The sequence below is a fragment of the Silene latifolia genome, chromosome 4, assembly GCF_048544455.1.
Source record: "Silene latifolia isolate original U9 population chromosome 4, ASM4854445v1, whole genome shotgun sequence".
Taxonomy (NCBI): domain Eukaryota; kingdom Viridiplantae; phylum Streptophyta; class Magnoliopsida; order Caryophyllales; family Caryophyllaceae; genus Silene; species Silene latifolia.
In genome coordinates this window covers 13,640,900-13,785,078 of record NC_133529.1, presented here as the reverse complement: position 1 = coordinate 13,785,078, position 144,179 = coordinate 13,640,900, and the positions used below count along the sequence as shown (strand labels likewise).

At 39.5% G+C, this 144,179-nt stretch overlaps 6 protein-coding genes, 4 long non-coding RNA genes and 1 pseudogene across 11 annotated transcripts; 5 read left to right on the top strand and 6 right to left on the bottom strand.

The window, feature by feature from the left end:
- Positions 1-13,748: 13,748 nt before the first annotated feature.
- Positions 13,749-17,390, bottom strand: LOC141651101 (receptor-like protein 6). The gene has a single exon (XM_074458826.1). The coding sequence runs from the start codon at positions 17,388-17,390 to the stop codon at positions 14,439-14,441; it is 2,952 nt and encodes a 983-aa protein (XP_074314927.1). The 3' UTR covers positions 13,749-14,438.
- A 5,790-nt stretch (positions 17,391-23,180) lies between these two features.
- Positions 23,181-29,407, top strand: LOC141653032 (uncharacterized). Of its 2 annotated transcripts, XR_012547321.1 has the most exons (3): positions 23,203-23,394; positions 27,604-27,916; positions 28,844-29,407. It is a non-coding gene; the product is annotated as an uncharacterized LOC141653032 (long non-coding RNA). The 2 variants fall into 2 exon arrangements; XR_012547320.1 differs by lacking the exon at positions 28,844-29,407 and having other exon boundaries at positions 23,181-23,394; positions 27,604-28,047.
- On the bottom strand, positions 23,866-27,364 carry LOC141653031 (receptor-like protein 6). Its single transcript, XM_074460667.1, has one exon. It carries the CDS (start codon positions 27,309-27,311, stop codon positions 24,288-24,290), a length of 3,024 nt encoding a protein of 1,007 aa, XP_074316768.1. The 5' UTR covers positions 27,312-27,364; the 3' UTR covers positions 23,866-24,287.
- An 8,770-nt stretch (positions 29,408-38,177) lies between the features above and the next one.
- LOC141653033 (uncharacterized) lies at positions 38,178-101,219 on the top strand. The gene is made up of 5 exons (XR_012547322.1): positions 38,178-38,432; positions 42,862-43,056; positions 43,181-43,491; positions 43,702-44,046; positions 101,087-101,219. It is a non-coding gene; the product is annotated as an uncharacterized LOC141653033 (long non-coding RNA).
- Positions 57,898-59,789, top strand: LOC141652096 (uncharacterized). The gene is made up of 3 exons (XR_012546968.1): positions 57,898-58,062; positions 58,756-58,817; positions 59,499-59,789. It is a non-coding gene; the product is annotated as an uncharacterized LOC141652096 (long non-coding RNA).
- Positions 63,376-67,610, top strand: LOC141653861 (uncharacterized). The gene is made up of 5 exons (XM_074461730.1): positions 63,376-63,628; positions 65,117-65,216; positions 65,371-65,526; positions 65,574-66,417; positions 67,158-67,610. Exons 1-5 carry the CDS (start codon positions 63,376-63,378, stop codon positions 67,608-67,610), a joined length of 1,806 nt encoding a protein of 601 aa, XP_074317831.1.
- On the bottom strand, positions 68,665-70,684 carry LOC141653860 (protein FAR1-RELATED SEQUENCE 5-like). The gene is made up of 2 exons (XM_074461729.1): positions 70,396-70,684; positions 68,665-69,828 (listed from the first exon to the last, which is right to left on the bottom strand). The coding sequence occupies exons 1-2, from the start codon at positions 70,663-70,665 to the stop codon at positions 68,665-68,667; spliced, it is 1,434 nt and encodes a 477-aa protein (XP_074317830.1). The 5' UTR covers positions 70,666-70,684.
- LOC141652095 (uncharacterized) lies at positions 84,712-86,604 on the top strand. The gene is made up of 3 exons (XR_012546967.1): positions 84,712-84,876; positions 85,573-85,634; positions 86,314-86,604. It is a non-coding gene; the product is annotated as an uncharacterized LOC141652095 (long non-coding RNA).
- Positions 101,220-104,263: 3,044 nt separating the features above from the next.
- On the bottom strand, positions 104,264-116,755 carry LOC141652094 (uncharacterized). The gene is made up of 2 exons (XM_074459736.1): positions 116,498-116,755; positions 104,264-104,855 (listed from the first exon to the last, which is right to left on the bottom strand). Exons 1-2 carry the CDS (start codon positions 116,594-116,596, stop codon positions 104,385-104,387), a joined length of 570 nt encoding a protein of 189 aa, XP_074315837.1. The 5' UTR covers positions 116,597-116,755; the 3' UTR covers positions 104,264-104,384.
- Positions 116,756-126,445: 9,690 nt separating this feature from the next.
- LOC141651100 (putative methyltransferase At1g29790) lies at positions 126,446-129,591 on the bottom strand (annotated as a pseudogene).
- Positions 129,592-135,071: 5,480 nt separating this feature from the next.
- Positions 135,072-140,171, bottom strand: LOC141651099 (receptor-like protein 7). Its single transcript, XM_074458825.1, has 3 exons — positions 137,018-140,171; positions 135,731-135,959; positions 135,072-135,322 (listed from the first exon to the last, which is right to left on the bottom strand). Exons 1-3 carry the CDS (start codon positions 140,003-140,005, stop codon positions 135,072-135,074), a joined length of 3,468 nt encoding a protein of 1,155 aa, XP_074314926.1. The 5' UTR covers positions 140,006-140,171.
- Positions 140,172-144,179: the final 4,008 nt, after the last annotated feature.

Sequence of the window (144,179 nt, the reverse complement as noted above, 5' to 3'; positions counted from 1 at the left end):
GATTGGCATCAATTCCCCAGCGCCGACAAGCACGCCCAGGAACTTACCCGACCGGACACCGAAGTTGCATTTCATTGGGTTAAGTTTCATCTTGTATTTCCTTAGTGAACAAAATGTCTCGTGTAAATCCGCTAAGTGCTCATTTGTCGGACTTGCTTTTTACAATAGCATCGTCGACGTAAGCCTCAATGTTTCGCCCTTTTTGATTTTGGAACACTTTGTCCACCAGTCTTATGTAAGTTGCGCCGGCGTTCTTCAAACCGAACGGCATCATTTTATACATGTATGTGCCGTTACCGGTGATGAATGCGCATTTAGGCATGTCTTCTTCGGCCATGAATACCTGATGATACCCCGAGAAGGCGTCCAGCAGCTCGGATAGTGTAGCCTGCCGTGGCGTCGATTAAACTATCTATTCGAGGCAAGGGATAGCAATCTTTGGGGCACGCTTTATTAAGATTGGTAAAATCTACACACATCCTCCACGCCCCCGATGATTTCTTCACCATTACAACATTATCTAACCACTCAGGATAAGTACAAGGCATGATAAAGCCCGCCGCAAGTAATTTATCTACCTCGGCCTTGATGGCCTCATCCTTCTCGGCTGAGGAGTTCCTCATCTTCTGCTTGACAGGGCGAGCGGTGGAGTGTACGTTCAGCCTGTGAACGATTACCTCCCGGCTCACGCCTGGCATCTCGGCTGCTGAGTAAGCGAAGACGTCTTTGTTCTTCCTCGCAGTCTAGGAGAGCGGCCCTGAATTTTGGCTCCAGGTTGACACCGACGGTTACGGTGCGCCCTGGGTCAATTTCCACCTCTTCGGTCTCCGCTCCTTCGACCATGCCGACAAAGGGTATCCATGAGGTCGCCCTCCCGTTGTAAGGATGGGTTTTTCCCCTTCTCGACTTCTTCGCCACTTTGAGGGATTGCATGTTGCACCCTCGCGCGATATCCGGACGTTGACTACTTCGTCTTTTTCGTCCTTGGAGATGAGCTTATGCGCTTCCCCCCGGTCCGAGACATACATCAGTGTCAGGGCCCGGATAGACATTACTGCATCGGCCTCGCTCAGAGTTACTCGGCCTATGAGGACGTTGTAGGCGGACGAGCCGTCAATGACCACGAACTCCGATAGGACGTTCTTAGCCGCATTCCCCTCGCCGAACATCACCGGCATCCCGATTGACCCCGGGGGTACCAGGCCGGCCGAAAAACCGTGACAATGGATTGGTGCGGGGGCTCAAGTCCTCAATCTTCGACCGAGATTGAGAAAGCACTCCCGAACATAATGTTCGTGTAGGCGCTGTGTCAATCGGCACCTCTTGACCAGTGGTTGGCTATGTCCAAGTGGACTACAAGTGGTCGTGCGGCGGCGATGACTCCTCGTAGTCCTTCTTCCCAATAGTCATATCGGGGATGTTGGAAGCGGGGATCGCTGTTTTGGGCACAAAGTTGATGGCCTGATATAGCTCGTTCAGGTGCCGTTTGTGCTAGGGGTGAGCAAAAATTTCCGAAACGGTTTTTTAATACGGATACGATACGGTATACGGTTTTGATTATACGGTTTTCCGTATATACGGTTTTTATTTCCGTATACCCGAAACGGTTTTTTAAAAACCGTTTCGTATCCGGGTCACTAATATTGGGAAACCGTATACCCGGTTTGACCCGGTTTTAAGTTTTATTAAAAAAAAAAAAAAAGAAAAAAAGAAAAAAAGAAAAAAAAAGGACGAATAACCCTAAAGTCCTAAACACCTAAACTCAGTCAGCAGCCGTCTCATAACTCATTCACTCACCAAACGTCCCATTTCTTCACTCTTTTTTCAGATCCCCAATTTCCCATTTCTCCCAATTTAAACCCTAATTAAAATTCATGTCCCCAATTCAAATCTGCGTCAGAAATCAATAAATCATCTCTTTAACAAGGTTAGTTTTCTAATTTAATTTAATTTTTTGTTGTACTTCGATTTCTGTATGCTTTTTGTGTATTTTTTCAATTCGATTTCCTTGTTTTCTTGTCAATTCGATTTCTGCATGCTTTTTATGTATTTTTTGTTCAGATTTATATGTTTAATGATGTTTAATCGTTTTGTTTATATGCTGAATTGTTGTTTAATGATGTTTAATCGTTTTTGTATGTTGATTTTGTATGTTTCGATGCTGATTTTGTATGTTCAATTCGATTTCCTAATAGTTTCGATGCTGATTTTGTATGTTTAATCGTTTTGTATGTTGATTTTGTATGTTTCGATGCTGATTTTGTATGTTCAATTCGATTTCCTAATAGTTTCGATGCTGATTTTGTATGTTTAAATGTTTAATCGTTTTGTATATCACTTCCTCATGAAATCTAAGAATAGCAACTACTATATTCTAATGCTAAAGAATAGCTAACTACTATATACTAACAACGTACAACAAGTTGACTAAGTATAAACAGAATATAGAGATATTCTAATAATTATGTATGAGCGTAATGTAGGAAACGTCGAGGGTTTCAAATGGAGACCATGACATCAATTATAAATGATTTCTGATGTATGCACTATGTAGCATTTCTGGTCTTTATTTTGACGTTCTGGTATTTTGAATTTCTGGTCTTTAATATGTTTCTTATTTCATAGGAATGGAATCAAGTCATGACGATAATGACACCTTCAATCACATTGATGAAAGAGTCATTGATGTTGAGGAGTTTGGGGACCATGATGAGGAGGACCTTGAAGAAGAAGTTTCAAATAAACGATCAAAGGTAAATCCTCATAAGTCCACCATGCAAAAGAGGGCGAGACCACCAAAAGGTGCAAAACTCACTTCTAGCTCTAGCAATGTAAGTGGAACTCCACTTATTTGATGTTGAGACTGCCATGAAATTTAAAAAAGCATTTGGTTTATTGATGAATAAAGACACTCAAGTTCAAAAAGAAATGAGAAAGCTTAAGGAACCCCTTCTAGCTGATGACTGGAAACAAGTGTCTTACTTTCTACCTTTCTTGAAAATTTTTTATGATGCCACTGTTAAAATGTCGGGATCCCGTTATGTCACTAGTAATAGCTATGTAGATGTGATATTTGGTGTTGGTGAGGTGATATCCGAACATCTTCTCCATGAAAATGAAGGCATTAAGAAAATGGCAGCAAAAATGAAGGAGAAATATGACAAATATTGGGGTAAAATTGAGAATCTCAATTTGCTTTTGTTTGTGTCTCTTATCCTTGACCCAAGATGGAAGTTTGGGTATGTTGATTGGATGGTGAAAAAATCATATGGGCAGGAAAATGGTAAAATGTTGTCCTTGAATATTAGATACTTTTTCCAATCTCTTTTCGACTTCTATGCTACTCCTATGGCTAATAACAAAGAAGCTTCATGTTCTACAAGTTCTACTTCTACCACTTCTATGGGTGTTAAGTCAAAAGAGGGTGAGACTAATGATATGTTTAACTTTGGTTCCCTTTTGGCTGATAAATTTGAAATGGAAATGGGTGGTGAAGTTGTGAAAAAAACGGAGTTGGAGAAGTATTTAGAAGATGACCGGGAAAGTAGGGATCCAACTTTTAATATATTACAATGGTGGAAAGATAATCAAAAAAGATATCCCATACTTTCTAAGATGGCTAGAGATGTGCTTGCCATCCCGGTTTCTACCGTAGCTTCCGAGTCAGCTTTTAGCACGGGGGGTCGAATATTAGATTCATTTCGTACTTCCTTAGCTCCATCAATGGTGGAGGCCCTTATATGTGCACAAGATTGGATCCGGACTACTAATTCTCCTCTTGTCATAGAAGATGCCTTGAATGAATTCGAAAAAATACAACAAGGTTTTATTTTATTCCTAACTTTGTTTTTATATTTGAAGTTTTACTTCTTCTTTTTTTATCTCACCTTAAATTTCAATATATGATTTCAATATATGATGTTTGTCAGATATGCAAGACTTGATCTTGGAGCATCATGTCATCATGATCGATGAGGAAACGGAGTCTTGAAGAATTGAAGTCTTACTACTTGGCCAAACCATTGCTTCGTTTTGTTTCGTGTATTAGACATTTGGATAATTGTATTGAATATTTCGTAGACGATGTTTTGTAAGACTTGTAATATTTGAACTTTGAACTTTTAATTTGGGTGGATTTTGTGAAGTTTGAACTTCTAATTTAGAACTTGGCACTTTGGCAGGTCTTTGTTTGGCCTTGAAGGCTTGAAGCAGAATATTTGCATTTTGCACTTTGCAAGTTTACAGTAGTGTACCTCAGTTTGTGTTCCTTTTTTTTTTTTTGGAATTCAGAAAACCGTATTCGGGTACCCGGATTTTGTACACGGTTTAATCGGGTACCCGAAAACCGTATACACGGTAAAAACCGTTTCGTATCCGGAAGCAAAAAATTGGTGTTCAAAAAACCGGGTACCCGAAAACCGTATCGAAACCGTATCGGGTACCCATGAGCGGACCCACCGTTCTCGTTGCCCCCGATGACAACATGGATTACTCCTATCCGTTCAAAGACGGATTTTTTATTTGAGCCGCCGGTATTAGTCTTTTGGCCTCCGCAACATATTTGCTTGAGGCTCCCCTTCCGGATCGGCTCTTCAATGGCATTCTTCGATGCCTAGCTTGTCGATTAAGTGACCGGTGTGGCCGTGGTACTCACGATCGCTCGTGTCACCGTCCCCCTCGCCTTGGGAGGCCTTTCCCACTTCGACCCTCGTTCTTGCTCGGGAGAAGACCTCGGCGCAGATACGACCGGGGGTGTGACCATTGTACCGTTTTGGTAGTACGGTCCCGAACTTCCCCGGCGCCCGCCGAGTTCATTTCTGGCGGACTTGTCCGACCGTGACCTATTATTGTCACGGCGTCCTTCATCCGGGTTGTCCTCCCGGCGGCTCTTACTCTCTGAGTGCCCGGCCTCGCTGGGCCTACCCGTGTTTTGTGATAGTCCTCCACCTTTATGGCTTGGTCGGCCATCTTCCCGGCGGAGTCTAGGTTCAGGCCTCCGCACTTGATGAGCTCGTTTTTTAAGTCTCCTCTCGGGAGGCCTTTCATCGATGCGAAGGCCGCCCGTTCATTGCTCACTCACGAGTCTGCTGAACCTTGGCGTCGAACCTCTTCACATAACTTCGGAGAGACTCGCCTCCCTCCCGTTTGATAGTCGGGAGATCCGATGTCTCGACGGCCCTTCTCTTATTGCAAGAATATCCGGGCCAAAAATATGTCCCTTAGGTCGCCATAACAAGATATCGACCCATTGGGTAGCCCCTTGTACCAACTTTGTGCCATCCCATGCAGGTCGTTGGGAAGACTCGGCACCAAACCTCATCAGCCGCTCCCATACCGACATGTAAGACTCGAAAGCCTCGGCATGGTCGGTTGGGTCGCTTTCTCCTTTGTATGATATGGGCGGCAACTTTAGCTTAGTCGGCAGACCGGACCTCTAGGACATAGGGGTTGAGGGGTCATCGACCACGTGTCGAATGACACGCGGCGATCGGCTCCTCGCATCCTTAGTCCGGCTCCTCTCCCGTGGTGGGAAGGGCTTCTTCTCCGACTCGGTGAGTCGGGCTTCTTCTCCGACTCGGTGAGTCGGACTTCTTCTCCGACTCGGTGAGTCGGACTTCTTTCACTCCTCCGGGGCGGGCCTCGTCGGTCTTTGCGGCGACACCGTCCTCCCGCGAGTGCGGGAAGGACTCGAGTCTACCACCGCACTCTGGCTCCCCCGACGTCTTGACATGGTCAGCTTCCTCCAATGCTCCGTTCAAGTTTCTCGAAGTCACTTTTGGACCCTGGTCTCCTCAGGGGGTGCCGCCGCTCTTGTCGTTGTGACAAAGGTGAGTCGGCGTGCTACCCATTAGGTCCAGGAGTAGCTTTAGTTTAGCCGCATCAACCACATGTCCCATGATAGTGACTTGGTCGGTGGGCGGCGGTGTTTAGCTGTATTATTGGCATCCCGAACGCCGGTGAATTACTCGGCCGGTGGGGGACCGCCCAATCCCGACTGTGGACCGTATCATCCTGGCAGAATCGGTTTCGTCACCACAACTATTTCTTGTTGCTTTGACATTTTCTTAGCTTGTTGGGTGGGTTTTGTTTTTTTTTGTAAGGGATTTGACTAGCTTCTAGTATCTATCCCCACGATTTGCGCCAATTGTTCCGGGTGTAATTCCGCAGCAAAGTGTTGTTTACCACGCAAGCTTGGTGAATGGATGTCCTTCCTTGCCTTGACTCTTCCTCTCGGTCTCTCCTGAAACGATGAACAAACTGAGGGCTCGGCTTTGCACCGAGCGTACTCACTCCGACGCTCAAGTCAGTGAACTTAAAGGGATTAAGTTGTATGTTACTTGACAAAGTATATTGTAGAGAGATAAGGGAGTTTATACCAGATGAATAGTAAGTTTTAGGTTAGATTGTGGATCATTTCCTCAATGAGGGTTGAGGAGTATTTATAGACTTTCACCTTTTGTCACGTAGTGGCCAAGTGGGTCAAGTGGCGTAGCAGGTGGAAAGTCTGTTCTACCCTTGGCCGAGGGACCCATGGCAGGCCGGCGGGCCCTGTTGACTCCATGCCGAGGGGTCTTGGATATGAGTACGCGGATATGTCTCCCGGCTGGCGGTTGCCCAGCCGAGACCCAAAGTGACCGACCGACAGGCTGCGTCGGTTAGGCGGTCTAACATGTTGACTTGCTGTCTCTTGATCTTTGACCTTGCTCAATATGTTGACTCGGTCAGCGGGTGCAGAATATGCCCCATCACCACTCATTTGGCTTCTTTATCATGCTTACAGTTGATTGTTTTGGCTTACTAGTTTTGACATGTTTACCATATTAGATTGCGGGCACATTATTATATGTCGAGGATAGTTGAGTGTTCATTCACAAAAATTGTCCTATCACATATAAAAGAGTTTGAGTGCATCGTGAGAGTCCATTAGTCAAAAGATCATGCAAGAGCTTAAAGGTTCATTCAAAGTCTTTCGTGCTACGCCGTCATGTAAATCTCATCCATGTTTTTGCATTATTTCTTATACCCATGTTGTCTCGGGTTTTGAATCATTATGCTTATCTTGTTTTAGGATATTGCAATTGATGGGGCATGATTTCTTACTTGGGGACAAGCAAGAGTTTAGCTTGGGGGAGTTGGTTGCCGGGGATGATCAGCGATGATCAGCGAACCACAATCATACACATTACAACAAAGCATCTCAAATCAATTAAGCACAACTGAGTAGGGAAACCCTACCTTTTCGCAACCCGTTATGCTGCAATCAATCATACAATATGCATAACAAATACAACATCGTCACCTACAACAATGATAATCAACAATCAACACACATATGATGACCAAACCCTAAACCCCCAAATTAACCCAAACTAGGGTTTGTTAACTTATAAGAACGACAATAGATCAATAAGGATAAGACACTTACTGCGACGATTGACACGGAATAAGATGCTAGAACCCGCAATCGACGACCTTTGCCTTGGAATTGATGAAGATGATTAAAGGAGAATGAAACGTAGTTTATGTTTTGGAAGAAAATTAAATGGCTTTAGAAACTGACGAACGATTATATATAATCTCTAATCATTTTAATCAAAACCGCGGAAATAACACCCGTCAGACCGGATACTCGGTCGAGTATAGACTATACTCGGCCGAGTCCCTCCACTCGGTCGAGTATTCTACATACTCGGTCGAGTGTTCATGGGCAGTAGCCAAACACGGATACACGACACACTTTACTCGACCGAGTAGGCCATACTCGGTCGAGTAACAACTTAGGAAAACCGTAGTATTACATACTTGACCTATCACAAGTAAGACCCATTATTGCAAGTGTAGCACTTATATGTGACATGACTAACATCATTGATCTATGTGACTAATGTATAGGGTATTAGGGTGGCTGCCCGGAGGAAGAAAAGCATGGATTTTACTTGAGGGAGGGCACTAGAATTTTGTTTACTAAAACAATATTTGGTTTTGCATTTTTTTTTTTCCAACAAGTACATTAAATGTATGTATATTATGGTCAGTATCTATTTGAATTTTGATATTATAATGCATTTCACTACAATAATAAGCGCTAAATATTATGTAGCTCAATGGTTTGCATATTTACATATCAATTTTAAGGTCTTGAGTTCAAGACATGGTAGAAACATATTTTTAACTCATATACCTAAGAAAATTATAGCCATAACACATAGGCCCAAAACCAAATTAATGAATTACCCACCCACGTTCTTCAACACAATTAATTATACTTTTTCTTACTTTTTAATATACTCAATACTTTTAATTGAAAGTTATATTATATGGTGTATTATATTGTATGATATATTATTATAATATATGATATTTAACATCTCAATTCTTGCTCTTATTTAATTAGCGATTTTACATAAAACCATACATTATAATACAATATCAACATCCAAAAATTACAAATTCCTAATACATTATGCACATCTAAAAATTACAAAATGTTACAAATAATTATTTCAAAACATCAAATTACAAATTCCTCATCAAATTCATGTGTATTCCAGAATTTAACTTCAAGCTTCTTCCTCACCTTCTCCCTATAAGGTATCCATTCCAAAATGGAGAACACAAAAATACATATCTTAATAACAAATATTTAGTTTTATACATATATTTATAATAAAATTTGTACATTTACAACATTTTAATAAAAAAACAAAAAAACTCATCAGATTTATGAATATTCTTATTCATAGTTTATAAAAATAAGAAACAATTTTCACAATATCTACGATACATATATATAAAAAAATCACCAAATTTTAAATTAGGAAATAATTTTACAGAAATTAAAAAAAATCATCAGATATGTGAAATTACTATTATAAACATAATAAAAAAAATGTAAAATTTAAAATTAAAAGATCTATGATATTAACTAATAATTCACTAATAATTTTATAAAAAATCAACTTTTAAAAAATAAATAATAATCAGGTAAATGATATTTACTTAAAATATATAGAGAATTAAAAATAATCGAACTAAACGAATAAAAACGAGAAAAGTAATTTAAGAAGTGTAAAAATAATCTTATGATTTTTTGTGAAACTCATCCAAATATGATGAGACTCACAATGAGAATAGTTACTTTTTATTGGTTATAGTATTATTTTTATTGATTATTTTTATTGTGTTTTTTATGTGATTGGTGAGATTATGAGAAGGAAGGTTGAAATAGAGGGTTAAAATTTATTACGTAATTTATTTTCGCAGTACGTATTTTACTCATCTTAGTACATTTTTCACAATTGTTTCCATTAGCATACCCTTGTACTACGAACCCAAATTCTCTCAAATCCTCCCAATTCTAACCATACACCCTCATAAATCAATTGTATATCTTCAATTATGAGTTATAATTACAATCTAAAACACGCTTTTGATTCGTTAAAGAAATTGTACATGAAACTAGTGTTTGTGATCCAATTTTTTAGTATTATAATTATGTTTTTAGGGTTTTGGTTTTAACAAGGTTTGGCTTGGTGGTTTATGGTGATCAGGGGCCTGGACAGAGGGCAGATGGATGGAAGGACGACGGCTGGCGGTTGGAATCAAGGCCAAGAGTGCGGTGCATGGTGAAAGGGGACGTGGGGTCGCCGAAATCTGGTGTTAAAATCAGAGAGTGGATGGGGTGGTGTTGATCGGCGGTTGGGGTGGTGATGGTTGTGATGGAAGGAGGTGTGTATAGGTAGGTGGTGGGAGATGCGGGGTTCAGTTTGGAGATAATTAATAGGGTTTCCGGTGGGTGGAGTAGATGATCATCGGTTGGAGGTGGTCGGTGGGGTGCAAGTGGGTGGTTGTATGTGTTGTTTTAGGGGAAGGGAATGTTAAAGTTTCACTGTATTTTTTTTTTTTTAATTATGCATGGTACATAGTGAAAACGCAGTACATGAAAAGAGAGAAAAAGAGAGGGGGAAATAAGAGGGGCAATAATGGAAAAAGTGTACTGTGATGAGTAAAAGGTGTACTGCGAAAATCAGCACCCAATTTATTATTGTTGTGTGAAGTTTTTGGCAAAATTATTATCTTATGATAAAAAGAGGTTTACGCCGTGTGTATTCGACCCCTGCATTTTTTTGTTGCACAGGTTTAAGCCGTTCGTTTTCAACCCGTGCATTTTTTTGCACGGGTTTAAGTAAGAACTTATTTTTAAATTTCAGGGCTGACACTTGCCCTCCCAATACATCCCCAAATGCGCCTCTGAAAATAAGGCGCTATCCCCTTTATTATCACACTTGATTTTAAAGTGGAAGTCATTGACCTTATAAGGTGGACTATCCTTTATTGAGTTTATTCTTTGAGGGTACGATTTAGATTCATTATTCATTACATAACATAACAAAGTGTATTGATAGCACGAACATTCGCCCTAACTTGTCGTCCCGTGTTTGACACCGTGTCAGGTACCGACACTCGTCGAACCCACGCAGACACGTCTAAATGTGTCGGATACCTATAAACGAGGAATGAGATGTCGAAAGACTGAAAGAGATTGATTAGAAAACAAGTTTAAGTAAGAAATGAGAATATCTAAATTTAATATCAAATATATACACAAAAATAAAATGTATAGTTTATTAAATTTAAATAACGTCTACCGTGTCCTAAATTTCATGACACCAAATCAATTCGATTGAAAAATAAAACCCTCTACAACTAGTTGTATATTAGCATTGTACAACCGCCTCAAAGTTGTTGAGCTCTTACACAAAGTTGTTGAGCTATTTTACAAGTTATTGAGCTATGTTGCGAAATTATTGAGCTTAATAATTATTCTAGTAAACACATTAACTTTGTACCATAGCTCAATAATTTTGTTAATAGAGCTCGGCAACTTTGTAACAACGCTCAGTTACATTGATTATGTTGTATATACAACCAGTTGTATAATACATTAACTGATGAGTGCAACAATATCCTGTAGTACATTTTTATTATATAGCTCGGGTTTTATAGCATACAACTTGTTGTAGTATCTAAGTTGTAGTATCTATTAACTGAAAATCAATGGGACCAGGGGCGGATCCAGCCCAAAGGCTAGTTGGGCTGGAGCCCAGCCTATTCTTGAGGAAAAAAGTTAATATATATTAACATGTAAACATAAAGCATGAATCTAGAATTGACATAGTGGTAAAATACTGATTTTTTTTCCAATTGACGCAAGTTCGAACCCCCAACAAAGTATATTTTAAATTTTTAATATTTTTACCTATAAGATCACTCATGAGTTATGATATGTTGTCTTTGAATTTATACGGGGTATATCATTTTATGGGTATATGCTCTTTCACATACGCATTTTACTCTTTTAATACGCAAATTACTTTTTTTACCCCTTTCATTTTTTTTCTATCTCTCTCATCCCCCGTCTCTCATGCTACATTTATACCCTAGTAATTAAAGAAACCAATCAACCCTTCCCCACATGCCACCACCACGGCACCACCATTCCCGACTAACCACCTCTATCACCAGCGACTCGCCGACCTGACACCAGCCTCTTCCCCAACCGACCACCACAGCACAAATATTACTATACAACCAGTTGTATAATAAGCATTGTACAACCCTATACATTAATCCGAGCTTATGTGCAATTTTATTGAGTTTTGTAAGAGTTTATTTTTTTTATGTTTAAGTGTGTGAGTTCAAAAAGTTAAAACATAGCTGAGATTCTTTTTAACAAAACTCAAAAAGTTTAATATATAGCTCCGATTCTACACCATACAACCGTATACAACTGGTTGTATAATCTACTAATTGCACAGGTGACAGGACCATGCCATAACTTCATCAATGAACTACCCTTCACGTGGTCCGCACAGGTGACAGGACCATGTCCTCATCCACTACAATCGCACATCGTACATCTTCCCAGCTCACTCATGTATGTTTGAGTTCATTAATTGAAAAATAAAATAAAAAATTGACAAGACAATTAAGTTTGATTGACAATTTGATTGAAATCTTAAATTGACAGGCAATGGACGTTGCATTGGTCTTTCTGACGAAAGAAATTCATCGTAAGAAATTTGTCCTAAATCAATTTGACAAACAATTAAATCTTGAATGACAATTTGATTTAAATTGCAGTTGTGCACGGCCGATTATGTACTGCTTTATGCAACACTAAATAATCTAACACAAATTACACAATACAATTTTGTGAAATACAAAGCAAATTAATTTAGATTATTTATAAATTGAGTAATTATTAATTTGATATGAGAATTAAGAAAACTTGAACGAAATTGAATTAGGTTTTAGGAGAAAGAGAAAAGTTAACATTAAGGTTCTCATTGAGGAGAGGTTAGTGGTCGGAAACAATGTGAAAAAAATGTATGTGAAGAGTAAAAGTCGTATGTGAAAGAGTAACACCGAATTTTATACTTACCACTCTTTGATTTATGTGGTTTCAAGTATAGTAGTCTTGTTTACTAATGCAAGACTTTGACAACATAAAAACAATAGTTTGTTCAATTCTTCTATCCAAGTAATCAATTATTGTAAGAGTAGGAAGTTTACTTATGGATTTTTTTTTATTGTTGTTTGCTACATATTTTAGTTGCCGGAAAAGAACCATCGGAGAAAAAAGGTAAGAAATGGAGGAAGGAAAATGAAACTAGGGGAAGAGAGCACGTGACAATTCCGAGGATAAAATGAGAATATGTCATTTACCTCGTCTTTGTATATAAAATAAATGTGAATAATTACCAGGATGGACGGAGTAATATAATATCGATAAAATTTCAAATTTTAAAATTTTTGACTCGAATATCTTAAAAGTGGCACGTAAAAAACAATGTTTAAAGCACTTATAAGTTATAATCATCAATTTCAAGGCTCCTATTACGTTTTCGGGAAAAAAAAAAAAAAATTATAGCCCACCGTATATCTGATTCCTGGATCCGTCCCGGAATGGGACTGAACCTGAGGAATTAAAAATTTCTATTTTCCCGCTGAGGTCTACGATTATTTTTTACCCGCCGATATAATCGGAATTTTCGCCCAAATCAATCTCTCCACGCAACTTCTTCATGATTAATTAGGGTTCTAAAATCCGATTGATGTGCATTCTCTGGGCAATGATTTCCATCATATTCGAAGAAATCAAAGACGAGTCAATTTCCCAGGTACTTCCGATTTTCCCCTCATTTATCGTTTTAGCGAGGCAATGTTTCCGTCAAATTAATTATGATTTTGCATTTTTTTTTACTATGATTAGTATTTATTTGCTCAATGATTTTAACTCCTGTCTGATTACTGGAGGCAATTTCTGATTTTTCTTTAATTTTTTCGATTATAATGATATACTCCGTAGTTGATAACTGTTATGTTCTTTTAGACTTAAAGGTAAATTTGATCATGGCCGGGCCTTGTTCCAGTTCGGTTCGGTTCAAATGATTTCAGTCGCAAAGCAGTCCGGGAGAACATAACACTAAGAATTATGGTAATATGCTTATATTATGGATTAATTGTAGAGCTGATCAAATGGCCCAAGCCCATTGGCCCTACCCGGCCCGGCCCGGTTTTTTAAAGGGCTTGGGCCTTTAGTTTTGGCCCAAAAAAGCCCATGGCAGCCTAAAAGGCCCAAAATATTTTAAAGGCGGGTTTGCCAAATGAAGATTTACCAAATTTTGCCCCCGCCTTACCCATATTTATTAATAATGAATATTTTTCTAATAAAACCTATTAAAGTAGCGTTAAAGTTATACTCAACTCTTTACAAACTCAAGTATATTTTTTTAGATTTATAAAACAAAGTATACATAACATAAATCATATCTAAGAATGCATGATTAAGCATTCTAAAGTGGCGATTTTTGTCATTATTTTATTTTAGAGAGCAATTATTATGCATTTCATCATATTTTGTGCAATTTTATACACTATGTATGTTTTAAAAGTTGTAACTGAAGGTATTACGCTAATTATTCCCTAGGGTAAGTCGTAAATTTTAGGGCCCGAAAAAGCCCATTTAGGCCCAATAGCCCGCATTAGCCCATAAGGGCCGGGTTTGGGCTTGCTAAATAAGCCCACACAACTGGGCCGACCCGGCCCGGCCCACACAAATGGGCCGCTTTTATTAGAAGGGCCCGGCCCAAGCCCGCATTGGCCCGGCCCATGATCACCTCTAATTAATTGTGAGGAGTAACTGTACCCAGTTTTTATATGAGACGATTTCACGGTAAACTTAGCATGAGAGCTCTAACATTCTTTCATATTTTTATTTATTTCTTTTTGTTTGTTTCGAGTGTGTAATGTGAGACGGTCTTACGAGACTTCCTCGAAATTATATTTGCTAGGATGGTAACATGATGAATAAAAGGTAAATAATGAGAGGCTACTAACTTTAACACATAACAAAAGGCATTAAACAAGCAGATTCAACGGCGACGTTGGTGTCTTATTGCTTTCTTCACTTTCCTCCTTGGCCTCCGTTGAAATGTCTCCATAAACCATCCGTGGTACTTGTCAGTAATGTAGAGCTTCCCAATGACCATACCAATTATAAATCCGCTCACACACCCGCATGATCTAACTACCCAGTCAACTAATCTGGAGTGTTCATTGCTCTCGTCCGTTGTCATTGGTTTGGATTCGGGAACTTCTGCATTGTTACATTTTTTAGATATAAGGTTTCCACAGAGTCTTGGGTTTCCCACATAAGAGCCACTTAGGAAGGTGTCAAACTGGTTTCCTTGTGGTATGGGGCCTTCTAAGTCATTGTAGGAAACATCAAAGACCTCAAGAGATGTTAATTGAGCCAACTCTGGGGGAATTACTCCGTACAGAATGTTCCGAGAAAGGTCCAAGGACTCGAGATCTATCATGTTAGCCACTGAAACTGGGATCCTGCCATCTAAATTGTTGTTTGATAAGTTGAGTGCTTGAAGCCCTTTTAGTTCGCCAATGACATCTGGAATCTGGCCTGTGAAGTTATTGCTGGAGAAATCGATAACTCTAAACACTTCAAGTATCTTGGAGTAAAGTCGCTCGCTTCCTTTGCTTGTTATAGTCATAGGGTATGGGAATTTCTCGATGAATACAGACCCCTCTTCATTTTTACCCAACTCCGATACAAAAGTAATCCTTGTATTATATGAATCAGATTGTCCTTCCATCACTGGCTTCATGTTGCTCCAATTTCGAAGATATCTCGATGGTAATTCCCCAGTGTAAAAGTTGTGTGATAGATCAATGATGCGCAGACTACAAAATGGACAACCAAAATCTTGATCAGATATGCTTCCATGAAAGTTGTTATGGTTCAGAACCAAAACTTGTAAGCTGGGGAGACTTGCTAACCATGATGGGAAAGTATCATTTATACGATTCTTTCCTATATCGAGAACCTCAAGCCTCGTACAGTTCTCCAATGACCTTGGCAGGTCACCTTCCAATTCATTTTCACTCGGGTTTATCATCTTTATATTGCAGTTCGATGTGAAGGATAGTGGGATACTGCCATGGAATTTATTCTCTCTCAAGTTCAAAACTTGTAATGAATTGCCAAGCTGATCTCCTATGCAATGAGGGATTGGCTGGCTGCTCAAGTTGTTGCTGGACAAATCCAGCACGATTAGAGATCTAGCCATGCATATTTGTTTCGGTATTACTCCTGAAAACAAATTGCTTGAGACATGGTAACTCTTTATAGACACCGGCGGGATAAGAAGTTCTCCTTGGAAGTTATTACCCTCAATGTCAAATACTTCCAAGCGAGTCCATGGGAGGATTGTCACTGGTTGTTCAAAACCTGTCAAATTATTATTAGCAAGCTCAAAACTCAGGAGACTTTCTTTACTTGTATTCACAAACCATTGTGGAATTTTACCCTTGATAAGGTTATTTTCAAGCCGCAAATACTCTATATTTTGCTGATCTCGCAAGAATACTGGAAAATCAGTTAAGTTACAAGATACTAGCCATAGGAGTTGTAGCTTGGAAAGAGATGAATTGGTCTGTGGAGTGGGGGGAAATGTCAGGCTGGTGCCTGATAAATCAAGATAACGAAGGTTTTCTAAACCCAAAAGTTTCTCAAAATTGCCTGACAAATTATTGTCAGACAGTATCAAACCTTGTAGATTTGTTAGTCGAGTAAACCAATGCGGTATTGGACCCAGCAACTGATTTGCTAACCACTGTGGAAGTTGACCCATTACTTGAGTATTGCTGAGATCTAATTCACGAAGCTCAGTAAGGTTGGCGAAAGAAGGTGGAATCTTAGCTCTTAGTGTCATTCCGCTGAGGCCAACAGCAGTCAATGTATTTAGCTTAGCTAAGTTTGAGATCAGTTGTCCAGGCTTAACATTGAGGTTCATGAGAAATAGAGCTTCAAGATTTGTTAGATTGGATATTGAGGGTGGGACGACACCGCTAATATCATTGTTATCAAGGTGCAATTGTGAGAGTTTTGTCAGGTTACCTAGAGAGGATGGGATAGATCCTGATATTTGACAAAGGGATAATTCAAGATTTTTCAATTGAGCAAGTCTTCCAATTGAAGGAGGCAATTCTCCGGACAAAGATGTGCCAGATAGAATTATCCTTTTGAGAGGACTATGCCACTGAAACTCAGGAAGAGACCCACCAATATCGCCATTTAAATTCAATCTGAGGGTTTCAAGATGTGGCAAGTGAAAAAGATTTGGTGGAAGGTTACCGTACAAATTACAGTTATCAATGCTAATCTGTTTTAAAGTGGTCATGTTTTGGAGGTTAACTGGCACAGTTGAGGAAACATCAACATTTTTTAAATCGAGCTCTTGTAGATGAGTGAGATTTTGAATTAGGTTGTCAAGGGAAGGATTTTGAAGTTTTAGCAATTTAGTTTCCGTCGAGTCCTCTCCAAGTTCTAAGACAGTAAGATCGGATAATTTTGAAATTTCTGGTGGTACCTGGCCACTAAATTTTGAGTTAAAGAGCCTGAGGACTTGCAACTTAGAAAGTTGGTCTAGCTCAGAAGGGATTCGAGAATGGTTGAAGAAATTGTAACTAAGGATGAGCTTTCTTAGATAGACCAGGTTAAAGATAGTGCTGTTTGGTGGAAAAGTACCGGAAAGACAACTGGCTGTGAGGTCAAGGCCGATCACGTGGCCCGATTTCCTGTCGCACTGCACCCCGTCCCATGAACAGCAATCTGCACCTTGCCGTCCTACCCATGATTTCGTCTTTTCATGAGGTATGATATTTGGATAGCTATAAGGAGAGTCACGTGAACAGTCTATCTGGAAACTATTCTTGAACTGCAACAAGGCTAGTCGCTCCTGATCTGGACACGTTGGCTGAAATGAAGACAGAGAATTAGAATGTATAATTCTGACATTGAATGACATTACAAAGAGGCTAAACAAGTACAACAAAAGATGCATTCTTGAGTTCTTGGTGTTTATTATATGCGAGTATTCTGATTTTTAATACTTCGATGGATATAGAAAGCTGAAAAATCTGCTTCTTTAATAGGTTGGGAAGGATTTGAAAGTGTCAAACTTCCGTTTTGAATTTTCAAACTTTGTATATAACATTTAGGAAGTTGAATGACACTGTGGAATGCAGGAAGTGAACGTTTTTACTTTTTTTTTTTTTTTTTCCGGTCATCCCTGGTTCGTGTGTATGACAGATGTGTGCGTCTTCTCTCCTTTGGCCACTGGTTCGTGTGTATAATAGAATTGGTGCGTGCGAGTAGTTGTGTGTGGCAGCAGTGATTAGTAATGTGTTATTGAGGGCTAGAAAAATTGCAGAGAATTTGTGAATCACCACTCAGCTACTAGCTACATCATCAATGCTACTCATTCGCGTTTGGTTGAGTTGATATTCGCGTTTGGTTGAGTTGATATAAGACCTGCAATATAGACTTGTTAAACGGGACGAGTGGGTCACGGGTTCTGGTAAAATACGGGCCGAGTTGAGTTCGGGTCAGAAACTGAAATGATTAATGTCTTTTAACAAATACTCCCTCCGTCCCAGTCATTTGTTATCCTTTTCCATTTTTGGGTGTCTCAGTCATTTGTTGTACTTTCTATTTTAAGAATGAACTTGATGAGTAATTTGATAATTCTCATTCAATTTGTTCCACTTGTCATTTAGTTATTGGTCTTTTCTTCTTTCCTTGGTCTTTGTGCCAAAACCAAAGGACAACAATTCACCGGGACGGATGGAGTATATTTTTTAAAAAAAAATTAATTATAAACAAGTGGAAAATAGCATTTTTTTCTTATATATACAATATCACAACATAGAAACTCCGCTTGTGGAAGCTGTTGAGGCACGTTGTTGTTGTTGTTGTTGACTCGTGTTCGTTTGATTTATTGTAGGAATTTGCAATACCTAGAAAGCACGTTTTGCCACAAATATATACTCCCTCCGTTTACCCCAACTCCATACAGTTGGGTAATATATGTAAAGAGTATTTTAATCAAATGTATGAAATCGGAGTGAACAGAGGAAGTATTTCACAAAAATTAGCTTAAAGTATCGTCCACTTAATTTAAATGTGTAATGTAAATGCCATTTAATTTAGTTAGGGTTGTAACCAGTTTATGTTCTACTAGTCGTACTTCTTTTTTCTGCATGTTAGTCAATAAGTCATATCTAATTTTCCCAAGTAACATCACGAGAAACCTAATTCTTTCTTAAGGGTTTCTTTTTCTTCCATGATGTAAACTGTCAAGAGAAGACGTTTTTTTGGACTACGAAAATTAAATATGACTTATTGACTAACGTGCAGAAAAAAGTACGACTAGTAAGATCAGGCCTGCTTGGGTCATTGAACACCGAAAATTTTCTTTCTTTTTTCTCATTTTGGTCGTCATCTACAAAATTAAGATTTTTGTTTTTACCTATCTTAAGATGCCACTGAAATTATGCAATTTACGTTTGAATATTATTGAACTTTTATCCTAAACCGTCCTGTTAGTCTGTTACGGTCTACGGACCTTACGGTACATCTCAATTTTGATAGAAGACGTAATTTTGAAACCACCCTTGGGCCTCATTAGGGGTGTTAATGAGTCGAGTTGAGCCCAAGCTTGGCCTTGCTCGACTTGTGCTCATAAGTAAAACTCGAATTTGAGCTTACCCGAGCTTGAAAAAATTGTGCTCGTTATGAAGTTTGCGAGCGTTAACGCGAGCTCGAGCTCAACTCGAGCCCAATTGTTGAATTTTCGTTTTCTTCTCTCGAAATTTTCAATAGCAAGGCTCGAAAGTTTTATTTACAAATATTGAAAAATCAATGAGACATTTTTGATATGTGATACAAATATATAATCATGACAAAACATTTTTATAAAATATGAGTAATATCTTATCTAATTACACAAATTCGAGGCGCTCACGAATTTTTTGAGCCGAGTCAATGTTAACTCGGCTTGACTCGTTAAGTTCTTGAGCTCGAGCCCGAACCGAGCTCACACGAGCCGAGCTTTAACCGAACCGAATTTAAATTGCTCGCGAAATGTCTCATCTCATTAATAGCCCTAGCCCCTAGGCCTCATCAACATTTAGAGGGGAATCCTTTTAGTCAAGAAAATTATCAAAGGTATCTCCAATATTCACGGGAATAGGTGTACAATTGTACAAATAATATTGGTTCTGTATTAGGAAACTTGTCACACCATATTATATGTTTTGGGGTATGAAATGAGTATAACAGACTATAACTAACATATTACTTCAAAGAAATACATTTTAGCAAGTAAATCTCGACGAGCAAGAAGTAGAACTAAAGAACTTCTTGATCCTTCTTCATATAGCCTGGTCCCTTGGAGAATCCCTAGTGACTGGTTACAAGTGAGGTACAAGACTGGGGATGATAATGGATCAGGTTGAATCGGATTTTGCTAGATAAGTAGGCTAAACAAGTACAAGAAATGATATTCAACTCAGCCCGAATGTTTAACCAACCCTATACGACATCATGCAAATCAACCATATTCAACTACACAAATGACAAACCCTTACAAATTTTTGTATAAGAGTAAGTTCAATGGTAAATTAATAATGTATTTCATTGGTTTAGTTAAATATTTCACTAGCTTGATTGGACCACATTTACTATTGATTGTTTTTACGTGGTAGGCCCATTTAAACTATTAGTTTAATGAAATAGTGGTTTAAACCAAGCTATCTAAATGGACAACTCCAATAATTTAGCAACAACTTGAATTTTAAAAAAGGCCAAACTCCCAAATTGGTAAAAAAAGTAGAGGGTCTTGGACAAATTGGTAAAAAAATTAGCATGTTGGACAAATTGGTAAAAAAATAACATATTGGACAAATTGGTAAAAAAATAACATATTGGATAAATTGGTAAAAAAATGTTGCTTAAGTATTATGTTGAAAAATCACGGGTTTATTAAAAAATTAAATTTTAAAAGTCTTACGACACAAGAGCGGGATCCTCTAAAAAGCCAAGGCCTGTAGGTCCTGACACAAGGTTACTAACCCAACCACATAAGTCTTTTCCCAACCGAGCTCATCTCTAAATTATAATCGTGGTTCGTCAAAATAATATAGCTGAGTACATACTTTGACTCAAGTAAGATCGCCATCTCTTTATAAAGGGAATCTCCTCGCATTGGTTGGTTTCTTGTCCTTTGTTTAATTAAGGGGGTGTTTGGTTGGGTATATTGGAATGGAATGGAATGGAATGGATTAGATCCATTCCATTGTTTGGTTGGGGTGATTTGGAATGGAGTTAGATACCCAATGGATTCTAACTCCACCACAACCCCTTGGAATCCCATACCCACCCTTCCCCCTTGGATTCAAACTCCATTCCTCCTCTTTATAATTTGTGGTGAACCAAACAACATTAGACAAGTATGGATTTAGAACCCCATACCACCCTACTATCAAACTCCATTCCATTCCATTCCGACTTGTTGAACCAAACGACCCCTAAGTGATATTTAGGCCAAAATCTGTAAATAATATTCTAAAAAAACTCTTATAAATGAACATACTAAGTAATATACACAGACAATATTTTAACCCTTAATATATTCTCTACTTAAATTTATTTTCACTTGAAATTACATTTACGATTCATTTGGGTTAATTAGGCCGAGTTCGGGTTGGGTCATTTTTGGGTTTACTAGAACACGAATAAGTTCGAGTCGTATCAGATAATTTCTAACTTTATTCATTTTCGGGTCTAGTATTATAAAGTTTATTAGGGCAATGCGGGTTAGTGTACAACAATAAATATTCGTGTTGAGTCATATTAGTTAATATCAATTCAATTACGGGTTATTTTTCGCTCCTCAGTTCAGATGTCGTATCAACTCGGGTCTTGTCTTTCGAGTCGGGCCAATTATTTTGATATTAACTAAAGATTATAAAAAGTAGTATAAAAAATCATTAGTTATTTTCTCTACCCAAAATTTATATTAACCATATACTATAATAAAAAAACTGAGCCGAACTGACTTGACCGAAGGATTTAACAAAACTGACGCGACACCTGAACTGAGGATCCTATCATGACCCGTTATCCGAATTGATGCAAACCAATATGACCCGACACGAATGTTTATTATTGTAAACTAACAATTACCCTAATAAACTTGATAATAATAGACCCAAAAATTACCCAAATCCGAAATGGTTCTACCCGTCCTGACTCGATATATATTATTTACCATTAAAACATTAAAATAAGATATTTGATATTATATTTTGGCCTAAATATCACTTAATCAATTTTTTTTTACCAATTTGTCCAATATGCTATTTTTTTTTTTTTACCAATTTGTCCAATGTGTTATTTTTTTTTTTTCCAATTTATCTAACATGCTAGTTTTTTTTACCAATTTATCTAACATGCTAGTTTTTTTTTACCAACTAGTTTTAACCCATGCAAAATTGCACGAGTATGTTTTTAGGAACACCGATATAATGTTAATATGAAAAGAAATATTGATAATACACATGAATACTTTATACGCTATTTATTTTATAATATAATGATAGTAGTTTTAAACCCGTGCAAAAATTGCTTGCCCCTATTTTTGGAATTAAATAATTACTGATACGTCCAATTTTGATATATTTTTGTTGAACTGAATTGTTTATCTTTAATACTTTTATTTATTAGTAAATTGATAGTTATATTTGTATTTCATATTTAATAATGTTTATTAAAAAAATGTGATTTTCATCAATTGTTGTAATATTATTTACTAATTTGTTGTAATTATATTTACTTTTGTCAATTATTGTAATTAAACTTCTTAGTATATATTATTTTGTATTGCATAATTTCATAATCATACTCCCTCCAATTCGTTATAATGTTCCCCTTTGTCTTTGGCACGATACTTAAGGAATACTATTAAAACTGAATAAAGGACATTGGTGGGGTTGGTGTTATGAGAGAGAAATGAATTATTAGAAGTTAAATAAGGAGTTGTGGTGCCAAAACATTAAAAAAAGTAATAAAATAAGAGTAAAAGTGTTGTGTGGGTTTGATGATAAGAGGGAGTGATGAATAAAATAAGAGTAAAAGTTACCAAAAAAGGAAAAGGGAACATTACTTGAATAATCCGTTTCGGGAAAGAGGGAACATTATAGCGAATAAGAAGGAGTATTATTTACGTACAATATTTTGTTTATAAAAGTTGAGGTAAGCAAAAAAATAAACAAAATAAACCACAAAAAAAATTAATTCAGATGTAAAGTAATGGATGGGGCCCACGATTGTTAATTGGAAAAGAAAAATAAAAATTGGATTTGATGAGATGGCTTAGAGGAAATGTTTTTGTATTTATATAGATAAGATTTATCTAACATGCTAGTTTTTTTACAGTAAGTGGATTATACATCTGATGTACTACCTCCAATTCTATAGTTTTTGAGTATTATAATAAAGTTTTTGAGTTTTGTTTTAAAGTTTCTGAGTTTCACTATAAAGTTTTTGATTTTATTCACTTCAACATTAAACTCTAGAAAATTACAATAAAACTCAAAAACATTACATATAAGTTTACTTAAATTTGAGTTTTGACGGGAAAAATATTAAAATCTAACTTAAAAACTTTAATATGCTAAAAAAATACACATATGCTCAAAAACAAATAAAGTTTGAGGTAATAAACTCAACAAAAATACATATATGCTCAAAAAACAAAAAAGTTGGAGGTATTACATCCGATATATGTTTCTTTTTCTCGTTTTTTTACCAATTTGTCCAAGATTGGTAAAAATATATTTTTCCCGCCGAATAGTCGGAATTTTCGCCCAAATCAATTTTTCCAACTGATGTGCATTATCTGGGCAATGGTTCTATCAAATTCCCGAAGAAATCAAAGATGAGTAATCACCGACGAGTCAATTTCTCAGGTACTCCCGATTTTCCCCCATTTCTTGTTTTAACTTAAAATCACCATATATTCAGCTTTTAATTGGTTATGATTTTTCATTTATTACTGTCTGAAATGTCTGATTAGTATTTGTTTGATCGATGATTTGAATTCTGTCCGATTAGGGCAGGACATTCTGATTTTATTTGCTTTTTTAGATTATCAATGATATAATTGATTTTACATGAAATTTTAACAATTAAATTCAGTTGATGGAATTGTTTACTGAGAATTATGGTAACACGCTTAATTATGGATTGATTTTTAGGGTAATGATTCCAAGTTGGGTGAGAAATTTCTCGTTTATTATAGAATAACGGAAAATGGTTCACTAAACTGGTTGCGCATCTTTTTATTATGGAGTAGCAGTCATTTTGACGCAGCTCTTAATTTTTTTTTTTTAGGGTTAGAATTTTTGAAATTGAGAGATTACTTTGTTGCTTGACAGAAATTTCATCTTTGGGTAATCGGAAACAACCTCTTTGTGCAAAGGGAAGGTTGCATACATCTCACAGACCGACTTAGCATGACTCCATGTCTGCATGAAAGCTCTAACACTAGTTCTTATATGAGACGGTTTCACGATAAACTTAGCGTGATTTCATGTCTCCATGAGAGCTCTAACTTTATTTCATGTTTTTTTTGTTTTCTTTTTATTTGTTTCGAGTATGTAATGTGAGACGGTCTTAGGAGACTTCCTTAGAATTGTTTTTCTTAGAATGGTATTTATGACACTAATTTGACCGGAAAATATGTTACTTGGAGAAACGTTGGGGTTTGTACTACAGAGGAATGAATAAGGGAAATAATACATTAGAAGTATAGTTTTTATGATAATTGATAACATGATGAATAAAAGGTAAACAAGCAGATTCAACGGTGACGTTGGTGTCTTATTGCTCTCTTCACTTTCCTCCTTGGCCTCCGTTGAAACGTCTCCATAAACCATCCATGGTACTTGTCAGTAATGTAGAGCTTCCCAATGACTATACCAATTATAAATCCACTCACACACCCGCATGATCTAACTACCCAGTCAACTAATATGGAGTGTTCATTGCTCTCGTCCTTTGTCATTGGCTTGGATTCGGGAACTTCTGCATTGTTACATTTTTTAGATATTAGGTTTCCACAGAGTCTCGAGTTTCCCACATAAGAGCCACTTAGGAAGGTGTCAAACTGGTTTCCTTGTGGTATCGAGCCTTCTAAGTCATTGTAGGAAACAACAAAGACCTCAAGAGATGTTAATTGAGCCAACTCTGGGGGAATTACTCCGTAGAGAATGTTCCGAGAAAGGTCCAAGGACTCGAGATCTATCATGTTAGCCAATGAGGCCGGGATCCTGCCATCTAAATTGTTGTTCGATAAGTTGAGTGCTTGAAGCCCTTTGAGTTCACCAATGACATCCGGAATCTTGCCTGTGAAGTTATTGCTGGAGAAATCAATAACTCTAAAGACTTCAAGTATCTCCGAGTAAAATCTCTCACTGCCTTTGCTTGTTATAGTCATCGAGTATTTAAGTGTCTCAAAAAATACAGCTCCCTCTTCATCTTCACCCGCCCCCACTACAAAAGTAATCCTTGTGCTATATGAATCAGATTGTCCTTCCTTCACAGCCATCATGTTGCTCCAATTTCTAAGATATCTTGATGGTAGGTCACCAGTGTAGAAGTTGTGTGATAGATCAATGATGCGCAGACTACAAAACTGACAACCTATATCTTGATCAGATATGCTTCCATGAAAGTTGTTATGGCTCAGAACCAAAACCTGTAAGTTGGGGAGACTTCCTAACCATGATGGGAAAGTATCATTTATACGATTTTTTCCTATATCAAGAACCTCAAGCCTTGAACAATTCTCCAATGACCTTGGCACGTCACCTTCCAATTGATTTTCACTCAGGTTTATCATCTTTACATTGCAGTGCGATGTGAAAGATGTGGGCATACTGCCATGGAAGTTATTTCCTCTCAAGTTCAAAACTTGTAATGAATTGCCAAGCTGATATCCTATGCAATGAGGGATCAGCTGGCTACTCAAGTTGTTGCGGGACAAATCCAGCATGATTAGTGATGTAGCCATGCATATTTGTTTCGGTATTACTCCTGAAAACAGATTGTTTGAGACATCGTAGCTCTTTATAGACGACGGGGGGATAGGAAGTTCTCCTTGGAAATTATTACCCTCAATGTCAAATACTTCCAAGCGAGTCCATGGGAGGGTTGTCACTGGTTGTTCAAAACCAGTTAAGTTATTATGAGCAAGCTCAAAACTGAGGAGACTATCTTTACTTGTGTTCACAAACCATTGTGGAATGCTACCCTTGATAAGGTTTTTTTCAATACGCAAATGCTCTAGTTTCTGCTGATCTCGCAAGAATTCTGGGAATTGTGTTAAGTTGCAAGATTCTAGAAATAGGAGTTGTAGGTTGAGAAGAGATGAATTGGTCTGTAAAGTGGGGGGAAACGTTAGGTTAGTACCTGATAAAGCTAGAAAGCGGAGGTTTTCTAAACCATAAAATGTCTCAAAATTGCCAAACAGGTTATTGTTAAGCAGTGCCAGACCTTGTAGATTTTTTAGTTGAGTAAACCAATGTGGGATCTGACCCTCCAACTGATTTCCTCCTAGTTCTAGAATCTCTAACTGGGTTAGATTCGCTATCCAGTGTGGAAGTAGACCCATTACTTGAGTGTTGGAGAGAAATAATACACGAAGTGCTGTGAGGTTGGCGAAAGAAGGTGGGATCTTAGCTCCTAGTGTCATTCCGCTGAGGCCAACAGAGGTTAATGTATGTAGCTTAGCTAAGTTTGAAACCAGTTGTCCAGGCTTAACATTGAGGTTCATGAGAAACAGAGATTGAAGATTTGTTAGATTTGATATAGAGGGTGGGACAACACCACTAATATCATTGTCATCAAGGTACAAATGAGAGAGCTTTGTCAGGTTACCTAGAGAAGATGGGATATATCCTGATATTTGACAAAGGGATAATTCTAGTGTTTCCAGTTGTGCAAGTCTTCCAATTGAAGGAGGCAAATCTCCGGATAACGACGTGCCAGATAAAAAAATCCTTTCTAGAGGACTATGCCAGTGAAACTCAGGAAGAGACCCACCAATATCGCCATTGAAACTCAATCTGAGGGTCTCAAGATGTGGCAAGTGAAAAAGATTTGATGGAAGTTTACCATGCAAATTACAGTTATCAATGCTAATTTGTTTTAAAGTCGTCAAGTTTTGTAGGCTAACTGGCACAGGGGAGGAAGCATCAATATTTTTTAAATTGAGCTCTTGTAGATGAGTGAGATTTTGAATTAATTTTTCAAGAGAAGGATTTTGAAGTTTTAGCAGTTGAGTCTCCGTCGAGTCCTCTCCAAGTTCTAGGACAGCGAGATGGGACAATTTTGAAATTTCTGCTGGTATCTGGCCACTAAATTTTGACTTAAAGAGCCTGAGGACTTGCAACTTAGAAAGTCGGTCTACCTCAAAAGGTATTCGAGAATAGTTGAAGAAATTATAACTAAGGATGAGTTTTCTTAGATAGACCAGGTTAAAGATGGTGCTGTTTGGTGGAAAAGTACCGGAAAGACAACTGGCTGTGAGGTTAAGGCCGATCACGTGGCCCGATTTCCTGTCGCACTGCACCCCATCCCATGAACAGCAATCTGCACCTTGCTGTCCTATCCATGATTTCGTCTTTTCATGAGGTATGATATTTGGATGGCTATATGGAGAGCCACTTGAACAGTCTATCTGGAAACTATTCTTGAACTGCAACAAGGCTAGCTGCTCTTGATCAGGGCACTGTGGCTGAAAAGAAGACACAGAGTTAGAATGTATAATTACGACATTAAAAGACACTACAAAGAGGCTAAACAGGTAAAATAAGAGATGCATTCTTGAGTTCTTGGTTTTTATTATGTGCGAGTTTTTTGATTTATTCAATGGAATGTGCTTCTTTAATAGGTGCTGGAGGATCTGAAAATGTATGCTATCACCTTTGTTGTAAGGACAATAGGTGGGACTGTTTCGTCAAGCTATCAACCAAATGAATGTCGCTATATCAGTTTGGTTTTTTCATTTACTAACACAATTTGATGATGTCTTTGCTGAATGTTAATGTGTTTTAGTGGTTAGAAATTTTGCGGATCTTTGACTGTAGATTCATCTTTGTCTTTTAATGGTGCAGCTTCATTGACGTCAGTCTGATATCAAGTAAGACATGGGGAAGAAAACTTGATAAAACAACAAAGACTTGACTCAGCTACTTCACAGAGTTGATTCCCTTATTTCTTTCATACATTCAATTAATGAAAATGCTTATATGTGATCTACATTACTCCAACTATCACAAAAGTTCACATGCCGGTCTTCGAAACTTGAGTACTTGACACTGTAGCGGAGTATGACACTTGGGTACATACTCATGTCCCATACTTACTAATGTCTACTCAGAGCACGAATACTTGAATAACAGAGGATTCAGTTCAGTCATTAACATGGTATGATTCCCCAACTTCCCTTTTGAATTGTCAAACTTTGTACATAACATTTAGGAAATAGAATGACACTGTATATAATTCTCGGACAGGTTCTAGCAGCGCTGCCAAACACACCACGTATTATGTTTCACTCCCCTTTTGTTTTTCGTTTTTCCTTGGGAAAATGCATGCGGTGCCCTTGAACTTTGATGTTTTGCCCGAAATACCCAATTTTTTTATCCGGAAAACTTTAAGAGACTATAACTCGTTTTTACGAGCTCAAAAAGTGACGATTTTTTTTTTTCAAATTGATTATCTTTTCGAGAACTACGACTTGAAAAAAAAATTGTCGAGTTTGGAATTCGTGTCGAAGAGATATGGTCACTCAAAGTTTGTTCGGTAAAAAAAAACTTTGACGTACAAAATCTCCTAGCCACGTGATCCAAATATGACAATTTTTTTTTTTTGAATCGTAGCTCTCGGAAAGATAACCAATTTGCAAAGAAAATTATCACTTTCTGAACTCGTAGATACGAGTTATAGACTCTTAAAATTTTCCGGAACAAAAAATTGGGTATTTCGGGCAAAAATCAAAACTTCAAGGGCACCGCGTGCATTTTCCCTTTTTCCTTTTCTATTTTTTCGCATTTTGAGGTGTGCATTCACCCATGAACGGTTCTAAAGCATGATTCATATCAGCCGACCCCAAATCATTTTGAGATTAAGGCTCTGTTGTTGTTGTTGTTGTTGTTGTTGTTGTTGTTGTTGTTGTTGTATTTCCTTGCCAGTCATGACTCACGATCCCTAGCCTTCTCTCCTTCCGCTGCTGGTTCATGTGTATGATAGATGTGTGCATTTTCTCTTTCTGCCACTGGTTCGTGTGTATGATAGACGTGGTGTGTTTGGCAACGCTGGTTAGTAATATGTCATGGGCTGGAAAAATTGCAGAAGTTTGTGAATGACACTCTGAATGGAGTGAGAGACAGGGTAGAACGACAGGCACCCGCACCACTGAGGCAGCTACTTGTCAAAGGTTGACGGATTCAACATCATCTATGCTACCCATTGACATTTCACCAATTCTCATTTGTGACGGGTACTATTCCGTCACAAACACTATTCACATTTGCGACGGGCCAAATGTCACCATTTTATGAGAAAATGTGACCATTTTTTTATATGTGACATTTTATGAACAGTACTTGAGTGGTTACATTTTATCAAAAAGTGGTCACATTTGCCCGTCGCAAATTGTGACCGTCACAAGGGAGAATTGCTGCATTTCTCTGAATTGGCTTTTAGTTGAGTTGAATAGTTGATATGAGACCTACAAGTTTGAGCTGAAGGATGTGGCAGTATTAAAATTAGTAAAATATTCTGCTGATATTTCTATGTATTTTAATTTTTTAAGTGTACCCTTCTTTTTGAGCCAAAAAGTGTTGATTCGGCATATATTACACCGTAGGACAACTTTGTAGAAGACGTTGCTCAATCACAAGTTTCACAACTAATCAAATAAACTATCACACATTCTTACCGAATATTTAACATGGATATATATCAGCATTAAATTTATATAGTTACTCTTTCATGGACGGGTTTTATTCAGTCACGAACTTTTTTCCATGTTTTTTCCATTCATTATCCTTTTCGTAAAAAAAAAAAGAAAACTAAAAATCTCTCTTTTTTCTTTTCTCCTTTCATACTTAATAATCAAATTGATTTCAAATTCTCCATTGAAAAATCTTAATCTCCTCGTCAAATAAGTCAATATTCGATTTTGTTGAATAAATTACATGAATTATTGTTTCTATAGACTCTACAAGTTTGAGCTGAAAGATGTGGCAGTATTAAAATTATTAAGATATTCTGCTGATATTTCTATGTATTTTAAGTTTTTAAGTGTACCCTTCTTTTTGAGCCAAAAAGTGTTGATTCGGCATATATTACACTGTAGGACAACTTTGTAGAAGACGTTGCTCAATCACAAGTTTCACAACTAATCAAATAAACTATCACACATTCTTACCGAATATTTAACATGGATATATATCAGCATTAAATTTATATAGTTACTCTTTCATGGACGGGTTTTATTCAGTCACGAACTTTTTTCCATGTTTTTTCCATTTATTATCCTTTTTGTAAAAAAAAAAAGAAAACTAAAAATCTCTCTTTTATATTTCTCCTTTCATACTTAATAATCAAATTGATTTCAAATTCTCCATTGAAAAATCTTAATCTCCTCGTCAAATAAGTCAATATTCGATTTTGTTGAATAAATTACATGAATTATTGTTTCTATAGACTCTACAAGTTTGAGCTGAAGGATATGGCAGTATTAAAATTATTAAGATATTCTGCTGATATTTCTATGTATTTTAATTTTTTAAGTGTACCCTTCTTTTTGAGCCAAAAAGTGTTGATTCGGCCATATATTACACCGTAGGACAACTTTGTAGAAGACGTTGCTCAATCACAAGTTTCACAACTAATCAAATAAACCTATCACACATTCTTACTGAATATTTAACATGGATATATATCAGCATTAAATTTATATAGTTACTCTTTCATGGACGGGTTTTATTCAGTCACGAACTTTTTTCCATGTTTTTTCCATTCATTATCCTTTTCGTAAAAAAAAAAAAAAACTAAAAATCTCTCTTTTTTCTTTTCTCCTTTCATACTTAATAATCAAATTGATTTCAAATTCTCCATTGAAAAATCTTAATCTCCTCGTCAAATAAGTCAATATTCGATTTTGTTGAATAAATTACATGAATTATTGTTTCTATAGACTCAATTAAGCTTTTTTTCAATTAGGGTTTTCCCCCATTTCTGGATTTTTTTCAATATGGTTAGTTGAGGGATAGGTGGTAGCGGGGGAATGATAGTTGCAGAGGACATACGCGGTCGTGCAGTGACGGTTGACGGTGGTGGGGTGTGGGCTGGTGGTGGCGGGGCGGTTAGGGATTTAGGGATGGTGGGAGTAAGTTGAAATTGGAATGTATGTGTGTTGCAGTGAGAAGGGTAAATTGGTCATTTACGTCCATAAAAGAGTAAAATCCGTACATAAATGAGCAACACTCATATTACAAATAATAGATAAGTACAAAAGCAAAATGGCTAGAGACTAAAAAAAAGGTTGTCCATCTATCTAAATGAAATACTATCTTGCCCATTTTAATCTTAAAATTTATATCCATCGTTATAGAAACTAAACGCTATTCTTTTGCATTCAACATGCGACGACGCACATGATCCATGCCCATTTTCCTATGTCTCATATGACATGACATTAAGGATGGTCACGAGGCACGAGCTGGCCCAACCCACCCACCAGATCAACTAGTACCCGGGCCACCTCACCTTGTACTGCCCTGACCCTGCCCGCCAAAAACTAGTCCTACGTTGAGCATATCTTATCTGTCCCGCCACTGGCTGCCCTAACCCAGACCCGCCCTTGTACCGCCCCGGCCCCACCCCTTGACCCTGTCCCAGTCGGTTCCGACTCCACCTCTACCAGGCTCGACTGACCTGTCCCCTAGCTCGGGGCGTGTCCGGGTTCGACAAGTCAAGCACCGCCGTGGCGCCGTCTAAGGTCAGCTCGGCCCGAATGTTTAACCAGCTCTATACGACATCATGCAAATCAACCATATTCAATTACACATACTCTTACAAACTTTTGTATAAGAGGAGGTCCAATGTTAAGCTAGTAATGTTTAGCTAAATATTTCACTAGCTTGATTGGACCACATTTACTATTGGTTGTTTTCACGTGGTAGTCCATTTAAGCCACAACCACGAAAAAGATTATAATACATTTAGTTGTACCATAAATATTGTACAACAAAGGTATAAGAATCCGAACTTATATTTATTCATTGTTAGCTAATTCAAAGTTCATGTTTTTAATGTGTAAATGGATGAGCTCAATATTTTCTAATAAAGCTCATACTCCCTCCTATTCATTATATTCTTCCCTATTTCCTTATTCGGATTATTCGGGTTTTCTTCCCTATTTCCTTTTTTGGGTTGATTTGTGTGGTCCAAATTAAATTGCATGTGGGTGTTAAGGATATTCATCAAATCTCTCCAACTAAGGAAGATATTATTTAGTTACTAATTTTAGTCCTAGTCAATATGCTAATTATCTTGTGTATATTATTAGATCTTATTCTTTCCTATAGTCTTGTATATTTGTTATTATTGCTAACTTGTTCCTTAGGCTAGGTTTAGTATATAAGCAATGTAATCTCTGTATTCTTTCAACACATTAATATACAATTTACATTCATCTTACGCCTTACTCTTATATGGTATCAATCGCCTTCGATCCTTCGACTTTGTAATCCTCGCTCATGGCACACAACGCCCTCGTCGTCCCAAACGCCGCTGAAAACGCCACCCCCATCATCTTCGTCAACCTCTCCCAATGCAAAACCCTAACCACCACCAACTACACTCAATGGTCCTTCCAAATCCAGTCCTTCCTTGAAGGGCTCGACCTATTTACCTACCTTGATGGCACCCTAGCCTGCCCTCCCAAAACCGTTGTCGTAGACAACAAGCCTGCTGCCAATCCCGCCTATTCCACATGGGCTAGACAAGACCGTCTTCTCCTCGCCTCTCTTGTTGGAACTCTCGATGCCAACATAGCTCCCCTAGTCACCCGTTCCCAGTCCTCCCACGAGGCTTGGACCACTCTTGCCTCTACCTTTGCCAACCCCTCACGGGGTCACATCCTCCAAATCAAAAATCGACTCGAAACCATCACAAAGAAACCCGACCAAACTGTCACTGACTATATGCATTAAATCAAAACATGTACCCTCGAACTCGCCCAACTCGGTAAACCCATGGACCCCGAGGACATCATCTCGAAGGTGCTCCGTGGACTTGACTCGACGCACTATCGAGCTATCAAAGAAACGGTTGAAGCCCGAGATACCCCAATCACCTTCGATGCCCTTCACGAGAAGCTTATAAACCATGACTTACAACACCCTCACACCACCTCTGCCTCCCCTCTTCCCACCTCCGCCTTTGCAGCTCAATACCGCTCTAACAATCCACCACGCTACCCTCCACGTGCCCCTTCCCAATCCCCTCCTCTGCTTCCTACCCCGTCCCCTGACGCCTTGGTTTGCCAGTATTGTGGCTACAAGTGTAACATCCCCATATTCAAAGGAGCCTTAACTAGGCCTTCCTTAGCATATAAGGGCGTTACCATCTCGGTTACCCGAGGAAAGTAATAATCAAACGTCAATAAAAGAACTATAATATTGTATTACATGTGATTTAAACCAACAAGCTATATAAAAGATACAACTCTGAGACTACTTGCTACGACTATCGAATCTCGTGAAGACTCATTCCCGCCCGGACTTCAGCTATCACCAACATCAACACCTGCTAAGACCGACTGCTCACCATAAGGGATCACGGCAGACACATAACAAACAAACAACCAAACAAGGTCGATCGAGATATGACGCAACAAAGGCGACTACCACTATCAACACAATATGATGCTAGCGGACGTATACACACAAACACAATAGTCCGGCCATTCTCATCCATCGATCGTCCCACGGACCGACCCCGCCAGTGGGGGACCGCAGCCGTACCCACCAAATCCCCGCTCATCAACTCAAGCGACAACCCTGTCCATTAATGTGCACATCCCCTTCCGTGGCGGGTTCCACGAAGGGCGAAACTAGGGCGTGAAGTCACTCCCGCAAGTGACCCCACTCAGCCGAGGCCACGCCTCGCGAACCATCAACAACGATCACAACCACACATACAATACAATCGTCACGATGCAATTACTATATCAAACAACCACAATGCTATCAGCACAACCGACACACTAGACCATCTACAGAAACTGAGTAGGCGAACCTACCTTTAAGCCATCGCAACCAATCCATGCCGACAGATAACATATCCAGCGATCAAGCAACGCCTATAGTCAGAATACAATTCTAGATTACTAACAAGCAAACCCTAACTATGAAGAACAAGAACACGGATGATGATAATGACATACCTATAGGGAGAAATTCAGCAAAAGACCGCTACCCGACTCAAGAGACGCTTTCCTAAGGCACAAGGATCTTCACAAAGGTTTCCATGGAGGTTTTGAGGTGAAGGGAAGGGAAAGAGGCGACTGAAAGATAGGAGGAAAGTGGTGGAAGTGATATGCGGATTTAACAAAACGCGATATAAAACCCTCGCTGAAAACTGGGTACTCGATCGAGTACCTAATATACTCGATCGAGTAGCCCCCTACTCGATCGAGTAACCTAGCTACTCGATCGAGTAGCCTCTACTCTATCGAGTACCACTCCTATCACGCAACCCAAGATGACTTCAGCACTTACTTCTAAGACTATTCCCGCTCCCAAGGTCAGTCAACGCTGGTCAAAGGGTCCCTAAAAGGACGGGTATTACAACAAGGGTCATGCGTTCCTCAACTGTAGGAACTTTAGGAAAAACCATCCCACTGTCACAATCACTTCCTATGTCCGTCCTAATCGAACCAACATCCCACGTCCCCAAGCCCACACAGCCACGGCCACACCTTCCTCTCCCGAGTCTTGGCTTGTCGACAGTGGTGCTACACACCATCTCACTAATGATCTCTCGAATCTCGCTCTTCATGCCCCATACACAGGACCCGATGATGTTGTCATTGGAGATGGGACATCCTTACCCATCTCTAACATAGGTTCTTTCACTCTTCCTTCTTCCTCCTCCTCTCTTTATTTTCGCAATGTTTTACATGTTCCTTTAATTTCCCGCAATATTCTCTCCGTCTCACAATTTTGTCTAGACAACAATGCCACAATTGAGTTCTCATCCTCTTCGTTTTCTTTTAAGGATATCAAGACGGGCCGGATTCTTCTTCAAGGGCCACTTGACCGTGGCATCTACTCCTGGCACCCGTCCAAGCCGTCTGTCTTCACTGCTTCCTCAACTGAGTCTACTCTCCTGTGGCACCATAGATTAGAACATTCATCCAATAATGTTTTTTCTTTACTTAAGCAACAGTTTCATTTGCCTTATTCAATTTCTAGTTTCAACTTTTGTAATTCCTGCAAGATTAATAAGTGCCACAAATTGCCCTTTGCTTCCTCATCGCTTATGTCCAATGCTCCTCTCGAACTTGTTTTTTCTGATGTATGGTCGTCTCCAGTTCACTCCCATGATAACTTTAAGTACTACGTAATTTTCGTTGACCACTTCACGAAATATATTTGGCTATATCCACTTCGCAAAAAGTCTGACACTTTCAATGTATTTCAACAGTTTCGTCTCCTTGTCGAAAAATACTTCAATAGACCTCTCCTCCAACTCTTCTCTGACAATGGTGGAGAGTACATTAAAATAACTCCCTCACTCTTACAAAACGGCATCTCACACCTCCCCTCCCCTCCGCACACTCCCGAGCACAATGGTTATGCGGAACGTCGTCATCGCCATATTGTTGAAACGGGACTCTCTTTACTCACACATGCTCACCTTCCTACCGTTTTTTGGCCGCAAGCCTTTGCTACAGCTGTGTACCTCATTAATCGCTTACCTACACCCACTCTCCAAAACGACTCACCCTACTCTCGTCTCCTTCAAACATCGCCTAACTACAATAAACTACGCACATTTGGTTGCTTGTGTTATCCCTGGCTCAAGCCCTACACTTCCCATAAACTTGAACCTAAGTCACTCCCATGTGTATTCCTTGGTTATTCCACTACACAAAGTGCCTACCTCTGCCTTGATCCCACTACTAATCGCATCTATACATCCCGTCATGTCACCTTCGTTGAAACCGAATTCCCCTATCCTCGCCTCACCTCCACGTCCTCCCATGACCCGCCTCCCTCCAATGCTGCTTGGTTCGAACCCCCAATAACCATACTCCCCACCTCAACCACTCCTCCTAACCCTCCTACCACACCCACATCGAACCCTCCTGCCTCGCCATCCCCTACCCCTCCTGCCACACCTACTCCTCCCACCTCTCCTCCCAGCACGCATGACCCACCCCCTTCTTCCTCTGCCCCCTCCACTGACCCTGAACCCACTGCCAATCAGCCACCCCAAAACCCCATCCCTCCTCCTGCCCGCGCTATTACACGTCTATGCAACAACATTCGCAAACCCAATCCCAAGTATGCTAAGCTTGCAATAACCACCAGCCCTCACTCCCTACCCACCACGGCCAAACAAGCCCTATTGTCCCCACATTGGCGTACTGCCATGCTCGAGGAATACAACGCGCTACTCCGTAATAACACTTGGTCTCTTGTTCCCTCTCAAGAAGCTCATAATATTGTAGGTTGCAAATGGGTTTTTCGGGTTAAGTACAATCCGGATAACACCATTCAAAAGTACAAGGCTCGACTCGTCGCTAAAGGTTTCCACCAACAACACGGTATTGACTACTCGGACACCTTCAGTCCAGTTGTCAAACCCGTCACCATTCGTCTCATTCTTTCTCTTGCTCTCGCTCACAATTGGTCTCTTCGTCAGTTAGACATCAACAATGCCTTCTTGCAAGGCAAGCTCCATGAAACGGTATATATGGCTCAACCACCCGGTTTTATCGATGACAATAATCCCACTCATGTCTGCCGTCTCCAAAAAGCAATCTATGGTCTCAAACAGGCTCCCCGTGCGTGGTACATTGAACTGAAGAACTACCTCATTGGCTTCGGTTTTTGTGCCTCTCTTGCTGACCCTTCACTCTTCATTTACAAACAACGGTCTCAACTCCTTTATGCCCTAGTCTATGTTGATGACATTCTCATCACAGGTCCGTCTAGCTCGCTCCTTTCGTCTTTTGTCACTCAATTTGCTACTCGTTTTTCTCTTAAAGACCTTGGCTCTCTTTCCTATTTTCTTGGGGTTGAAGTCACTCCCAACTCTGCTGGTCTACATCTCTCCCAAACCAAATACATACATGATCTTCTTCAGCGTCACAACATGCTCGATTGCAAACCGTCAAACACTCCCATGTTCTCACATCCTCCCTTAACGGCTACTGATACAAACCAACCGTGTGACACTAAACTCTATCGCTCGGTTGTTGGCAGTCTCCAATATCTCTCTCTCACTCGCCCTGACGTCTCTTACTCCGTCAACAAACTTGCTCAATTCATGCAACATCCTCAACTAGCTCATTGGTCCGCTCTCAAAAGGCTGCTTCGTTATTTACATGGCACGATGCACCTCGGTCTCCTCATTGCATCGACACACTCCTCTCCAACTTCATGCCTTCGATGATCTTTGACCGGGTGGTGACAAGGATCGTTTTGTCTCCACCACTGGTTATATTGTCTACCTGGGTCGCAACCCCATCGCTTGGGCCTCAAAGAAACAAAAGTCCCTTGCACTTTCTTCGACCGAGGCCGAGTTAAATGCGGGGCAAGTGCTACCTCTGAGATTTTATGGATTCGGTCACTCCTTACTGAACTCGAGTTCACGTTTACCACTCCACCTGCAGTGTATTGTGATAATCTAAGTGCTACTCATTACGCCGCAAATCCCGTGTTTCATTCCCGAATGAAGCATGTGGCTCTTGCTTTCCATTTTGTGCGAGAACAGGTCCAGGCTGGTACTCTACGCGTTGCTCACATTAGTGGTAATGATCAGTTAGCCGATGCTCTCACTAAGCCGCTGCCTCGTCCCCGGTTCGAATTTCTAATATCCAAGATCGGCCTATCCGATGGACAGTCCGTCTTGCGGGGGAATGTTAAGGATCTTCATCAAATCTCTCCAACTAAGGAAGATATTATTTAGTTACTAATTTTAGTCCTAGTCAATATGCTAATTATCTTGTGTATATTATTAGATCTTATTCTTTCCTATATTCTTGTATATTTGTTATTATTGCTAACTTGTTCCTTAGGCTAGGTTTAGTATATAAGCAATGTAATCTCTGTATTCTTTCAACACATTAATATACAATTTACATTCATCTTACGCCTTACTCTTATAGTGGGGTAGTGTGTTTTGTGTGCTCCAAATTCACTTTCTTATTTCTTGTGTAAAAAGGAAAGAGGAAGAATATAGTGAATAGGAGGGAGTATTCTTTAACATTAAAATAGATAGTTATAACAAACCTTAGATTTTACACCGTACAACATACTCCCTCCTATTCACAATAAACCTCCCATTTCATTTTGGCACAAATATTAAGGAAACACACTACCCCACCATATAAATAAATTTGGACCACACAAATACACTACCCCACCATACAATAGACGGAAAAGAAAATAGGGAAGTTTATAATTACTATTGATAGTCCATGAATTGCTTGAATTTTAAAAAACTGTAAACAAGTAACTACTGGTAAGTTAAAAAATTGGACTGTAGTTGCGTGCGTATTAATAATTTTTCCCGCCGAATAGTCGGAATTTTCGCCCAAATCAATTTCTCCAACTGATGTGCATTATCTGGGCAATGGTTCTATCAAATTCGAAGAAATCAAAGATGAGTAATCACCGACGAGTCAATTTCTCAGGTACTCCTGATTTTCCCCCATTTCTCGTTTTAACTTAAAATCACCATATATTCAGCTGTTAATTGGTTATGATTTTTCATTTATTACTGTCTGATTAGTATTTGTTTGATCGATGATTTGAATTCTGTCCGATTAGGGCAGGAGATTCTGATTTTATTTGCTTTTTTAGATTATCAATGATATAATTGATTTTACATGAAATTTTAACAATTAAATTCAGTTGATGGATTTGTTTACTGAGAATTATGGTAACACGCTTAATTATGGATTAATTTTTAGGGTAATGATTCCAAGTTGGGTGAGAAATTTCTCGTTTATTATAGAATAACGGAAAATGGTTCACTAAATTGGTTGCGCATCTTTTTATTATGGAGCAGCAGTCATTTTGATGCAGCTCTTAATTTTTTTTTTAGGGTTAGAATTTTTGAAAGTGAGAGATTACTTTGATGCTTGACAGAAATTTCATCTTCGGGTGATCGGAAATAACCTCTTTGTGCAAAGGGAAGGTTGCATACATCTGACAGACCAACTTAGCATGACTGCATGTCTGCATGAGAGCTCTAACACTAGTTCTTATATGAGACGGTTTCACGATAAACTTAGCGTGATTGCATGTCTCCATGAGAGCTCTAACTTTATTTCATGTTTTTTTCTTTTTATTTGTTTCAAGTATGTAATGTGAGACGGTCTTAGGAGACTTCCTTAGAATTGTTTTTCTTAGAATGGTATTTATGACACTAATTTGACCGAAAAATTTGTTACTTGGAGAAACGTTGGGGTTTGTACTACAGAGGAACGAATAAGGGAAATAATACATTAGAACTTAGAAGTATTGTTTTTATGACAACTGATAACATGATGAATAAAAGGTAAACAAGCAGATTTCAACGTCGACGTTGGTGTCTTATTGCTCTCTTCACTTTCCTCCTTGGCCTCCGTTGAAACGTCTCCATAAACCATCCATGGTACTTGTCAGTAATGTAGAGCTTCCCAATGACTATACCAATTATAAATCCACTCACACACCCGCATGATCTAACTACCCAGTCAACTAATCTGGAGTGTTCATTGCTCTCGTCCGTTGTTATTGGCTTGGATTCGGGAACTTCTGCATTGTTACATTTTTTAGATATTAGGCTTCCACACAGTCTTGAGTTTCCCACATAAGAGCCACTTAGGAAGGTGTCAAACTGGTTTCCTTGTGGTATGGGACCTTCTAAGTCATTGTAGGAAACATCAAAGACCTCAAGAGATGTTATTTGAGCCAACTCTGGGGGAATTACTCCGTAGATAATGTTCCGAGAAAGGTCCAAGGACTCGAGATCTATCATGTTAGCCACTGAGGCCGGGATCCTGCCATCTAAATTGTTGTTCGATAAGTTGAGTGCTTGAAGCCCTTTGAGTTCGCCAATGACATCTGGAATCTGGCCTGTGAAGTTATTGCTGGAGAAATCGATAACTCTAAAGACTTCAAGTATCTCCGTGTAAAGTCTCTCACTGCCTTTGCTTGTTATGGTCATCGAGTATTTAAGTGTCTCAGAAAATACAGCTCCCTCTTCATCTTCACCAGCCCCCACTACAAATATAATCCTTGTGCTATATGAATCAGATTGTCCTTCCTTCACAGCCATCATGTTGCTCCAATTTCGAAGATATCTCGATGGTAGGTCACCAGTGTAGAAATTGTGTGATAGATCAATGATGCGCAGACTACAAAACTGACAACCTAAATCTTGATCAGATATTCTTCCATGAAAATTGTTATGGCTCAGAACCAAAACTTGTAAGTTGGGGAAACTTCCTAACCATGATGGGAAAGTATCATTTATACGATTATTTCCTATATCGAGAACCTCAAGCCTCGTACAGTTCTCCAATGACCTTGGCAGGTCACCTTCCAATTGATTTTCACTCAGGTTTATCATCTTTATATTGCAGTTCGATGTGAAGGATAGTGGGATACTGCCATGGAATTTGTTCTGTCTCAAGTTCAAAACTTGTAATGAATTGCCAAGCTGATCTCCTATGCAATGAGGGATCGGCTGGCTACTCAAGTGGTTGCTGGACAAATCGAGCATGGTTAGAGATGTAGCCATGCATATTTGTTTCGGTATTACACCTGAAAACGAATTGCTTGAGACATCGTAACTCTTTATAGACACCGGTGGGATAAGAAGTTCTCCTTGGAAGTTATTACCCTCGATGTCAAATACTTCCAAGCGAGTCCATGGGAGGGTTGTCACTGGTTGTTCAAAACCAGTCAAATTATTTTGAGAAAGGTCAAAACTCAGGAGACTCTCTTTACTTATGTTTACAAACCATTGTGGAATATTACCCTTGATAAGGTTTTTTGCAAGCCGCAAATGCGCTAGACTTTGCTGATCTCGCAAGAATTCTGGAAATTCAGTTAAGCTACAAGATGCTAGCCATAGGAGTTGTAGGTTGGAAAGAGATGAATTGGTCTGTGAAGTAGCGGGTAATGTCAGGCTGGTACCTGATAAATCTAGATAACGGAGGTTTTCTAAACCAGAAAATGTCTCAAAATTGCCTGACAAATTATTGTAAGACAGTATCAAACCTTCTAGATTTGTTAGTTGAGTAAACCAATGCGGTATTGGACCCACCAACTGATTTCCTCCGAGTGCTAGAATCTCTAGTTGGGTTAGATTTGCTAACCACTGTGGAAGTAGACCCATTACTTGAGTATTGGTGAGATATAATTCACGAAGCTCAGTAAGGTTGGCGAAAGAAGGTGGAATCGTAGCTGTTAATGTCATTCCACTGAGGCCAACAGCGGTCAATGTATGTAGCTTAGCTAAGTTTGAGATCAGTTGTCCAGGCATAACATTGAGGTTCATGAGAAATAGAGACTGAAGATTTGTTAGATTTGATATAGAGGATGGGACGACACCGCTAATATCATTGTCATCAAGGTACAAATGTGAGAGCTTTGTCAGGTTACCTAGAGAAGATGGGATAGATCCTGATATTTGACAAAGGGATAATTCAAGATTTTCCAATTGAGCAAGTCTTCCTATTGAAGGAGGCAATTCTCCGGACAGAGATGTGCCAGATAGAATAATACTTTTTAGAGGACTATGCGCCTGATACTCAGGAAGAGACCCGCCAATATCGCCATTGAAACTCAATTTGAGGGTTTCAAGACGTGGCAAGTGAAAAAGATTTGGTGGAAGCTTACCATACATATTACACTTGTCAATGCTAATCTGTTTTAAAGTGGTCAAGTTTTGGAGATTAACTGGCACAGTGGAGGACACATCAACATTTTTTAAATCGAGCTCTTGTAGATGAGTGAGATTTTGAATTAGCTTGCCAAGGGAAGGATTTTGAAGTTTTAGCAATCTAGTTTCCATTGAGTCGTCTCCAAGTTCTAGGACAGTGAGATCGGACAATTTTGAAATTTCTGGTGGTATCTGGCCACTAAATTTTGACTTAAAGAGCCTGAGGACTTGCAACTTAGAAAGTTGGTCTAGCTCAGAAGGGATTCGAGAATAGTTGAAGAAATTATAACTAAGGATGAGTTTTCTTAGATAGACCAGGTTAAAGATGGTGCTGTTTGGTGGAAAAGTACCAGAAAGACAACTGGCTGTGAGGTCAAGGCCGATCACGTGGCCCGATTTCCTGTCGCACTGCACCCCGTCCCATGAACAGCAATCTGCACCTTGCCGTCCTACCCATGATTTCGTCTTTTCATGAGGTATGATATTTGGATAGCTATAAGGAGAGTCTCTTGAACAGTCTATTTGGAAACTATTCTTGAACTGCAACAAGGCTAGCTGCTCTTGATCAGGGCACTGTGGCTGAAAAGAAGACACAGAGTTAGAATGTATAATTACAACATTAAAAGACACTACAAAGAGGCTAAACAAGTACAACAAGAGATACATTCTTGAGTTCTTGGTTTTTGTTATGTGCGAGTTTTTTTTATTTATTCGATGGAATGTGCTTCTTTAATAGGCGCTGGAGGCTCTGAAAAATGTATGCTATCACCTTTGTTGTAAGGACAATAGGTGGGACTGTTTCGTCAAGCAATCAACCAAATGAATGTCGCTATATTCATAAAATTTCATTTACTACACAATTTGACAACTTGATAAAACAACAAAGACTTGTTTTGAGAATGATAGGAGTGTTTTGGGAATCTCTGAGAGTATGGTGCTGGAGTGGGTATTGTGTAGAGAGAATCCTTATTGAAGATTATTTTGGATTTTAGATATTTCCTTATCTTTTATCATTTTTTACTTGACTATTTATTTACCGATTTGTTTTGCCACTTTAATCTTGGTTTTCACGCTTTTCTTTTTTATTTTAGTTTTTACAAACACGCTTGTTTTGTGAACCATTTATCTATTTTCTTTTCCTTTGCTAATTTACCTTTTACCGTTTTGGCTGATTCAACCCTATACAGATTGAGATGATGATTCATGTTAGCCGACCCCGACCTATGTTGGGACTAAGGCTTTGTTGTGTTGGTAGGTGGTGGTGGTTGTTGATAAAATAACAAAGACTTGACTCAGCTACTTGACAGAGTTGACACAGGTTGATTCACTTGATTGGTTTCATACATTCAATTAATGAAAATGCATAGATGTGATGTAACATGGTAAGAATGTTCAACTTCCGTTTTGAATAATTGACACCAACGGAGTATGACACTTGTGTTTTAGTGGTTAGAAATTTTGTGGATCGTTCACTATGTAGATTACGTCTGTTTTTTAATGGTGCAGGTTTATTGATGTCGGTCTGTTATGAAGTAAGAGATGGGGAAGAAAATTTGATACAACAACAAAGACTTGACTCAACTTCTTGACAGAGGTTGATTCACTCGATTGGTTTCATACATTCAATCAATGAAAATGCTTAGATTAAACATTAAACATGCCGGTCTTCGACATTTGAGTACTTGACACTCTAGCGGAGTATGACCCTTGGGTACATACTCATGTCCCATACTTCTAATGTCAACCTGAGCACGAATTCTTGAATAACAGAGGATTCAGTTCAGTCATGAAATCACTCTCTTGTATCATGTAACATGGTAAGATTTTCCAACTTCCGTTTTGAACTGTCAAACTTTGTACATAACATTTAGGAAGTAGAATGACACTATATAATTCTCAGATGCGTGCGTTTTCTCTTTCTGCCACTGGTTTTATGCTGGAAGCCAACTTCCGTCTTGTGAATGTTCTTCTATGACTGGTTTTATGCTGGAAGCTAACTTTGTTGTTTGTCTTTATTTCCTTTCCAGTCACGACTCACGATCCCTAGTCTTCTCTCCGTCCGCTAGTGGTTCGTGTGTATGATAGATGTGTGCGTTTTCTCTTTCTGCCACTGGTTCGTGTGTATGATAGACGTGGCGTGTTTGGCTGTGCTGGTTAGTAATATGTCAAGGCCTGGAAAAATTGCAGAGAATTTGTGAATGATAGTATCTGAATGGAGTGAGAGACAAGGTAGAATGACAGGCACCGCTCAGGCAGCTACTTGTCAAAGGTTGACGGATTCAACCTCATCAATGCTACCCATTGACGTTTAACTGAATTGATACTCGATTTAAGACCTACAAGTTTTAGTGTCCCAGGATGTTATATACGAAGTACATGTTACTAGTATTGGTGCCCGGCTTCGCCCGGGCTACCTATACTTACAATTATTTATTTTTCATTAAATAAAATTACTTAAAGTTGCATAATCCATAAATTTATCATTAATATATTTTTTTTATGACATATCCTAAAATTACGATGAAATAAGTTTTGAGACAAATTCACTACTTCCGCTATTAATATTTTACTCTTATTAATGAAATAATAGTAATAACATTTCCTTACTTGTTCGTAATCATTGTTACTTTCACTACTCCCGCTATAATTATTGTTACTGTCACTACTACCGCATTAATATTGGTAATTTCACTACTCCCGCCGTAATTATTGTTACTTTCACTATTGCCGCATTAATATTGATTATTTCACTACTCCCGTTGTTATTTCTAGCACTTTCGATAATCTCGCTGATAATATTGTTACTTTTACTATTCAAATGAGTGATTATTATCATATAACTATATTCAATGTTACTACAATTCTTTTCTTTACTGACGAAATTATTTTTACTACTTAAGCATGCAATTTTAAGAGGATTCTATATTATATAAATATATTACATATATGCATTTAATCAAATCGAAACAATTATGCAATATTATATATTATGGAATCTAACTTAAATTATTTATAACCTACTTATATTATATTTTTGTATGTTAAATAATTAACATCTCTATACATCTAATAAACTATAAAGTTTAATAAATTTACATTGTATATTAGCGTTTTCTTTTTCACAAAAATAAAAATAGAAAAGATGCAAAACAAAATGATAGTCTAGATCTTCTCTAATTCATATTCGGATCCGCTAAGTTTTAGCTGCATCGCTACTACGGAATCATATTTCATAATAATGTTACGTCATCCATTTCAATCGTTTCTATACACTTGTTATAAATTTGTTGAATATAGGTGAGTTATATTTTAATCAAATGTATAGAATTGATGGGAATAGAGGGAGTATATAGGAAGGCAGAGGAGGATCGTTGTTCGCTGATTTGAGACCTCGAAGCCCAGGCCAAATAATCCATATAGATAGAGTTATATACGTAAAATTCTATGCCTGGCCAAATTCATCCCACCAAGATTTGCATTATCTTAAACAAAATTTTATCTTGAGGTAATTAACACCTATTTTTTTTTTTCTTAATTATTTTATTATACGGAGTAACATATTCATATCTTAACAGTAGTCTCAAAGTAATAACAGGAGATTAACATACTAACCTAATCTTGGTTGAGGTATAAATTGACCCCTCACGAAACATGTTTCTAAGGTAATCTGATTTTAAAATGATCCGTAACAGCCTATAACAATGATTTAATACATTATTAAGAGTAGAATATTGATTATTTTGTAGACAGGTACGGAGTAACTTATTAATAACTAATGTACAAAGGTGACCTACTCATCTAGGAAGCATATAGAGCAATAAAGAAGAGATCAATTAAAATCATCCAAGTAGAAGCTCACGAATTCTCAATATCTACAAAAACATAAACCATAAATAATAATCTTTAGTCTTCATCAATATCAATTTAAAGAACCATCCTTCATAAGCTTTAAACTGAGGTTATTAAATCTGCCTCTTGAATAATGTCGAGATGCTTTTCTCCAATCAGTTCCAGTTTTCATCATTGCCACAAACTCATCGTAGCTTATCTTCCCATCCTAAACCGTATAAATTTTGTTTAGGCACGCATTTTGATTTGTAGTACGATAACTCTCATGCATGGTTTATATATATATACCTACTTTGTAATTAGTGTTTTTGTTCTTAACAAATTCAAATGGAAAATAAATCTTTTGTAGTTGTGATTAATTATAATATGATTATTATATCTTCTGCATTATCTGTGTGGCCAAATTTATATTTTTCGTAGATATTAATATTTAAACTATATAGGTGTTTTATAAAAATTGGAGACTCTAAAATTGCCTGAAAAAAGCCTCTTTTATATATATCCTCTAGATTTAATGCCCGTGCGATGCACGGGCCACGTGTAATATTCTGTCTTATAAATCACCAATAACTATTACAAATTTCAAGTCATGCCAATAAAGAGGCTCGAACTCCATCACCAAATTAATTAAATACTCACCTTAATACTCGTACATTATTTCTAATTCGCCAACGAAATTAATACGTAGTTATTATGAGGTAATAGTACACATAATTTTTCATTCAATCATAGCTCATACCCAATTTACTCTTCCTTTATTGGACCTAATAGGCTAACATGAGTGAGTAGTATGTTCAATAGAATTCCATTGTAAATAAAATTCTAGAGGTGGTAGGCAATAGGCATGAAGTGGATGTGGTAACCCAACTTATAAATATTGTTTACTCCGTAGTTTATAAATCGCATACATTTCTATTCAACAACACCATATCTCCAACCATGAATATTCTCTAGCGTTGACGTACAAATATTTGTTTTGATAGTCATTAGTCATTAGAACCACCATAACCACGAATTCCTTCGATTAGTAATTAGCACCAATATTACAACAAAATTCAACAACCTATATATCATAGTTTTGATATATTTTATCGGAGTATATTTCAAGGCTTATACTTTTTGGTGTCTACACAGCAAAACCGACAAATTCGACAACGGAAGCGAAATGATATTTTGAAACTTAAAGAACCCGATTTTGATCATCTTGAATTGGCAGGCTGTCGAAGCTAAGCTCCATATATTCGTGGAATAACGATGAAGATAATTTAGTGGTGAACATACATCTAATAAACAAAACAAAATAAAATCAATAAATGTGAGACTAATTTTTTTGAGGTAAGAAGTAGTATGTTAATCTCTATATATGAGTATAGAATTTGATCTTGAATAAATCACCCCACAAAAACTAAAAGTCAATAAGCTGACTCTACCATCCTGCAATGTAAGCATACGCGATAAATCAATCTAAACACACGATTCAAAGTTATTAACGTTAACGCACTTCGTCGAAGATTAATATTAGTTCAAAGAAATAACGCTAGGTGACAAATCAATCAAACAAATAGATATTGGCAAAATAAAACATGCAAGTATATAGTCATTTAAAGTAATGGGCAATGATATGATAATATAATCTGTAAAAAAAGAGGTGAAAGACCGCTTGTGACTTGCGATCCTACGATCCTACGATGACATTGTCGCGGTTTCATCCTAGTCAAACTCTAATATCAATACAATATTCTTGTATTTGTTTACTTCTTCTGGTTATGTCCTTGTTTATGTACCAAATATTGTTACGGATTCATAGTCAAAATATATGCAACCATAGTATAACACAACAAATTTTTAAGAGACGGTCTCTCATTAATATTAGTGAGAGTATAATCTATTTTTAGATAAGAACAAAGTATATAATTTTTGTTGATTTGAATGTCTTGAATTCTGTCAACAATAAAATTTATCTTTATTTCTTTTAAAAAAACAATACACTCCAATATAAAATCAAAACTTTATTTGTTTTTAATAGTTATGAAGAGTATTTTAATCAAAGTTAAACAAAGTACATGAACATTTCCGTTTATAAGAATTAGAATTAGATGCGCTTAGTAGCGGAGTTGGAATTTATGCTTACGATTAATGGAATAAGGTAAATCGATAAAAAGGTTCAAAACTTCAACTTAAAATCTCGAAATACATGAACAGTTCCGTTTATAAGAATTAGAATTAGATGCGCTTAGTAGCGGAGTTGGAATTTATGCTTACGATTAATGGAATAAGGTAAATCGATAAAAAGGTTCAAAACTTCAACTTAAAATCTCGAAATTTTCTCACTCTAATGGGAGTAAGTTCCCTTGTTAGGGCTTCTTTCTCCACCTCTTCATGCTCTAAAAATCAGAAATAATTGCATCAAAAATCGATAGACAAAGCACTATTTTTTTTTCAAAAGTAAAATATATTCATTAATATAAGAGTTATACAACATGACTAAGAATCAAAATCTAACAAATACAAACCAAATCAAAATCTGAGATAATAATAGAAAATCCAACCTTAATGACGACGTAACTTTCTTTTAGCATCATCAATTTATTGTAGACCATAAAAACCTGTAATTAAACAACAAATTATGAGAATACTCATAAAATATAATATAACATGCAGTGTACATTAATACAATAGCTGTGAATAAAACTATAATGAACATATAATACTGCGTAACTAACTAAATAAGGAGTAAGAAGTAACGATATGCCATAATGTAAGGTATATATAATGAGATGATTATAATAGAATTGGAATAGAAGTTGGAGTTTGAGTTCAATTGTACGTCTAACATACTAATAAAACTATTTGAAACTATATCTTTTGTTAAATTTTATATTTATTTTAAATTTAAGAAGTTCAAAAAAGTTGGAGACTCTGTAATCACTCGAAAAAAGCTTCCTTTATTAATATAGATAGATAGATACTAGATTTAATGCCCGTGCGATGCACGGGCCACTTGTAATATTCTTTCTCTTAAAAGATTGTTGAATGCGAAGTTATAAAATAACCCCTACAATTGTCAACTTACTTCCAACTACAAAGAGACTCAGCTCGATACAAACTTCAACTTCAAACTAACTAAGTTACTCATCCTAATACACATTCGCAATAACTTGATAGTACAGATAAAACTTCGTACTACACTTTCATTTGAAATTAATAGTACATGCAGATTGCACATAGGCATGTTCTATTATCAAAAATAAAATATTGTATTGCTCTCATATGATATATGATATGGTTTATCCTCCGACAAACCTGTTTAAGATAAATATATTTTATCCGTCTTAAGTTTAAGACGGGTCAAATAGTGTGAATAAGACAAGCGCATAATGTATAGGGAAATGCAAAAAAATTATCTTAAATGCTCAAATGAGATGATATTTCACCCGTTTAATGTTAAGAGACTTAAGACGGATATATACTTTCGTCTTAAGGAAGACTAATTGTATGTCTCTGTATCCCTCCTTATAAGCATCGTCTTGGTCCATGAGCATTATGTAGGTTTGTTACATAATTAGAGAACAAAAAATAAGAATAAGAAGAACAACAAATATGGAGACTAATCATGTTCTGGTAAATAATAAGACAATAAAGAATTATATATGCATATTTAGGTAATTGGGTTTGCTTAGTGGCGTTTTCTCATAAAATTATAGTTTGTGCACAATCCAACAACTTCATGCCATAACGTGAAACATAAGAATGAATTTTTTAAACAATTTTTATTAATTTTAGATAATCCATAAAATTGGAGTCTCTAATATTATATTGTTCGAATTCGCAAAAATTCAACTCTTTATAATCATCACCCAAGTAAAAGGTTCCTTTAATAGTTGGACTGTAACCTATGCGATGCACACATGTCCAATTCGTTTACCAATTCTCAAATTTTCATCATGTAAAACTATTTATGTATTTTGGGAAGTGTCAATAGATAGATCTATTTAAGTTGTATTTGTAATAAAGAAGCAGGAAGCATGCATTACAAATCCTATTAGTTTTATCAGCATGCATTACAAATCCTATGAGAATTTGTGTAGTTTCATATCCTATCAGACCTTCACTTGCCCTATTAGTCACTTAATAATAGTATTAGGATACATTGTCCGTTTGTCCCAACTCCAAAAACAAAGAACAATAGTTTATTAACATGTGTCCTAGGGCACATGTTAGAAAATCCGTTATAATAATTATGAAATAAATATGAAAAAAAGAAAACCAAAACCTGCCGTATTCCTCATTTAAAACGCCATTAAACAAAAATATTACCTATATATAATACCATTAAAACAATACTCGTATAATAAAGCTCTAATATGATTAAATGGACATAAATTTATGTATATATTGGTTCCTTGATGGTAGCCAAAAGCGTTTGTGTGTTGTTTCATCGCGATCAATCTTCATGCCGATCAACAGTTATAATATCTGTAAGCAAATAATAAAGAGTAGATCTCTTAATAAATTTTTGAGAGACCGTAGTATTTTTTTGTATATAAGCATAGATGGTGGGAACATGAGACTTGCAAACATCGTCAATAAAAATGCCATATTGAAAGAGGAAAAAGTATGAGTACCAAATTTTACGCTATCCAACTACTGAGTATATTGTACTGCACAAAAGGGGGGAAAAGCATAAGTTAGCAAGTAAAAATCACAAAAAATGAAAGGGATACATTTAAAACCTTAAATCTACTCCATATAGAGTTGCGTTCACAACATAAAAAAAAATTGTAAAGGGAAGGGATAACCATGGCAATCTCATGTTTGAAAATTTGGTATTTTGAGTTTTGGCAAATGAAAATCAATATATATATATATATATATATATATATATATATATATATATATATATATATATATATATATATATATATATATATATACATATGGTATGAATATGAATTCTAGTATAGTTAAAATTGATAATTGATACCAAAGTTGGCTGGTGTGAGTGGTAAGGGCTCTCATCTCTTAAACAAGTGGTCAGGAGTTCGATTCATGACTCTTGCGAATGAAAAAGCCAAACTTGGGAGGGGTCAACCCATTAAATTGCCTTCAGTACCTCGAAGGAGATTGCCCCATAATTGATAATTGAGGAGTAATTGTTTGACTTGCAGTTTGAGATTGCGTCAAAGTATAACACTTGAGTATGTGGAATACGCAAGCTTAGATCTCATGTTCATAATATAAATTAAAGATTAAGATTCTTTTAGATTAATTTCTATCTTTTATAGAATTTTATCTCGAAAGTGATTTGCAAAAATCGGACTCTCTGTAATCGCTCGAAAAAAGCTTCATTTATTAATATAGATAGATATATTGATTATCAAGCATCTTTTGTATAACCTACTAATCTCGCTGATAACATGTTTATACTAATTAATTATTTTATTTTAAGGAAATTGACAATCTCCTAGTCTTCAATACTATATATTAAATCCAGAAACCAAGGGACTTTAATTTAATTAAAGAAAGTTATACAAATTAATTATACTATATAGTTTTAAATCACTAGCACCGTGTGATGGACCGATTAAGGGATCTCATTGCAAATATTATATAGTTTGGGTTAAAATTAAATTATATAGAAGCTTAGTAATTTTCCTAAACATTTGTAAGAGACTAAAACATGGTTAATTTCCTTAAAATAAAATAATTGATTAACATGGTCAATTTCTTTAAAATAAAATAATTAATTAAGATAGTCAATTTCAAATAGACTACAAGAAAGAAGATGCTCACTTATTGTAATACTACGGATTTTATTAGGTTGTATACTCGACCGAGTAGAGCCTACTCGGCCGAGTAGTGTTAATTGTGGAGTCTGTTTCGGTTCTGCCGAGGAATACTCGGCCGAGTATGGTTAATACTTGACCGAGTAGAAAATACTCGGCCGAGTATACACTTTACTCGACCGAGTATCCGGTCTGGCGAGTGTTGTTTTAGCGGTTTGATGCGGGAGTGTTTAGGATTATTTTTATATTCACCGTCAGTTTCTAAAACATCATTTCAACCCTAATCATTTTACGATTACTTTAATCACTCTCTAATCACTCCCTAATCATTCCCTAATCTCATTGTGTGTGCAATCGTTGTGATCCTTGCGTGTAATCTCGCATCCTACTGTTGGTAAGTTCATTCCCCATATCATTTATGTTTTGTTGGGACTACTGTATGTTTGGAATTTGGGAATAAAGGGGGGATTGTTCAATATGTAATCGTGCTATGTGTGGTTATTGTATAGGAGAAGACTTCGTAGAGGAGCCTTTCTGATTGTCTGATCTCTATTCTACTGTTGATTGCTAAGGTAGGGTTTTCCTACTCAGTTTACTGTTAATTATTATGGCATGATTGTTTTGTGATTATTGTTAACTGCTGATCATCGGAGTATGGGCGTTGTTGTGACGGTGTTGGTGTGGAGAGGTTGTGACAGCTGTGATGCTGTGTGTTTGTGATTGTGGTGGAGTCACTTGCGGGAGTGGCTTCACATCCTAGTTCGCCCTCCGTGGAACCCGCCACGGGAGGGGATGTGCACATTAAGGAACAGGGATTTTTAGTCGCTCGTTGATGAGCTGGACTTGGTGGGATCGGCTGCGGTCACCCACTGGCGGCGTGAATTACCTGTTGCGATGGGTAATCTGGCAGGGCTACACACTTCGGTGTGTAGTCGGTTACTATGTGATATCGGGAGATCGGGGAGTGTGGATGATCAGCTGGTTACCGTGTTGTCTGCCTTACATTGATTGAGTAATACTGACCCCGTGTTGTTGTTTGTAAAACCTGCGGTGATCCATTCGGGGATGGTGAGCAGACTTGACAGGTATTGCTATTGGTGAGCTTGGGACAGTCATGGGGGAATTGTCATCATCAGTCGTAGCACCGCTGTTCGAGTCGTAGTTATGATTTTCAGTTGTTAGACATTTATTTATATTTCATTGGATCAGTTTGGGATTTGGTTTTGATGTAAACATTATCTTATTGGTAGTTTAATAAATGTGCTTAGTTCAGACGCTTTTGATATTTACTAACCTCGGGTAACCGAGATGGTAACACACTTTCATGGTAGGGTGGTCCTGGTAAGGCACCTTGGTATGAGGGGGTGTTACAAAGTGGTATCAGAGCCGAAGATTCCGGCACCTAAACAAATGAATCTAATGAACTTAGGGAGTGTAAATAAAATGAACCCGGGGAGAGTTGTTTGGAGCTACCGCAAAGACTCGGGAGACGTCCCGGAGTCGCAAATTGGCCCTTATTAACTCGAGCCGGTCACATGGGGAAGTGTGTTGAGTGTTGTGTCTTGTATGTGCATGTATATGACGATTCATGTTGATAATAAGTGATGGTTGGAAGTTTATATGTGGAATTCGTAAGTTTGGTGATTTGGAAAAGTAGTAGAAAGAACGGGTATGTGAATTTTGGTGTATTGGATTCACCTGTGAATGAATGGTATGGCTGTGTGTTTATAACGTGGCATTTTAGTTCCTGTTGTTATGTGTTTGAAGAGGGAATAGAAAGCATGATATGGGACTTTATACTGTTTTAACCCGTCTTTGGTATGGCTCGGCCGAGCAGGGCAGGTACTCGACCGAGTAGGGAGTACTCGACCGAGTAACCAAGCACTCGGCCGAGTGTAGTTTTACAGTGAGTAGCAGTGGCTACTGTTTGTGTTTACTCGACCGAGTAAAGAGGTGTACTCGACCGAGTAGTGTCTACTCGGCCGAGTGTCGTTTATACTCGATCGAGTATGAATTCTGGGTAATTTAGATTGGCTATTGGAGTCGACGACTCGACCGAGTATCTGGGGTACTCGATCGAGTAGTCGTTACTCGACCGAGTATTGTTTAATACTCGGCCGAGTGTTCTTTTGGCGGAAGATTGTTACATTTTGAGTCGTAGGCTTTTGTGCTTACGTTTCCTTGTTTCTTATCAGCTCAAAATGCCGCCCAAAAGAACCCCTGCACAGATCCAAGCTTCCGAGATGACTCTTGATGAGGTTGCTCGCATGATTGAGCAACAAGAGGCCCTCATTGAAGCTCTCAGAAATGTGGGAAAGGGAAATGAGAAGCCGATGGATGCTACTCAGCGCAGCATCAACATTGCTAGCTTCAACCTTTCCACATATGAAGGGGTAGGGGAACCAAAGCTGCTTGAGAAGTGGCACTGTGAGATTGAAGCTCTCATGGAAATGGTTAAGTGCCCCGAAGACATGATCATTGAGCAGGTAGTATACTACCTGAGAGGTGAAGCTGCTGTTTGGTGGCAAAACGTCAAGGATGATGCTAGAGCTTATTACCAGGCCGAAGGTCTTGGAGCTATTCTGTGGTCTGGGTTGAAGAGCGCTATGAGAGAGCAGTTTGTGCCAGAGCATATTCGACACAAGATGAGATCTGAGTTTGATTCCTTCACCATGTCTGAGGAGATGTCAGTTACTGATTACTATCACCGGTTCCTAGAGCTATCTCGTTATGTGGAGGACATGCAGCTGGGACATAGGGGTTTGATTCTCCGCTTTGAGAGGGGTTTATCTGCCAAGATCATGAATCGTATGGCAGCTGGGGTTGCTACTGACCTTAAGGAAGTGTATCTAAGAGCGGGCCAAGCTGAGAGGATGGTAGATTTCTCAAAGGAGATCAACGAGAGGACTGCTGCTGAAAAGAGGAAGGCTGACAGTGGAAGCAACAGTCAGTCAGGCAACAAGAAGGGCAACTTCAACCACACCAAAGCTTTTCTGATGGGGGTAATGGCTCTGGGGGTTTTCGAGGCTGGGGCAAGAATGGAGGTCAGAGTGTGAGTGACAACTCCAACATAACATGTTACGGTTGTGGTGGTGTCGGCCACAGAAGACGGGAATGCACCAGTTTCAGGCCTGACACTGGATCAGGAAATCAGCACGGGAATTTCTCCCAGGGGCCAACTCAGAGTTTTGCTAGTAACCGACCGGGAGGTTCATGAGGCAACAGAGGTGGACAGGGCAGCTACAACGGCAGTGGTGGTGGACCATATCAGCGGCAGAACAACACCACCACCCAAGATTCAGCAGCCAAGCCAAGTACCTCCAATGCTTCGGTTCAGGGTGGAGGACAGAAAAACAGTGGAAAGCTTTTCATGATGGAGAAACAGGAAGCGCAGGATGATGCTTATGTAGTTACCGGTACCTTTCTTGTTCACAATGTACCATCTTTTGTTTTGTTTGATTCGGGGGCTACACATTCTTTTGTGTCTAAGAGTCATGCCTTGTCTGTGGGTTTGGGAAAGTTTGAGGTTGTAAAAGATGATGTGTTCATACCTTCTGGGGAGTCTGTGTCGTGTCTCAAGTTGTATAAGGGAGTGTCTATGGTGGTTGGAGGGGTAGACTTACCGGTGGACCTGTTAGAATTTCTTATGGATGGGTTTGAGGTGATTGTCGGGATGGATTGGCTGGGTAAGTATGATGTCAAGATAGATTGTCGGCAAAAGAGAGTGTCCTTAAGGGGTCCTAAGGGTGTTAGGGTGTCCTATAGAGGGTTTGTAATAAAACCTAAGTGCAAGTTCATAGCTGTGATGACTCTAAAGTCATGTATGAGGAAGAAGTACCCCTTGATTCTTTGCCATGTGAGAGATCGTCGAGTAGAGCCGCAGACAGCTGCTGAGATACCTGTAGTGGGGGAGTTTGATGATGTCTTTTGTAATACCCGTCCTTTTAGGGACCCTTTGACCAGCGTTGACTGACCTTGGGAGCGGGAATAGTCTTAGAAGTAAGTGCCGAAGTCATCTTGGGTTGCGTGTTAAGAGTGGTACTCGATAGAGTAGAGGCTACTCGATCGAGTAGCTAGGTTACTCGATCGAGTAGGGGGCCACTCGATCGAGTGTGTTGGGTACTCGATCGAGTACCCAGTTTTCAGCGAGGGTTTTATATCGCGTTTTGTTAAATCCGCAAATCACTTCCGCCACTTTCCTTCTATCATTCAGTCGCCTCTTTCCCTCCTCTTCACCTCAAAACCTCCATGAAAGCCTTTTTGAAGATCCTTGGACCTTAGGAGGGTGTCACTGGTGTCGGGTAGCGGTCTCTTGCTGAGTTTTCTCCCTAACAGGTATGTCATAAACATCATCCGTGTCCTTGTTCTTTAGTTGGGGTTTGCTTGTTATTAATCTAGAATTGTATTCTGGTTATAGGCGTTGCTTGATCACGGACATGTTATCTGTCGGCATGGATTGGGTGCGATGGCTTAAAGGTAGGTTCGCCTACTCAGTTTCTGTAGATGGTCTAGCGTGTCAGTTGGTTGTTGTGTTGTGTTGGTTTGTTTGATATAGTCACTGTATTGTCATTGTGGTTGTGGTCGTTGTTGATGGTTCGCGAGGCGTGGCCTCGGCTGAGTGGGGTCACTTGCGAGAGTGACTTCACGCCCTAGTTTCGCCTTCTGTGGAACCCGCCACAGAAGGGATGTGCACATTAATGGACAGGGTTATCGCTCAGTAGAATGAGCGGGGATTTGGTGGGTACGGCCGCGGTCCCCATCGGCGGATCGGGTCCAGTGGATGATCGATGTGAGAGATTGGTTGGACTGTTGTGATTGTGTGTGTAAGACTGCTAGCATCATATTGTGTTGATAGTTATAGTCGTCATTGTTGTGTCGTATCTCAGTACTGACCTTGTATGGTTGTTTGTTTATTATGTGTCTGCCGTGATCCCTTATGGTGAGCAGTCGGTCTTAGCAGGTGTTGATGTTGTTGATAGCTGGAGTCCAGGCGGGGATGGGTCTTCACGAGATTCGATAGTCATAGCCAGTAGTCTCTGAGTTGTATCTTTTATATAGCTTGTTGGTTTAAATCACTTGTAATACAATATTATAGTTCTTTTATTGACGTTCGATTATTACTGTCCTCGGGCAACCGAGATGGTAGCGCCCTTATATCCTAAGGAAGGCCTAGTTAAGGCTCCTCTGAATATGGGGATGTTACATCTTTCCTGAGAAGATACCGAGTTTACCTCCCAAGAGGGATGTTGATTTCAGTGTGGAGCTTAAGCCGGGGATAGGTCCGATATCTAAAGCACCTTACCGTATGGCACCTGAAGAGTTAGCAGAGTTGAAAAAGCAGATACATGAGTTGCTAAGCAAGGGTTATATCAGGCCTAGTGTGTCACCGTGGGGAGCCCCAGTTCTTTTTGTGAAAAAGAAAGATGGGAGTATGAGACTGTGCATCGACTACAGAGAGCTCAACCGTGTCACGGTGAAGAATAAGTACCCTTTGCCCAGGATCGATGACTTGTTTGATCAGTTAAGTGGAGCAGGTGTATTCTCTAAGATTGACCTGAGGTCAGGTTATCACCAGCTGATGATAGCAGATGAGGATATTCCTAAGACAGCGTTCCGATCTCGATATGGTCATTATGAGTACGTGGTGATGCCTTTTGGGTTGACCAATGCACCAACAACTTTCATGGACTTGATGAATTGGATCTTTACACCGTTCTTAGACAGGTTCGTAGTTGTGTTCATCGATGACATCTTAGTCTATTCTAAGACTAAGGAAGAACATGAGGAGCACTTGAGGATAGTCTTGCAGACTTTAAGGGAGAATCAACTTTACGCCAAGCTATCTAAGTGCGAGTTCTGGTTAGAGGAGGTGGCTTTTATGGGGCATGTGATATCTAAGAAGGGGGTATCTGTGGATCCTAGTAAGATTGAGGCCGTAACCAAGTGGGAATCACCGAAGAATGTTGCCGAGATTCGGAGTTTCTTAGGCCTTGCTGGCTACTACAGGAGATTTGTGAAAGATTTCTCTACCATAGCACGACCTATGACATCTCTGATGAGGAAAGAGACCAGATTTGTTTGGGATGAGAGTTGTGAGACGGCGTTTCAGACCTTAAAGGAACGTTTGACCACAACTCCTATCCTAGCTTTGCCAGAGGGATGTGAGAACTTTGAGGTATATACCGATGCTTCAAAGAATGGTCTTGGTTGTGTTTTGATGCAGGCAGGGAAAGTCATAACTTATGCTTCGAGACAGCTGAAACCATATGAGGAGAACTACCCTACTCATGATCTGGAGTTGGGTGCAGTTGTTTTCTGTAACACCCCATTATTTTTCGAGTTATTTATAAAGTATCACTTTTCATACCTTCCTCATTTTTGGACTCGGAGTCGGACATCTTAACATAAGAGAGATTTACGGTTATTATTATTATTTGAATTGGAAAACAAAAATATTTCGGGATTTTATTAAAATGAATCAGTTTAAATTATTTGGAAAGTAAGATATTTATAAAAAAAAAAAAAAAACATAAAAAGGTTTTATACCAAAACCTCTTTACACGTTTCCATACCTCCTTATACCACAACTTTTCTTATTCTGACATCCTTTTAAACATAAGCACTAAACCCTATTTTCTACCCATCTTTTCCGTTCTCTCTTTCTCTTTTATGGTGTCGTTCGCCAGCAAGTTTCGGAGTTTCGACAACTACTTTTGATCATCTTTCTTTCCCCTCTTTCGTGATACATGAATTGTAAGTTTTCTCCAAATTTCGCTTTGTTTACAAGTTAAATCCTTTTTATTATAATTTACAAATCTGAGGTGATATTGTGAGTAATAAAGTTGATTAATTATGAGAAGTGCTTGAAGTTTTATGGCTATTTGTATTGGTATATGTCCATATTGATAGGTATTGTATCTCTGTTGTGGGTATATGTTTAAACTGCTATTACAATGATCAATTATTAATTGGTTCACACACACTACCCTCTGTGTAGTGTCGTCTTATAGGGAGATTGATTGTGGTGAGGTTGTCAATTTGGAAAATTAGAAGTTAAGCATGAAGTTTTGGCCCCTTTACAGGCATGAATAAGAGCAAGGACTTGAAGGTTGACTTTTGGTTGTTGGTTACACAGATTGTTAATTGGAATGGACTAGAATAATGATATACTGACCTCACTATGCTACGACTTTAGATTTTGAATCAACAATACTGACTTATTGGGAGTTCGGGTGTGGCTTCGTCTAATTTAGTTGCCTGAGTTCATGGACTTGGATAATGAGAGGTAGTGTATTTGTGTGTTGAGTATTTCTGTAAGAGGCCATTTAAATTATGAGCACCTGATGAGATGGGGATAGCGAGCTTACTTACTCTGCGACTATATAGTAAGTTTGGTTTATTTTCATAGTGAATGGAGTAGTAATCGGATGAATTTTATACTTGTAGTTTGTGGTGTCGAAGTAAAGGAATAGTTGGATTAAACTAGCTTGGATTGATCGTCTCGAGAGGTAAGGACTTTTACCCTTTTTAAAATTAAGAGCATGTTCGGTTTAACATTTAAAGAGTTTTTATATACTTTTGGCAACGATGAATTTATATTAGCTTTTCTGAATTTTGAAACATTGTTCTATGTGACCATGGGTCACCAGTTGGAATTTATTTGGCGCAAGCCGTCTTGGTGATTATGTAGCAGACTCTGGGAGTTCTGTTGGTCTAGCAGGTTTTAAGGTGCGTCTGAGACGTCCCTGGGATTACGTCCCGAAAACTGAACTCTTGGCCCGAGTTCCATTTGGGTGGGGTTTGACCGGCCCCCACTCGCTAGGGGGTTAGACTTTCTCCTTTGGCAGCCTCATCCTACTGACTGCCCAAATGTGAGAGATGCGCATTCTTATAAGTCTGACCAAGCACAGGTGATACCTCTAGACCGTGTCAAGGGTAGGACCTTGGCACACAGGTGGTGAAAGTTATGGACTTTTAACGATTTAATAATTGGTATTGGATTTACAATAATGTTGGTTTTGGAATATAATTCTTTCTAATTGTTTTTGGAGCTTGTAAAGTTTATAATATTGTTCTATTGTGAATTTATCATTTCTTCTTATTTTCTCAAAACTCAGCTTTTGCTGACGTCCTTATGTTTTGGGTTGTTCCCCCACTGGAACCTGTACCTATTTATGTTTTGGGTACAGTTGATAGGTACAATTGAGATGCTGCATGGGTGCATACTGGATCCGGGGATTAGTACGAGCGTGGAAGGATTTGAATAAAGACTCCGTTTTAATCTATTTATAATTTTATAATATTGTTGGATTTGAATTTTATTTATTGTTTTAGATTTTGTAAGACTTAAGTCTTCCGCTGCAACGTTTTGATTATTTGATAAAGTTTTGAGATATGTATTTTGTTTTTAAAGATTGACTCTGTATTTACCTTGCACTTGGCATTTTAAGCTAAGTGTGGAGTGACAGCCGTGAATTTTCCATCTCTAGTTTATCGTTTTGGTCGGTAGAATTTGGGGCTGTTACAGTTGGTATCAGAGCCTAAGGTTTTCCAAAAATAAGTTTTACAAAATTTAAAACGATTTTAAAAAAAAGGGGGTTTACGAATTTTCTGGATTTTTTTTTTTTTTTTTTTTTTTTAAAAAAAAAAGTGTGGGGTAGGATGGGTCATTGCATATGCATGTTTGATTGCTACAATGCTACCTCTGTACTTAGAGTTATTTTGATGCTCTTACTCTTAGTAAGTTGAATATATATTTATGCTAGCGGTGATAGAACTTGATTGAAGTCTTACTGCATTTTACATTGTTGCCATTATCTTGGGAGCTTTTACAAAAAAAAAGAGGCAAGTTATGAGAACATACTTTTATATATACTCGTCGTATGAAGTATTGACTCCAGGCAAGGGTTTGATTCATTTGATTAATTATCAAGAGTATATTTTAGCTAGAAACTCTTGTACGTATATATATGGTAAAACTTGAGTCCCAAAGAGACTAATTAAGAAATTAGTTGAATAAAAAAAAAGGGTATAAATGAAATTACTTTGAGGTGGATGGAACCTTTGTTACTACTACTTAGATGATCGTCTGTAACATATGACAACAATAACGCAAAATATGAGTGAAATTATTGAGAATGAAAAGTTTGTTGCACCTGTTAATGTTGATAGGTTTGAAGTGGTATAGAATAAAGGACCCTAATATTTGAGGATAGAAAACAAGTTATGGAGAGACCTACTAGGTCGGAAAATATTAATTTTTTTTTATTTGTCCCCGTAACACGTTGTTTATAGAATAGGAGTTTCTATTTATGAAAAGACTGATATTGGTGGGATCAACCAATCATGGAAACAATAACTTGGGAATCTCGTGTCTTGTATTTTATCAGTAATGGAACTTGAAGATATGTTATCATGAGTATATACAAGGACAATAAAGTACTCAATTGAGGAAATACGATGATTATTTGAGGATTTTAGGTGGGCTTAGTCGTAGCCTGGTATTAGTGTATTAAGGTGAAGTACTTGTTAAGAACTTATAAATCTTTTATTTAGTGGGAGAAAGTCTTTAGAGTTGATATTTTATGACGCAATGATGACCGAATATTATTAAAGCATTAGAGATAAATGTTTGATGTAAATTAGAGACTGGTTTAAATAATGTTCTATGGTTTGTCGAAGAACCGAGGAAGCATGGAAGTTATCGAATTTTAAGGGGTATATAATTTAAACTCATCACGTCCGAGATTAAAAACATTTTGGGGAAATAAAATGACAAGGTGAACCAAAGGAAACATTTTTTTAACTCAATGGAATTTGCTTAATGGAGGGGTGAAAATTTTATAGTATGATTGGACAACATTGAATAGAGGCTATACACGAAACAATGTTAAAGGAAATAGGTTAATGAGGTACATGTATTATTTTGTGATCATATTGAATTGTTGAGATTAGGTAAAGATAATTATCTGGGTGATATAAATTTCGAGTTCATATGATATTGGTACGTAATGCTTATGGAAGCTCTTTATTTGAGGTATATGATTATGAAAATGTTTGTTGACGAAAGCGTTTAAGGTGAGTTATGTGGGGGACTTTGTTCGATGTGAGTGATATTGAAACATGCTACCTTTATTGATTTGAGATTTCGATGAGTATAACCGGTGGTCGATGATATGTGGTATTAGTTCTCTATGTTTGGTACCTTGAACCCTTGTGCGGTCTTGGGTGTAGTACGTTATGAGAAGTTCGAGTTTAAACTTATTTTAATAAGAGTTAGAAAACATTGCACTTTGGAAATTCCTGGACCCTTACTCATATGACACGCTTGAGAAAAGGGACCTAGTTAGTATGCTTATAGTTGGTAAACAATTTTCGCGGGGTTTGCAGCATACCCCATTGTTAGACGATTGTTTTAGTACAGATTTGTAAATATTCCCTACATGTTAGTTAGTCTAGAATTTTTGCCTTGTTTGGTGCGTAGTACACATTAGAGAATCATCTTGTGGTTTGGCGTGCATGATGCGCATTGTTGGGCGTTATGCTAAGTAATTGGAAGTTCGTAAAAAAAAAAAATGGTACCAGGAGTGGTGTAAAATGAGAACGAGGAAGTAATATGTTACCGTATATGAATCAGTACATGGGTGTTAGTGAAGTTGTAATGTATGGTTGATGTTGTCACAAATGTATGTATTGACAATAAAGTTTGGAATTAAGAATACGGGACTTGAGACTATGGATTAGGATTAGCATAAGATGATTAAACTTATGCAGTGCTTCAATTTAGCCAGTTTTGGGAATTTTAAGCTCGTAACATTATAAGACTCAGACTCAGCTCGTGAAAAAGTTTGACTTGATAAAAGATGGAATTACGCTTCAAATTTTGATCGGGGCTAGAGTAATTGTGTTTTTGTTACCAAGTCATAAAATGAAAACACTATGGTAGAAAGCATGTTAAACATTGGAATATGAGGTTGTCATTTGAAAATATGTGTGAATATGAAAGCCTAAGTTGGATATAGAAAAAAAAATTGTGATAAATGGTTTGGCTATTACTAACATTAATGGAATTTGGTATATTGTTGTGTAGTAATGTGCATTTTGATAAGATGGACTCGTGTATGTATACAGGTCAAAGTGCGTAGGTGAAATCAACTTTGCTACTAGAAATTTATAGAAAGGAAGGCTGGTTATATAATTTGAAGGTGTGAGTATTTTATGGTTATTTGAGATCAATTAGTCTCCCTTGTGACGGCACCTATCCGTCACAAGGGAGAGACGGGTATATTTGATACCATATTGTTGTAAATGGAGCAGCTTGACCCGTGACACATAAAAAAAGAAAGAAATTTGAGTGGGACATGGATTTGACATTTTGGAATAAAAAAATAATTGTTTCTTCTTTCCCTTCCCAATGCACACGGTTAACCACAATTACTTTCTTCTCTCATCAACAGTTTTCAAATCCCTGCCCTCTCTCATCTTCATCTCTCATCAGAAACTCCTCATATTCATCTTCATCTCCGCAACTTTTCTCCCTTTAATCCTCTGTTTAAGCAATAAAAAATCACAACAACTTGTTTTCTTCATCTTGATCGACTATTACAGTGGTAACATTTGACAAGGAGGATGGGGAAAAAGCAAATGGCGAGGAGGACAACACCGAAGAAACAAATGGAAGGTATTTCTTCAACTTGAATCGCCATTTTTTGGTAACTGTTTTGTTCAGTAATCACATTTGGTTTTAGGGTTTTTTTGGTAACATTTTGGTAACAAAGTAATGATGACATTGGCATAAAAATCTTCAAATGAGGGCGTAAATATGAGACAATAATCAGATTAGGTTTTATGTTTTTTACAAGAGAAATATGCATTTTATTTGAAGTCAGATTACGTTTTGAGGGTTTTTTCCAGAAAAAAATGCTTATTTGTCGGGTTTTTTCCAGAAAAATTGTTTTGCATGTTGACTAAAATGGCTTCGCATGTTGATCAGTTTATGTTTTAAGGTTTTTAGGCTTTAGGTTTTTAGGCTTTAGGGTAGTTTATGATAATGTTTTGGTATTCAAAATGTCACCAGGTGAGAAGAAAGGAAAAGGAAAGGTTGGCATGCAGAAGGGTAAAGAGAAGGTCCGATCTGGGGTTTCCTTCAGAGAACCGGTGGAGACGGATAAAAGGGAAGACAGTGATGCGTCAGAAGAGATTTCTGAGGAGACAGAAGCAAGTAGTCAGGGGGACGGAGAAGGCAGTGGTGATGAGGAAGGCAGTGTTGAGGAGGGTGGCAGTGCTGAGAGCGAGGAGCAGGGGTCGGAATCAGACGATGGTCGTTTGGCAGAGGTGCTTAATCAAGTGGTGAAAATGGCGGTGCTCTTGGGGGCAAGAAGAAGAGGAAGGAAGATAAGACGCTGAAGACGGTAAGCCTAACATCTTACCATTTTATTTTAGAAATGTTATTCTGATTGTGAAGTATGTTTGTGGCATGAATTTGTGTTGATATGTCACCACATTATGTAGACCAAAAATTATCAAGAAAATGAACTTTTCTCTGTTATTTATAGGTTTGAGCACCATATGACAGGGTAACAGATATGCTAAACACATGGTCACATAATTCTGATCATTAAAATGTGACCATATGTGGTGAAATATGACCACTTTACAAATACCAAAATACTTAATGTGGTATCAGATTTAGTAATCACATGGTCACATATTTCTGATCATTAAAATGTGACCGTATGTGGTGAAATGTAACCACCTTACTGGAGAGCAATTATCAAAATATGGTAACAGATTGACAATGAAATGGTGACATATATCTATTCTTTAAAGTGTGACCATATGTGCTGAAATATGTGCTGAAATTTCACCACCTTACCGGATACCACCAAACTTAATATGGTATCAGATTTACTAATCACATAGTGACATATTGTTGATGATTAAAATGTGACTATATGTGATGAAATGTGACCACATTACTGTAGACCTAAAAACTTAAAATGGTAACATAAAAGACAAAAGATGGGGAAACATGAATTAACATGGTGACATATTTAGATATTTGTAGTATGTGACCATTTTTGTTAAACAATGAACTTTCGACATATAGTTCCATATATGTTAACATAGTGACATATATATGATTAAACAGTGACCAATGTGTGGTTGTTTTAGTTGTGACCACAATAGTTTAGAAATGTACATATATTTGATTCATATGTGAGGGCATCTAATAAATGTAAAAATGGTGACATGTACTTTAGTGTTCAAATGTCACCATATTTCAGTAATTTAGCTAATCTAAAATGGTTACATTGTTTTCTTAAGATGGTCACATAGTATTATGTTGACAGGTAAGACAGTATTTTAAAATGGTATCATAAAAGACAAAAGATGGAGACACATGAATTAAGATGGTGACATATTTTGATATTTGTCATATGTTACCACTTTTGTTAAAAAATTAACTTTCGACATATAGTTCCATATTTGTTAACATAGTGACATATATATGATAAAACAGTGACCAATGTGTGGTTGTCTTAGTAGTGACGACAATAGTTTAGAAATGTACTTAAGTGTTCAAATGTGACCATATGTGAGGGCATCTAATAAATCAACAAAATGGTGACATGTACTTTAGTGTTCAAATGTGACCATATTTCAGAAATTTAGCTAATCTAAAATGATTACATTGTTAACCAAAGATGGTCACATATTAATTATGTTGACATGAATGACAGTATTTTAAGATGGTCACAATAATGACAATATTATGTAATGTGACCATTTTGTGTGTTACATGTAGAGCCATCTGTGAAACCTGTGCAAGAAGAGCAATCTGTGAAAGCTGCGAATGTTGTGGAAAGGTCGAAGGAGCTTGAGGTTGGGCAAGGGTCGAAGAGAAAGTTACCTGAAGGGGCAGTGGTCCCAAAAAAGAAATGAATGAGAAAGGAAGGAACGTATGTTTACCATTTTATTGTATCTGATGAATTGTTCGACATCATGTTATCATGTTAAGCTTTTTTTTTTTAAATATTAATACATTGTCTCCGAATATAGGAAGATGAAGGAGGTCGAGGGACATGGATCACCAGCTTCCCTACACTACGTCATAGAGCATTTATCGTCAGCTCAGAGGAAGGATGTTGAGGATATAGGGTTTGGAGGTCTTCTCGAGCTGAAGGCATCTAAGTTTATTCATACCATGGTTGATTGGTCATTGAACGATATGATACGCACACTAGGCTGCTTTTGTTTAATAGGTTTGTTCATTTCTCAATCAGTAAGCATGATGTTTACGATGTCTTCATGTTACCGTGTGAAGGGGAGGATGTGCCAACTGTCACAGATGATAAAGACCTAGTACAGTGTTGGAGAAAGAGATTTGGTGCTTTACCAAATAAGGATATAAAGCTGGACCAAGTTGTTAGAGTTGAGATGCTGAAATTGGTGGACGGTGGACCAGATTTTAAGAGGCTGTTTGTGTTATTTGCAATGGGATCGTTTTTGGCCCCGACCGTGCACAATCGAATTGACACTAGGTTGATTGGGGCAGTGGAGGATGTTGATGCCATACCAAAGATGGATTGGTGTTCATACATTATGGATCGTTTTGACAATTCCGTTGACTCATGGAAAGAAAACGAGGGCAAAAGCATGGGGGGGTGCCTAATGTTGTTCCAGATAGTGTACTTTCACCGCCTGATTTGGAGGGGTTTGCCTGAGAAGAGGACACTACCCCTGATACGTCATTGGACCTATGACGCAATGAAGAAGCGAGTTAAGGAGGAGTGCAAAGCTTACACCGTGCATAGGGGCTTTGGTATAGGGGTGTGGGATCTGACCACGTATCCGATATCACTTTTTCTGGAAAAGACATTCTACAAGGTTGCGGTTGACAGGGTTGAAGCTGAAGTGACCGCTATCCGGCAGGAGGCAGCTCGACAGGCCGAGAAGGACGATGCTGGGGTGGAGGCTATCAGGAAGGAGGCGGGTCGTGCAGCCGAGAAGGATACAATTGCACAGGATACTGGAAGTAGGACTGTGACTTTCACACTTCCAGACGACCTCCCTTCTGATGAGGATCTTCGCTTTCTGTACAACGACGTAAGTACTAGCACTTTAATAAATTCAAAAACGATTTCTACTGAATGATATGTACAAACAAAACTTACACTGCTGCTGTCTGAATTGTGACAGAATGTAATGTATTGAAATGTTTAAAATGGTCACATTTTAGGACTAAGGTGGCTACATTCTGATTCAGTCCTGAAATGTGACCGTTATAGTCGAAATATGCTGCTTTGTAGTAGAGATAAAATCTTGACATTCTGATTATATATGGTAACATTATCCTTTAGTGTGAAATGTTGGTATTGTATGGCCAAATGTTACCATGGTAGTTGTACATTTTTTAATCTAAAATGGTGACATTCTTGCTTAAGATGATAACATTCCGAATAATAAACTAAAAATATGACTGATAGTTCTGATATCTTCTTTTTTATTAATAGAGTAAAGGGTGACATTTTGATAAAGAATGGTTACATTCATATGGAATGTGAACTTGGGACCACTATATATTAGATATGTAAGGTGTTTTATTATGAAATAGGACAGAATGTTGTCTGTGTGTAATATTTAAAATGGTGCCACTGTATCTGATAATGGTTACATTTTTTCAACCATTTCTTACATTCATATAGAGTATTGACATGTGACCATCATAGCTGTTATATGTTGGTGTTTGTAGCAAATTTTAAATGATGACATTCTGACTGCAGGTGGTTACATTATGATTCATTGTTAAAATGTGAGTCATCTAAGTGTGATTTTTTGCTGTGCAGCCACGTGTACTTAAATGGTACCAGACAAAGAGGAATCAGAAGTTGATTTCACGCTTACATCGTGACATGGCAGCAGAAATGATGTCGGATCCTCCCCTATCTCAGCAGGTGCAGCAACAGCATGAAGGAATTGGTGATGCGGCGGGTGAAGCGGAGCAGACCTTCTCGCAGAGATTGGATAGCGACCCTGCATTCTATGATGAGTTCATAGCAATGCTTGATCAGGTGGACGCAGCTATGGAGAACGTGGTCCTCCCGCCATCCTTTGATCTGGGGTTAGATGACATTGGAGAAAAAACACCCGCCAGGTCGTACGCGCTAAGGTACACTCGTGCTCGAGACCGCGCACCAGGAGGACCCGTTAACAATGCCGCTCCGGAAGTAAGCCGTGCACCAACCGTCCGATCCCAAAGCTGCCGGAAAGAAGAAGCGCGTTCTGCCGTATCTCGTTAGTTTAATTGTTGGTTTTTATAATGAAGACTTTGTAGTTGTTGGTCGTTTTGGTAATGTAGTGTTTTGGGACAAAACTTTGTGTCCTTCGGGCTGTGAACGGACTGACAAATAGCCCTTGTTTTGTAAACATTTGAACTACCCATGCTATGACATGGGTGCACTAATGTGGTCACATTATTAGCAGTAATGTAGTTACAATTTCAGCATGTCTTTAAATTGTGCAAATTTTATTACGCAATTAAACAACAACATGCGTTTTGCTTAAAAGGGCAACACTGAACCTTAAAATGGTGACAGTTTGGTAAATTCATATTGTGTTTAAAAATGTTAACGCGTTGTGTATAATGTCACCATTTTATAGAGTTTACGTAATGTAAACAAATGCCATAGAGAATCATTGTCTTTCATATATATTGTCAATGTGTCGTGTATAAGGTGACCATATTACAATTAAAATTGTGCAAATTTTATTAAGCAATTTGACAGCAACATGCGTTTTGCTTAAATGGGCAACACCTAACCTTAAAATGGTTACAATTTACAATTTTGTAAATTTATATTGTTAACAAATGGTAACACATGGCATTGTGATTGTTGACATTGTCTATAATGTCACCATTTTATAGAGTTTCTGTCGTGTAAACAAATACAATAGATAATCATTGTCTTTCATATATATTGTCAATGTGTAGGCTATAAGGTGACCATATTAGAGTTAATTGTTACCTTTATGAGCAGAAATTAATGACTAGTCATAGGATGAGTTATTTCAAATATATTTAGTTAAAAGGGTAACATATGGATCAAACAATGATACATTTGTGAGCAACAATGGTGACATATGGGGCAAAATAAGCAAACGTTGGTATATATCAGAATGTTTGCACAAAAACCGTGTCAGGATAAGTTTCCAAGTTGACCCAAAATAAAGGCATTTAGATAGCAAAACCCATACAACCAAACATGGGCACATAAGTCCACTTGTTTGGGGACATTAGTGATATTTGGTCCACAGTAGTACAAAACACCTAAGGATTGCAATGTACATGGTATGTCATATAAGACGCGGCACAGCGACATACATAGTACTATCCCCTGTCCCAACTTCAGACCCTTTCTTAGCCTTTTTCCTCGTGCCCATGTTCCTTTTTTTTCGTTGACTACGACCCTTAGTAGTACAACGTACAGGGTCAAGAATAGGAGGCTCAGACCCATCAACAGTTGGTTCCTCTTCCTCCATATTAAGCTTAGAAAGTAACAATTCGACCTCCTCATTCGCTTTAATAAAGAGCTTATCCACGACAGCTCTTGCATCAGAGACACTCTGACATTTGCTGATGAGATAGTTCATAGCCGTCAACATTGATCGACGCCAATTGATGGCGTCATGAGCGGCATTTCTGCGTATGTCGCTTGGCAGGAACCTCTCCCACACTATAGTCTTTGAAAATTTGGTCCATCTACGGAGTATGTACCTTTCCGGTATCTCGATAACAGAATGCATGTGGAGGATACGGATGATGTGACTGCAAAGCATACCCTTAACCTGGAAGTTTCGGCACGTACATTCTGTTAGCTGGTTCTTACAATCGTACGTCACATGATGGTTGTCCTCCTCTTGGGCAGCAGGGTAGACACGATACAACAACACCTGAGGGTCATCAATCGGAAGGATGACAAAGACAGTACCCATGGCAAGCGCGAATTCTTTCTCAAACACTCGAAACAGCTCCAATGTGTAAACCTGAGATGCATGTAGTAACAAATCCACTAGAGGGTACACAGAAGATGGAGTGGATTTTATACCGTTGAATTCTTTACGCTCTTCCTCACCCCGCCATCTTTTGACCGTGTTTTCAAATATCCCAAAGAATTCAGTAACGGATGTAGTCTTAGAAGCTTGAAAACCCATTGCATGGTTTGTGCTCTCACTCCTTTGGGACGATAAAATCCCGGCTGAAAAGAATTGATTGTTGAAAGCAGTGCTCCATTTGGCTCTATGTTTGTACAATCTCTTAAACCAATTATGGTTGACTAACCCATATTCTGACAACATTTTTTGCCAAGTCTGCTCAAATTCAGCCTCATTGTAGCAACCATGAAGGCATTTGTTGAATAGATTCTGGAACGGACGATCACCCTTTAGTTTACCGAAGTGAGATATGGCGTTTTGTTGAATGTGCCACTGACATAGACGATGTCTGGTTTGTGGATAAACCTGTCACCATTGTAACGTTATCAATACTGAAGTGGTCTATAGAAAATATGAGAAAATGTAACCATATTAGCATATGTTTCTACAAACAAAGATGGTCACATATATGGCATATTCTGATGACATGACAAAATAGGACAAAATGTTACTATCTTAAGTAATGTTATTGTTCAGAAAGATGGTAACATTTGTGGTCTATAGACAATATGGAAAAATGTAACCATATTAGCATATGTTTCTACATACAAAGATGGTCACATATATGGCATATTCTGCTGACATGAGAAAATAGGACATAATGTTACTATCTTAAGTAATGTTATTGTTAAGAAAGATGGTAACATTTGTGGTCTATAGATTTACTTGAAAAATGTAACCATATTAGCATATGTTTCTACAACAAAGATGGTCACATATATGGCATATTCTGCTGACATGAGAAATAGGACATAATGTTACTATCTTAAGTAATGTTAGTGTTAAGAAAGATGGTAACATTTGTGGCGAAACATGGCGACACAATACAATATGACCCAGTGTAACCATATTAGTAAAACATAAACGTCATACCGTTTCAATTGCATTTGCTATTGCTTGGTCTTGGTCAGTGAAGATAGAGACAGGACGAACATCCTCACCCATGGATTCGTTGAAAACCTTGAACAACCACTCAAATGATTCTTCCTTTTCGTTCGACAGAAAAGCACAACCAAACATGACATTGGACCAATGGTTGTTAATACCAACAAAGGCTCCACAAATGAGATTGTACCTATTGGTTCGATAATTTGTATCAAAGATTTTAACATCTCCGTACAACAAATAGTCATCTCTCATCATCGCATCCCGCCAAAACAGGTTACTTAATCTGCCTTTTTCAAAACTCGAACGCGGAAAAAGAAACCCGGCTCCTCCGCTTGCCTACTAGTCATGAGGTTGATCAAAGTGGCTGCATCGCCACCTTCAATTGATTTCATCTTCAATCAGTTAACGTAATTAATATGGTCTCGCTTTGTGTGACCGACAAACGAATCACCACCAGCCCGGCCGCAAAGAACCCTAAATTGGACCGAAGGAGGAACATGCGCTTGGTCATTGCCTTTATTAACTCACCCTCTCCGCTTCGAAATTTTGCGCTCCGACCTATGATGATGCTTTGCCCTTTGGACGGGTGTGAAAGGATGATTATGCTCAAGCACGTCTTTTACCTCCCATAATCCATCACCATTTACTTTTGTCCTAACACAGTGCACATTTACAATGAGAAATTGCTGCGTTCCTACCACGACTTCATTCCCGTTCCCATGTACACCTTCACAAGAGCATCTAAAGTATCTCTCAATTAGCGGCTGTCTTTCACGTCACCCTACGAGATGTTGATTTCTTGATACTAAAGCCCTTGAGTTGCGAATGTTTCTTATACAAGCTGAAGATGTGCTCCCATTTCCTAGCTTTTATTCCAAGTAAACAACCTGATAAATCCGTACCTATGACAACATATATTAAGCATTGGTTAACATGGGAACACTGAATGATAATCAACTTTACTAAGAATGTCACCGTTTAAACATTGTTAACACACAACATGCAGTCACATTTCAGACAAAAATAACGACATATCACACATATAATGGTCACATTTTCGTCGTACATAATAAGGTTATCATATTATGTCAGAATGTAACTATTTTAAGTTGTAAACAAACAAAACATCTTGTCACCTTTCTTACTAAAACGTCTACATATCATAGCTATCCTGGTCACATTGTAACATTTAATGAAAATGTAACCAACTTTAGTCATAATGTCACCATTATATCCTTTTTAATACAAACATCAGTACGTAACCATTTTCAGTGAGAATGTCACCATTCTAAGTTGTAAATACACGCTTCATGTTGTCCGGTTGTTACTAAAACGTCTACATATTATAACTATCATGGTCACATTTTACAAGTAAATGAGAATGTATGCAGCGTTAGTCAAAGGTCACCATTTTAAGTTACAAATTTCTCTCAAATTTTATACTAAAACAACTACAAATCCAAAGTATAATGGTCACATTTAATAATACATCAGAAGGAAACAATATTCAATGTAATGTAACCATTATAAGTTGTTAACACATACAACTTGCTGACACGTTTCTTACTAAAACGTCTACATATCATGACTATCATGGTCACATTATAACAGAATATCAGAATGTAAACAACTTTAGTAATACTGTCACCATTTCAAGTTTCAAAATTTCTACCTAAAACGTCTACATATCATGAGTATCGTGGTCACATTATAACAGTATATAAAATGTAAACAACTTCAGTCATACTACCACCATTTCAAGTTTAATTATTTTTAGCAAAAACGTCTACATATCACGACCATCATGGTGACATTATAACAGAACAACAGAATGTAACCAAATTTAGTAACAGTGTCGCCATTTTAAGTTTAAATATGTTCCAACATTTCATACTAATGCAACTACAAATTAGAACTACAATGGTCACATTTTAATAGTAAATCAGAAGGGAACCATATTCAGTCAGAATGTCACCATTATTAGTTATAAACACAAACTACTTGCTGTCAGGTTTCTTACTAAAACGTCTACATATCATGAGTATCATGGTCACATTATAACAGTACATAAAATGTAAACAACTTTAGTCATACTGTCATCATTTCAAGTTTAAATATTTTTAGCTAAAACGCGTACATATGATAACTATCATGGTCACATTATCACAGAATATCAGAATGTAACCAAATTGTGTTATAGTGTCACCATTTTAAGTTTAAATATGTTCTAATATTTCATACTAATGCAACTACAAATCGGAACTACAATGGTCACATTGTAATAGTAGATCAGAAAGGAACCATATTCAATCAGAATGTCACCATTATTAGTTATAAACACACACTACTTGCTGTCAGGTTTCTTACTAAAACATCTACATTTCATCACTATCAGGGTGACATTTTATCACTACAGTGGTCACATTTTAATAGTTAATCAGAAAGGAACCATATTCAGCCAGAATGTCACCATTATTAGTTATAAACACACACTACTTGCTGTCAGATTTCTTACTAAAACATCTACATTTCATTACTATCAGGGTCACAGTTTAATTTAAAGGGTAATAGCTAAAACAAATTAATGGGTTTTGACAAAATAATTCGTTTTGCTTAAGAGGGCAACACTGAACCCTAAAATGGTGACACTATATCGTTAAATGATAGTCTGTTGAAAACGAAATTTGTGCGTCTGTCAGGTTAGCAGCTGTAAGCTTATGCACGCTTAATCTTCATCTTCAACTCCAACAACATCAAAAGCTTGTCATTCACATAAAAAAAAAACTCATTCTGTATCTAATGAACAAATACTTGATAAATTGAACGATCAAATCAGCGAAATGTAGATGTTTACCTAACACTCATAAACACACAGATCTAAATCGTAAAACATGTCTTTAAAAGAAAACATGGTAAAAAATATACCTAAAATCTCATGAACACAAGATGAACAACAAACTTCATGAATACAATCCTTTATGCAAGTAAATATGAAAAATAAACCTAAAATCGTCCAACAAAATCATGAAGAACACAATGTTTGCAAATTTAAGCGAGTAAGTTAAAAAAAATAATGGTGACAATTTTATGATTATAGCAAATCGTCCAGTCAAAACATCACCATAATCAAAACAAAATAAAAAACAAACCTTTGCTCATCAACATCGTCACAAAATCATCGTCTTTACCATCAAATAATTCAAACTCAGGAGTCTCAACATTACCAGAATCTGCTACAGGTTGTGCGGTCTCAGAATCAACAATTTGTTGATTATTATCATCGTCGTCTTTACCATCAAGTAATTCAAAAACGGCGGTCTCAACATTACTAGAATCAGCTGCGGGCTGAACGGTCTCAAAATCAACAATTTGTTGATTATTGTCATCCTCCATTGCCGAGTTCTCATCCATAACAATGGTGTTGTGAGAAAATATTTAAGCGATGAACATGATTGTGATAATTTGCATGAATATTTGATGATAATTATGAATGCTTCTTTAGAAATCCATGATTAAACAATGGAAATTTGACTGAAAGTTTAGGAGGTTAGGGTTGAGGAAAGTGAAAGTTTAGGAGTTTAGGCGGTAGGTAATCCATCATACAAATTTTGGGACGTAAAGTGTGATTTGGTGTAGGAATTCATGCAAGATGGCATTTAATGCCTTGTACCTCTTGTTCCCCACTCACTAATTTTATATATTATTTGTTGGCCCACCCATATGCACTACCCGCCCCATATAGACCAATGTGGTATCGATTTGCCCCGTCTCTTGTTTGTGACGGATAGCGTCCGTCACAAACAAGAATTTGTGATTTGAGATTTCATAGGTGATTGCCTTGAATAGTTAAGAGTAAATCATGAAAACAAAAATGTACTATCAAGATGGTGATCCAATGTTAAAGTAAACTGGTTCTCATGAAATGAAAGGATGAGCGCTTGGAAGTTATTCAAAATCATAATTAGGTGATTATTAAGGAGATGCTTCAGTAATCGTAATGACGTATAGTTTTGTCATTAAAAGGCGAGCATGCAAAAGAGTGAGGTTTTAGTAAAAGCTAATTGTGTTGAAGTTCAGCTATACGGTAGTAGGGTATATGTACCTATTCAAAAAGAGGTCAAAGGATAACTAATGATTGAGGCGCAAGTAGCGATTCTACATTTCATTCAGTCGGGAGGTGTAAGATATGGACTGATGAAGTAAATTGTAGACTTTTGGTGGTTCGCAGTTTGTTATATCTGAGGATCAAGTGTTTATGTAGGAGACTTTATAGAAGAAGATACATCTTCTACATGTTTATGAGTAGAAGTTAATTCAAAAAAAAAATTCTTGAACCCTACCAAGGTCTTATAAAGGATAATAAATTGATGTGAGTTGTTAATCAAACAAATTAAAAGTGCGTACGCAGAGACATGTGCTTTTCAGTTTGAAGGAGTCTAGGACAACAAGTCAGATTTCGTAGAATCTTGTATGAAATAATCGCTAAGCTACAAGTCAGAGGACATCATTTGAGGCATTGTGCACAGATAGCTGTAAGAGTTCGATCTGTTGAAACAATATTAACTAGTTTGTAAATTTCGGGGCCAGAGATGATAATTGAAATGGTTATATATGTTCAGATGACCTAAGACACGAGGGAAGGCTCAAAGGTCTTACACCAATGATCGCTAAAAGAGCTAACCAGATCGTAGATATATAGAATTCCATGTTGGCAATAAGGTCTTTTTGGTTGTGTCTCGCCTACTAAAGGTAATGGGATTATAAAAAAAAAGGGACAAATTGAGCCCAAAATTCGTTGGACCATACGAGATTTTGGAAATTTTGGAGCGTATCGATGTGATAGTTTACCGACTTGACTTACCAGCTAATTTAGAGAGAGTTCATAATGTGGTTCACGTTTCTCAACTCAGATAATATATTATATTACTGACCTATCTCACGTCATGGATCCGGAGATTTTTGAGCTTGATGAGCTCATAGACTTCGATACAAGTTTTGGACACTAAAGTGCATAAAACTCGTAGAGGCTGAAATTCACATGGTCAAAGTTTTATGGAACAACAACAATGTAGAGGAAGGAAGTAGGATCTGCTATGAGAGACAAGTATCCTACTCTTTTGGCTAATGTAATTCTGCGCTTCGTGGACGAAGCTTTATTTTAAGGGAGATAGAGAAACTCCTTGCTTACTTTTCTATATGGTATGCTTTGTGTCATTTGTGGTGTTTTTATGTCATATATTAATAATGTCAATTGAATATGTATTGTTGTTACATGTAGTCTGGGCTAATCTTGATCTTGCTTTTACGGTTGGCAAGCAAGAATGGCTATTAATTAACGCTTAAAAGTGGATATGTTTAAACGTGATGGGGCATATTCCGCACCCGCTGACCAGTCAACATATTGAGCAAGGTCAAAGATATCCACAGCAAGTCAACGGCTTAGACAAACTTAACTAGACAAGCCTGACACGGCTGTCTCTTGGGTCCCCGGGGGCAACTAGCCAACCGAGGCACACATCCGCGAACTCATATCCAAGACCCCTCGGCGGTGAGTCAACAGGGCCCGCCGGCCTGCCATAGGTCCATCGGCCGAGGGTAGATCGATCTTTCCACCTGCTAGCCACTTGGCCACTTGGCCACTACGTGACAAAAGGTGAAAGTCTATAAATACTCCTCAACTCTCATTGAGGAGGAGATCCACAATTTAACCTAAGAATCACTATTCATCTGGTAATATCTTCCTTATCTCTCTACAATATATACTTCACCAAGTAACAACAACTTATCTCTCTAAGTTTACTGACTTGGGCGTCGGAGTGAGTTCGCTCGGTCCAAAGCCGAGCCCTCAGTTTGTTCATTGTTTTAGGAGACCGCAAGGAGGATTCAACTAAAGACGTCATTCTACAAGCACGGGTGGTAACAAATAGCTGCTCTGGAATTACACCCGGAACAATTGGCGCCGTCTGTGGGGAAAAGATACTAGAAGCTAGTCACATTCATTCCCAAACCAAAACAAAAACCCACCCAAAAAGCTAAGAAGATGTCAAAACAACAAGAGGTATTCGTAACTGACGAAACCGAGTTCTGCCAAGATAATACCGTCCACAGTTCTGGAGTTGCGCAGCCCTCCACCGACCGGGTAATTCAACCGGAGTACGGATGCCAATAATACCGATACGCCGCCGCGCCGAACCAGGTCACCATCATGGGACATGTGGTTGATGCAGCAAAACTGAAGCTACTCCTGGACCTCATTGGTAGTACGTCGGCTCACACTAACACACCGACAAGAGCGGCGGAACCCGTCCAGGAGACCAGGGCCCAGAATGTGACTCCAAGAGACTTGAATGGAGCACTGGAAGAAGCTGGCCCCGTCAAGACGCCGGAGGAGCCCAAAGTGCTAGTGGTAGACCTAAGTCCTTCCCGGACCCGCGGGAGGACGGCGTCGCCGCAGCACCGACGAGGCCTGCCTCAGAGGAGTGAGAGAAGTCCGACTCGCCAGAGTCGGAGAAGGAGTCCGACTCACCAGAGTCGGAGAAGAAGCCCGACTCACCAGAGTCGGAGAAGAAGCCCTTCCCGCCACGGGGAGAGGAGCCGGACTAGGAATGCGAGGAGCCGATCACCGCGTGTCGTACGACACGTGGTCGACAGCCCCCTCAATGCCTACGTCCTTGAAACCGCCGTGCCAACCAAGCTAAAGTTGCCGGCGTTCACATACAAAGGGGATAGCGACCCCACCGACCATGCCGAGGCCTTTGAGTCGTACATGTCGGTGTGGGAGCAACCCGACGAAGTCTGGTGCCGAGTCTTCCCAACAACCTTGCATGGGATGGCTCGAGTTGGTACAAGGGGGTCGCCCGACGGCTCGGTATCTTTATTCGCCGACCTAAGGGACGCCTTCTTAGCCCAATACTCTTGCAATAAAAGGAGGGCCGTGGAGACATCGGACCTCCCGACTATCAAGCGAGGAGGGAGGCGAGTCTCTCCGAAGCTATGTAAAGAGGTTCGACGCCAAGGTTCAGCAGATTCGTGAGTCGAACAATGAGTGGCGACCTTGCGCGATGAAAGGCCTCCCAAGGGGAGACATAAAAAACGAGCTCATCAAATGCGGCGGCTTGGGCTTAGACGCCGCTAGGAACATGGCCGACCAGGCCATCAAGGTGGAAGACTATCACAAGACCTGGGTAGGCCACAGCGAGGCTGGGCACTCAGAAAAGAAGAGCCACCGGGAGGACAACCCGGATGAAAGACGCCGTGACAATAATAGGTCACGGTCTGATAGATCTGCCAGGAAGCAGAACTCGGCGGGCGCCGGGGGGAGTTCAGGATCGTACTACCAGAAACGGTTCAATGGCCACACCCCCCTGGTCGTATCTGCCGCCGAGGTCTTCGCCCTGAGCAAGAACGAGGGCCAGAAGTGGGAAAGGCCCCCCAAGCCGAAGGGAGACGGTGACACGAGCCAAGATCTTTGTGAATATCACGGCCACACCGGTCACCTTATCGACAACTCTGGCATCTCGAAGAATGCCATTGAAGAGCTAATCCGGAAGGGGAGCCTCGGCAAGTATGTTGCCAAAGGCCAAAAGACAGAGGCCGGCGGTTCAAATAAGAAATCCGTCTTTGAACGGATAGGAGTGATCCATGTTGTCATCGGGGGCAACGAGAACGGTGGGTCCGCTCATGGGCACAAACGGCACTGAACGAGCCGCATATCGGGCCATCAACTTTGTGCCCAAAACAGCGGTCCCCGCTTCCAACATCCCCGACATGACTATTGGGAAGAAGGACTACGAGGGAGTCATCGCCCCTCACAGCGACCCACTTGTAGTCCACTTGGATATATCCAACCACCTGGTCAAGAGGTGCCTGATTGACACAGGCGCCTACACGAACGTCATGTTCAGGGAGTGCTTTCTCAACCTCGGTCTGAAGGTTGAAGACTTGAGCCCCTGCACCAATCCGTTGTACAGTTTTTCCGGGGCCGGCCTGGTACCCCTGGGGTTGATCAGACTGCCGGTGATGTTCGGCGAAGGGAATGCGGCGAAAAATGTCCTATCTGAGTTCGTAGTCATTGACGGCTCGTCCGCCTACAACGTCCTCATAGGCCGCGTCACCCTGAGCGAGGCTGATGCAGTAATGTCAATCAGGGCCCTGACACTGATGTATGTCTCGGACCGGGGGGAAGCGCATAAACTCGTCTCCAAGGACGAGAAGGACGAGGTGGTCAACACCCAGATATCCGCCAGAGGGTGCAACATGCAATCCCTCAAAGTGGCAAAGAAGTCAGGGAAGGGGAAGAGCCCATCCTTGCAGCAGGAGGGCGACCCGATGAATACCGACGTCGGCATGATTGAAGGAACCCCGACCGACCAAGAAGAGCCGCATCCCGGCGTATGGGAAATAACTACTGACGGGTCCCCTACGGCGAACAGCTCAGGAGCTGCCATTCTTATCACCAGCCCAAACGGGGACGTGCTTGAGCACGCCTTAAAATTTACCTTCTCAACCTCAAACAACGAATCCGAATACGAGGCGGTGATAAATGGAGTCGAATTAGCTAGGGCTGCCGGGGCGGAGCACGTCGTGGTTCAAACATGCTCACTATTGGTGGCCAACCAAATCAGGGGAGAGTATGAGGCTCGAGATGACGGGATGGTAAGATACCTGGAAAGGGTGAGAACCGACACCGCCAAATTGAAGTCCTTCCAGATACAGTACATTCCCAGGTCCGACGCTCCCTCAAGACACACCGGCTGACAAACATGGAGGGTGCACCTTTGATGAGCCATTAGGACACTGACAATCTCGGGAAAATTTTGTATAAGCGGCGGAGTTGCCCAAGACAACTGTGGGCACCCCGACGCATGTTTATATCTAATGAAGAATCGTCCAAGTTTTCCATCAAAGTATTCATTTCCCCCCATAGTCACTATCAAGAAATAAGCGCCGTCGCAGTCACCCCAAGAAGTAGACGCTACGGCAGTCACCCCAAGAGGTAGACGCCGCAGCAGTCACTCCAAGAGGTAGACGCCACGGCAGTCACCATCAAGAAATAGGCGCCGTCGCAGTCACCCCAAGAGGTAGACGCCACGGCAGTCACCATCAAGAAATAGGCGCCGTCGCAGTCACCCCAAGAAGTAGACGCTACGGCAGTCACCCCAAGAGGTAGACGCCGCGAGCGATCCTCCAAGAGGTAGACGCCACGGCGATCACCATCAAGAAATAGGCGTCGTTGCAGTCACCCCAAGAAGTAGACGCTACGGCAGTCACCCCAAGAGGTAGACGCCGCAGCAGTCACTCCAAGAGGTAGACGCCACGGCAATCACTATAAGGAAACAGACGTCATGGCAGTCACTACCAGCGCGGTTGATACTCGCGAAAGCGATCAGCACGCCCTAGGAACGTTAAACACAGTTGAGATACGCATTCTAACTGCCTCGGTCAGGCCGAGGTAGAAACAAAAGAAGCGCTCAATTAATAACGTAAGAAGACAACTCAGACGAAGACAAGAAAAGACCTCGGCCAAGCCAGAGGCAAAATAAGCAAACTCTTATTAAAAATTATAACAGGTTACAAGGAGAATACAGACGACGGCCGTCCCCATAAGGATAAAGCCAAAACACAACCTACCAAAGTTGTACAAAATACAAGGGAAAGAAAGGCAAAAGGTTACAGACATATCATTTAAGCGCCAAAAGATGGCAGGGAGGAAAGGCTTAATAATTGGCCCCCGAACAGCTAAAGCTATCCGAGACGCCGGGTGAGCCTGGTGACGACCGCCCGTCTCCCTATGCCTGTTGCTGCTTGCCATCAGCAGCGTTAGCAGCATCGTCCTTAATGGGCGACCCAGAAGCTGTCTCAGCCGTCTCAGCTTTCTCAGCAGCCTCAGCCTCAGCCTTCTTGGCAGCCTCAGCCTCAGCGGCCTCAGCTGCCTTCATCCTCTCGGCTTCCTCTTTGGCCGCCTTAGCCTCCTCAGCAAGGGCTGCCTTCTCCGCGGCCGCCTCTTCCTCCTTCTTCACCCTTACCTCCTCCTTGGCCTTCTCCTTCGCGGCTTCCTCCTTAGCTTCGAGCTTGTCATCAAACAGCTCGTCAAATTTGTCCCACGGAAAGGAGCCATCAAGAGGGAAGAGCTCCCCAATCACTTCCCTGGCAGCTTCTTCGGCCAGGTCCCGGTATTGGGCGCACATGTTAGGGAGGAGAACGGTTTGGAGTGTCTCAATGTCCTCCTCCCTTTGGGCGATGATAGCATCCTTGTTCCGAACCACCTTCCCCTGGACCTGGAACAAGCCCCTAAACTCGTCCCTCTGCGTCACGTAAAGGTCGGCGTGCTTCGAACAAGGTCACGCATCTCCGAAATTTAGCGGCTTCGGCCGCGCAGCCTCGGCCTTGGCTCTCTCGCGAAGGACTTCCTTTTCAGCGTCCTCCCCCGAGTTTTCTCTCGACGGACGCCTCTTCAGACCTCGGCCTTGGCCCTCTTAGCCTCCTTGTTCGCCGCGTCGAGTTCCGGCCTTAGCCGCTCGAGGCGTGGGCGCCTTTCCATGGTCTTCTCTTGCTCCATAATGTGGGAGCCGGCTAGTCGAGTCCATTTCGACCTCTTGCATATTCTCATCCCCTCCGCCACAAGCTCGGTGGGGAAACCTTCCAGGAGTAGGGAATCGACGGTGACATTTCTATCACCCGCCTTCTCATTTGCTTCTCTAATTGCCGCACGGAGAAACGGCGTGCACGGTTGATCTACAAAAAATCAATTAAAACATCCGTGTCAGTATACAGGGACATATCGGAGAGCCTGTCATCAGGAACGCCTAATGAACCGGCTAGGTCTGAGCCACAGGATATATCTGTACCATGCTTGGCCTTCTTGCTCGGAGGACGCATCTCCTCGCCGGCAGCGCGATTGCGGCGATGCAGCAAGCATCAGCAGCAGGGGTGAGCTCTTTCCTTTTACGGACAAGGGGAGATCCCTCCGCATCGGAGTCCCCCCCATCGGTAATGTCAACGATCACCACCGTCTCCTTCTGGACTGAGGGGATGGAAGGTGGAACGGATGTCGACGCCGTCGCCGCCGAAGACTTTGTTTTCCGCGTTCGGCGCGGCATGTTACTAGCAACCCTCGCCGGGCGCCTCCACATTCGGGCCTTTCACCGATCCATCGAGATCATTCGGCGACGTCCCTGCGATCACGGGCCAGAGCCTTAGGGTGCAAATCAGTAACGGTCTTATCCTTGTGCAGCCCCATTCTCCGGAGGATATCCTCAGACAGGTCCGGTCCAAAGTGGTCTGCAAAAGAAACAAAGCAGGAGTTAGATAGAAGCAAATCGAAATTCAAGAAACAGAAACATGGAGAGCCAAGATGGGCCTCACACCGACCCCACTCACCCTGTGCTAGGGCCGGTATGAGGCCGGCGTGGCAAAGCTGCTCATCTTGAAGAATAATCTGAGTCGGGGGCACCCATCCCTTCTCAGCATCAAACAGCTGCATCGCCCGCTCCTCGTCCGCACCAAGAGGAACCCTACTGGCATCCATCTTGAGCTTACTCTGGGAGACCCATTTTTCACGCTCCCTCTTACTCTCGCACCGTAAGTTGACTTGGTGCTGGAAGGACCGGGGCAGCGGATAGTCATCCGGCACTTCGACATACACCCACCGCCCCTTCCAGTCCTTGCAGGAAGAAAGCTTATCAACAGAGAGGACGCCCAGCTCCATCTGCACGCTGTACCACCCCACCTTACCGGGGGTCGATGCCCGAAGATGATGAAGCCGGCGGAATAAGTTAACTGTAGGTACCTCCCCCTTAAAAAGACAGAGCCACACGAAGCCAACTATCGTCCTAATGGCCAACGGATGCAGTTGAGCCACGGCGACGTTCATAGCTTTGATGATGGCCGTGACGTATTTATTCAAAGGAAACCGGAGCCCATACTCCGGTGCACGATATATCGCCGATATGACCGGAGGGCAATGCAACAGACCGCCCGACCCTCCCGGGGATAACAATTTTGTACCCCTCACCGAAGTAGAAATGACCCTCGAAAAGAGTTCCACCGAACAATCGGCGAATTTATTGGTCCAGGCACGTCGGGACCGATCATGCGAGCCTCGCCGTGATCCAGGATGTGCGACCTCTCTTCACCAGAAGGAATCCTTTCCTCACAGTCATCATCAACATCATTATCCTCCCAACCCTCCAAAGCTTTTCGATCGACTTCGGGAGACGGAGACCTAGGGCCCCCAAACCTTATCGGGATGGCGTTTAGTATCTCCTCCTCATCAAGACGCGACGGGGAACCCCCCCGCGCAGGCTTACTAGGTCCGGCACCAGCAGAAGACATGTTTGCAACAAAACTTACAAGTTAAAAAGAGAAAATTTGTTTGTTTACCTTGAAGAAAAATGCTACGCCGGAGTAATGATTCTGAAAGCTAGAGAGAAGTTTCGTCAAAGAGGGCTAGAAAGAAGAAAATTTTCGAGAAAATGAAATTGGTGCCCAATTTCAGGAATTAACTGCCCTATTTATATGGGAAAGCCCATGAAGAAGGACCAATCAGGGCACAGCCCATGAAACGCCAGCCAATCAGCAAACAGACACGTGTCAGACATGCAACCACGGAATGTCAATCGTTGCAACAGTTGAACGTCAATCAATGCAACAGTGACCAAGCGTCTTCAACACGCCCCTTCAAATCTCTCTACCCATTCATCATCCTCAACAAACTCCTAAGTATCTGTTCTCCGCCGGCTACCCGATCAACCAAGTCTGTCAGCACCGGCTGGGGGCAATCAAAAGCACACGGCGCTCACAACCTCGGTCCCGGCCAGCACCACTTTCTTTTCCACATCTGATGTCCATTACACATCCATGTGGAGGGGGGATATGGTACGGCCTAAGCAGAGCCATGCCGGGGAAGAAGAAGCCGGGGCAGAAAATTTTACTTGCGCAGAATATACGCTCAACATACATCGGAGCCCATACCACGGCATAGACTACGCTGGGGGCAAATTGATGGGGCATATTCCGCACCCGCTGACCAGTCAACATATTGAGCAAGGTCAAAGATATCCACAGCAAGTCAACGGCTTAGACAGCCTAACCGACGCAGCCTGTCGGCCTATCTCTTGGGTCCCGGCTGGGGCAACTAGCCAGCCGAGGCACACATCCGCGAACTCATATCCAAGACCCCTCGGCGGTGAGTCAACAGGGCCCGCCGGCCTGCCATGGGTCCCTCGGCCGAGGGGTAGATCAGTCTTTCCACCTGCTAGCCACTTGGCCACTACGTGACAAAAGGTGAAAGTCTATAAATACTCCTCAACTCTCATTGAGGAGGAGATCCACAATTTAACCTAAGAATCACTATTCATCTGGTAATATCTTCCTTATCTCTCTACAATATATACTTCACCAAGTAACAACAACTTATCTCTCTAAGTTTACTGACTTGGGCGTCGGAGTGAGTTCGCTCGGCCCAAAGCCGAGCCCTCAGTTTGTTCATTGTTTCAGGAGACCGCAAGGAGGATTCAACTAAAGACGTCATTCTACAAGCACGGGTGGTAACAAATAGCTGCTCTGGAATTACACCCGGAACAAAACGAATTGATGGTATATATGTACTTAACACACATATTGGTGGTTTGTTGTTGCTTAATGCACGTACTCAGAAAATATATTTTGAAGTTGTGAAATTTTGATGTATATCTTATCCGTGATATATCTTGTAAAAAAAAAATTGTTTTGTTTTATCCGACATGCTCTTATCTTTATTAGTGGGGCTTTTACCTAAGATGAAATGATGAGTTAGTTGTATGGCATTATGTTTGTTTGGTACGGAGTTGGACTTTAGGGTACAGGAAGATCGAGGAAATGTTAGAAAACTTGTAATGATCATGTTTGACAGTAGTTTGTGGAATGAGTCTACAACTCGATTAAATTTTGGGACTATCAAGTAAGTAGGCTACGAAGTGTAAGTGGGGAAGTTCAAGTTTTAAGAGAGATTTGAGCTTCGGGGACGAAGCTTTATTTTAAGGAGGGAAGTCTGTAACACCCCATTATTTTCCGAGTTATTTATAAAGTATCACTTTTCATACCTTCCTCATTTTTGGACTCGGAGTCGGACATCTTAACATAAGAGAGATTTACGGTTATTATTATTATTTGAATTGGAAAACAAAAATATTTCGGGATTTTATTAAAATGAATCAGTTTAAATTATTTGGAAAGTAAGATATTTATAAAAAAAAAAAAAAACATAAAAAGGTTTTATACCAAAACCTCTTTACACGTTTCCATACCTCCTTATACCACAACTTTTCTTATTCTGACATCCTTTTAAACATAAGCACTAAACCCTATTTTCTACCCATCTTTTCCGTTCTCTCTTTCTCTTTTATGGTGTCGTTCGCCAGCAAGTTTCGGAGTTTCGACAACTACTTTTGATCATCTTTCTTTCCCCTCTTTCGTGATACATGAATTGTAAGTTTTCTCCAAATTTCGCTTTGTTTACAAGTTAAATCCTTTTTATTATAATTTACAAATCTGAGGTGATATTGTGAGTAATAAAGTTGATTAATTATGAGAAGTGCTTGAAGTTTTATGGCTATTTGTATTGGTATATGTCCATATTGATAGGTATTGTATCTCTGTTGTGGGTATATGTTTAAACTGCTATTACAATGATCAATTATTAATTGGTTCACGCACACTACCCTCCCTCGTGTAGTGTCGTCTTATAGGGAGATTGATTGTGGTGAGGTTGTCAATTTGGAAAATTAGAAGTTAAGCATGAAGTTTTGGCCCCTTTACAGGCATGAATAAGAGCAAGGACTTGAAGGTTGACTTTTGGTTGTTGGTTACACAGATTGTTAATTGGAATGGACTAGAATAATGATATACTGACCTCACTATGCTACGACTTTAGATTTTGAATCAACAATACTGACTTATTGGGAGTTCGGGTGTGGCTTCGTCTAATTTAGTTGCCTGAGTTCATGGACTTGGATAATGAGAGGTAGTGTATTTGTGTGTTGAGTATTTCTGTAAGAGGCCATTTAAATTATGAGCACCTGATGAGATGGGGATAGCGAGCTTACTTACTCTGCGACTATATAGTAAGTTTGGTTTATTTTCATAGTGAATGGAGTAGTAATCGGATGAATTTTATACTTGTAGTTTGTGGTGTCGAAGTAAAGGAATAGTTGGATTAAACTAGCTTGGATTGATCGTCTCGAGAGGTAAGGACTTTTACCCTTTTTAAAATTAAGAGCATGTTCGGTTTAACATTTAAAGAGTTTTTATATACTTTTGGCAACGATGAATTTATATTAGCTTTTCTGAATTTTTAAACATTGTTCTATGTGACCATGGGTCACCAGGTTGAATTTATTTGGCGCAAGCCGTCTTGGTGATTATGTAGCGACTGGGGAGTTCTGTTGGTCTAGCAGGTTTTAAGGTGCGTCTGAGACGTCCCTGGGATTACGTCCCGAAAACTGAACTCTTGGCCCGAGTTCCATTTGGGTGGGGTTTGACCGGCCCCCACTCGCTAGGGGGTTAGACTTTCTCATTTGGCAGCCTCATCCTACTGACTGCCCAAATGTGAGAGATGCGCATTCTTATAAGTCTGACCAAGCACAGGTGATACCTCTAGACCGTGTCAAGGGTAGGACCTTGGCACACAGGTGGTGAAAGTTATGGACTTTTAACGATTTAATAATTGGTATTGGATTTACAATAATGTTGGTTTTGGAATATAATTCTTTCTAATTGTTTTTGGAGCTTGTAAAGTTTATAATATTGTTCTATTGTGAATTTATCATTTCTTCTTATTTTCTCAAAACTCAGCTTTTGCTGACGTCCTTATGTTTTGGGTTGTTCCCCCACTGGAACCTGTACCTATTTATGTTTTGGGTACAGTTGATAGGTACAATTGAGATGCTGCATGGGTGCATACTGGATCCGGGGATTAGTACGAGCGTGGAAGGATTTGAATAAAGACTCCGTTTTAATCTATTTATAATTTTATAATATTGTTGGATTTGAATTTTATTTATTGTTTTAGATTTTGTAAGACTTAAGTCTTCCGCTGCAACGTTTTGATTATTTGATAAAGTTTTGAGATATGTATTTTGTTTTTAAAGATTGACTCTGTATTTACCTTGCACTTGGCATTTTAAGCTAAGTGTGGAGTGACAGCCGTGAATTTTCCATCTCTAATTTATCGTTTTGGTCGGTAGAATTTGGGGCTGTTACATTTTCGCTCTTAAGATTTGGAGGCACTACTTTTATAGAGCAACTTTCAAGGTGTTTTCTGATCATAAGAGCCTAAAATATATCTACACTCAGAAGGAGCTTAACATGCTACAGAGACGGTGGATGGAGCTGATCGGAGATTATGATATGGAGATCATCTATCACGAGGGTAAGGCTAATGTTGTTGCAGATGCTTTGAGTAGGAAGAGCGTTCATTCGCTATGTACGGCCATGTCCTTGCTGAAGCTAAGAGATGAGATGTCTAATATGGGAATCTTTATGTTAAGGAAGGGAGATGCCATTAGGGATTTGATAATCGAACCAGAGTTATATGAGAATATCAAGAGTAAACAGGAGTTCGAACCTAAGATTCAAGAGTGGAAGTCAAGAGTAGAGAGTGGGACAGTTTCCAGGTTTTCTATCCATACAGATGGGAGTGTCCGTTTTGATGGGAGATGGTGCGTTCCTGAGGATGCGGAGTTGAGGAGGGTGATCTTGACGGAGGCTCATTGCACTCCTTATTCAGTTCACCCGGGTGGCGACAAGCTTTACAAAGACCTTAAGAAGACTTTCTGGTGGCCAAACATGAAGAAAGATGTAGCTGAGTTCGTGGCCAGGTGTTTGACCTGTCAGAGAGTCAAAGGTGAACAAAGGAGACCACAAGGTAAGATACAATCCTTGGAAGTACCTGAGTGGAAGTGGGAGTCAATCTCCATGGACTTCATTGTGGGATTGCCTAGGTCACAGCAAGGTAACAACATGATCTGGGTGATTGTTGATCGGTTAACTAAGTCAGCTCACTTTGTTCCAAAGAAAGATACTTGGTCTAAGATGCAGCTGGCATTGGGTTACAGGAAACATGTGGTTCGGTTACATGGTATACCCAAGGATATCGTTTCTGATCGTGATGCGAGGTTCATATCCAAGTTTTGGCAAGAACTACAGGAGTTGATGGGTACACCCTTGTAAATGAGTACATCTTTTCACCCGGAAACTGATGGTCAGACTAAGCGAACCATCAAAACCTTAGAGGACATGTTAAGGGCATGTGTCATGGAGTTTGGGGGCAGCTGGGAGGACCGACTTGATCTGATTGAGTTTTCATACAACAACAGTTATCATACGAGTATCGAGATGACGCCTTTTGAGGCCTTGTATGGCCGGAAATGCCGAAGCCCAGTTTGTTGGGATGACAGTTCTGAAACAGTGGTTTTAGGGCCACAGCTGGTACAAGATATGGTTGAGCAAGTTCAGTGATTCGGCAAAAGATGAGAGCAGCTCAAGATCGTTAGAAGAGCTATGCCGATTTACACCGCATGGACATTGAGTTCACCGTAGGTGACAAGGTCCTTTTGAAAGTGTCACCTATGCGAGGTGTGATGAGGTTTGGGAAGAAAGGTAAGCTAAGTCAGAACTTTATAGGTCCTTATGAGATTTTGGACCGTATAGGCGAAGTAGCCTACAGATTGGCTTTACCACCAGCTTTAGATAGAGTCCATAATGTTTTCCATGTTTCTCAGCTTCGGAAGTATGTGAGTGATCCGTCGCATATCCTTGAGATGGAGAACATCGAGCTTGATGAATCCTTGTCCTACGCCGAGGTACCTAAAGAGATTCTTGACCGCAAAGTCCGTAAGACAAGAAATGGTGAGACGGTCTTACTCAAGGTACTTTGGTCCAATCACAATGTGGAAGAGGCCACATGGGATCCCGAGGAAGCCATGCGAGAACGTTTTGTTGGGAAATGTGTCCTCATCAATAGTGCGATCACATGATTTAAATATCATTATTAAATCTCATATTAAGAATACGTGAGGGATGATTCTTTATATAGTCGACTGACCGTCATTAATCAGTAATGATTGGCTGACTAGAGTTTGACATTCTTGTCGTGTGACGGTGATGGTCGATTGATCCCTTTAGGTCACACCTATAGGATGAAGCCCAAATAGATATTTAATTAATTGTATGCGATACGAATTAATTAATTCCTTAATTGTGGGAGTGCAATTTTTTGCGTCTTATTTTAATGTGATTAAATAAGATTAAATTTAGTAATTAAGTGTTATATTACTAAATTGGTTGAGGCATTAATATAAGTTTTGAGGTAGAGGTAATTAGTTATTTGAAGTTACAAGAAGTTGTAATTTTAACTAACTAATAATTATGGGACCCATTATATGATGATATAATGGTAGTATACTACTCAAAAAGTGGAGTGTATATTATATTATTATTTGTAACATTTAAGTGTTAAATGATTACATTAATAATTAAATATGTAAGATAGTTGAACATAAGACTTATAAGCATTTGTGGGACAAATGACAAAAGGCAAAAATGGTCCAAATAAGGACTAAAATTTCGGCCAAATAAGATGAGCAAAAGATGCTCATTTGTCTTTATTGTTTTATGATTAAAGTTTGATAGTGACCCTGCATGCTAGCTTTAATCATTCCAACTCTTACACACTCTACCTAAACAATACAAGTGAATAAAAACAAGGAAAAAGAGATTCCCTTGTAGCCCTTATGCCAACCGGTTTTGGCCTTTACAAAAGGGGCTTTTGTTGCTCATTTTTGAGTTTACTACTTCACTTGCTTTCTCTCTAAAAATCCTCACATGCAAATGAAAATAAATGCTCCCCATAAATACTAATAGATATTATATATTACTTAAGATAGTAATACAAGATTATTAGTATTATTAAGGTAATATTTCTACTATATATCTAGTTAATATTAGTAGGAATTTTTGGGATTAATCTTGGGTGCAATTTATTGGAGTGGCTTCTAAACTTGGAGTCTTAGGAGGATCATCCATCATTATAAGCTCAAGAACAAGTGAAGGAAGGTGACCTTACTTGTGCCCATAATTTCGAACCATACAACAATGTAAGGAACATTGTTTTTCTTATAAATCTTTCATTTTGTTATGCATGCACTAGATCTAAAGAACAAATAATTAACAAGTTAATTAGTTCACTATTAGAGAAGTCTAATAATAGGTATATGAACCTAACAAGTGGTATCAGAGCATAGGATGTTGCATGCATAATCGGTTATTGTTTTTCCGAGTTAAAAGGTTAACATATAAAACTAAAAATTTGTGATTTATTAGTATAAGCCACGAAATCACCATGCATGTTATATATTCTGGTCCTAAAATGTTTTTAGGTCATTTTTATGATTCATGGAAATTTATTGTTCTTTTTAAGGATTTTTGGTCATTTTATTACATTTTTATGACTAAAATGGGAATTAAAATGCTAAAAATAGTTAAATTTCGTTTCTGACCTTAAAAAATTTATATGACCTCACATGCATATTTTACAAGTTGTGTGTAAAAGTACGAGTTAATTTGATTAATTTTGCATGATTTATGATTTTTATGAGATAAAAATGGATTAAAAGAGGTAAAATGGTTAAAAAATAGTAAAATTTCGAATTAAGCCATGATCTTTTAATATGATGTCACATGAAAGATTTACAGAGAGTATGTAAATTTCTAGATTTAAATATCTTCTTTAGCATGATTTATGGATTTTTGAGTAAAAATGGCATAAATAGTGACTATTTTAGCAAAAATTAGCTAAAACGTATTGTATGGCTTGAGAAAATTATTTTAAGTTTCATAAATATCCCACTAATCAGATCTAAAGTTTTAAAAATTATTGGTTTAATTTTCGTATACTTTATACATTTTATGAGATAAAAACGATAAAAATGCAACTATTTTTCTCAAAATTAATTCGAAAATTTTAACCATGTTTTTTGACATTATGAGGGTCATGGAATTATTCCAGAATGTTCAAAAATTTAAAATTCAAATTTTGAAACATTTATGATTTAATTTGGATTTATTTCATATAAATAATGATTTTAAGGTCAAAAATGAGCATAAAATTAAATCAAGTTGAATTATTGTCAAAAATTTAGTGATGACTGATTTTTGAGTCCTAAAATGTGTTAGGATAATTAACTTGAGCTTAGATGTGATTTAAGTGTTAATTAGTGATTTTAAAAGGTTATTATCACGCATTTCCATGAAACCGGGTTATATGTACGACATAAGTTAAATAGGGCGATTTGGCACATGATTTTGCATGATAAGTACATATTATAATGCTGCATATTTCAATTGTTGAATGTCTTTTACTTATATAATTTTGAATTATGTAATTTTATCTTAGTATGGCCTTAGTTTTAATCAATATTACCCGTAATGAAAGGGAATATTGATTCGGTTGTAATTTAATGTGATCTCGTATCACTTTTATTTTTATTTCATTAGTTTTTCCATTTTACAAATGTATAATAGGAATAGCTATGTATTTTTATTATTATTTGTAATTATGGAGCATCTTCAAAGATGGTGCAATTCGGAAAGGTGATCCGACAAAGACGGTGTCTTGGGAGGCATGCCACTTGAAGATTCAAGGGACCAAAGGAGTTGGTTTCTGAATATGTAATAGATTATTTGATTTTCTATTTTAGGAAGGCCATACTAGGAATTTTATTTATTGCTTTGCATTTCTTTTAATATGTTGCATGCATCGCCAAATCGCCATAACAACACATGCATATCATATCGAATCATCGACCGTGTCAATTATAATTATCGTAGTTCACTGATTTAGTTCACTTAAAATGTGATAGATAATAAATTGACAAGACCTCTCACATATTATAAAAATTGAGAAAAAGCCTTACCAAAAAGTAGAAACCCATGAAGTACCAATTTCACAAGGGAGTTAATCCGGCTTCACCGTAATACAAACCTTGTTACGTTGGCGAAGTGGGGTAGTAAAAAGTTATTACATCGAAATTTGGATTGAGCTCAACGGAAGTATTGTTGACCGTAGTCGCATGTGTTCCGGGCTAAAGATAAAAATAAAAGTAATTTTTATCGACCGAGAGTTCTAAAAGTAGAATCGATTAAAGAGTTAATCCACCGAGTTATATTAATAAGGGATGAATCGGCTCACCGTGCCCGAGTTGATGTGAATTTGGATCTCGGAATCATTTATGTAGTTGGGTGGAGGTCACTATATAAATGTTAAAACTTGTTTAAAAATGTTTACAAGTTTAAATTAAAAATGACAAATGTTAATATTTCCTTTACCTCCAAAATTGTAGTTGATTTATATCACAATGGATCCATCACAAGCAACAACACCAATTACCGTTGAGTCATGTTACAACTTATTTGACGAGATTTGCTCCAACCACCAACTCGATACTACTAGAGAGCTTCATTTTGGGATCGGTTCCGATGGAAATCTAAATTTCATCACTTCCTCCATACCTCCTACTATTACTAGGCCTTATGTGAATGTGTCTCATGTAGACCATGTCACTAAGTCTATGAGGTCCCTATCTTTGAAAGAGAAGGATGCCGAAGTAAGTGGGAGTTCTAGCAAGCAAGTTCTTGCTACTAATGGGAAAAGGTTCAAGAGGAAGGGAAGAAAAGGCAGAAAACCCAACAATGGTCGAGGAGCCAAAGTTGATGATAAATGCCATTATTGTCAAGAAATGGGACATTGGATGAGAAATTGCCCCATATATTTGGGAAATATAAGGGATGGACTTGTCATTCCACTTGGTAAAATTCCTACTGAGATTTATGTTATTGATGTAAATTTCACTTCCACGACAACATGGGTACTAGATACTTTTGGTTGTGGTTCTCACCTTTGTAATCATTTACGGGGGCTAAGAAACGTGGAAAAGGCGAACAAAGGCGATGTTGATCTCCGACTTGGGAATGGAGCTAGGGTAGCGGCCGCATCCAAGGGTACTTATGTACTTGTTCTAGCGAATGGATTTGAATTGTATTTGCATAATTGTTTTTATGTACCTACTCTATCTAAGAACATTATTTCAGTTGCTATGCTAGACATAGATGGCTTTAATTTTGCTATCAAGAACAATTGTTGTACTATTTCTAGAAATGACTTGGTCATAGGCCGAGGTTCATCTATTAATGGTATTTATGTTCTAGAAACATCAAATCCAAAGAATGACATCTATAACATTCAAACTAAGAAACTCAAATCAAGTGATCCAAATGAGTCGTACATTTGGCATTGTCGATTGGGTCATATCAATGAGAATCGCATTAAGAGGTTAGTTTCTACTAACGTGATCAAACCATTTGATTTCCAATCATATGGTATATGCGAATCATGCCTCCTAGGTAAAATGACTCGTAGTCCTTTTAGTGGTAAAGGGACACGAGCTAGTGAACTTTTGGGCCTTATTCATACCGATGTTTGTGGACCAATGAGTATCACCGCTAGGGGTAATTATGATTACTTCATTACCTTCACCGACGATTTGAGTAGATATGGGTATATCTACTTAATGAAATATAAGAGTGAAGCTTTTGAGAAATTTAAACAATTTCAAAATGAAGTTGAGAACCAATTGAACAAAAGGATAAAGACACTACGATCTGATCGTGGTGGAGAATATCTCAGTAATGAATTTGATTCACACTTGAAGGATTGTGGCATTGTGTCACAACTCACTCCACCTGGCACACCACAACTAAATGGTGTAGCCGAAAGGAGAAATCGAACCCTACTAGATATGGTTCGATCTATGATGAGTCTAACCGAGTTACCTGACTCGTTTTGGGGATTTGCAATCCAAACTGCAATTAAATCATTAAACATTAGTCCATCAAAAGCAACCGAAAAGACACCATATGAGATATGGAAAGGAAGAGTTCCTAATATATCCTATATGAGGATTTGGGGTTACGATGCTTACGTCAAAGTGAAGATCGACAACAAGCTAGCCCCACGATCCGAAAAATGCATCTTTGTGGGTTACCCAACCACCACCCGAGGTTACTACTTCTACAAACCTCAAGAGAACAAAGTGTTTGTGTCTAACGAGGCTGTCTTCTTAGAAAATGAGTTTATTTCTAAGAGACAGAGTGGGAGAAATTTTGAACTTAATGAAGTTCAAGAGACACAAACCGAAGTAGAGTCACATGAAGAAGCACGTGAAGACGTTCCTTCATCTTCTAATTCGGTAGTCATTCCTCAATTGAGGAGGTCGGGTCGAGAAATTCGCCATCCTGATAGATACGTGGGACTTATCGAAGAGGATGGGAGTCTTGATGTGTTGCTTCTAGAAAGCGGCAGAACCCGCTACATACAAAGCTGCAATCTCTAGTCCTAATTCAGCTTTATGGCTTCAAGTCATGGAATCCGAAATTAATTCTATGCACGAAAATCAAGTCTGGAACTTGGTGGATTTGCCTGAAGGAGTGAGACCTCTTCAATGCAAATGGATATTCAAAATAAAGAATGGCATAGAAGGACATGATGATGTCTACAAGGCTAGGCTTGTTGCAAAGGGTTTTACTCAAGTTCAGGGTCTTCACTATGATGAAACCTTTGCTCCTGTAGCCATGCTAAGATCCATTCGGATATTGTTAGCGATTGCTGCATTTCATGACTATGAAATATGGCAAATGGATGTAAAGACCGCTTTTCTAAATGGGCATTTAGAAGAGGAAGTGTACATGTTACAACCTGAAGGTTTTGTGGATCCGAAAAATCCTAACAAAATATGCAAGCTTAAGAGATCCATTTATGGTCTTAAGCAAGCATCTAGAAGCTGGAATCATCGATTCAATCATGTTTTAAGAGAGAATGGTTTTACTCGAAGTGTTGAGGAACCATGTTTATACATGAAGTTTAGTGGGAGCAATGTTGTGTTCCTAATATTGTATGTGGATGACATACTACTTATTGGAAATGATATTCCAATGTTATCCTCCGTCAAGGAGTATTTGGGAAATTACTTTCAAATGAAGGATTTAGGGGAAGCACAACGCATACTAGGTATCCGGATCTATAGAGATAAAACCAAAAGGATATTGGCATTAAGTCAAGAATCTTATGTTGAAAAGATTCTTGACGTTTCAAAGATGGAAAACTCCAAGAGAGGCTTAATTCCTATGGGGAGTGGAATCATTTTGAGCAAGTCTCAATCTCCTTCCAAACCCGAAGATGTTGAACGCATGAAGTTGATTCCTTATGCTTCCGCTGTTGGATCAATCATGTATGTCATGATATGCACTCGTCCAGATGTCTCATATGCTTTAAGCATGACTAGTAGATATCAAGAGAATCCAGGTGAGAGTCACTGGATAGCTGTGAAAAATATCCTTAAGTACTTGCGAAGGACTAAGGATTCTATCTTAGTGTTTGGAGGTGACTCTGAGTTATGTGTTAAGGGTTACACATACTCGAGTTTTCAAACAGATAGAGATGATATGAAATCCCAAGCTGGATTTATATTCATGCTCAATGGTGGTGCCATAAGCTGGAGAAGCTTCAAAGAAGCTGTGATTGCGGATTCTACTACGGAGGCTGAGTACGTTGTAGCATCAGAAGCTACTAAGGAAGCCGTGTGGATTAGGCAATTCTTGGAAGGGCTAAAGGTAGTACCCACCGCCAAAGATCCCATCACGATCTTCTGTGACAATAGTGGGGCGATCTTTCAAGCTAAAGAACCCAAGTCTAGCAATAAATCTAGACACGTACTTAGAAAATTCCATGTAATTAGGGATTTCATTGAAAGAAAGGAAGTAGCGATTTGTAAGGTTGGAACTGATGACAACATAGCTGATCCATTAACCAAACCTTTATCGCAAACAAAGCATGACCATCATGTTATATCCATGGGTCTAAGGCGTATGCCAAATTTGTATTAGATTATAAGATATGAAATGAAAAATCTGAGTTTTTTGGTTCATATATGATAATCGCATTTGTCGTTTGAGTTTATTTATACAAACTCGTTTATTTATAACCTTGTTCTATCCAAATGGGTTGTGGAGACAAATTGAACCCCATTAAAGTGAACTGGATTAACATGGTATTCGCCCCTAGTTACTTATATGAGGTGACGTCTCGAAGTGACTAGAGTGTGATGCGATTGATGGCAAGTTCAAGTGCCATAGAGTCATATGGGATGACTAGTCGATCACATAGGCAAGACCGTATGGGACAATGCATGTCGGCGATGACCGCTTATAGAGTTCTGGTAATTCATAAAGCCTGGTCGTGGCAAGAGCTACTATAGTATTCTTATGAGTCAATTCTTTTGACTAGAGACTATTCGCCCAAGTTGGCACAACTTCTGATTAACTTTGATTTATACTCTACGATTTTGTAAATGAGGTCAAACTGGGTATATTTTGGGTTATGATGGACTGTGGCTGAACGAAGGGAATAGGGCGATAGGAATTGTCCACCCCTTGTCGGGTTGTTTGAAATCTCAAGGCCACTCGAGGAGTAGTTAATTGGAAATGCGTGGCCACGCTCGGAAGGTATCTATGATTGATAATTCCGGTCAGACGCTTAATCTCCGGATCGAGAAAACCACTCAAGATATGATCAAATGTAAATACGACCTGCAAGACACCTTGCATTGAGTGGGAGATTGTAATAGGACAAGAGAATTGGTGACGCACACTTGTCGAGGACAAGTGGGAGATTGTTGGGAAATGTGTCCTCAACAATAGTGCGATCACATGATTTAAATATCATTATTAAATCTCATATTAAGAATACGTGAGGGATGATTCTTTATATAGTCGACTGACCGTCATTAATCAGTAATGATTGGCTGACTAGAGTTTGACATTACTGTCGTGTGACGGTGATGGTCGATTGATCCCTTTAGGTCACACCTATAGGATGAAGCCCAAATAGATATTTAATTAATTGTATGCGTACTGAATTAATTAATTCCTTAATTGTGGGAGTGCAATTTTTGCGTCTTATTTTAATGTGATTAAATAAGATTAAATTTAGTAATTAAGTGTTATATTACTAAATTGGTTGAGGCATTAATATAAGTTTTGAGGTAGAGGTAATTAGTTATTTAAAGTTACAAGAAGTTGTAATTTTAACTAACTAATAATTATGGGACCCATTATATGATGATATAATGGTAGTATACTACTCAAAAAGTGGAGTGTATATTATATTATTATTTGTAACATTTAAGTGTTAAATGATTACATTAATAATTAAATATGTAAGATAGTTGAACATAAGACTTATAAGCATTTGTGGGACAAATGACAAAAGGCAAAAATGGTCCAAATAAGTAGGGGTGAGCAAAACCGTGTACCCGATACGGTTTTGAAAACCGTATCGGGTATACGGTTTTAAAAATCGCAAAAATCACTATACGGATCCTATACGGTTTAACCGAATATACGGTTTAACCGAATATACGGTTTTCGGGTACCCGGAAAAACCGTGTATACGGAATCCGTATATACGGATACGGTTTGGTGTCAAATGCCCAATTAATCATTGTAATTATTCAAGAGTTAATAATTACCTCTAACATGACCACCTCTTATAAAGGGCTGATTTTTGTTTATTGAGATAAGTTAGTAAAAAAAAAAGTCGTAAAAAACATTAAAAGAGTGGAGTTGAAAGAGGAACTTTCTATTTTTTTAACTTTTTTATACAAAAACTTCAAACCGTGTCAGAAACCGTATATACGGTTTCGTTTTTGCCCGACCCGGATACGGTACGGTTTTTATAAAACCGTATCGTATATACGGATTTTCGTATCGTATATACGGAAATCCGTATAACTCAAACCGTATACCGTATCGTATCCGTATTATAAAACCGTATCGTATATTTTTGCTCACTCCTACAAATAAGGACTAAAATTTCGGCCAAATAAGATGAGCAAAAGATGCTCATTTGTCTTTATTGTTTTATGATTAAAGCTTGATAGTGACCTTGCATGCTAGCTTTAATCATTCCAACTCTTACACACTCTACCGAAACAATACAAGTGAATAAAAACAAGGAAAAAGAGATTCCCTTCTAGCCCTTATGCCAACCGGTTTTGGCCTTTACAAAAGGGGCTTTTGTTGCTCATTTTTGAGTTTACTACTTCACTTGCTTTCTCTCTAAAAATCCTCACATGCAAATGAAAATAAATGCTCCCCATAAATACTAATAGATATCATATATTACTTAAGATAGTAATACAAGATTATTAGTATTATTAAGGTAATATTTCTACTATATATCTAGTTAATATTAGTAGGAATTTTTGAGATTAATCTTGGGTGCAATTTATTGGAGTGGCTTCTAAACTTGGAGTCTTAGGAGGATCATCCATCATTATAAGCTCAAGAACAAGTGAAGGAAGGTGACCTTACTTGTGCCCATAATTTCGAACCATACAACAATGTAAGGAACATTGTTTTTCTTATAAATCTTTCATTTTGTTATGCATGCACTAGATCTAAAGAACAAATAATTAACAAGTTAATTAGTTCACTATTAGAGGAGTCTAATAATAGGTATATGAACCTAACACGTTTTCCTAGCCTTTTTGATCAGGTATGTTTGGTTACGGGGACGTAACCGTTGTCTTTTAGGGGGGTAGGAGATGGTCGCGGTTGTGTTTTGTCTTACTTTGAGTCGGGTTGGTGGTGTTTGGTGTAGTCCTTTGGGTTGACAAATGTTTGTGTGAAAAGTCTTTTTTTTGTTTTGTGGTGTGTCTTTTGTGTTTGTGGTGTCTCGTGTTAGTTGGGGTGTGAACTTCGGGACGAAGTTATTTTTAAGGGGGGAAAACTGTAATACTACGGATTTTATTAGGTTGTATACTCGACCGAGTAGAGCCTACTCGGCCGAGTAGTGTTAATTGTGGAGTCCGTTTCGGTTCTGCCGAGGAATACTCGGCCGAGTATGGTTAATACTCGACCGAGTAGAGGATACTCGGCCGAGTATACACTTTACTCGACCGAGTATCCGGTCTGGTGAGTGTTGTTTTAGCGGTTTAATGCGGGAGTGTTTAGGGTTATTTTTATATTCACCGTCAGTTTCTAAAACATCATTTCAACCCTAATCATTTTACGATTACTTTAATCACTCTCTAATCACTCCCTAATCATTCCCTAATCTCATTGTGTGTGCAATCGTTGTGATCCTTGCGTGTAATCTCGCATCCTACTGTTGGTAAGTTCATTCCCCATATCATTTATGTTTTGTTGGGACTACTGTATGTTTGGAATTTGGGAATAAAGGGGGGATTGTTCAATATGTAATCGTGCTATGTGTGGTTATTGTATAGGAGAAGACTTCGTAGAGGAGCCTTTCTGATTGTCTGATCTCTATTCTACTGTTGATTGCTAAGGTAGGGTTTTCCTACTCAGTTTACTGTTAATTGTTATGGCATGATTGTTTTGTGATTATTGTTAACTGCTGATCATCGGAGTATGGGCGTTGTTGTGACGATGTTGGTGTGGAGAGGTTGTGACAGCTGTGATGCTGTGTGTTTATGATTGTGGTGGAGTCACTTGCGGGAGTGGCTTCACACCCTAGTTCGCCCTCCGTGGAACCCGCCACGGGAGGGGATGTGCACATTAAGGGACAGGGATTTTTAGTCGCTCGTTGATGAGCTGGACTTGGTGGGATCGGCTGCGGTCACCCATCGGCGGCGTGGATTACCTTGCGATGGGTAATGCGCGAGCTACACACTTCGGTGTGTAGTCGGTTACTATGTGAGATCGGGAGACCGGAGTGTGGATGATCACCGGGTTACCGTGTTGTCCGCCTTACATTGATTGAGTAATCGACCCCGTGTTGTTGTTTGTAAAACTGCGGTGATCCATTCGGGGATGGTGAGCAGACTTGACAGGTATTGCTATTGGTGAGCTTGGGACAGTCATGGGGGAATTGTCATCATCAGTCGTAGCACCGCTGTTCGAGTCGTAGTTATGATTTTCAGTTGTTAGACATTTATTTATATTTCATTGGATCAATTTGGGATTTGGTTTTGATGTAAACATTATATTATTGGTACTTTAATAAGTGTGCTTAGTTCAGAAGCTTTTGATATTTACTAACCTCGGGTAACCGAGATAGTAACGCACTTTCATGGTAGGGTGGTCCTGGTAAGGCACCTTGGTATGAGGGGGTGTTACACTTATGGTCAATTTTCTTAAAATAAAATAATTAATTAGTATAAACATGCACATTTATGGTATTAATTATTATCATCATAAATAAAATAATTAATTAGTATAAACATGCACACTTATGGTATTAATTATTATCATCATAAAATTATATAAAGTTATATATTAAATTTAAAATCATGCAATTTTATTAAACTTTATAGTTTATTCGATGTATAGAGAATGTTAATTATTTAACATACAAAAATATAATATAAGTAGGTTATAAATAATTCAAGTTAGATTTCATAATATATAATATTGCATAATTCTTTCGATTTGATTTAATGCATATGTAATATATTTATATAAATATATAATCCTCTTAAAATTGCATGTCTGAGTAGTAAAAGTAATTTCGTCAGTAAAGAAAGAATTATAGTAACATTGGATCTAGTTATATGATAGTAATCACTCATTTGAATAATAAAAGTAACAATATTATCAACGAGATTAGTGAGAGTTGTAGAAACAACAATGAGAGTAGTGAAATAATCAATATTAATGCGACAACAGTGAAAGTAACAATAATTACAACGGGAGTAGAGAAATTATCAATGTTAATGCGACATTAGTGACAGTAACAATAATTACGACGGGAGTAGTGAAAGTAACAATGATTACGGGCAAGTAGTGAAATGTTATTACTATTGTTTCATTAATAAGAGTAAATAGTAATGAATTTGTCTCAAAATTTATTTCATCGTAATTTTAGGATATGTTATTAAAAGTATATTAATGATAAATTAATGGTTTATGCAACTTTAAGTATTTTATTTAATGAAAAAAAAAATAATGATAAATAGAGGTAGCCCGGGCGAAGCCGGGCACCAATACTAGTCTATAAATATTTAAGAAAATTATCATGCATCTTCTTTCTTTTAGGGGTCGTTTGGTTGCCCACTAAATTACACAGGAACTTTAATTCACGTGAATTGCAAAATGAGTAGGTTGTTTGGTTACCCCAATTCACATGAATTGGAACTTCCCATGAATTCCAATTCCTCCATAATGGAGGAAGTTGCTTACCTAGATCCCCCTAGGTAAGTGGGAATACCTACATGAATTACAATGCCTACATGTAACCAAACAACATTTTCTAATTCACATGAATTCTAAAATCATGTGATATGACACTTCCTAGGCATTGTAAGTTCCCGTATGTAACCAAACGACTCCTTAGTCTCCTTGGAATTGACCATCTTAATTAATTATTTTATTTTAAGGAAATTGACCATCTAAATTAATTATTTTATTTTAAGGAAATTAACCATATTTTAGTCTCTTACAAATATTTAGGAAAATTACCAAGTTTCTATATAATTTAATTTTAACCCAAACTATATAATATTTGCATTGAGATCCCTTAATCGGGTCCATTACACGGTGCTAGTGATTTAAAACTATATAGTGCAATTAAATTGATGACAAACTAGTTTTTGAGCCCGTGAAAATCACGGGATCGTTAATAATTAACAGTGTTTAAGTGTAATTTGTGAATAACTTATTTGGAGTATCTCTCCCAATCATTTGTTTAATTTTAATTAAAAGCCCACTCACAAAATAATTAAAAATAAAGGTAAGTAAATGAACACGACTCAGGGAGCGGTATTTCAAAAAAAAAGTTCAATACACTCCAAATTTTTGATTCGGGATTATAGGCAAAGCAAAATGTGAATAGCTTAGTTGTTTTGAAGCAAGGACAGTTCGTCAAATTGAACATTCGGGTACTTGTGGTCTTATATGGACAATCTTGACATCATAGAAGTATTGGAACATGAATTTGCGCTCCATTGTCGTCCCATGTTTTCAAATGTTTTAAAAATATGAATACAAGTTGCTACCAATAAAACAAAACTTAAAAGAAGTCGCCCTTCGATATATGAACAAATTACATTGAAATTTATTTTCTACTCTTAAAAACCTTCTAACTTCGAAATATATAGCGTGATTACTTTTCATTCATTTTCCTTTCTTTCTCTACAAAAATATAACATTCTTATTACTTAACTTATAGTAAGTACACATACAGATATAGAATTTAAATAAATACTCGCATCAAAATCCTAAAACTTGTACAATATGGATAATTATTCTAGTTTCGTAAAAATATTTCTTATTGGGTATGCAAAATAATTACGTGAATTCAAAGCACATCCATGTTAGGATCGCATTAACATATATACACACCTCCTACAATAACATCATTAATTAAATTGTCAATTTAATTAATTGAATTGGCACCTCCAATTAAGATTATTAAATATAAATACATGAATAAAAAGAAAATGAAAAAGGAGACATAAAATTCCACTAAAATACTCTAAATTACATAGAGAACAAAAAAACTGACTTTTGTAAGGACGGGTAATGTTGTTTGGACAACCTGGTATCAAATAAGACAATATGATTTGGTATTTGGGTGAGATTTTATAGAAAAAAAATCTACGACTCTCAATTTTCTCGTTTAAGTTGCTAATGATTCTTCAATTGCCTCTTAAATTAATGGTTCTTTAATTGCCTTTTTAATTAATGATTTTTCAATTGTCTCTTTATTATTTGATCATTGTTTTGATCGGCTTAAAGATTATAAAATATGAATGATTTTCTTCACCAACAAACATTGCAACTTGCCTCTTTATTGCTTGAATGGAGATATTGTTTTATTGTCGTTTTGGTGCATTTTAAACTAATTGGCCCTATGTTTATCTTCCAAAGAAACAGGCGTGAACTTTTATATGAGCAACTTTAACAACTATTCCGAATAATTCCAAGGAAAAGCTACACATATATAAAATATCACAATTTGTGTTCTAATAATATACTCCGTATTATATATAAGATTAGGTTTGGGGACAAAAAGTAAGAGAGTAAAGTAAGGATGAAGACTTTATAAGTGAACTCTAATAGTTATTATTAATAGTATAAGATGAGCAAATTAATTATACATTTATTGAAATCACGCAATAAATAGAGATTTATGAATTTAGATTCAAACATAGCTTCTTCATATTCGATCATTCATCAAAAATTATAATCAAAACAATACTATTATACTTCATACGAAATATTAGCATTTCCTAATTCATGAGAAAATAAAATATAAACAAATCATTCAAAAAAAATATTTATCCAAAAATATTGTAAGCTACAAAATAGTATATTTGATGAAAAACAAAAAAAATGATTTAAAGGATTGAAAGCATTATGAATTGGAGAATAAGAATCGGTTTGTAACTAATTACTAATCATGCATAATATTTATTATGCATATTATAACACTATGATACGATCAAATTGACATATGTGCATCATACTTTAACAATTTGGCTAAACAATTTGATTTGTAACATGTTTGACAAAATAAAAATAGAACATAAGTGTTACAAAAGAGACCAAAGTGTAGGAAAGAGTGAAGGACAATAATGTAACAACATGTTAACAACTTATTAAAGATTTTTGCTACCATTCGATATTTCAAATACACCATTATAGAAAAAAGAAACAGACAAAAATGAAAGAGACATCCAAACGAAAAAAAAATATGTAAAGAAGAACCATATCCATTATTTCCTTTCTCGTGCATTGTTATTAATATGCAAGTATATCATCCTCCTATAATATTAATACAAACACACAAAATATAACTAATAAAATTCTAATTAATTCAAAACATAATAAAAATAAAAAGTGAAACATAACTTCTAGAAGGGAATTCGGAATCGGTATTTTAAGTTTTTGTACATAGTACCCTCTACATTTGATTTTCATTCACAACCATATCATTTTTTCTCGTTATAAAAAATTTCAATTGAACATAACTTCTAGAACGAAATTCGGAATCGGCCAAATTTTTGTTCTAGAATGAGTACATCATCATAATTTATGATTTAAGAAAAAACAATTGTGCGCTGACATTTTCTAGGGTTTTTTGTACGAAAATATCAAATCAACATAGCTTCAAACTTAAATTTCAAATGCCCGTTTTTTATGTTATCAAATTATAGATCTCGAAGAGGTAATCTTTTTTTTGTAAAAATAGGCACAAGTTCGTTTTCTTACTACATTGAAGATTTTAAGAATGATAAAAATGGGTGTCACTCTCAGGTATTTTATCTGGTATACGTGATTTAAAGGCTATTACGCATATCCGGGGGTTTACCCAATGAGCAATAAAGGTAGCGGTTGGCGTCATCATCAAAAAAAAAAAGAAAATTAATAATAATGACATGTCGTGCTTAAAAATTAAATATCAAAGTACCATGTGAGCAAATTTAAAAGGTTTGATATCACGTGCAAAAGAACATAGTTTAGGGATAGCACAGAATTTTCCGTAAATTTAAAAGGTATCACATAGATCAACAAAGATCCTTTCCATTTAGACCCCGTTTGGATACTTGAATTTCATTTTAAATGACCAGTTTCAAATTAGGAATGTGAAATCATGATTCTCAAATTCAAATTCTTTGTTTGGGAAACAAAGAATTTGAAATTTAGAATTTGAAATCCAATTTCTATGTTTGGCAATACAAAGAATTTGAGAATCCAAATTTGATCCAAACTCAATTTTCAAGTAGTTAACTCATATTGCAAGGTTTTAGGCAAAAAATTTCCGCAATACAAAATAATCATTCGACATAGATTTTAACTACAACTGTGTTATTGCAACAAATTGTCCAACTATAATCAAATTCGATCTATAGTTTCAACTAGAATGCTCTACTACGCTCATCAAGACAAATCAAAATCCAATCTAATTTTTGATCACTCGGAAGGTCTTTGAGAACTTGAAATTTCACCGGTGCCTCCACGAACATATTTACGGCTTGTAGAACTTGAGGACGGAGGATGCCAACAACTTTGGAAACCTCATCAAATATCTCTTTTCCTCCCAAAGTTGGAGTTGCTTTAAGTCTAGCTTCAACATAAGATTTGAGTGTGTCAGCAACCTGAGTAACCGCATCCGCTAGACTGTCACTTTTTCGCTTCTTTTTGGAGCTTGTTGAAGTAGTATCAATGCTGGAAGTTGAACCATCACATGCTTCCTCACCCATCATAGTAGCACCCTCTTCATAGTGCTCCCCTCCTTCACCAACAGCTCTATCGGGTCCAAGTAATATCAATATATCATCCCAGTGCTCGATATATTTATTGGCATAAGATGAAGCAGCTGGGTTGGCCTACAAAAAATACAAGTTTACACACTGGATAAAAATACAAGAAATATGCAAAGTAACAAGACGAAAGTAACCTGCTGCTATACCAAATTATCCCGAGTGGCTATGGAAATTGTATTGACAACCAACTACGCCAAAGATGGCAGTGATACAAACAATTTCTATCTAACCGCGAACACAAATAACAGCCTGTAAATCCGTCCTACTCCAGTATACATATTGATGGGGCATATTCTGCACCCGCTGACCGAGTCAACATATTGAGCAAGGTCAAAGATATCCACAACAAGTCAAGGACTTAGACAGCCTAACCGACGCAGCCTGTCGGCCTGTCTCCTGTGCCTCGGCTAGGACAACTAGCCAGCCGGGGCACATATCCGCGTACTCATATCCAAGACCCCTCGGCATGGAGTCAACAGGGCCCGCCGGCCTGCCATGGGTCCCTCGGCCGAGGGTAGATCAGTCTTTCCACCTGCTAGCCACTTGGCCACTTGGCCACTACGTGACAAAAGGTGAAAGTCTATAAATACTCCTCAACTCTCATTGAGGAAAGGATCGACTTTTTAACCTAAACACCTCATAATCTGGTAATATCTTCCTTATCTCTCTACAACATATACTTCGCCAAGTAACACACAACTTATCTCTTTAAGTTCACTGACTTGAGCGTCGGAGTGAGTACGCTCGGCCAAAGCCGAGCCCTCAGTTTGTTCATTGTTTCAGGAGAGGCCGAAAGAAGGATTCAACCAAAGACGTCATTCTACAAGCCACGAGTGGTAACAAATAGCTGCTTTGGAATTACACCCGGAACAATTGGCGCCGTCTGTGGGGAAACAGATACTAGAAGCTAGTCAAATCCCTTACAAAAAAAAAAAAACACAAAAACAAAACCCACCCAACAAGCTAAGAAGATGTCAAAACAAATTTTAAGCAATTGTGACCGACGAAACCGACTTCTCGCCAAGATGATACCGTCCACACATTGCAGGGGTTGTGCGCCCTCCACCGGCCGAGTAATTCAACCGGCGTACGGGATGCCAATAATACCAGATACGCCGCTGCCCGCCGACCAAGTCACCATCATGGGACATGTGGTTGATGCAGCTAAACTGAAGCTACTCCTGGACCTAATGGGTGGCACGCCGACTCACACTGTCACATCAACAAGAGCGGCGGCACCCGCACAGGAGACCAGGGCCCAAAATGTGACTCCGAGAAACTTGAACGAAGCATTGGAGGAAGCTGACCCTGTCAAGATGCCGGGGGAGCCCAGAGTGCTAGTGGTAGACCTGAGTCCTTCTCGCACTCGCGGGAGGACAGCGTCGCCGCAGCACCGACGAGGCCTGCCCCAGAGGAGTGAAAGAAGTCCGACTCACCAGAGTCGGAGAAGAAGTCCGACTCACCAGAGTCGGAGAAGAAGCCCGACTCACCAGAGTCGGAGAAGAAGTCCTTCTCGCCACGGGGAGAGGAGCCGGACTAAGGATGTAAGGAGCCGATCGCCGCGTGTCATTCGACACGTGGTCAGACAGCCCCTCGATGCCTATGTCCTAGAGGTCCCGGTGCCGACTAAGCTAAAGTTGCCACCCATATTATACAAAGGAGAAGGCGACCCAACCGACCACGCCGAGGCTTTCGAGTCTTACATGTCGGTATGGGAGCAACCCGATGAGGTTTGGTGTCGAGTCTTCCCAACGACTCTTCATGGGATGGCACAAAGTTGGTACAAGGGGCTACCCGATGGGTCGGTATACTGTTATGCCGACCTAAGGGACACATTTTTGGCCCGGTATTCTTGCAACAAGAGGAGGGCCGTCGAGACATCGGACCTCCCGACTATCGAGAGAGGAGGCGAGTCTCTCCGGAGTTATGTGAAGAGGTTCGACGCCAAGGTTCAGGCAGATTCGTGAGTGAACAATGAACGGCGGCCTTCGCACTGATGAAAGGCCTCCCGAGAGGAGACTTAAAAAATGAGCTCATCAAGTGCGGCGGCCTGAACCTAGACTCCGCCAGGAAGATGGCCGACCATGCCATAAAGGTGGAGGACTACCACAAAACCAGGTAGGCCCCGACGAGGCCGGGCACTCAGAGAGAAAGAGCCGCCGGGAGGACAACCCGGATGAAGGACGCCGTGACAATAATAGGTCACGGTCTGACAAATCTGCCAGGAAACAGAACTCGGCGGGCGCCGGGGGGAGCTCAGGACCGTACTACCAAAAGCGGTTCAATGGCCACACCCCCTTGGTCGTATCTGCTGCCGAGGTCTTCGCCCTGAGCAAGAACGAGGGTCAGAAGTGGGAAAGGCCTCCCAAGGCGAGGGGGACGGTGACACGAGCCGATCTTGTGAGTACCACGGCCACACCGGTCACTTAATCGACAAATCGCCGGCATCTCGAAGAATGCCATTGAAGAGCTGATCCGGAAGGGGAGCTTCGGCAAGTATGTTGCCGGAGGCCAAAAGAAGGATACCGGCGGCTCAAATAAAAAGTCCGTCTTTGAACGGATAGGAGTAATCCATGTTGTCATCGGGGGCAATGAGAACGGTGGGTCTGCTCATGGGCACAAACGGCACCTGAACGAACTATATCAGACCATCAACTTTGTGCCCAAAACAGCGACCCCCGCTTCCAACATCCCCGACATAACTATTGGGAAGAAGGACTACGAAGGAGTCATCGCCCCGCACAGCGACCCGCTAGTAGTCCACTTGGACATATCCAACCACCTGGTCAAGAGGTGCATGATTGACACAGGCGCCTACACGAACATTATGTTCGGGAGTGCTTTCAACCTCGGTCGAAGGTTGAGGACTTGAGCCCCTACACCAATCATTGTACGCTTTTTCCGGGGCGGCCTGGTACCCCGGGGTCAATCAGGCCAATGATGTTCGGTGAGGGAATGCGGCTAAGAACGTCCCGTCTCGAGTTCGTGGTCATTGACGGCTCGTCCGCCTACAACGTTCTCATAGGCCGAGTCACTCGAGCGAGGCCGATGCGCAATATCCATCCGGGCCCGACAACGATGTATGTCTCGGACCGGGGGGAAGTGCATAAACTCGTCTCAAAGGATGAGAAAGACGAAGTGGTCAACGTCCAGATATCTGCCAGAGGGTGCAACATGCAATCCCTCAAAGTGGCGAAGAAGTCAGAGAAGGGGAAGAGCCCATCCTTACAACAGGAGGGCGACCTCATGGATGCAACCGTCGGCATGGTCGAAGGAGCCGAGACCGAAGAAGTGGAAATTGACCCAGGGCGCACCGTAACTGTCGGTGTCAACCTGGAGCCAAAATTCAGAGCCGCTCTCCTAGACCTGCTGAGGAAGAACAAAGACGTCTTCGCTTACTCAACAGCCGAGATGCCAGGCGTGAGCCCGGAGGTAATTGTTCACAAGCTGAACGTACTCTCCACCGCTCGCCCTGTCAAGCAGAAGATGAGGAACTCCTCAGCCGAGAAAGATGAAGCCATCAAAGCCGAGGTAGATAAATTACTAGCGGCGGGCTTTATCATGCCTTGTACTTATCCTGAGTGGTTAGCTAATGTTGTAATGGTGAAGAAATCATCGGGGGCGTGGAGGATGTGTGTAGATTTTACCAATTTTAATAAAGCGTGCCCCAAAGATTGTTATCCCTTGCCTCGAATAGATAGTTTAATCGACGCCACGGCAGGCTACACTATCTTTGAGCTGCCGGACGCCTTCTCAGGGTATCATCAGGTATTCATGGCCGAAGAAGACATGCCTAAATGCGCATTCATCACTGGTAACGGCACATACATGTATAAAATGATGCCGTTCGGTTTGAAGAACGCCGGCGCGACTTACACAAGACTGGTGGACAAAGTGTTCCAAAATCAAAAAGGGCGAAACATTGAGGCTTACGTTGACGATGCTATTGTAAAAAGCAAGTCTGACGGCGAGCACTTAGCCGATTTACACGAGACATTTTGTTCACTAAGGAAATACAAGATGAAACTTAACCCAATGAAATGCAACTTCGGTGTCCGGTCAGGTAAGTTCCTCGGCGTGCTTGTCAGCGCCAGGGGAATTGATGCCAATCCAGAGAAAGTCCAAGCAATCCTGGACCTGTCGGAGCCAAGGAATCGAAAAGAGGTTATGATGTTGACCGGGAGAATGGCGGCTCTGGCCCGTTTTATATCTCGGTCAGCCGACAAGAGCACCCCATTCTTCAAAGTGTTGAAGGGAAATAAGGACTTCAGTGGGGAGGAACAGAGCACGACTTTCAAGCAACTCGAAAGCTCATCTTCAAACTCTCCCAACCCCGTCCGGCCGATCTTTGGGGAGACGCTATATCTATACATAGCGATTACCTCGGCCACGGTCGGCCGTGATCATCGAGAGAAGAAGACAAACAAAGAACACCCAATCTACTTTGTCGACCATACATTGTTGCCCGCCGAAAGAAATTACCCACCGATTGAAAAAGCGCCTTTGTCGTCGTTGCCGCAAGGAAACTGAAGCCTTACTTCGACGCACATCCCGTGACGGTCTTAACCGACCAACCATTGGAGAAAGCATTGGAAAAATTTGAGCAATCCGGCAGCTCATCAAATGGGCGAGAGAGCTATCCGGCTTCGGCATTTAATACAAGCCGAGGCCCTCGATAAAGGGACAGGCACTTGCAGATTCCTGGCCGAGTGCACATATCAAGAAGAGCAAAACCCCTGAGTATGGGAAGTATACACCGACGGGTCCTCCACGGCGAACAGCTCGGAGCCGATACTTATCATCAGCCCAAACGGGGACGAGTTTGAGTACGCCTTGAAATTTACCTTCTCGGCCTCGAACAACGAATCCGAATACGAGGCGGTGATAACCGGAGTCGAGCTAGCTAGAGCTGCCGGGCGGAACACATCATTTTGAAAACAGATTCACTTTTAGTGGCTAATCAAATCAGAGGAGAGTACGAGACTCGAGACGACGGGATGGTAAGATACCTGGAAAGGGTAAAAGCTGACACTTCAAAATTGAAATCTTTCCAGATACAATGCATTCCCAGGTCTGAGAACAACCGAGCCGACGCTCTCTCAAAGCTTGCGCTTCAACCATCAAGAATGTCGGTCGAACCGTCTTTGGTGGACATCGGGAATGCCAAAAGCATTATCGAGACCGTCGGCATGGTGGGCGACATAGAGGCCGAGACGACGTGGATGACTCCGATAATGAAGTACAAACTGATGAATGAATTACCGGAGGACCGCAGTCTCTCACAGAAGATAAAGAGGATCGCAGCAAGGTACTTGGTGTTTGAAGGAGAACTATACAGGAGGTCCGTGACAAGGCCACTCTTGAAATGTGTCGGCCCGGTACCCGACGCGAGCTAATCTTGTGAGAAATTCACGAAGGCATCTGTGGTCATCACATGGGGGCAAGAACACTAGCCCACAAAGCCCTCCGAGCCGGCTACTTCTGGCCCACCATGCTTGAGGATTCCAGAACCAAAACCAAAAAATGCAACAACTGTCAAATGCATGCTCCGGTGATACATGCACCTTCCCGAGACTGCAGCGGTACTTAGTCCCCTTCCTTTTGCACAGTGGGGGATGGATCTACTAGGGCCATTTCCAACGGCATCCGGAGGAAGAAAGTACCTGATTGTCGCCGTTGACTACTTCACCAAATGGGTTGAAGCCGTCGCATGATGCCGGCCCAAGACGACGACGGCCGTAAGAAAGGTAATGCAGGAAAATGTCATAACTCGTTTTGGTTACCCCAAGTCATGGTATTTGACCACGGCCGAGAGTTTTGGAGTGACACAATAATGAACTGGTTGGAGGAACTTGGTATCAAATTTGCATACTCCTCCGTCCGCCACCCACGAGCAACGGACAAAGCGAGGCACCAATAAAACGATCCTCAACGGTTTGAAGAAGACAGTTGAAGACCTAAAGGGAAGATGGACCGATGAACTACCCGGGCGTCTGTGGTCCCTTCGAACCACGGAGAAAGAAGCAACAGTGGTCCATTCCACTTAGTCTACGGTCCGAAGCGATCCCCGCTAATTGAAGCAACGGTGCGCCGACATTCGAAACACCACCTTTAACCCGGTTGAAAATGAGGAAGGTCTTAGAACCTCCCTAGACCTGGTCGAAGAAAGCCGAGATACAGCACGCCTCAACTTGGCAGTATACCAAAACCGAATGAGAAGAGCCTACAACCGAAGAGTCCACAAAAGGGACTTAAAAGTAGGAGATCTAGTCCTAAGAAAGTCGGCCGCCACCAACAAAGGGAACATTCATGGTAAATTGACGGTTAATCGGGAAGGTCCCTACAAAGTGGTTGAAGAAATGAGGCCGGGTACATACCGGCCGACGTGACATGGAGGGTGTGCCTTTGATGAGCCATTGGAACACTGACAATCTCAGGAAATACTTTGTATAGCGGCGGAGGTGTCCAAGACAACTGTTGGCATCCCGACGCGTGTTTATATCTAATAAAGAATCATCCAAGTTTTCCATCAAAGTGTTTATCCCCTCCGTAGTCATATCGAGGTAGACGCCACGCCCAAGCCGGCAAATCACCCCAAGAAGTAGACGCCACGCGCGATCAACAACCAGCGATTGATACTCGCGAAAGCGACCAACATGCCTTAGGAACGTATGAGTACAGTTGAGACGCAATTCTAGCCGCCTCGGCCAACCGAAGGCCTGGCGGAGGAAGCGATCAATATGTCTACGAGATCTGACGAACGCTGTCGAGCCGTAACCTCTAGCCGCCTCGGCCTACCGAAGGCCTGGCGGGGGGACACAACGGTCGATACGCTAACATGTTTACAACGGCGGTTGGAAACGCAAATCGGACGCCTCGGCCAGACCGAGAGTGAAAGAGGAACCGACCAACATGCTAACATGTTTAAAGAAAAAAGACGTTAAACACAGTTGAGATACGCATTCTAGCAGCCTCGGCCAGGCCGAAGGTAAAAACGAAAAAGCGCTCAATTAATAACGCAAGAAGACAAGTGAAGGATTGTGATCAAAACCCCGGCCAAGCCGGGGGCCAATAAACAAGCTTTATTAAAAAATGATTACAAGAAAGGAGAATACAGACGACGGTCGTCCCCATAGGGATAAGCCAAAACACAACCTACCAAAGTTTTACAAAAAACAAGGAAAAGAAAAGCAAAAGGTTACAGACATATCATTTGAAGCGCCAAAAGATGGCAGGGAGGAAAGGCTTAATAGTTGGCCCCTGAACAGCTGAAACTATCCGAGATGCCGGGTGAACCTGGTGACGACCGCCCATCTCCCTATGCCTATTGCTGCTTGCCATCAGCAACGTTAGCAGCATCGTCTTTGGTAGGCGACCCAGAAGTTGTCTTGGCGATCTCGGTATCTTGCGGCCCCGCACCTCGCCGCCCTCGCTCTCGGCCTCCTCCTTGGCCGCTTCGCAATTTCAAGACGGGCCGCCTTCTCCGCACCTCCCTCCTCCTCCTTCTTCACCTTCGCCTCCTCGGCGACCTTCGCCTCCGCGGCCTTCTCCTTAGCTTCAAGCTTGTCATCAAGCGGCTCGTCGAATTTTTGCCACGGAAAGAGCCATCGAAAAGAGCTCCCTATCACTTCCCCGGCGACTTCTTCGGCCAGGTTCCGGTATTGGGCGCACATGTTAGGGAGGATAACGGTTTGGAGCGTCTCAATGTCCTCCTCCCTTTGGGCGATGATAACATCCTTATTCCGAACCACCTTCCCCTGGGCCTGAAACATGCCCCTCCATTCGTCCCTCTGCTTAGCATGAAAGTCGGCGACTTTCTCAAGATGGTCACGCCCCTCCAAAGCGACTTAGCGGCTTCAGCCGCGCGCCTCGGCCTTGGCTCTCTCGGCGAGGATCGCTTTTCAAAGGCGTCCTCCCTAAGTTTTCTCTCGGCACGGACGCCTCTTGACCTCGGCCTTGGCCCTCTCGGCTTCCTTGTTCGCGAGATCGAGTTCAAGCCCGAGCCGCTCGAGCCGTGGGCGGCTTCAAGAATGGTCTTCTCTTACTCCACAATAAGAGCACCGGCCGTATCGCCCACTTCGACAAAGATCCTGGCCAAACTTAGGCCCTCCGACCTAATCTGGATGGGGGTAGGCTGAGGGAAGGAGGTGACGACGGTGGCATCTTGACCACTTGTCTGCGCAGTTTTCTTCTCGACGCGCCGTCAACAGCGTGCCCGGTGAGACGACGGCGGTTGATCTACAAAAATTCAATTAAAGCATCCGTGTCAACATACATGGACATACCGAGAGAGCTGTCATCGGGGAACGCCTAATGAACCGGCTAAGTCTGAGCCACGGGATAGATCTGTACCATGCTTGGCCTTCTTGGTGGAGGTCGCATTTCTTTGTCGGCACGGCAGCGAGTGATGCGAGATGCGCGAGATCGGCGGCGCGTAGGCTCTTTCCTCTTGCGGAAGAGAGGAGTTTCCACTGCCAAGGTGACCACCTCCTCGGCGGTAATATCAACGACCTCCACCGTCTCCTTTTCGACTGAAGGGAGTGGAGGTGGAACTGATGTTGACGCCGTCGCCGCCGAAGACTTTGTTTTCCGCGTTCGGCGCGGTATGTTACCAGCAACCTTCGCCTGGGCCGCCGTCGTATTTAAGCCCTTCAGCTCCTGATCCATGAGGTCATTCGGCGACGGTCTGCGATCACGAGCCTGGGCCTTAGGATGCAAGTCAACAACTTGCTTGTTCTTATCAAGTCCCATTTTCCTAAGGATATCTTCGACGCATCCGGCCAAAATGGTCTGCAAAGGAAACGAAGCAAGGGTTAAGTAGAAGAAATAAATCAAAGTTCAAATAACAGAAACATTAAAAGCAGGGATGGGCCTCACACCAACCCCACTCACCCCGTTCGAGGGCCGGTATGAGGCCGACGTGGCAGAGCGGCGCATCCTGAAGAATGATCTGCGTCGGAGGAATCCATCCCTTCGGCATCCCATTCATCTCCACCTCAAAAAGGCTCATAGCCCGCTTCTCATCCGCATTAAGAGGGACCTTGCTGGCGTCCATCTTAAGCTTACTCCGGGAGACCCATTTGTCATGCTCCGCCTTAGTCTCGCACCGCAAGTTGACTTGGTGCTGGAAGGACCGGGGCAGTGGGTAATCCTCCGGAACCTCAACGTACACCCACCGATCTTTCCAGTCCTTACAGGAAGAAAGCTTATCAACGGAGACGTAACCCGGCTCCGTCTGCACGCTGTACCACCCAACGCGACCAGGGGCCGACGGCCGAAGGTGATGAATCCGGCGGAAAAAGTTCACCGTCGGGACCTCCCCCTTGAAAAGACAGAGCCACACAAAGCCGACTATAGTCCTAATGGCCAACGGATGCAGTTGGGCCACGGCGACGTTCATGGCTCTGATTATGGCCATAACGTGTTCATTCGTAGGAAACCGAGCCCATACTCCGGTGTCCGATGTATACGCCGATGCAGCCCGAGGAGGGCAACAGACCGCCCGACCTTCCTCGGGAATTACAATACTATACCCCTGCCGAAGGAGAAGTGACGTTCGAAAACGTCAGGACCAGAACAACTGGCAAACTTGTGGGACCAAGCACGATCAGGGCAGACCTTACAGGCGTCGCCGTGATCCATGATGTACGGCCTCTCCTCATTAGGACGAGTCCTTTCAACATCATCACCGTCATCATCAACATCATCATCATCCTCCCAATCCTCCAGAGCTTTTGGATCAACTTCAGGAGAAGGAGACCTAGGGCCCCCAGACCTTATTAGAACGGCGGCTAGTGCCTCCTCTTCATCAAGACGCGTCGGGGAACCCCCCGGCGCACGGTTACTAGGACCGGCATCAGCAGAAGACATGTTCACAACAAAAAACTTAACAATTAAAAGTTGAAAATTTGTTTGTTTACCTTGAAGAAAAAGTGCTACGCCGAGTAACGCTCAAGACTAGAGAGAAGTTTCACAAAGAAAGTTAAGCAAGAAGAAAATTTTTTGAGAAAATGAATTTGGAAGGCCAAATTCAGGGGCTAACTCTCCTATTTATAGGGCAAAGCCCACTCAAATCCGACCAATCAGGGCAAAGCCCATGAAGTGTCAACCAATCAACAACGAGACACATGTCAAGCATGCAGCCACAGAATGCCAATCGACGTATCTTCTTCAACACACCCCTTGGTATCTACTTGCCAAACGGCCCGCTGATTCAACCAAGCTTGGCAGCACCGGCTGGTGGCAATCAAAAGCACACGGCACTCACAACCTCGGTCTCGGCCAGCGCCACTTTCTTTTCCACATCTGATGTCCATTACACATCCATGTGGAGGGGGGATATGGTACGGCCTAAGCAGGACCAAGCCGAGGTAGAAGAAGCCGGGGCAGAAAATTTCAACTTGCGCAGAATACGCTCAACACTCATCGAAGGTCCATACCACGGCATAGACTACGCTGGGGGCAAATTGATGGGGTATATTCTGCACCCGCTGACCGAGTCAACATATTGAGCAAGGTCAAAGATATCCACAACAAGTCAACGACTTAGACAGCCTAACCGACGCAGCCTGTCGGCCTGTCTCCTGTGCCTCGGCTAGGACAACTAGCCAGCCGGGGCACATATCCGCGTACTCATATCCAAGACCCCTCGGCATGGAGTCAACAGGGCCCGCCGGCCTGCCATGGGTCCCTCGGCCGAGGGTAGATCAGTCTTTCCATCTGCTAGCCACTTGGCCACTTGGCCACTACGTGACAAAAGGTGAAAGTCTATAAATACTCCTCAACTCTCATTGAGGAAAGGATCGACTTTTTAACCTAAACACCTCATAATCTGGTAATATCTTCTTTATCTCTCTACAACATATACTTCGCCAAGTAACACACAACTTATCTCTTTAAGTTCACTGACTTGAGCGTCGGAGTGAGTACGCTCGGCCAAAGCCGAGCCCTCAGTTTGTTCATTGTTTCAGGAGAGGCCGAAAGAAGGATTCAACCAAAGACGTCATTCTACAAGCCACGAGTGGTAACAAATAGCTGCTTCGGAATTACACCCGGAACACATATATCGAGCTATAAGAAACATAGTCAGTATTTCTATCGAGCTTCAAGGTAATAAACTAAACTATCACAGGTTGACAAATTTCACAGACAATAAAGAGATCATCTCAAAACACGGTATTCTGACAAGTGAAACACTTGAGGGACATTTCAATGAAAGCCAAGAGCATAAGAATCTTTCAGAAACAATTGCCAAAAACATAGGCCAGGCTTGCATTAATATTTTTGCAAACTACTGTACTGTGACACTCATCTCTAGTTAAGAAAGTAGGAATCAAAAAACCAAGAGCAATACTTTACTCATTTATTCCAACTGCGACACATACAGACACATATATAAGAATCAAGAGCTTAGAGTTGCGACCATTTTCATTACCATAGGCCCCACGGATAATTTATCCGCCCACGAATGCAACAAGAACCAATAGCACATATCAAACATACTAAATATATATACTGATGTTTAGTCATAAACAACATTCTAGCCTTAGTTGCAGCAGCACATCAGCACATCAAACTGGTGGCTCGATAAGTGTGGCTCGATCAATCAGTACTGTTATAATTATATCAAGATTCATAGGAAAGCATACCCTACATAACTCAACCATAGCATTGCTAAATAAGAGAATAAAAAGCAGGTGCATTACCTTGATATATGTATCCCATTCATCCTGATCGTCACGTGGTACTAACACCATCTTCCTCTCCTCATCCCACTTGAATTGAGTTTTGGTTCTTATCTCCATGATAGTTCCATAGTGCCTTCTCCAAATCTTGACACGATTCCTCACATTTTCAGTAGTCACGGATACATTTAGCTTGCTTCTTACCTCATCTACCACCGCTTGGTAGGCTTGAGGCTTTCAATCCCCATCTCCCTTGTTTCCTTGACTTACTTGATTATACAACACCGAGATTAAAAGTGCATCCATTTGGCTATTCCAAGAAATATATCCTCTTTTCTTGGGCTGTGTAGGAACCAAAACTTGCTTTCTTTTTTCAGCCATCACCTATAAAAAGATAAGTCAGAATCTACAACATTAAAATCAAGTGGGGTGATAAGCTCCTACTGATGGCCCCTGCTATGTAACTCAACACAATATAAGCTCCAAGAACATTCAAGTTATGGCGAAACTGTTAGAATGTGACTCGTATGTCGCATTGATATGTTGAAGTTTGATTACGATGAGATAAAATAGACTAAAGAAGAAAATAAAGAAGAAAATAAAAGACGGACACGGGCGAGTAAGCAAGCTGTTATGCAGGTCGCACGTTTTCCTGTTTTGCTCTTCTTTGCTACGTGACTTTTGGGTTAGTATTAGGAAGTTGTGGGTCCCTCCACTTTCCTAATCTATTTAGCCACTGTGGTTACGTAGATTTTCGAGTTTGGTTTATTCGATAATTTTGTTTATTTAATTTCCTAATTGTATTAGTCTTTGTTAGGGTAGTTTAATCTATAAACACTACCTTAACCTAGTTATTCTTTAAGGAGAGATTTGTGAGGCAAACACATTGAGAGTTTTAAGAGGCAGATCTAGAAAAACTCTGTGCTCATCTTTTGTAATCTGTAATTCTCCCGACATAGTGAATTATTCTCCCTCGCCCTGGTGGATGTAGCTATCGCATTGATAGTGAACCACGTTAAATCTTGTGTGTCTTTTATTTTTGCATCTACTCTGTATCGCTTCCGCACAACAATTGGCACCAGAGCTTAGGTTTTTTGGATCTAGGGAGGAGAAGATGGCAACTGACACTATAAGGATTGAGAAGTTCGACGGGAGGAATAGTTTTGCACTATGGCAGATAAAGATGAGGGTTTTGCTAAAGGAGCGGTGCATCTGGAAACCCTTGACGCCGGGTTTCTCCATGAAGGTGACGAAGACTGAAGCTTCGGCTGCAGGTGCTGAATCTAGGGTGACTGAGACGGAAGATCCTGCCTTGTTAACAATGGAGGAGAGGGCTCATTCATCGATCTTGTTGAGTTTGTCAGACGATGTCCTAACTGAGGTAGCCGATGAGTCGACTGCAATGGGGTTATGGCTGAAATTGGAGAGTTTTTACATGACAAAGTCGCTCACCAATAAGTTGTTGTTGAAACAACGTCTGTTCTCTTTCAAGATGCAGATAGGTATGTCACTTCGTGATCATCTAGACAAATATAATACTATATTACTAGATCTGCGTAATATAGATGTTAAGATTGAGGATGAAGATCTTTGCTTTAATTCTCTGCGGTTTCTTTACCTGCGTCGTATGGGAATTTTGTGGATTCTTTTGTTCTTGGTAAAGAAACATTGACCCTAGAGGAAGTGAAGTCAGCACTTTGCACTAGGGAGTTGCGACAAAAAGCAACTGTTGACTTAGAAAACGGATCAGGGGCAGGTTTAGTTGTTGATAATACTAAAAAAGGTGGAGTTCGGAAGAAAAAGGCTAAGTCTAATATTCCAGACACCAATATTGCTGATAATTATGTTATCTGTTATCTATGTAAAGAACCCGGGCATAAAAGACCTAGTTGTCCTAAGTTGAAAGCTAAGTCTAATGCGGCTGTAGTTCAAAGTAAGAATTTGGAGTACGATTCTGAGGCGGACTATGCACTTGTGGTTGATTCTGTTCGTCCTATTGATCGTTGGATTCTAGATTCGGGGTGTTCTTATCATATGTGTCCACACAAGCATTGGTTTAATACTTATGAGTCCTTTAATGAGGGTCGCGTTGTTGTTGGTAACAATGCTACTTGTGAGGTAGTGGGTATTGGGTCAATCAAGGTGAAGACTGCTGAGGGTAAGAAGTGTACTTCGACTAATGTGAGACATGTTCCAGCTTTAGGGAAGAATCTTATGTCACTTGGTTCATTAAGTGATTTAGGATATGAGTTCCAGAGTAAAGGGGAGATTTTGTCTGTCACGAAGGGTTCTAGTTTGGTGCTGAAAGGTGTCAAACAAAACTCCTTGTATGTATTACAAGGTGAAACACTGACTAATTTTGCAATTTGTGCATCCGTAATTCACAAGAAGAAGACTAAGGTTTGGCATAAGCGGCTTGGTCATATGGGTGATAGAGGGATACAACAATTGTGCAAGAGGGATCTTCTTAATGGTGTCAAGGTGAATAACCTTGAGTTTAATGAGCAGCGTGTGTTTGGTAAGAAACACGGATATAAATTTAGCAAGAGTGCTCATAAAACAAAAGAAGTCCCTGACCTTTCGGGGTGCTGAGCTTAAGGTGGAGCATCCTTGAGCGGCCCAGTCCAGGGCTAAATGGACGCAGGCCTAGTCCAGGGCTTAGTGGACGGCAGACCCAGTCCAGGGTATATTGGATGGTTATAGACTCAGGGTGGAGTCTATGGTGTTCTGGTATGAGAGCTCAATTTGCTAGAACATGGCAGATATAAGTCTACTTGAGGACTTGTATATTGGTCGAGTGATTTGGAAGTCGTTTGCTAAATACGACTGTCCGAGTCAAGGTGGAGAATTGTTAGAATGTGGCTCGTATGTCGCATTGATATGTCGAAGTTTGATTACGATGAGATAAAATAGACTAAAGAAGAAAATAAAAGACGGACACGGGCGAGTAAGCAAAGTCAAGTTATGCGGTCGCACGTTTTCCTGTTTTGCTCTTCTTTGCTACGTGACTTTTGGGTTAGTATTAGGAAGTTGTGGGTCCCTCCACTTTCCTAATCTATTTAGCCATTGTGGTTACGTAGATTTTCGAGTTTGGTTTATTTGATAATTTTGTTTATTTAATTTCCTAATTGTATTAGTCTTTGTTAGGGTAGTTTAATATATAAACACTACCTTAACCTAGTTATTCTTTAAGGAGAGATTTGTGAGGCAAACACATTGAGAGTTTTAAGAGGCAGATCTAGAAAAACTCTGTGCTCATCTTTTGTAATCTGTAATTCTCCCGACATAGTGAATTATTCTCCCTCGCCCTGGTGGATGTAGCTATCGCATTGATAGTGAACCACGTTAAATATTGTGTGTCTTTTATTTTTGCATCTACTCCGTATCGCTTCCGCACAACAATTTTTAGGGTGCAAACTCTTGTCCCACATCGGTAGAATAGAGATGGAAGATTATCTTTATAAGTATCTACTAAATATAATAGTACGAGGCCTTTTGGGAAGGAGCCCAAGAGTAAATCCGTGAGGGCTTGGCTCAAAGCGGACAATATCGTACTATTATTGGTTGTGGACACCGATGCAGCAGAGCCCCAACACGGGGATATTCACGCTTCCGCACAACAAGTGGTATCAGAGCCCAAGGTTCTACTTGGGCTAGAGTCTAGACACGGAGATTCATCAAGCCAAGACTTGAAGGTGGACTTACACTATAAGACGTGGAATTCCTATAGCTCGGGGGAGAGCTAATATGTTCGCGAGAAGCGACATGGTCTCACGGCGTTGAGACGGCAGGCCGTCCAAGAGAAGATCGTCAGCAACCCGGCGAGGTGGGTTGAGGCTTAATGGAGGCAACAAAAGCGGTCCATGGTAAGTACAAAAAGGCGGTCCGGTGTGACGCGCTGAGGCAGTGGATTCGGACCAGTCCACGGTATATTGGATGCAGAGGAGTTTGGTACGCAAGTGTAGCACAAGCCCCGTGAGACACATGGTGTGTCGATTAAGGGGAGGTTATCAAGACTTGGTGATGCGGGTGTCTAGGTGATGGGGCTGCATGGTGTGGGGAGTTCTCCATGGAGGTCAAGGTCTGAGTCAAGATGATGGTCCTTGGTTTGAGGGGAGGATTGTTAGGGTGCAAACTCTTGTCCCACATCGGTAGAATAGAGATGGAAGATTATCTTTATAAGTATCTACTAAATATAATAGTACGAGGCCTTTTGGGAAGGAGCCCAAGAGTAAATCCGTGAGAGCTTGGCCCAAAGCGGACAATATCGTACTATTATTGGTTGTGGACACCGATGCAGCAGAGGTCCAACACGGGGATATTCACGCTTCCGCACAACAAGAAAGAATCACGACAGAAGAGAACATATTATGTGCTAACTGCTAACCTATTCAGAATACGAAGAATAAAACTAACATATCAGCAAAGAAAATCGAAAGAAAGGTTATAATAAAAGTCTTCAACCAAGCTCGCAAATCACAATACAGAACAAGACTCTTGGATAAGGTAAGGCTCAAAAGTCTTCAACCAACTCATAATTTTCAGACGGAACCCTAACTGTCCTAGATCCATCAGGTGGTAAAAACTGAGCAGAACCCTAAATAATGTTCTAGAGTTTCTTTTAACCAAAGAAAGACAATCAGTTCACAGAATGTCAGGTAGGAGATGGCAAAAATCATTGATTTGAGTCTAAAACTCAAGCGACCTCAAAAGCCCAACACAAAACATTAGCCTTGAGATTTTAGACAGAATAAGCAAACAAACTCAAACAAACTCATGTTTTTCAGAGAAGAAATGAATTGAAGTTTTATAAACATGACTTGGAAGTTGAGGCAACTAAACTCTTTGTGAGGAAGCGCAACCAGTTTCAATTATCACAGCACAAGCTAATAAAAACATACACCTCCAGCCCACATTACGACATTACAGTTCAACTAAAAGCATAATCTAAAATGAAGAGTTTTTAATGACTACTTACCACCATCATTTTCCTCTTTTTTAAGGAGCTAGAGGATAGTCAGATACCTCTCCTAGCTCGATAATCGTTCCACATTTTTGCTGTAAGATCGTCTCTAAAATTATTCCACTCTTCTGATTGTCTAACACTCACTACACAATCTTCTCCACCATCCTCTTCTTGTAACACTGCATTTTGTAAATCTTGTTCTACCTCATTCATTAGAGCCGTTTCATCCATTTTTTCAAATCTTAAGAAGTTGTGTAGAATGGCACAAGCATTTATGATTCTGACTTGAGTTTTTTTACCATAAAAGCTACTGGTCCTCATAATAGCCCAACGCTTTTTCATACAACCAAATGCTCGTTCAATTGTGTTAGGAGGTGACGAATGGCGCAAGTTAAAAAGTTCTTTGGAATTTGTTGGGGTGTTCCCTCGCCATAAATTTAAGTGGTATCTTGTACCTTTATATGGAGCTAAGAAACCTTCACCATTGGTATACCCTAAGTCCACAAGAAAATACTTATCCTTTGGTACTTTAAGATTATAAGCATGCCTTTGAAGAGCGTCGCGAAGGACACGTTTATCAGAAGCAGACCCTTCCCAACCAGGTAGAAGATATGTAAAACAGAGATTTGGATCACAAGCTGCTAAAACATTTGTGCTAATGTGACCATTTCTATCCCGATACCTACCTCGATCCTCTAAAGGGACAGTCATATCTATATGAGTGCCATCAAGGGCGCCAACCACACCCCCAAACCATTTAAATTTTGGATCATTGACAAAACTAGTGGTAGTGTCAACTTCCTTAATATAGTGTTTTCCAATTTTTAAAACTGCTCGGAGCACCGTGTGAAATTGGCGACTCACTGTTTCTCCTGATCGAGCAAAAAGAGCTTGAATAGTTTGATTTTTCAAATTGTGAGCAAGGGTATGCAAAAAAAATGCGACTACTTCTTCATTAGTCACGTTTCTAGAGGTCACTAACCCACCCTTAGATCTCAGAATTCTACATAATTTCTCAAAACAACGCCTATCAAAACGCAATTGCTCTTGACATTTCCTATTGTTTCTTAATGTATCTAACCACATTGATCTTTTTTGTGAACGTTCGTGTTCGTTCCAAGCCAAATCTCTAACCTTATACCTTTTGTAATTCAACGCCCCAACTATAACAACACAACCCACAACTAGCGTTAAAAGCTCCATATCATCATCTTCTTCTTCTTCTATTCTGACACGTTTCAGTGATTCCCGTTCATTATTCTCACCAGCCATATTACTATACAAAGAGTAAAGAAGTTGTACATCAGAATATAATGAGTTATATTGAAAGAGTGCACATCTAGTTTGTTATTAATCTATGTTTATGTATGCTGGTGTTCATCATAGGTAAGCAAAACAAAAGCGGATAGCTAGAAACAATTATCCTACCTAGAAACTGTATGAATATCAAAATCTCGGCACAAAACAATCATCTCGTTAAAAAGTTGAACAAAAAAAATCAGCAATATCATCACACAAAACCAGAAATCTCCAACATTAACAGAAAGAAACTAGAAAGAAAACAGAAATCTCCAGTAAATCCTCAAATATTACTAATTCAACATCCAACATCCAACATCAAACATTAATCAAATAATCTAATTCACTGGAAATCTAAATCAAATGATAAAATCATCAAATGTTTATTGCATAAACCCTAGAAATCTAAATCAAATGATAAAACCAGCGATATATAATCAAATCAACTATACAAACAGCCACATACTTCGATTAGAATAAAATCATCAAAACCCTAGAAAAATCGAGTGTGCAACGAAACAAATATTAATGCATACAAAGAGTAAAGAAGTATAAACTGTAGATATATCGACAAAGATGAGGAAACATACTTGAATTGCTCTTTCAATTAGCTGTTTATTGCATAAACCCTAGAAATTGGGATAAAAATTGTTGAGAAAGAGGAGAGAGGGAGCGGCGGAATCGACCAAAGGATAGCTGTGTATTTGGATTTTGGAAATACGTGGGGTTGAGGGATGGATTTGAAATAATCCAGTTTACTAAAGATAAAAATCCAATAGGATTTCACTAAAATCCAAATCCAAATGCAAGTGTTAGCCCAAACAGCCAATTTGGCCCAAATCCGTATTTAGAAATCAAATCCCTTTCCCAAACAGCCCAATAGTTTATTGAGTTTAATTTAATCAATTAACAAAGATTTTGTCTTTTGTAATTGGATCTATGCAATATCAGTTTAGTCAAGTTTCTTCATTAATTGATCTTGAATAAGTGTTTGTCATTAGTCCTAATACATTGTTAATCTCTCTGTTTCCATTCTTCTGTTCAAGATGATGAACGCAGGTGGATATGGAGGCCGCAGAGGACCTGGTAGTGGTCGTGGACGCGGGGCCGGAGGCTACTTGTCAATTTTGAAGAATCTGAATTTATCCATTAATTTGCTTGATCCCTTCATTAATTACTCTCCTATTAATTGTTTTACGGTAATCACATATAATTTATCATGTCACTTTTTTTTGCCATGTCACATTAAAAGTTGTCACGTAACAATTAAACTTGTCATGTCACATTTTTTAGGTTAGCCTTTTAATAAGATTTTATAGATTAAACAATAAAAGTGGAATAGAGAAGGTCTCACTTAAATTTACCATGAACACAAAATTATAAATATAATTATTTTAGTTTTACTTACTAAATATATTGCTAAACAATGTTTTTTTTTTTTTACAAAACCTTATCTTTTACGTGAAATAATTTCATGAATTAAATACATGGTATTACTACTTTTTAAAATTCTATTATTAGTGTTCAATTTACTTAATTATTTACATAATTTGTTTGTAAATTACTTAAATTAAATTTTTGTTTTCACCTTCATTTATTCTTCTCCGTTCTTAATTTCTTATGTATTCAGTTTTTTTATTTCGAATGCATATAATACTACTCAATATGAAATATCTAGAAATCTTAATTTACTGTTTTTTTTTAGTTAATTAAGTTTAAAACTAATGGAATATGAATGAATTTTTAAAGGAATTAAGTGAATTAAATTACTGAAATATAATAATAAATTGATAGTCCGTGTCTTATTAGTTTGCCAAGTCACATTGTTATTTTGTACGTGGCTTTTTTTCATCCCATGTGGCATTGTCTACGTGGCATTTTTAGGCTAGCCTTTTAATAATAAGTTTAAAATTAATGGAATATGGATAAATTTTTAAAGGAATTAAGTGAATTAAATCACTGCAATTAATAATAAATTGATAATCCATGTCATATAGTTTGCCAAGTCACATTGTTATTGTGTACGTGGCTTTTTTTTCATCCCATGTGGTATTGTCTACGTGGCATTTTTAGGCTAGCCATTTAATAATATATTATAGATTATTGATTATAGATTAATGAGACATTGTATTAGGATTATATTACGATATTATTTGATGTTATTACGATATTATTTTATTTAACGACAAATTAATGAGACATTGGGTTATAGATTATTATCATTTGTCTCAAATGACTAAAAACTCTCTTTTTCTGTATGTATTTGAATCTGTTTTACAGTTATATGTCTATATTAATACTACTACGGATCGGAGTATTATTTACCAAAAAAGCATTGTGATATACTTGAGATTTGATCCACTTTGTCCTTCTCCTAGTAGAATAATAAAAAAAGCCATTATATCACCAACTAAAACTAGGATTGTGTATCAACATAACATCGTCTATATATATATATATATATATATATATATATATATATATATATATATATATATATATATATATTACTCGTTCTTTTGGTTACATATCATCAACTCTTCACATACGAGAAGCCATTGTCTATTTACATAATATTGTCGTCATTATTATTGCGGTTTTCTCTAGTTTTCTTATTATAAGCACCCAATCTAGGGAATATCATCACCTCCCATTAGGTCCTTACATGGTCGGACCCGAGTCTGTAGCCTTCGATTATAAAGGCGAGGATCCTTATGCTGGTATCTTCGATGGCCGTGTTATAAAGTGGCAAGGTCGCATAAGAGGATGACAGAATTCGCAGTAAGTAGCCCAGAATCCCTTCAAGCCTGTTAAGTTGAATCAAGACGGTGAAATTATGGAACGTCTAGACACGCCAATAATCGTAGATTCAAGCGACGTCCTAGAATTTTGCAACCGCATATGAATTGGATCTATTATTCAACGTTATCTTCATTATATTTTATAGTACTTAATATTTAGGGTCCATTTGTTATGTAGATTTTGTATACCGTTTTAATTTGGAATAATCTTATTTTTTCCGCTCTTTAATAAAATTAAACTTTTTACTTCATTGTGTTACCGTCAGAATGATAGTCTCCCTACATATTGTTGGTTTAGTCGTATTTCAAATAAAACCGAGTCTTTTGTGTGAGAGGGTGTCATAGGTTCACAGATGAGGCCAACTGGCCAACCGGTGTCCTAATAACTACTCTTGATTTAGTCTTTGTGTGTTCGAGCATATCATGATATACAAATTCATTATCTTTTATATATCACTTCCATTGATTGTTTTAGATTGTTCTACGACAACAATCTTATATGTAAACTACTAAGTTACTAACTAGTGCTTCTAACTCTAATAGAGCCAGAAACGCTAAACTCCTATGCTTCTTATGTCGTGATTTAGCCAAGCATGCGTGGCTCATTTGAAACGATCTCCCTAATTTTTAAACGTGGAGTGAAGCTACACCCTTATGGCCTTACTGTGGCACAAGCGAGCGCCACTGACTAGGTAACTGTTGCTATTCTATGCATTTTCTAATGTCCTAAAGATCATACAAGAGCATTCCAATCAGAAAAATACATCACCTCGATTGTAATTTGCAACTCAAAATCATTTATATTCCAAGCATAAAAATCGCATTATTTCAACAACCATGATTAACTGAAAACCAAACAGCAGTAAAATACAACTTACAACTAAAATTCAGCTGCATTACAAATCATCTAAACTGAGGTTTCTGCAATAAAGCAGTCAATACCATCTCCAAAGGCTTATACCCTAACTTAAACAACAAAGGCTTATAAACCATCTTCAAATCAACCCCTTTACTAAAAAATCGATCAATCCACAAAAACCCGCCTCCTCGCAACACTCTATCAATATCATACAACGAAAATTCCAACATAATCTTCGGTATCCACCTATTCACAGCATGCCCACATCTCACCAAATTCACCACACCGTCATAAACCGGCAGTCGTTGTTGCAGTGGCGCGTGTATTGCCACCACCCCGCGAATTGCATTCACCTCACTGTAAGGTACACCAAAGTTCATAGTTGATAAGAATACTCTAGAATAATATCTTTATTATTATATTGTATAATGTCTTTGGTTATCTTGTAATTAGCAAATCTCGCGTAAATAGGCTAGTTATGATTTGTTTCCTTCTTAGTCATATTGTGTAGCTAGGATTTACATAAATACTCACCTTGTCATTGTAATGTATGCAATTCTTAATATTATGAAACCTTTTCCACAACTCTCACTATTTTATCATGGTATTAGAGCCTCGTGCTCTTAATAGAAGGTAACACCTCAGAGTAGATCCTTAGGTCGGAAGTCAACCCACTCAACCAAAACCCGATTTTGCTCGCTTGACTTATACGTATAATCCCTCTTCCGCTGCTACCAACCCTAGAATTGCATCAAACCCCTCATCTATATTTTGGCTACCACCCTTTTAGCCACCACTCCGAAAACTATGGCCAGTACCTTTTTTTTCACAAGTGTTAAAATAACAATCCTGTTCACGGCCTTCGAAACCTGGGCATAACCTTACATTCACTATCTATTGTCACAAAACTACCATCCTCTTGGTACAAACCAACATCACAACCAAAAACGCTCGTCTTGAGCTTTGCTTATTCAAACCCACACAATATTTTTTTTCCTACTTTAATGTAAAAACCAGTCCCACTCATGATTTTTTATTTTGGTAAATATCAAAGAAGGGGTCCATCCCACACCACAACCCTTAAACCAAACCCATGATACACCAATGCTATGGTCACAACCATCTCAATCACTTTCAAAACTAGGCCAACACCTTCCCAGCCACCACAAAAATTGCATATTACCACCAAATTCCGCACCAACAAACAACAATAATTATTATTAATATTGATAGTATTATAACCGTATTAAACTCCCTGTCTCCCATCCATCTTATCATTATGGCAAACCCAAACTTGGCTACTCCATGGTATCAAATCCAATATTATGGCACCATGCACCATCCCAGTCACCACCACTTAACAACCACCTTTTTGGTACAAACCCTCATCACAACCAAAAATATCCGTTTTAAACCTTCATTTGCTAAACCCATACTTTTTTCTTGTTTTTGTCAGTTGATAGAACAATCTTACACCTATTTTGTCTATCCATTGCAAACCATAATACCCCACTGTCAAACGCTTGGCATAGTGGTGGTCATATTCATCCAAATAAAACACAAACTCATCACTTTTGTATCCTATAAATTCTTACTCTTACTGTGTTTCAACCGAAGATTAAAATTTTCATTTGAGACTCGCCTGACTAGCCGCACCACGTCCTAGCCCAAAAACCAAGCACCATCCTAACTAGTGAGACACATTGAACCAGCAACTTGGGCCCAGTGGCATCTACTTTGTGCTGGTGTGTTGAAACCACTACCCATAGCACACCCACCTACTCGCCGTCTCAGATTCTAATGGAGCTCTGCCTCCTCGACCTTTTATTCTCACCACCCCCAATCGTTCTAACATGGCAACACCCTAAATTGTCATGAAAGTATGAAACCTCTCACCAAACACATTTTTGTTAACACCTGCGTTCCAACCCTGCAGATTACAGAACGCGGACCCATCCGTAGGCTTCGCTACACCAGTTTAGAACACCTAATGGTTCACCCATTACTCCATTAGTGCTCGTAAAGAACAAGACAAACCATGGCCCAAGTTGTGATCCACAGGTCCTCGTCCAACAAGCGAACCTGTCCGTATGGCAACTTCAACCCTGACAACCAGACCTCAGCCTCCACCATTTCTAGGACCTCTTCTCGTTCTACCGGTACACTACCGTCTTCTCTTCAAGATTGGTCTTTTCGTATCGACGTCCATCTTGCGGGGGAATAATAAGAATACTCTAGAATAATATCTTTATTATTATATTGTATAATATCTTTGGTTATCTTGTAATTAGCAAATCTCGCGTAAATAGGCTAGTTATGATTTGTTTCCTTCTTAATCATATTGTGTGGCTAGGATTTACATAAATACTTACCTTGTAATTCATATAAATAGACTTATTGTATGTCAATGTAATGTATGCAATTCTTAATATTATGAAACCTTTCCCATAACTTTCACCATTCTATCAATAGTTGTAGTCAGAATAGTCACATTTTTTTCCTGCACATTCGCAGCAAAATTTCCAAATCCACCACCAATGTCAATCCCTAATCTTAAAGTGGATTTAGATTTTTTTCGCAATGTCGAAAAGTTGTGAAATTATTATAAGATCTAAACTAGACTTATAAACCATAAACTCTTGTTTATGACTAGGATGATTAAGCACAAATTTCGTTTTAAACAGTTAAAACTCTTGCATGTAACATAAGGGTAATTCTTCCAAATTACAACAGAATCTAAATCAGACAACCTAGGATTAACAGTAGTTCTAGAAAAACATCTCCTATGTGGCAACAGATGACAACCTCGGAGAATCAAAGATTCTGCCAGCTGTACATCATAAGGACACAAACTGAATGTTGTATAGTTCATATACTGGTGCAGCATTTCAGGGCGCTCATGACAGGTAGTAGGAATTGCTGAAACCCGGGATAATGTAACGAGGTCTGAAGGTGGAAGCGGGGCGTTGTGGGCGAGTGATGGAGAGTGGAGGTGCGTGAGACGGGTTATCGTGGTGCGTATCATGTGGAGTTAGTGTAGGAGGTGGTTAGGGACTTGAGGAGTTAGGTTTTTTGGTTTGAGGAAGTTTGTTGTGGTTGAAAGATGGTATAAAGAGAGGAGATTTGTTGCAAACATGGTTCGTATAAGTATGGTGTTTATTGTACCCATTTTGATTGACATTGTTGAAGGTGATTTAGACTATTTTTAGTTTTTAAAGAGCTCTTTGTTCAAGATTGACACATGAGTGACAAGTTTCACAGTGATGGTGAGGAAGATGACAATATTTACCGTTTTATATTTGTCTTAACATTAAAATGGATCATATAGCATCTCCCTTGCATAGATGGGACAAGTGTTTTTTTCTACTTCCTCTATTCTCATATGATGTACCCATTTTATTAAAATACTCCACTCATATATTCAATAAATGGGTACATCATATAAAAATGGAGGAAGTAATATATTGACATTCTGGTTTGTCTTTTCTCTTCTACTTAGTATTTGAGCGGTTAAATTTAAGACGAATATTTTTGTTTAGTAAGGATTTGTGAGACGGTCTCTTATAATAATTAGGGTAAATTGATAATTTATACCTAATATAATTCACTTTTTCAAATCTTATACCTAAGATAACTTTCTTCCAAAACTTATACCTAAAATCCTCATCTTTTTCATACTCAATACCAAATCTCATCAAATGACTATGTTACCCTTACTAATTTATCTATGACCACATTTTTGCCTGTCATATTAACCTATAACCCATCTCCACCCTATGACTTCATCATCCACCGGTGGGGGTGCCATAAGAGGCGTGAGGGGTTTGTGGTGTAGCTGAGTCTTGTGGTTTTGGGGAGCTGTGGGCGTTTAATGGGTCTCACATGAAGGGCCTACCGACGAGTGACACATCTAACAACGATGGTTATGTCATCGGGGGAGGTGAGTCGTCGTGGAAGTAGTAAGGTGGGAGTGGTGGATGAGAGAGTTTAGTGATTAATGTTATGGAGTAAGGGTGGTGATATGTTAATTAGTAAGATTTTCGGTATAAGTTTTGAAAAAAAAAAATCTTAGGTATAAAATTCGAAAATGTGTATTATAATAGGTATAAGGTTATCAATTTACCCTAATTTATAAGTAATATTTTCAACATTCCAACTGATTTTCGTTCTACTGATTTTGGTTCTACTAAAGGACAAATTTTTAATGTTGGATAATTAACTTGATAAATGGCATAAATATATTTTGTGTGAAATGCGATGAATTATGAAATAATAATACATACTCCCTCCTATTCATAATAAAGTTCCCCTTTCATTTTAATACAAGAATTAAGGATACACAGTACCCCACCATATAAATAAATTTGGACCACACAAATACACTATCCCACCATACAATTAAATTTGGGCCAAACAAACACTTAACAAGAAAAGGAAATAGAGAAGATATTGTGAATAGACAGAAAAAGAAATAGGGAAGTTTATATTGAATACGAGGGAGTATATGTGAGTGATGGAGAAAGGTGTGAGGTAAACTAGAAGTTGCGAGTTCTTTGATTAAGTTATATTTTATTGGGCTTTTATCTTATTGGAGTGGTCTTATAATATAAAACTGTCTTATTCAACAATTTGTGAACTCTTATATATCTTGATTACGATTATTGAATACGAAGTATAATCTTATATGTTCCACACTGAAAAGAAAAAAGAGAAAAGGTACTCCGAAGTATTTTCCACATTTACATGCTTGATATAGGATTTATTTACACCAAATTTCCTTTCAATTTTCATGCATTTCGACTCCTTCTGAGTCTTGTATATCTTACCTTGCATTTTGTGCCCGATCCCCAAGTCAATGATTATGTATTCCTCTTGCAGGATTTGAGGAAGGAATAGAGGAATCGGAGCAAGGAAGACGGTCCAATGAAGTCTAGCATGAAGAAAGGAGGGAAGAAAGCTGAGAAGAGTCCCCACCCGGTCAGCCGGCTGGAACCCCCCCTCATATACTCGGCTTTGTGAAATTGAAAGGAACTTACAACGAACTCCCAGCCGGGCAAGGCACCGGCAGCCGGCCGGCCGGCCGGCCGGATGGGAGCACAAGATAAAGGAAGAAAATAGAAGGATTTCCAGAGAACTCCCAGCCGGGCAGACCACTGGCAGTTGGCTGGCCGGCTAGGAGTACAAGAAGAAGAGCAAAAGTCAAAAGGGAAGGGAGACACTCAAGGTGAGTTCCCAGCCGGTGGACCACCGGCAGCCGGTCCACCGGCTAGACACACCTTACATTTTCTTACAAAGAACTCCCAGCCGATCGAGGAACCGGCAGCCGGCCCACCGGCTGGGACCCCCTTTCCACATTTTATCTTTCTTGTAATTTCAAACCTAATTTGGGTGTAACCTATAAATACCTCCTCCCTTAATCATTTGTAGACATAACCCTAGATCTGAAACTTTCCTTAATTTATGCAATCTTTCCTTAATCAAAGCAGTAATCTTTCCTCAATCAATATTAGTTACTTATAAAAATTAGCTTAGTAATAGTTTATATCAATTGTTTACATTTAGCATTGAGTTGTAATTTGAAGATTGGTGAAGACTATTCTTCCATTTTAATCCAAGATTGCAACTTTGTCTTCAATTAATATATTTCCTCTTTTATTAATTGTTCTTATTTCATTTGTTTACATTGAAATTGTTTGATTAGTTTATCTTATAAGTTTGAAATCCTCTACTTGTTCCATGTTAAAATCTATATCTTTTGTGCTTGTTATTGGAATGATGTGTGAGTAGTGACTCCCTAGGGTTTAGGGGGGGGTCTTAAGAGGGAATCAATAGTATGACTAGGAGATTTACGCTTGGGTTTTGGGTAAAATGGATAGTCCTTCTTTACATGCACATAAGGTATTTGAGGAATTGTGTGAGTGAAAGCTCACACCTTTCTTCATTGTTTACTTAAATCCTCTATATATGAAAGTGTGTAGGGTGTTTTGATAGCATGTTTAGGAGAGGATTGAATGCTTAATGAAGATTATGTGTCATCGTGGGTCCCAAGATATTGAGCCTCTTACCTAGACTACTCATTACCCTTACCCGGTTATTTGCCTTTGATTACTCTTACCCCCCCCCCCCCAAGTGAACCCGAAAACCCTAGTTTAGACACAAATAGTTTACAACCTTTGCTCCATCACTGTTTTAGTTGCTTAAATTAGTTTCATATACTTCAAACCTTATTGTTCGACTAAAATAGACCTAGGACAAGTTGAGTATACACCCCCACAATCCTTGAGTTCGACACCCGATAAGTACTACCTTTTTATCGGAAATTATAAATTACTTTGATAGTAGGAAAAGACGACTAAATTCTCTACTCATCAATGCTGAGTAACATGATTCGGCCTACCTTACACTCTATGACAATCTCGTAAAAGACGTTGCCCAATCACAAGTTTCACAACTAATCAAATACCCTCTCAAAAATTCTTATTTATTGATATATCCACATTAAATTTAAAAAGATGTTAAATAAAATAGATGACCACAAAACCGAATGGCTAGCTAGAGACTAGGGAAAAGGTTTTCCGTCTTTCCAAATAAAATGCAATTTTACTCGTTTAAATATTAAAATTTATGTGCACATCATAAGAGAAATTTAATCTACCCCTTTGCATTCGATTCCCATGAGGCCATGACTCATGCCCAAATTTTCATGTCTCTAGTCATATGGCACATCATGTAAACACGATAATAAACCAACCTAATTCAACTATAAAAACTTTTACATAAAGCTGCATATGGCAACCAGCTTATTCAGTAAAGTTATGAGAGGTAATGCTCTTAAGTTATGACATGGGTTCAAACTCCGCCAGCATCAAAATTAGTGTTATGTTGACTCCCTCTACGAAAAAAAATATCTCTTTTTGTTCTCTTCTAACTAATACGGAGTAGTATGGTAGTATAAACTCTATAGTTGTGCATTTGTGTGCATATGTAGGGTTAGACAACTTTAGATCCACAATGAACCATTTACTCTGAACCGAAATTCGATCGAATTATTTTAGGTCCGATATTCGGTCTACATTTTGTAGGTTTTGATCTTTGATGTGTTTCAAGGTTAATTTTTATAATTTTTTGAAATAATTTATAAATTTCCCATAATTAAATTAAACAATAATTTGATTATTTATTATATTGATTTGAAGAAATTAAATTTAATTAGTGCATAATTATTAGTGACCATAATTATCGGGTTTGTTTCGATCCAAGACCAAAAAAATTCGAACCGATCTTCACTCCACAAAATTCATAATTTCGGTGTCGCTCCGGCCGGTCAGGGTCTTGAACCGATGCTCAACCCTGCGTATTTATTATTTTTCCCTCTGTGGTCTATGAATTTCTTTCCCGACGAATAGTCGGAATTTTCGCCCAAATCAATTTCTCCAATTGATGTGCAATTGTGCATTAATGGATCCATCAAATTCGAAGAAATCAAAGATGAGATACGATCGACGAGTCAATTTTGTCAGGTACTCCCGATTTTCCCCCATTTCTCGTTTTAACTTAAAATTACCATAGATTCAGCTGTTAATTGGTTATGATTTTGCATTTATTACTGTCTGATTAGTATTTTTTTGATCGATGATTTGAGTTCTGTCTGATTAGGGTAGGAAATTGTGATTTTTCTTTGCTGTTTTAGATTATTAATGATATACAGTAGTTGATTTTGCATGAAATTTTAACAATTCAAATCCAGTTGATGGATTTGTTAACTACGTCTTTAATGAGAATTATGGTAATACGCTTAATTATGGATTAATTTTGCTAACCATTGTGGAAGTAAACCCATTGCTTCTGTATCACTGAGATATACTCCCTCCGTCCCGGTCAATTGTTGTCCTTTGGTTTTGGCACAAAGACCAAATAAAGGGGAGGAGGCTAGTTATAAGATGACAAGTGGACCAAATTGAACGTGAAAAATCAAATTGCTCATCAAATGCAATCCTAAAATAGAAAAGACAACAATTGACTAAGACACCCAAATGACCGGGATAGAGGGAGTAATTCACGAAGCTGAGTAAGGTTGGCAAATGGTTGGATCTCAGCTCTTAGGGTGTGTTTGGATACTATTTTAGGAGGGAAAGGGAGGGGAGGGGGAGTGAGGGGGAGGAAAGGTAGGGGAGGGGAGGGGAGGGGAGGGAAAATAAATTATGGTGGTTTGGATAACAAAAATGATGAAAGGGTGATGGAAGGGGGGGAAGAGGGAGATGGTAGAGTGGATGGAGGAGGATGATGATGAAATGAGAGTTAAAAAAAGTTTTCCTTCCAAATCTTGTCAATGATGGAAAGATTTTAGTTTGCTCTAAAGGAGGGAAATTAAATCCTCTCATTCCCCTCCCCTTCCATTTCCCTCCTTCTATATATTGTAACCAAACAAAAGAAATTAAACCCCTCCTTTTCCTTCCCCTCCCTTTCCCTCTAATTCTCTCAATCCAAACACACCATTAATGTCATTCTACTGAGGCCAACATTGGTCAATTTACGTAGCTTAGCTAAATTTGAGATCAGTTGTCCTGGTTTAGCATTGTCATACATGAGAAATAACGCTTCAAGATTTGTTAGATTCGATATAGAGGATGGGACGACACCACTAAAATCATTATTAGCAAGGTACAAAAGTTAGAGCTTTGTCAGGTTACCTAAGGAAGATTGGATAGATCCTGATAATTTACAAAGGGATAATTCAAGCATTTCCCATCGAGCAAGTCTTCCAACTGAAGGAGGCATTTCTTCTGACAAAGATGTGCCAGATAGAAAAATCTTTTTGAGAGGACTATGCCACTTAAACTCTGGAGGAGACCCACCAATATCGCCATTGAAACTCAGTATGAGGGTCTCAAGACGTGGCAAGTGAAAAGATTCGGTGGAAGCTTACCATACAAATTACAGTTATCAATGCTAATCTGTTTTAAAGTGGTTAAGTTTTGGAGATTAACTGGGACAGTGGAGGACACATCAACGTTTTCTTTAAATCGAGCTCTTGTAGATGAGTAAAATTTTGAATTAACTTTTGAAGGGAATGATTTTGAAGTTTTATCAATTGAGTCTCTGTCGAGTCGTCTCCAAGTCCTAGGACAGCAAGCTCGGACAATTTTGAAATACTTGCTGGTATCTGGCCACGGAATTTTGACTTAAAGAGCCTGAGGACTCAAAACCTAGAAAGTCGGTTGAGGTCAGAAGGGATTCGAGAATAGTTGAAGTTAGTATAACTAAGGATAAGCTTTCTTAGATAGGCTAGGACACTAGGTTAAAGATGGTGTTGTTTGGAGGAAAAGTACCGGAAAGACAACTGGCTGTGAGGTCAAGACCGATCACATGACCTGATTTCGTGTCGCACTCCACACCGTCCCATGAACAGCAATTCACACTTTGCCCTCCCACCCATGTTTTCGTCTTTTCATACGGTATGGTAATTGCATAGGTATTAGAAGAGTCGCGTTTACAGTTTATATGGAAACTGCTCTTGAACTGTAACAAGGCTAGCTGCTCATGACCATGACAGTGTGGCTGAAAAGAAGACAGAGAGTTAGAATGTACTATTATGACATTAAAAGATACTACAAGAAGGCTAAACAAATACAAGAAGTGATGCATTGATGTTGATTTTTACGTGCAATTTTTTTCGTGTTCGTAAGTACTTTGGTTGATATGCAGAGATGAAAACTTGGGCTTGCTTTATAGGTATCCAAGCCCCAGGGGTCAACAAAGTCAATGTCGTTATATTTTTTTCTCCATTCACTAAGTGCAATCTGCCAACTTCTTTGTTTAATGTTTGCCTAGTTTCGGGGTTAGAATTTTTGTGGGTGATAGATTCTTTGATGCAGTTCTCGTCGCAATTTCATCTTCGGTCGTTGGAAAGAGCCTCTTTGTGTTACTAGCAAAAGGAGAAGGTTGCGTACATTCGACAATTCATATGTCCGTTTTAGTTTAAGGTAAATATGTCCGTTAAAGATAAATATTATCCATTAAAAACAGTAAAATATTATAGCTGGGACAAAAGTATAATATCTAGGGACTAGTATAAAGCTTGTCTCATTTATCCAAGTGTACTGTTATTTAACCAGCTTTAGTCTAAGGAGTAAGTACACATATACTCATTTATATCTAGGGACTAGTATAAATATTTTGATTGAGAGATATTGTTTTTTTGGCAGCTGTAAAATTAGATTGAAAGATGAAAAGGCTTGTTTTATAGGTGTCTAAGTACTGAAAATGTATGCTATCAGTGTTGCAGTGAGGACGGCATGTGGGACAGTCTCTGCAGCGAAAATCTTTGATGGTGCATCTTTATTCAAGACTTGATCAAACAAGAGAGACTTGACTCAGGTAATAGACAATTTTTGATTGATTACACGTATTCAGTATTAGAAAACCTTCACGTATCCGGGTCCCTTGGAGAACCCCTAGTGACTGGGTGCAAGTGAGGTACATGACTTACTGACTGACTGACTGACTATACTTCATTTGATAGTACGGTGAAGAAAGCATAGCTCATGAGACTTCTTGCTCAAGGCATTATACAAGCAGATTCAATGTCGACGGTGCTGTCTTTTTGCTCTCCTCACTTTTCTCCTTGGCCTCCGTTGAAACGTCTCCATAAACCATTCATGGTGCTTGTCAGTAATGTAGAGCTTCCCAATGACAATGCCAATTATGAATCCGCTTGCACACCCACATGATCTAACGATCCAGTCAACTGATCCGGAACCCTCCTTGCTCTCATCCTTTGTCGTTGGTGGGGATTCCAGAGCATCTGCATTTTGACATTTTTCAGATAATGGGCTTCCACACAGTCTTGAGTTTCCCACATAAGAGCCACTTAGGAAGGTGTTAAATTGGTTTCCTTGCGGTATGGGGCCTTCTAAATCATTGTAGGAAACATCAAAGACCTCAAGAGATGTTAATTGAGCCAACTCTGGGGGGATGACTCCGTAGAGCTTGTTCCGAGAAAGGTCCAAGGACTCGAGATCTATCATGTTAGCCACTGACGCTGGAATCTTGCCATCTAGATTGTTGTTTGATAAGTTGAGTGCTTGCAGCCCTTTGAGATCTCCAATGACATCTGGAATCTTGCCTGTGAAGTTATTGCTGGAGAAGTCGATTACTCTAAAGACTTCAAGTATCTCCGAAAAAAGTCTCTCACTGCCTTTGGTTGTTATTGTCATCGAATAATTTAATTTCTGAAAAAAAATGATTCCATCTTCATCTTCACCCGCTTCCACTACAAAACTAATCTTTGTACTATATAAATCAGATTGTCCTTCCTTCACAGCCATCATGTTACTCCAATTTCGAAGATATCTCGATGATAAGTCACCAGTGTAAAAGTTATGTGAGAGATCAATGATACGCAGACTACAAAACCAACACCCTAAATCTTGATCAGATATGCTTCCATGAAAGTTGTTATGGCTCAGAACCAAAACCTGTAAGTTGGGAAGACTTCCTAACCATGATGGGAAAGTATCATTTATACGATTGTTTCCTATATCGAGAACCTCCAGCCTTGTACAGTTCTCCAATGACTTTGGCAGGTCACCTTCCAATTGATTTTCACTCAGGTTTATCATCTTTATATTGCAGTTCGATGTGAAGGATATTGGGATACTGCCATGGAATTTGTTCTGTCTCAAGTTCAAAACTTGTAATGAATTGCCAAGCTGATCTCCTATGCAATGAGGGATCGGCTGGCTACTCAAGTTGTTGCTTGACAAATCCAGCATGGTTAGAGATCTAGCCATGCATATTTGTTTCGGTATTACTCCCGTAAGCAAGTTATTTGAGACATCGTAACTCTTTATTGACACCGGTGGAATAGGAAGTTCTCCTTGGAAGTTATTACCCTCAATGCCAAATACTTGCAAGCGAACCCATGGGAGGGTTGTCACTGGTTGTTCAAAACCTGTCAGATTATTACGAGCTAGCTCAAAACTCAGGAGAGTTTCTTTACTTGTGTTCACAAACCATTGTGGAATGCTACCCTTGATATGGTTTTGGTCCAGCCGCAAATGCTCTAGTTTCTTCTGATCTCGTAAGAATGCTGGAAATTCAGTTAAGTTGCAAGACACCAGCCGTAGGAATTGTAGGTTGATAAAAGATGAATTGGTCTGTGAAGTGGGGGAAAATTTCAGGCTGGTACCAGATAAATCAAGATACCGGAGTTTTTCTAAACTAGAAACTGTCTCAAAGTTGGCAAACAAGTTATTGTAGTACACTATCAAACCTTGTAGATTTTTTAGTGTAGTAATCCAATGCGGTATTGGACCCTCCAACTGATTTCCTCCCAGTGCTAGAATCTCTAGTTTGGTTAGATTTCCTAACCACTGTGGAAGTTGACCCACTACTTGAGTATTGCTGAGAAATAATTCACGAAGCTCAGTAAGGTTGGCGAAAGAAAGTGGGATCTTAGATCTTAATGTCATTCCACTGAGGCCAACTTTGGTCAAAGTATGTAGCTTACCTAAGTTTGAGATCAGTTGTCCAGGCTTAACATTGAGGTTCATGAGATATAGAGCTTGAAGATTTGTTAGATTTGATATAGAGGGTGGGATGACACCGCTAATATCATTGTCATCAAGGTACAAATGTGAGAGCTTTGTCAGGTTACCTAGAGAAGATGGGATAGATCCTGATATTTGACAAAGGGATAATTCAAGATTTTCCAATTGAGCAAGTCGTCCAATTGAAGGAGGCAATTCTCCGGACAAAGATGTGCCAGTTAGAATAATCCTTTTGAGAGGACTATGCCACTGAAACTCGGGAAGAGACCCACTAATATCGCCATTTAAACTCAGTTTGAAGGTCTCAAGATGTGGCAAGTGAAAAAGATTTGGTGGAAGCTTACCATACAAATTACAGTTATCAATGCTAATCTGTTTTAAAGTGGTCAAGTTTTGGAGATTAACTGGCATTGTGGAGGACGCATCAACATTTTTTAGGTCGAGCTCTTCTAGATGGGTGAAATTTTGAATTAACTGTTCAAGGGAAGGATTTTGAAGTTTTAGCAATTGAGTATCGCTCGAGTCCTCTCCAAGTTCTAGGACAGTGAGCTCGGGCAAATTTGAAATTTCTGCTGGTATTTGCCCACTAAATTTGGACTTGAAGAGCCTAAGGACTTGCAACTTAGAAAGTTGGTCGACCTCAGAAGGGATTCGAGAATAGTTGAAGTTATTATAACTAAGGATGAGCTTTCTGAGATACGCTAGGTTAAAAATGGCGCTGTTTGGAGGAAAAGTACCGGAAAGACAACTGGCTGTGAGGTCAAGACCGATCACATGACCTGATTTCCTGTCGCACTCCACACCGTCCCATGAACAGCAGTTTGCACTTTGCCCTCCTACCCATGATTTCGTCTTTTCATACGGTATGATATCTGCAAAGGTATTAGAAGAGTCGCGTTTACAGTTTATATGAAAACTGTTTTTGAACTGCAACAGGGCTTGCCGCTCTTGAGCAGGACAGAGTGGCTGAAAAGAAGACAGAGAGTTAGAATGTATTATTATGACATTAAAAGATACTACAAGTAGGCTAAACAAGTACAAGAAATGATGCATTGATGCTGATTTATATGTGCAAATCTTTTCGTGTTTGTTTTGTACTTCGATTAATATGCACAGATGAATGAATATTGAGCTTGTTTTATAGATACCCAAGCCACAAGGTTCAACCTAGTCAATGTCGGTTTTTCTACATTCAGTAATGCAATCTGCCAAAGTCTTTGTTGAATGTTTCCCTAGATTAGGGGTTAGAATTTTTGGTTAATGAGATTCCATTTATGCTGTTCTCATCACAATTTTCATCTTCCGTCATCGGAAATAGCCTCTTTGTGTTACTGGCACAAAGTGAAGATTGCGTACATTCAACTCCCCTTACCCCGGAGTTTGCGTTAGCCCTTGAGATACTGAGGTAATGTATATTTAATGGTCCATGCTCATTGGTGTTAAATTTATGTCCTGATTCTAGTCTTTTTGTTTATCTTGTAGCTACTATATGAATTGCCTTCCACTTACCGTGTTGAATTCTTCTACTCCATTTACCCTCTAGTATGAACTATGAACTATGAAGTGAGAAATGGGGCACAAGACTGGGTGAAACAGTAGAATTGACAAAGGTGGACCGATTTGATACTTGAATGTCAATTTCATGTTTGTATAGTGGGTTGACAATTACTCTGTTTATTCAGGATCACATATATTGATTGGTTTGAAAATACTTGTGTCCTCGGGGAGGACGTCCTCCTTACATCTAAAGGAGGAGGACCATAATAAAAATGAGGATGATGTCCTCCTGGAGGACACGAGTATTTTTCTATTGTAATTCTTATTGCTAATAAATACATTCAATTATCAAAACTCTATAGATTGTTTTTGTAGACGAGGGACATAGATATACTGTCATTCATGGAGTATGAAGTACATGTTAGTTTCTTCCCATGTACTTGTGTATGATAGATGTGTGTATTTTTTTTATTTTTATTTTTTGATAAGGAAACTAGATTAATCGAAATTGACTTATAACATCCTCATTGATGAGAGCTAAGAGCTGTAATCAAAAATCAAATATTTCCAAATTACTCGAAATAACATAAGAAAACAAAGGAAATAAAGGCACAAAAAGTGGACTTTTAAAGAAAGCAGTGCACTGGAATCCCAAAGAAAAGAAAAGGAAAAAAAAAAAGATTTCTCTTGTGTACGGTTCAACTTTTTCATTTTTAAGATATACCTTTATTTTCTTGCAAAAAAAACTTTGATCGTCATTAACTTTTTGCTACAAGTTGAAATACGATAAATCTTTTTCAAATTGACCATCTTTAAGAGATCTTTAGTTTGAAAAAGAATTCATCGACATCTCAACTCGTAGTCGGGAATTATGGTCGGTCAAAGTTCATTTGTTAAAAAAGTTTTGACCAACCATAACTATAGGCTACAAGTTCAAAAAACGGTGATTTTTTTTTCAAATTCAAGGCCTTGACGAGATAGTTGGTTTCGAAAAAAAAAAAATTATCGTTTTCTGAACTCGTAACATAGAATTATTGTCAGTCAAAGTTTTTTTGTGAAAAACGAGGGGTACATTTTAGAAACGAAAAAGTTCAGAGGTACACGAGAGAATATCCAAAAAAAAAAACAATGCAAGAATGGAGGCCGGCAAAGGAAACCAGGCTAAAACAATGCAAGAATGGAGGCCGGCAAAGGAAACAACATTCTGAGTTCCGAAAAAACTTTAAGAAAGGATTCAGATCTGCATATTAAGATACTCAAAAAGCCAAATACTCCCAACTCGATTGCTAATTGTGTTTTGCTAAAATCAAATTATGAGAATAAACCTCATAACAATGTTCCTGTTTAAATTCTTGTTTCTAATAAACCTCATAGATGTTGTGTATGATAAATGTTGTGTGTGACAGTGACAGAGATTAGGTTAGAGACTTAAAGCAATTATCCTCTCAAAATATCTCACACTAAGGAGTCGTTTGGTTACATATAGGAATTTGTATTGCCTAGAAGTCATAAAACACATGAATTTAGAATTCATGTGAATTGCAAAATATTGTTTGGTTGTCATAGCAATTCATGTAAGCATTCTCACTTACCTAGGGGGATCTAGGTAATCAACTCTGTTCCGGGTGTAATTCCAGAGCAGTTACTTGTTACCACCCGTGCTTGTAGAATGACGTCCTTGATTGAATCCTCCTTTTGGTCTCCTGAAACAATGAACAAACTGAGGGCTCGGCTTTGGCCGAGCGTACTCACTCCGACGCTCAAGTCAGTGGACTTAAAGAGATAAGTTGTTATTACTTGGCGAAGTATATTTTGTAGAGAGATAAGGAAGATATTACCAGATGAATAGTGATTCTTAGGTTAAATTGTGGATCCTCTCCTCAATGAGAGTTGAGGAGTATTTATAGACTTTCACCTTTTGTCACGTAGTGGCCAAGTGGCCAAGTGGCTAGCAGGTGGAAAGACTGATCTACCCTCGGCCGAGGGACCCATGGCGAGCCGGCGGGCCTGTTGACTCGCCGCCGAGGGGTCTTGGATATGAGTTCGCGGATGTGTGCCCCCGGTGGCTAGTTGCCCCGGCGGGACCAAAGACAGCCGACGGTTGCGTCGGTTAAATTTGTCTAAGTCGTTGACTTGCTTGTGGATATCTTTGACCTTGCTCAATATGTTGACTCGGTCGTGGGTGCGAGAATATGCCCCATCAATTTGCCCCAGCGTAGTCTATGCCGTGGTATGGGCTCCGATGTGTGTTGAGCGTATATTCTGCGTAAGACCAAATTTTACTTTCCCCGCTTCTTCTACCTCGGCTTGGTTACGCTTTAGGCCGTACCATATCCCCCCTCCACATGGATGTGTAAGGGGCATCCGATGTGGAAAAGAAAGTGACGCCGGCCGAGACACAGGTTGAGAGTGCTTAGGTTGTTTTTGATTGCCCCGTGCGTGCTACCTAGCTTGGTTGATCATGTGGCGGCGGAGAACGGATACTTTAGGAATTTGTTGAGGAAGATGAATAGGCAGAGAGATATGAAGGGGCGTGTTGAAGACGCTTGGTCACTGTTGCATTGATTGACGTTCAATTGTTGCAACGATTGACATTCCGTGGTTGCATGTCCGACACGTGTACGTTCGTTGATTGGGCCGACGTTTCATGGGTTGTGCTCTGATTGGTCCTTCTTCGTGGGCTTTCCCCTATAAATAGGGCGATTAGTCCACGAAATTGGCCACCAATTTCATTTTCTCTAAAATTTTCTTCTCTCTAAACTTTCAAGGGCTTCTTTCTCTTCTAATCTTGAGTCGTTACTTGGCTAGTGCTTTTTTTCAAGGTAAACAAACAAATTTTTCTCAATCTCTTATTTTGTTAAGTAATTGTTGCTACCATGTCTTCTCGCGATGCCGGACCTAGTAACCGTGCGCCGGGGGGTTTCCCGTCGCGTCTTGATGAGGAGGAGATACTAGACGCCATCCCGATAAGGTCTGGGGGCCCTAGGTCTCCTTCTCCCGAAGTTGATCCAAAAGCTTTGGAGGATTGGGAGGATGATGATGATGTTGATGATGACGGTGATGATGTTGGAAGGACTCGTCCTAATGAGGGGAGGCAATACATCATGGATCACGGCGACGCATGTAAGGTCCGCCCGACCGTGTGCGGACCCATAAGTTCGCCGATTGTTCCGTGAAAAACACTTTTCGAGGGCCATTTCTACTTCGGCAGGGGATACAAAATTGTTATCCCCGAGGAGGGTCGGCCGTCTGTTGCCCTCCACCGGTTGCACCGGCGTATACATCCGGCACACAGGAGTACGGGCTCCGGTTTCCGCTGAATGAATATGTTATGGCCATCATTAGAGCCATGAACGTCGCCGTGGCCCAACTGCACCCGTTGGCTATTAGGACCATAGTCGGCTTTGTCCGCTCTGTCTCTTCAAGGGGGAGGTCCCAACGGTTAATTTATTCCGTCGGCTTCACCACCTTCGGCCGTCGTTTCCTGGTCGCGTCGGATGGTACAGCGTGCAAATGGAGCCGGGTTACGTCTCCGTTGATAAGCTTTCTTCCTGCAAAGACTGGAAAGATCGGTGGGTGTATGTTGAGGTCTTGCCGGATGACTATCCGCTGCCCCTTGGTCCTTCCAAAGACCAAGTTAATTTGCGGTGCGAGACTAAGGCGGAGCATGACAAATAGGTCACCGGAATAAGCTTAAGATGGACGCCAAAGGTCCCTCTTAATGCGGATG

Bases quoted from the DNA above. Each gene is read 5' to 3' on its own strand.
- LOC141651101 (XM_074458826.1), bottom strand. From the start codon at position 17,390: ATGTCATTCAATGTCAGAATTATACATTCTAATTCTCTGTCTTCATTT.
- LOC141652094 (XM_074459736.1), bottom strand. From the start codon at position 116,596: ATGGAGATAAGAACCAAAACTCAATTCAAGTGGGATGAGGAGAGGAAG. The intron at 104,856-116,497 runs GTAATGCACCTG...TATTTTTTGTAG, and splicing joins AATGGGATACATATATCAAG to GCCAACCCAGCTGCTTCATC.
- LOC141653031 (XM_074460667.1), bottom strand. From the start codon at position 27,311: ATGCATCTCTTATTTTACCTGTTTAGCCTCTTTGTAGTGTCTTTTAAT.
- LOC141653861 (XM_074461730.1), top strand. From the start codon at position 63,376: ATGTCACCAGGTGAGAAGAAAGGAAAAGGAAAGGTTGGCATGCAGAAG. The intron at 65,527-65,573 runs GTCATTGAACGA...TTTGTTTAATAG, and splicing joins ATTCATACCATGGTTGATTG to GTTTGTTCATTTCTCAATCA. The intron at 66,418-67,157 runs GTAAGTACTAGC...TTTGCTGTGCAG, and splicing joins TTCGCTTTCTGTACAACGAC to CCACGTGTACTTAAATGGTA.
- LOC141653860 (XM_074461729.1), bottom strand. From the start codon at position 70,665: ATGATGAGAGATGACTATTTGTTGTACGGAGATGTTAAAATCTTTGAT. The intron at 69,829-70,395 runs GTATGACGTTTA...CAATGGTGACAG, and splicing joins TAGCAAATGCAATTGAAACG to GTTTATCCACAAACCAGACA.
- LOC141651099 (XM_074458825.1), bottom strand. From the start codon at position 140,005: ATGCATCATTTCTTGTACTTGTTTAGCCTACTTGTAGTATCTTTTAAT. The intron at 135,960-137,017 runs GTGAGGAGAGCA...TCTTCTTTTCAG, and splicing joins AACGGAGGCCAAGGAGAAAA to CCACACTGTCATGGTCATGA. The intron at 135,323-135,730 runs GTACTTTTCCTC...TTGTATGGTAAG, and splicing joins CACAGCCAGTTGTCTTTCCG to CTTCCACCGAATCTTTTCAC.